General features: G+C 42.5%; 3 protein-coding genes across 5 annotated transcripts; 2 read left to right on the top strand and 1 right to left on the bottom strand.

The window, feature by feature from the left end:
• Positions 1–10917: 10917 nt before the first annotated feature.
• On the top strand, positions 10918–17452 carry FABP3 (fatty acid binding protein 3). Its single transcript, XM_004465731.5, has 4 exons — positions 10918–11083; positions 13829–14001; positions 15648–15749; positions 17164–17452. Exons 1-4 carry the CDS (start codon positions 11011–11013, stop codon positions 17215–17217), a joined length of 402 nt encoding a protein of 133 aa, XP_004465788.1. The 5' UTR covers positions 10918–11010; the 3' UTR covers positions 17218–17452.
• Positions 17281–69876, bottom strand: ZCCHC17 (zinc finger CCHC-type containing 17). Of its 3 annotated transcripts, XM_071217580.1 has the most exons (9): positions 69786–69871; positions 65206–65326; positions 50583–50640; positions 40961–41061; positions 40620–40720; positions 39325–39416; positions 35077–35177; positions 32975–33120; positions 17281–19081 (listed from the first exon to the last, which is right to left on the bottom strand). In XM_071217580.1, the coding sequence occupies exons 5-9, from the start codon at positions 40698–40700 to the stop codon at positions 18920–18922; spliced, it is 582 nt and encodes a 193-aa protein (XP_071073681.1). In that variant the 5' UTR covers positions 40701–40720; positions 40961–41061; positions 50583–50640; positions 65206–65326; positions 69786–69871; the 3' UTR covers positions 17281–18919. The 3 variants fall into 3 exon arrangements, with proteins under 3 accessions (XP_071073681.1, XP_012383455.1, XP_004465789.1); XM_012528001.4 differs by lacking the exon at positions 40961–41061 and having other exon boundaries at positions 32975–33087; positions 69786–69876; XM_004465732.5 differs by lacking the exon at positions 40961–41061 and having other exon boundaries at positions 69786–69876.
• Positions 69877–70053: 177 nt separating this feature from the next.
• Positions 70054–108192, top strand: SNRNP40 (small nuclear ribonucleoprotein U5 subunit 40). Its single transcript, XM_004465730.3, has 10 exons — positions 70054–70249; positions 73664–73793; positions 75601–75694; positions 77957–78122; positions 93470–93592; positions 97837–97957; positions 100086–100168; positions 103367–103428; positions 106921–107024; positions 107691–108192. The coding sequence occupies exons 1-10, from the start codon at positions 70106–70108 to the stop codon at positions 107738–107740; spliced, it is 1077 nt and encodes a 358-aa protein (XP_004465787.1). The 5' UTR covers positions 70054–70105; the 3' UTR covers positions 107741–108192.
• The last annotated feature ends 11519 nt before the right edge of the window (positions 108193–119711 follow it).

Here is a 119711-nt window from a genome sequence, read left to right on the forward strand (position 1 = left end):
TGCCAGAAGAGTGCCTGGCACAAGTAAGAGCTCAGCAAGCGTTAGACATTAGTATTATTATTGATTATTATTATTACTAGCTTCTCACTCCCAGTTTGGTCCCCATAGGCTGGCATTCAAGATGGGTGCAAGTCACCCAATCCAGAGGCAGCCTGGGGGTGGGAGAGAACAGGAGGGTGGAAAAGTGTGACAGCCCAGGTGGGAGCCGTGGAAGGTACCGAGCCGCTCTGGTGGGACGCCTGGGCCGGCCCAGCTGGGAGGGGCTCTGGTTCTGCACGAGGCTGCAGCGGCACAGGGGGCTGGTGTGGTTGTGTGTCTGGAGGAAACGGGAGTGTCCTCAGTGGGGTGTGTCTAAGGGGTGAGTGTGTCTCTGGCAGGCTGCTCTTGGTTCTAAGTGAGCCCCACAAGAGTGGTCTGAGTGCCCTGGGGTGGGGCCGGCCTCCTGGCGTGCAGCCTGCGCAGTGACACAGCGCCCCAGGCTTAGAGGACCTTGCGCTGGGCTTAATGCTCTGCTGGCCCCGTCCTGAAGTTCTTAATTTTTGACCAAGGGGCCACAGTCTCCCTTCACCCTGCCGCTTCTGCCCCTGCCCTGGCTAAGGGCTTGCGTGGCTGACTGGGGGGCTGAGTTCACGTTGACCGAGTGTGTCTGTGTCTGGGCTGTCTCTTCCTCAGGACTTGGGGTCCCAAACCAGCTGGATCCAGAAACTACCAAGCAAACCTACCCCCCCCCACCCCCAGCTCCTCCCTGCACCTCCCAGCCCAACCTCACACCCCACACCAGGACCCCTGTGCTGCCCCAGCCCCCCACCTGCTGCCTCTGCCCTTTTGCACCCCTCCCTGCCCCTGGGGGGAGATGGGAAGGACAACTGGGGCCCTCTGAGGTCCCCGCCCCGGGGAGAGCATGGCACCCCCCGGGGGCCGAGCTGCGCTGGGCACCGCCATCTCCACGCGTGTTAGCCCGTCCTCCCTGCGAGGGACTGGGGACGGATCACTCTCCCCACTTCCTGGATGAGGCGACTCCCTGCTCCTCCCACAGGGGTTTCCTGTGAGGGGCAGCTGAAGCAGGTGGTCAGGAGCCCTGGCCCCCAACCTATTCTGGGACCTTGGACAATTGGTTTCCCTTCTCTGGACCTCAGTTTCTCTATCTGTAAAAAAAAGAGGTTGCATGTTATGCCCTAAGGTGCCTTGAGCACTTGCTTCCTACCTGACTCAGTCTCCCACCCTGCCCGTGACACTCGGTCCTGGTCTGGGAGAAGAGGCCCTTACATCTGCTCTGCACAAAGGGAGCCCCCATACCCTGGGCTAGCTGCAGGCCTCTGTGACCTGGGAGCATATGGTCCCATTTGGCAGATGGGAAAAGTGCAGCCCTGAGAGGGACAGCACACACCAACTTCGTGGCCGAGCTCAGACCCCACCTCTGACTTCCTGCCACCCCTCTCCCCCCACACTTGTGCCTCTGCTGCAGCACCCACCGTCACTGCCCACTGAGCCGTAAGAGAAATGGGAAACTTGGCACCAACAGCACTGTCTCCATCCCCCTCTCCCTGCCAGTCACAAACCAGAAAAGGTTTGAGGATATTGTCGCATTCACACCTTCCTTGTACAGATGGGGAAACTGAGACCCAGGGAGACACCTTAGCCAGGTGACATCGGGACCTTCCCGTCTCCAAATCTGGTAGTTTTCCCATTTTCCCCTCCCCATACCCTACTAGAACTCCAAACCCTAAGCCCGGGGGTCCCTGCAATCCCAGTGACTTCTCTGTATCTCTGCTGGGTGGGGCCAGCTTCCGGGAGGGAAGGGCAAACCCAGCAGCCGCTCTGCCTGCCCTTTGTCCAAGCGCAGAGGAACTGGGTGGCGCTGGGTGGAGCAGTGGCACAGGTGGGGCAGCCCGGCCTCTCTGGGACCTTTGGAGGAGAGGCTCAGAGAGCATCCATTTGGCACCCTTTAAACTGACCTCTCCAGACCCCCTAGGACCCTCCAGTGGGCTCCAGGCCCTCTTACCTGCTTCACTGGGTGCAGCTCCTTTTTACCCATTTTACCTTCTGGACTTCCGCCTAAGAATTTGTTTGAAGACAGGATTCTATGGCATAATAAAAACTCAAACCACAGTACTGGGTAGGGCTGGGCAAAGGGAATGGGAAGTTAATGCTTAAGGGGTGATGGAAAAGTTTTGATAATGGATGGTGGTGACGGTAGCACAACCTTGTGAATGTAATTAATACCACTAAATTGTAAGCTTGAAAGTGATTAAACCGGGAAATGTTATGTTGTTACCAATAAACACACACACAGAAAACTACTGGCTCAGCCCCTCGTTATTCAGCTGGGGAGACTGAGCTCCCAAGGGCAAATGATTTGTTCAAGGTCACCCAGCAAGGTGAAGAAGAACCTTGCCCTGTCTCGGTGTTCCTTCCTCCCTGGCTAGGGCTTTCACATATTCCCCTAGGCAGGGGCTGGGTGGGGAAGTCTCAGGATGGCCCAGTGGGGGGCCAAGTCTGGGATTCAATCAACAAACTCTATCAGCAGATCTCCTTCTTGTGGAGACTTATCCTGGGCCTGGGAAGGGAACAGCGAGATGAATAAGGCATAGCTCCTGCCCTCAGCAAGCTGCGCACCTGAGAGAAGCAAGATTCCTACCAGCTGACTGCCTCCCGCTGAGAGCTCCAAGGAGGGACACTGTCCAGGGCCTGGTGGGCAGGGGCAGAGAATTCACGTTTATCCAGTGTTTTTGTGCATGGCATCACTTTAAGTTTCTCAACGACCTCACAATATTTCAGGTGTTTTGCAGATGTTACCTTAAATCTTCATGAAAATCCTGAGAGGTGAGTATTGATAGCTCCACTTTGCTGATTGTGAAATAAGGGACAGAGGGCAAACCATTTGGTAAGTAGGATTTGAACCCAGGTCCATCTGAAAATACACATAATTTCCTGCTACATGATGGTCCCAGACCTAAGCAGGGTCTGAAGACGAGGGTCCCTCCGAGGCTGATTCCAGACACCTTGGCCACAGATGCCCCCACACCTTCAGCTTCTCATTTTCTCTGCTCCTGGGCCTTGGATCTTGGCACTTTCCCCTGAAATTGCTCTAATCTCGCCTTCCTCAAGGCTCTTCCCCTTTCCCTCCACTTTAGCTCTCTAATCTCATCTTGTTTTGCCGCCAGCAACCTGGGAACCCGAGCACAGGTCAAATTAGGCACAGCAGGCTGGAGCTGCAATGCTGCCTCTTCCCAGGAGGGGGCGCAATGTCGCCTGCAGACCACCCATCCAGATGGGACCACCACGATCCACAAAGGGGCCCTGACGGCTGGAGACTTGAGCTCACCCAGTACTGATGGGGCCTGACCCTGCTTTAAGTCACCTTGAGTCAAAACTCTTCCCTTCCCCTGAGGCCTGGGAGCACTCTGCTATTCTAGGAGGGGCGGGGCCTCCGGGGTGGGCTGCCTCTGAAGTTCCTGGGTCCAGGGGCTTTTTTGGGGCCACCCATTCTTGCCCTCCCTCCAGATTTGACCCTCCTTGCTTTCCCCAGAACTCCCATACCCTGCTTCTGGCATCCTCTGCACCAGTGAAACCATGGGTTTGAGGGAAGAGGGCTGAAGGCCACAGCTGGCAGTCCTGGCAGCCCTCCTCAGACGTTAGCCCCCATACGGGTGCTTCAGAACACACCCTTCTTTCTGAAACTAAAATCAGCGCTGAGCTGAACCAGGAGGGGGTGTCCCTCCCCCTCCCCCCTTCTCCTGGTCACCCCACGGACCTGGGCAAAGTGTCCTGGACCACGCAGACCAGAACAGTTACCACAGACTCCCATCTGGTCTCCAGTTGAGCCTCCACACAACAGGGAGATCCAACAGGGAGATCTCTCCCCAAAATATGAATCTCACCATGGTGTTCCCCTGCTCTTAACCCTCCATGGCTCCCCGGTGCCTTCAGAAGAAAGGTCAGCCTCCCTGATGATGTGCAAGGTCTTTCCCTGTCAGGCCCCAGAGGATCTTTCCATTCTTGTCACTTGCCACTTTTATCCTCTACCTCCATACCAGGCCAACCACCAGAAATATCTTATCTTTCCTCAACTATTCCCTCTTCCTCTGCCTTCCCAATTCTTCTCTCCATACCTGGAAAACTCCTATGTATCCTTCAAGACCCAGCCCAAAAGGTACCTCTTGTGTGAAGCCTTTCCTGACCCCCCTGACAGAATGAGTGGCTCCCTCCTCTGGTTTTCCAAGGCATGGGAACAGCCCTCTGGTAGTGCTGGCCTATTTGCATTGTCATCATCTGTGGATGCATCTACCTCTCCCACCTCTTGAAGAGGGAAGGGACCAAGTCTAAGTCATCCATTGGTTACCAGTATCCAGCCCAGGACCAGGCTCCAAGCCAGTGGCAGTCAAGTTAAATGGGTATGTGTGTATGTGTGTGAATGACTTGACTTGGCTGGAAGCCCAGGCCAAGGAGACAGAGGGGACATCTAGAAATAGCTCTATCCCAGGGCCCCAGAACAACTGACATTGGGGGTGGGGTGAGGCCCAGGAAGACTAGGAGTGCGGCAGGCTGTGGCCCTGCTGCCTGTGTCGCCAGCCTTTTGGGGTCTGCTAGCCAAGGCAGGATGGGCCCTGCCTAAATGTCGGCTGGGAAGTCCTGGCACTCAGACTTCAGTGACCCTAGTGACCAGGGAGTATTTCAGGCTGGGGCTGAGCATCAGCTGCTCTGTTGGCCCCACAGCTTGTAGGGCAAAGGGTAGTCTGCCAGCTGACCCACTGATGATGGGGCAGGGTTGGGGCAGAGACACTGGAAAAGTTTGTCCTCTACTCAGTCTGGTTCCAACTTGCATACACAGTCCCTGACCTGCCCTCTTCTCCACTTGGAAGGCCCCTCCCTGAATTGTCAACTGCCAGAGCTTGAATGATTGAAGAGATCATCTGGCCCAAACAACCACCATGGAGTTAGGCACAGTGATGGGAAGAGACTGGCTCAAGGTCACAGAATGAGGCAGAGCTGTCCCAAGGAGAGGCAGTGTAGAATAGTGGTTAAGCCATCTGCCTGGGTTCAAATACTGGCTCTTATCTACAAACTGGGAATGGGAAGAATAGTACCTGTCGTTGGGTGGCCATGAGGATTACACAAGTTAAAAGACAAAGAGCTAAATCCTGTGCCTGGTACCTGGTAAGTGCTGCATCAATGCTAGTGGTCATTCCTTGCACCACATTTCACTGTATACAAAGCTTCTCCACATTTACAGCCTCATTTGTTAGATTAGATTGGCTTGCCCAAGGTCACAGAGCTGGTATGGCATGTAGACAAGGTCATGGCTCCCAAGTGCCCTGACAATGGTCTTTCCACCCACCTGCAGGTCATACAAGCGTTTATCAAATGGGGAGGAGGAGTATGGGGTGATCGGGCACAAGCCAGCCCTCAGCTCCTGATGCTGCCCTGGCTCTTCTTACCCCTACACTGGAGGACCCCAGTCCAGGGATGACAGCCTCACCCATCTGATCTCATCTCCCTCCTGACCCTGATGCCATCCTTTCAACTTGTTGGTCCTCCCACCTCCCACCTCTAGAAAGGGAAATCGCTTGCCATGGGCTCCAGTCCTTCCTGCAAATGGGGCTCCTTCCTTTCCCTATCCACTGCCTTTGTTTACTAGAGCCCTTTTCAGCCCCAAAACTAGCCTAGGGATGCTGACCCTCAGGATGCATCTGAGTCCCCAGTCATACCCCAAGATCCCAAGCACCTAAAAAACCCAAGCCAGGCTGAAAGCCTTGACTCTTTACCTGTTTTCTGGAACACACTTGCCCCCAGATTCCTGAGGTTACCCTCTACCAGTTCTCCTGCCATGACTTGCCATCTCTCCTCATCCAGGTCACCTGACCACACCAGGCAGGCTCATGGGGCTCCAGGATCTTGGGTTGGCTGCTCCTGGGATGGAGTGGCCAGGTAGGAAGAAGGCACCCTGGGAGTGAGCACTGAACCATCTGTCTGGTGCCAGGAAAGGGGATAAAGTTCCTGCCACATGGCACATGGGCACATCTGAGAGCTCAGATGTGTGAGGTGCTGGTTTTAATCGTTGGGTTTATCTTTGTAGTTATATTTTTACCTATTCCATATTAGAGGTTATTTGTGTTTTTGCAGGACCAAGTTTTTTTATTTGACAGAGGAGGAAACTGTACTTTGGGGAGGGGGACTGGGGCAGCCCCAAGTCTGGGACCTGGTTTACTTCCTGGTAAGGGCTCTGTCTCTGAAGAGCTGCCACTGTGATCCAGGCTGCACCCATGTGCCCAGAAGGGCAATTCTCAACCAGGAGAACTTGGGGCCCCACTGCACACCCAGAAATGGCCCAGTTGCCTGGCCCTTGGAGTTGGAGTGAGAAAGAGGACACAAACAGGATACTTTGGCAGGAGGAAAGTTGAGAGCAACAGAGAATGGGTGGTGGCAGGATTAGAATTTTTAAGCAGAGAGAAGAGTGAAGAGGACAAGTGGCTTTTTTTTTTTCCTCTGGAGAGGTCACTGGTCCACCCCACAAATGCATGCTAGGCTCTGCGGACATGGAAGTGAGCACCCCTGGCTGGGTGCCTGCCCTTGCAGGGCTTCCAGTGTAACAGGAAATGAATGGATAGGGAGGCTGGGGCTTTGGGAGGTGGGGCCATAAAGTTGAAAGCCGAGAAACAAGGAGTTAATTAAGAGAGTGGGGACTAGGGCCGAAGAGTGTTGGAGCTAGGCAAACAGTACCAGGCTAGAGAGAGGCCCTGTCAAGGTACAAAGAGGAAAGGGTAGCTGCAGCTTGGATAGGCAGGTGGGGCGAGAGCCCAGGGGGAGGGCCAGGGCAAAAGAACTGGGTCTGGAAGAGGCTTTCACAGACTGGTAGGTGCTGGTTAGAGAAACAACTGATCTGATATTTTGGCGGTACTCTCCAAGGTATCCTACCTTATCTTCTCAGGGTCCTTGGGAGGCAGGCTAGCTGGGGACTGTGCTGTGCTTTCTGCTTAGGGAAGAAACTGAGACCCAGTGAGATCATGACTTGCCCAAGGTCAAGTAGCAGAGGCAGGATTGGACTCCAACTGTGACTGACTCCAGGGAACTAGGCTGGAGGGGTAGATTCACTCACTAACACATTCTTTCTTTCATTCATTCACTCATTCAATATACTGAGCCCTACTATATTTGCCAGGCACCGTTCTTGGAACAGGAATTCAGAAATAAACTAAACCAACAAAACAGATGAGACCAGGCTTAAGAGTTGGGGCTTTATTCTGTCAGCAACAGGGAAGAGAGCTGTTTTCTGGGAAGGTCAACACGACTGCCCCTCCATCTCTGAGCCCTTTGTCTTCCTTCCAGGGAGCACTCACCACAGGCAACAGGTTCTCAGAAGGAAATGTGTTGCATAAGCCTCCACCTTCCGCCATCATCTGTTCTCTCAGACCCACAGTATCTAGAACTCTCAGGGAACAGGGAAGCAGGTTTCCTAGTGACAGGAAGAACACTTTACTCTACCCCCATGGCTGAAATCCCCCTACTTTGATCAGCAGGGGCCGTAGCTCTCTTGTTTACCCTATCCCCTTGGGCCCAGCACATTGCCTGGCCATAGGGGTGCTCCACCAAGACTGGCAGAATGGATGGACTCTTTAAAGAGGGAAAGGGAGAGATGAGGAAACTTATCTGCAGTCTGTGAAGGATGCTTCATTGCCTCAGTGAGGAGGAGCTGGTGATATAATCGAATCCTTTTCACTTCAGGGTCTCAGAAGGCTTTGGCTCATTCTTCACTTCTAGGACAACCGCCCTGGGGAGAAGAATGGGAAGAGGGAAGGGAGCTACGATCCACTGAGTACTCTGTGCTAGATTTTCCATATCTTATCTCCAGTAATCCACACAACAACTCTGAGGAGTAGCTGGCCTTCCTCCATTTGGGAAAGAAATGAGACTTCCACAAGGAAGGGACTTACTCTGGCTCTTCAGTTAATGAGTGGCAGGCCTGGGGCTGAGATGTACCAGGCACCAGTGTATGGAGGGTGTGGAGAGAAGGGCTGTCTAAGACTTGACGATTATTTGGCAGGCAGAGCCAGAGGGAGCCCCACCACCACCACTAGCAAAAGAGAACAACTCCCATTTGCAGGTACTGGAGGCAGTGGTGGAAGGAGTTCCTGAGGGGAGGGGTCAGCATTCACTTAGGCCTGAAAGGCAGAAGGAGGGCCTCTCTGTCTCTGGGTCAGTAGCACCTCCTGCCCTGCTTCTTTGACATCTACCTCTTGTATCTTTCCAAGCTTATTTCCAGGAGGCTTCCAGATGGCAGGGAGGAGCTAAAGATACTGAGCAGGCCTTCCTCTTTCCCCTCCCCATGGCCCCATGGATCACCCGGTGCTGCCAGCCCATCTCATTGGCTCTCTCCTGGTTACTCATCTCTCCTCTTCTCCATCTTCCCAGACTGCAGTTACCATGGAAACACAGAGCAGTGACATCACCACGGGTGAGGGCTGAGGAGATGCTGCTCTTGGCAGGGACTGGTCCTGCTGCCTGCTAGATGTTATAGCTACATCTGGATCTGACAAGGGTAATAAAGGGGAACAGTTATAGGGACAGGGCTCACATTTCCCCCACTTTTCTCCCAAATGTAGGGACCATAACTGGGAAAGGAGGATACAGGTACTCCAAAGAATGAAAAGAAAATTGTACATACTTAGAATGAAGGATGAAAATCAGGAAGAAAGGAGATGGGGTGCAGCTTAGGAGTCAAACTTGGTGACCGAGGCCTGAGCACAGTGGGGAAATAGGGTAAAGAATGAGGATAGTGGGCCTGGGGTTTGTCTGGAGTTCTTCAAAGCATCATGCTGCTCAGTGGAGGTGGGGTGGAGGGGAAAGCAGAAGAGCAAAAGGACTTCATGACAGTTCCACTCCCACCTCTCCTGAAGCCCTGCTCCTCACAGCTGCAGCAATTTCTAGTCATGTCTCTGAAATAAGAAAATTGAGCATTAGAGTAGCAAAACACTGTCCTGGGGTGGAGTTGAGAGGTCTCAGTGTTCTGCACTAGCCATGGAAAGGACAACAGCTGTAGCAGCTCCCATTTATTCAGTCTAACACACACTCAGCATTTTAAATGCATTGTCACACTTGATCCTGAATACCTCTGTGAGGCAAATCCTATCACTGTCTCAATTTTAAAGATGGGGAAACTGCATCTCAGAGTGGCATAAGTGACTTGCCCAAGGCCACAGGGCCACACAGCTAGTATACAATGGCTGGGTGTCTAAAAGTTATGACCTTGAGTCAGAAACCGCCCACCCCACTTCCCTCTCCTGCACCTGCTCCGGCAGTGAGGTCATCAGGGCTCCATGCCCAGCCCCGAGGCCTGTCCCTGTAGCTTGGGCAGAAAGGGGTTTCTCAGCCTTCTGGTAACTGGACTTGTCCAAAGGAAGCAGGACCCTTGGGGAGAAGGGGCTCTTCCTCCCTGGCCTCCTCCCAGAAAACTGCAGAAAGGGCGGGAGGGGCTGATGCTCTTTCCTTCCATATGAAGAACAAAGGCCCAGGAAGGAATGGCCACCGCACAGTGCAGGGCCCCAGGGTTCCTGTGCCAGCTCCCACATGTCCTCTCTGGATGGATCTCTGCGGGGCTTAAGGTCAGCTCGGCACCACTCCCTTCTGTGCAGGGCCTCCTTCTACTCGTCAGGAATGCTCTTACACCTCACCTCCTCTGAAACCCCAGGTCAGGACAGGTCTCCCACTACAGTCACCATCTTAGTTTTGTGTCTGCCTCCTCCTGAGTCTGGGAGCTACTCTCCCATGCATGCGTGTCTTGCTCACTGTTGTCTCTTGTGCCAAGTCGGTGCTTACTAACTTGAATAAACAAATGAACAGGCTCCCCTAAACTTCAGTTTCTTCTTGTGTGAAACAGGAATATTTCATGGATTTTGTTTTAAAAGGCAATATACTTAAAGCCCTCAGCATGCAATAAACAATTAACAAAAGGTGGGTCTTACTATTATCAAAAGAGTTTTATAAACGGTAAAGTGCGAAACAACCACACACTTTAAAGAAGGTGACTAGTTCTAAGTGCACTGAAGTGCAGAGGTCAGGGAAAGGGTCATGGGTAGACCATGGCTGCAGCAGTCAGGGAGATGGGGGAGTGGAGCTGGCCAAGGGGATAGAACTTCTGAAGGAGGCCAGGGGTAACAACCTGACCAAAAATCTCGGCGCTAGGTGTAGAGGCCAGGAAAGCCTGAAGAACCTGCTGGGGCTGTGGAGAGCTGGACTGCAGAGACGTTCCACAGGGAAAAGTGGCACGCGTGGGGCAGTTGTAGGGGAAGGGTATTGCTTTGGCCCAGAGGCAGGGCCCGGGTCGTGGACAGTGCCTCTGGTGAACCTCTGCCACTGGGCGGATGGGAACGGCAGGAGAGCACAGGCTTTGGAGCCAGTTAGACCAAGCTTCCACTCACCCGCTCTTCCTTTCTCCTTGTGACTTTGTCAGTTCCCCTCTGAGCTGCTGCACTTACCTGTATTAAATTAGGGTGATGCCTGTGCCCCAAGAAGTCAGCAAGGGCCTTCCCCAGCCTGGGCGTCAATCAGCTCAGGGGCGTGGTTCCTTTCTCCTCCGGTCTCTCTCCTCTGATCCCAAGCTCAGGGAGGGACTGGGGATTTGAGGATGTCGGTGGCGTGCGCCCTAGCTCTCGGGCACCGTGCCCTCAGCCGCTTCCTTCTGATTCCGACCAGCGCCTGGAGGCTGGAGGAGGGTGCCAGTCCGGCCAGCCAGGGGCAGGGACTCGGAGGCCAGGCAGCGGCGCCGACGCGGGCCAGCGCAGCGCCACTGCCCGTCCCCCGCCCCCTTGGAGGCTGGGGGCTGGGCGGCCAGCCCCTCGCCGTTGCCGCCAGCCTAGGGTTTCCTATTTCGGGAGTCGGGGGCGTGGGCCACGATTCATCAGGTGACGCAAAGGCTATTTAAAGCGGCAGCGCGGGCAGGGAGCCGCAGGTCCGGGAGTCCTCGTACGCGTGTTCTCTGCTGCCGTTTCTCTGCCCTCCTAACCCAGCCTCACCATGGTGGACGCCTTCCTGGGCACCTGGAAGCTAGTGGAGAGCAAAAACTTTGACGACTACCTGAAGGGTCTCGGTAAGCGAGCCTCGGGTGCTGCTTTACTGTGCCCAGTGCTCAAGGTTGCATCCCTTCCGGTCAAGGGTGGGGGTGGAGAAGGCGGCAGCAGGACTGTAACATACCTTGGCCTGCTAGGAGGGGACTTTCATGGTCTGAGCTTGTTGAGAGGCTGAGGAAGGAGGCTAATGTGGCAGGGAGCTGCTTTCTAGGAAGAGTTAATGTTCTGAAGGTAGAAGGTGGATTTGGACAAAAGGAGAGCATTAAATTCAGAATGTAGAAAGCTAGCTAGTAAGGAAACAGAACAGGGAGGGAAATGGGTTGTTTAGGTTTAGAGGAGACTGGGTATGGCAAGGGGAATGGGGCAGGCAGGGAGCACGCTATAGCCTGAAGTAGGAAATGCCTAGGAGGAGGAAAATGGAGTAGGGAATGGTGAGTTGATATGGGGAGGTGACAGGGATCTGCTTAGATTAGCAAAAATCTGTCCTACTATGTTGGATTACAGATGAAAATTGTTGCTGGAGGATGCCCTCTTTCTTACCAACCAGTTCCTGACCTTGTACTGCAGTGATATCAGGTGGGCTTTAATCACTGTCAGGGAACTTAGTGGTAGGGTAGGGCAAGAGGCCCACTTACCAACTGGGCATTCCTACATCTTAAGGCTCAGCCATTCCTTGAGGAGGGGTGGAGTGGAGAAAGCTGGCAGCAGAGGGTCTGAAGCAACATTAAGACCTGTTAAAGGCCAGGAGGATCATTGTTCTGTGGGGAGATACCTGTCCAGTGTTGGGAATGGGTAGTAAAGCTTCAAAGACTCTTACAGAAGGTAAGGACCTTGTATCATTCAACTGATGGGGAAATTAAGGGTCAGAGAAAGTAGAAATGTCATAGCAATTCCTGGTAGAGTGATATGAAACTGAGGTTTCTAGAATCTAATCATCCAGAGCTCTTCCCACGTGGGAGTCACAAAATCACTTAGCTAATGATTGACTTCAGCCCTTCTGCTTCTGGCTTGGGCATAAATGTAGAGGGTCCTATAGTGCTTTCTCTAAACTCTCCAGATATGATTATCCTAGACTGCAGGCTGGGACAGGGGAAACCAGAATGGTATTCATGTTTAAGAGCCAGACTCTATGATAACTGACCATGTAGAGGGCTGGATTGTGGCAGACAACCAAAGAACTAGTGGGGGGAGGTCAAGCACCTCACCTCTGCTCCTAATCCTTTTCTGAAACAGGGCCCACAAGTGTTGACTCTTGAGGCCAAAACTCAACTGTCCCTACCCTAATTTGGGCACTATGCCCAGTGACTCCAGGAAGACAGCTGTTCTTGGAGAGGCAGGGAGCCTGGGCAGCTGTTGGGGAAGTTGGGAAGCCCAGGTTTAGTTCCTCCTCCCAAGCCTCCCCTAGTGGACATTTGGACCAAAGAGCCGAGTACCTGAACTGGACGGCAACACCCTTATCAATTTTGTTTCCTTATTCTGCCCCAATTTGGGCTAGGGAGCTTGTTTCCCTAAAAACCTACTGCCTTTGGACAACTCCTTATGTCAGGAACTTCAGTTTCATTCAGCCTGCTCTTCTCATTTTGATAGAAAGGCTGAAGCCCAATAAGGAGGACAAAGACCCTCCTAAGTTTTCCCAGTAAATAGCTTTAGCCTACTTTCTAATTAGAATGCAGCTCTTCCTCATTCTCAGTCTTCTAAAGTCTGTCGTTTTTCTGTTTTAGTTTATTTTGGTCAGTCCTTCACCCCAAAGTGGTTTCCTTCCTCAAACACTTCACATCCCTGGGTAGGTCCTAAACAGAGCGCCCAGCGTAGGACCTGCTCTAAGCTGGGGAGGGTGACTGGTCTCACAATGAGGACAGGGGATAAGGCCAAGTCTCTCACTGGCCAAGCAGGGTGGGCCAGCTTCAGCACAGCTAGAGGCAGTCTCTGCCCCCCTTACTCTAGACCATGGGTTATCAGAGGCAAAGAGGCCCAGCCTGGTACCAGTGACCAGAGGCACATCTCATGGGCTTGATGCCTAAAGTGAGCATGTGCTGGGAGGCAGAATAGCTCAGGGTGATTGGTGAACATTTTGGAGCATTAATCCCAGATAAGTCACTTACTCTTTGTTTGACTTCAGGCAAATCATTTCATTCTCTAAGCCTCATTTTTAAAATGGGGATAATAAAACTAACCTTTCAGGGCTGTTATGAACATTAAGTAGAATAACTTGTGCAAGGCAGTTTCCTTAGCACACAGCTAAGAAAGCACACAGCATACATACCAGACACATTTGAAGACTACACAGAACAGCTCACTGCTGCTCTGGAGCAGTACAGCATAGGCTGCTGGGGCAGAGGGACAGGACAGTCATGATGGGAAATTGGTGGCCAAAGAGCAGATGCCCAGGAAAGCCACAACCTGAAGAGATAAGGGCTTTGTCTAAAAGCTCTTTCTTCCTCTTTCACTGGCAGGTCTCTTAGGAATATAGGAGAGCCATGCTGTGTCAGGAAGGGAGTCCCCACAATGCATTAAACTGGAAGTCAGGAGACATGATGCACTTGCTATGGCAAGCCTGTTCCTTAATTTTCTCAGACACTTAATGGGATCAATAGTATCTGTTCACTGCAGAGTAGCTAAGGGGAAGACTGAATTTTAAAATGGTCATGCAAAGACTTTGAAAGCTAAGCCCCCTTTCCTCTTCACCACACCAGGTCTCAGGGTTGCTCACTGTACCCACCTAACCACTCCAGCTCATATACTTGTAACCTTCCTCCTTCCCTCAGGTGTGGGTTTTGCTACCAGGCAGGTGGGCGCCATGACCAAGCCCACCACAATCATCGAACAGAATGGGGACACAATCACCATAAAGACACAGAGCACTTTCAAGAGCACGGAGATCAGCTTCCAGCTAGGGGTAGAATTTGATGAGACAACAGCAGATGACAGGAAAGTCAAGGTGAGTGAAGAAAGTAGGTATGGGGGATGGAGGGCACTAAGACACTGAAGGATAATGGGCTGGTAGTCTTGGTTCTCTGTCATGGCACCCAAAGGGCAGGCTATTATGAGGGATTTAAATGGCACAAGGTTCATAAAACCTGGCTTTATGGAATGTCCATGTCCCAGTTCCTAAATACATATTACTTCAGTCCTCCTGTTTTCCTACCTTCCTTTTTGCGGAAGTGTCTACTAGCTGCCTCTAGGAGCACTACGGTGAAAATCTTAACCTTGAGGGCAGCACAGAGCTAGAATGTTCTTCTGACCTCAGTATCTACCTCAGCTCCAACAGAATGACCTCTGGAAGGTTTTCAACAGTTCTGAATTTCTTTCCCCTTCCATAGATGGGGGAGTTATGTGGCCATGGCTGGGACCTGAAGTGCTCTGGGAATGATGCCCAGAAGTACAGGCCCTTCACTGAGTGAACAGGTCAGTCCTGGCCTCCATTAACAAATGAGGCAGCCAGGGACAAGAGACTGAGACCTACTCCAATGCTTCCTCTTCATCAACCCCCAACTCCTGGGTTTGGCCAGTTACCCTAAGGAACTATTTCTAACGCTGCCAACTAACAGGCGGAAAGAGCTAAAGGTTCCAGGACAGAGCATTCACATTGTCTTGGGTGTATTTGCAGTGTCTTCCCACTAAGCCTTAGTCCCCTTCCTCCTACCAGAGGGAGGGAACACCTACACCCAGTCTCAAGGCTGTCTTTGGCACTAAAGGTGGCCCCTACCTCCTTGAACCTGCCATCTGCTCAAGGGGCTGGAGCATCATTTACACACAGTGGTCCCTTGGGGCCTCAGGCCAAAAATAATCTGTTCTAAATGGGCGGAAAGCTGGAGGAATGAGGAGGAAAGTGGTAGTGAGGACCCCAAATACAGTCTTCTCAAATTCTTCCACTGAACCCTGTTCAGCCATGGTCCCATAGCCTGGCTCAGGTCCCCAAATCCCTTGAGAAGAAAGGACTGGGAGAGCTGCCAAATAAGAACCAGTTAATGCTGGCTGGCAGAGTCCAGAGGACTAAAGTAGGCATTTGACCAAAGGGTACAGAAAACTCTAAGGGCACTCAGTCCCAGGACCCTGTAATTTCTGCCCACTGGGCAGCTGAAAGAGTCATATGGTATAGACCAAAAAGAGGGATAGGCATAAAAGGGAAATCAGATTTTCTAATACTTCCCTCACCAAGGAGAATGTTAGACAGTATGTGTGATAACCACCATACCAGAGATTCTCAGGACTCTTCAGCCAGGTTTCCCAGGGATGTATAGACTAGTATGTGCCACTTTTATATATCTTAGGGGAAATGATGCTATGGGGCACCCCCTGGGTATAGGATAAGTGCCCTCTCAAAGGCTGGTGGTGCTTTTCGGCAGACTTTCTAGCTCTACCACACTGCCTGCCCCTTGCTTACTCTGTCCAATACCTGGCAGTAGTGGAGCAGAAGTTGGAGATGAATTGGACATCCTGCAGGGCTAAGTTGGAGGTGGACTGCCTAAACTCTAGTCCCAGCACCATCACTAGTTTGGGCCAGAGGCTGGGTATTCTGTGGTCCCTGGAGACCAGATACCATCCTGGCTCAGATCACAGCTTAGGCCCCTACTCTTTCCACAGTCCATTGTGACACTTGATGGAGGCAAACTCGTCCATGTGCAGAAGTGGAATGGGCAAGAGACAACACTTGTGCGGGAGCTAAAAGACGGGAAACTCATCCTGGTAAGATTGACAACTTTGGAGCCTCGCCTAATTAGTTACTATTGTTCTTGAGCCAGGCTTGTTTTTAAAAGCAAAAATTCTAACCAGAGCAGTGGAAAATGGGACATGGCGGGCAGAGGCAGGGTGTAGGCAGTATTAAGCAGGAATTTTCTCTGTAGTAGCTCTGGAATGACACAGGCCTAGATTAAAATCTCAGCCTAAAGGCCGCATGACTTTGGACAAGTCACTTTTCTTGAGCCCAGCTATAAAATGGGTAAGCCTGCTGTGGTGTCTAAAGGAGAAAGCATGTGCATAGCACAAGCATGGTATGAGGCAAACAGTAGATTTCTCCTTCTATGTTGCTGCCTTGTCTTAGCCCCCGAGAGGGGTAAAAAACAGGGCTAAATCTGACTCCAGGCCCTCTAAAAGAGACTCCTGCCTCCTATCAAAGCAGTCCCTTCCTCTCTCCCAAAGCTGCACTGTCACATGTAAAGCCTTCGGACAGGGATGAGGGAAGGCTGGTGGCTGATCCTCCAGGTCCTTTCTCCCCCATTACAGCCTGACCTCCTCAATGCTTTCCATGTGCTGACTTATGACAAGTACCTGATGTTAGCCTAGGTAGAAAGTGACACACCTAGGCCAGCAGGTCTGTCATTTTAGGGACAAGCTTGATGACTTCACCCAGAGAATGTAGCCTTGACTGAAAACCCCTGGACCCTAGGGCAGAGCTAGACTGCCTCCTAAGTCTGTAGGACCTGAGGTTTTCACCTCAGCATCTTAACTGTAGACTTCCTCAGGTAAGATGTAGACTGCATCCTTATACTCCCATGGAGCAGGGGACCTTGCAGAGTTAGGAACACTTTGGTGGGGATGTGATATGCAGGTCCAAATACTCACCAGGTAACTGGACTATATTTTGATAGGAGGTGGTAAGGCTATGGGCTTGGCTTTAAGATGCCAGACTAGATGGTGGGAGCTTAGGGCTCTAGCCCAGACAATACCCTAAGTTAGCGGAAAAAGGAATGGAGAATTGTGGCTTAATAGTCCTTTCCCAAGAGTCTTCAGAACATTTTCATTTACCTATTTGTTTACTATGTGCCAGGCATTATCTTAGGTACCAGGATGAAGAAAGTGGAATGGTACAAGGGAAAGAGAAACACTCTGGGATCTAGACAAAGTTACTTCTTCCTTAAGACTCACTTTTCCTCATCTCCAAAATGGGAATCATAATGCTATCTTTTTTTTTTTTTTCCATAATGCTATCTTAAGGCTTAGTGTAAGGAAAGAAAAAAATACAAGTAAAGTACCTGTCACATAATAGGTACTCAATAAAGGAAAATTATTATAAAGGTAGGGCTTTCCCCATCAGAATGGAGAGTTCTCCCAATACTTTCTATGCCCCCACACCTGCCTTAACCTCTTTCTTTCCTTCCAGACACTCACTCTTGGCAATGTGGTTAGCACTCGCATTTATGAGAAGGAGGCATGAGCATGCCTGCTCCATCACTGACCGCTCCTCTGCCAATCAGCCACCACTGGACTCAACACCAGATTGCCTCATCTTTTCCTCTTTATTTTGTATAAATTCATTTTTGTTGGTGAATTCTCTTGGGTCAGGTGGCACCAGCCTAGATCCAGTTCCAGTTCCCATTGTGTGTGTATGTTTGTTTTTTTAACTGCATCTATAGGGTGCTCTGAGGTCAATAAAGTAAAGCCCAAGGCCAGCCATTTGTCTTTTTGCCTTTGGTGTCATGACTCTGGGACTCATTTTTTCCTGTATGCATTATACCATGGGCAGAGAAATGACAGCCTCGAGGTCAATCAAAGCAAGAAGCACTGGTCAGGAGACTGGAATGGACAGTCTCAGAGTTAGTGGTAATCAGCCTCATACATTCAATAAAAAAACATTTGTACATGTACTTTGCCTTTACACTGTCCCCTCTGAGCTGGCCCAACTTGAAAAATCAGTGGTGGCAATTCCCCAGGTTTGGTGATTGAACTGTCCCCTCAGGCCTATCCCACACGGAATGCCTGTGGGGTCTGTACAGTTGCTCTTCTCTTGGGATGCTATGGTTGCTCCTTTTCTAGGGCACAGGTTCCAGGCTTGCGTCATGATGGTGGAAGAAGGGATCACTGGCCAAGATGACTGCTGAGCTCTCACCTATGCCCCAAGGCCACAGCTCATGGTTACAAATTCTCTAATCAGCTCTGGGGGAAGAGGTCATCTGATCATTGCAGAAGGGAGGGCTTATAAGTGATCCCCCAAGAAGGCTGTGACCTGTTAGTGCCCCTGGCTCTGTACTACAGCTGAGCTTCTATACAAGGTCTAAGGTAACATATTAAATGGTTTTTTCTTTTTGTTTTGTTTGTTAACTAATGCAGGCTCACTGACTTTCAGTCTGTAAGTTACCCAGGAAAAGTGAATAAATGCAAACTTTCAGTAAGTTTAAAACCAAATACACTGCCATCAAGTGCCAGGAATTTAAGCAGAGACCTGAAGTGGAACCGACTGACTCACACAATAGTAAATACAAGGTACAGCAATGATTTTAGCTTGGGCTGTCTGGTTCAGTGGTCTGAAGGAATGTCACATACAAGCTCAGTCACGTAGATGATCATTTTCTGTTACTGCCACTGGCTTTTGTTTTTAGCATAGAACCATGTTGGGGAACTGCAAAAAGTGAGTACCACTTCTTGCTACGCTCTCCCTCATGTTGCCACTGAAGAGTTCCTCTGTCCCTATAGTGGGTATAGCAGGGATCACCTGCCAATCAGACAAGGACGGACCAGCACAGAGGGACCAACTGCTCTGTTCTGCAACTACAGCCAGACTCACTGCCATAGCAGTACCTGTGGCTCTAGACCAGGCTCCTGTACAGGAATCCAGCTCTGGCAGTGGCAGCGGGAGAGGGCAATAGGACCCCCTGCTGAATAAAGTTGAATGAATAAATGAGTGAGCTGCAGAGGTCACTTGTGAAGGGACCAGGAGTGATAAACAACAATTCATTCAAGCAGCTGCTCTTAACATCTTACTCTCAAACCTGCCTGCTGCATAAGGGGGAGCCGTCTCCCATGGGAGAGAAGTCAATGGGGTGGGAGGCCATATTCTTGCTACTGAGCCTTTTCAGGAGTCAGGGTTTCAAGGGACAAGGCTCCTAGCACCTTCTCAACCACCCCTCCACTCTCCACTCTCACTCCTTATGTTTCTTCTTGTGCTTCTTCTTCTTTTTCTTCTTCTTCACTGCTTTGCTGTCTTTTGATGCATGCCTTGCCCTCTTGCCTGTATCACTCTCAGAGTCTGAGCTATCAGAGTCAGATGACTTCCTTTCTCTATGTTTCTTTTTCTTCTTTTCCTAAAAAGAAAATTTAAAGACAACATTGAACATGTATATTTATTTTAAAGAATCATGGCATGTAATCAACAGAATACCACTTTAATGATGACTTTTTTTATAATGTAATAAGTAGTTATTAAAAATAATAAAATAAATCATTAAGTATTGATCCCTGCTGGAGTCTAGATGAGATGCCCAACTACTAGGTTGATGTAGTCTTGGAAAATTTTCTCTGAGCTTTGTTCTTCATATGTATAACCTCATGAGGTTGTTGTGAAAGTTAGAGATGATAAATATTCAAAGGTAGCACTTAGAGGCTCATTAATTAATAAAAATTGGCTAAAACAAGTTAAATATAGTATGTATTATAGATTCCGGTATATTTAACATTTACGTATCTATTTGTACACAAACACACATACACACAACGTATGCATATACATGTTTGTTTATGCATATGTATTAAATATATGTATATATGTATAAATATAGTTACATACCTGTATATACTCAACATACAGAAAACTCTATAAACACATTAAACTGGTAACAACAAGTGTTAAAACTTGGGAGTGAACTGAATAGGGAGGGGAGAGATCTTTCACTTTTTATTTCATGTAATTATGTCCAATTTAATTTTAACATTTATTACTTTCATTTTTAAAAAGCCCAGGATAGGATCCCTCAGAGATCACACAAGTCTATCTAGAGACAGTGATCACTTGCCCAAGGTCACAGAATAAAAGAATTATAAATTTAGGACTCTTAACTCCCCATCTTTCAATTAGACCCTGCTTCCAGCGAAAATAATTGTCACTAATTAATGAGCCTCTAAGCGCTACCCTTGAATATTTATCATCTCTAACTTTTACAACAACCTCATGAGGTTATACATATGAAGAACAAAGCTCAGAGGAACTTTTCCAAAACTACATCCACCTAGTAGTTGGGCAACTTGAGTTTGAATGCAGACATCTCATCTAGACTCCAAGCAGTGACTTTCCATCAAACCATGTTGCCAACCCCATACAAAGGATGGGAGGCAGATGCTGAGGCTTCTACAGGGTACTCACGGCAGTCTTTAAGCATTCCTCAAGCCTATTCCTTGGATTCCAATGATCTATATAGGGTTTCTAGGAAGGAGAGACCAGAAAAAACCAGAGAGAGAAGAGGATGAGGCTCCTGCTCCTCCTATGGGGTATCAACCAGCGTCCCGAGAGCTCTAAGTTTGCCTGAGTAATACACCAAGGTCTTAGTAGCTGGCTCTGAGAAATTACGGAAACACTGAATCTAGGTAGACCTAGATTTGAGTTCTGGCTCTGTCACTTACTATTCTGTAACTGTCACTTACTATTCTATAACCTCTGGCAAGTCATTTTAGCTCACTGAGATGTGGTCTCCTCAAATCAAAAATGGAGATAAGAAAAGTACCATATGTCATATGGCTGTGGTGAAGATTTAATGAGATAGTATAATTTATATCCAGTGAAGTTCACATATCCTGGTAGCTATTATTAATTATTCTAAATCACTGATCTGCCTCCAGGGCCACAGAAAAGGATTCAGACATGAAAAGTCCTTTACCACCCCCCAGAATGTGCTCTCTGAACATTCTGTGCTAAACTGGAGGTCCTACCTAATTTTGAGAATTCACATGCTTTTGGTGTTGTGCCACTGAAATGCTATTACCACTGTGAAGTAGAAAATACCATTCCCATCTTACAGATTAACAAACTGTGTGCTAGAGAAGTTGAGAGTCACTTGTTCCAGGCAGGTTTGGGATTTGAATATATAACATGTAACTAGAAATCTCCTGAATTGTCCTCTGTAGCACTTGTCCCTCCTCCTTTATAGCACAGGAGGCCTCATGGTATAGTAGACAGAACAACTTTGGAATAAGAATAATTCCAACACTGCCACTTAACTAGTTCTATGATTTAGAATAGCGGCAACTTTTTTGAACCTGTTTTCTTTTCATTAAATTGGGAATAATAAATACCTACTTCAAAGGACACTATGAGAATTAAATAAGAAAAAACACTAATTATAGCACCAGATACACAGTGGGTCCTCAGGGGAAGCTAGAAACATTATTCTTTTATTTTAGGAGAATCCCAGGATGTTTTGATAGACCAGGCAAGTATCTACAAGCAAGTTTTGAGAGGAGATTAAACCAAAATTATTTCCTGGAGTTTCCAAGGACTTCCCAGGCCTATATCATCAAACTGTAGGAAACTTGACTGGGAAGAGCTAGCTGAGAGTTGGCAAATCAATGGTTTGGCTTATGGTGTTGTATCTTCCTGGATGGCAAGACCATGAAAGCCCACCACAGGAAATATGGGCTCTGGGAGCTTCATCAGAAACCCTTAGGAAGGGCAGGGTCCTGGGAAAGTAAATCAGCAAGTATAGAATCTGGCACCAATTCTCTCTGAGCCTGACCCACCCTGGATAAATAAATGAGGAAAGTAATACTGCCTTACCTCCAAACAGTGCTTTAAATTTTATAAGGCCTTTTATATTCCTTATCTAATAATAACTACAATCACTAGGAACTAGTAAGGAACTCTGTTCCTTAGTGGAACATGGCCTCTAGCTATCAAGGAAGACTTGGGAGATAGCCTTCTCTTAGACCTTAGAACTTCTGCAGCATGAAAAAGAAAATCCAATTTCCAGCAGATGGCATAACTTTCAGTTTGTATCTAGCCTTGAGCTAAAGAACAAAGAACAATAGTTGGGAGTTGGGGCTGGGGGAAGAAGAGGAACAGAAGATAAAGGGTAAAAAAAAAAAAAAAAAATGAAGGAAGCGGCTGTGGCTCAATCAGTTGGGCTCCCATCTACCATATGGGAGGCCCTGGGTTTGTGTCCCAGGACCTCCTCGTGAAGGCAGACTCACCTGCAAGCACCGCGGAGTGCCACCCGGCCCGCAAAAGCACCGCGGAGGGCCAACTCAGCAAGGTGATGGAACAGAAAGGGAGACAAGCAAAAACAACAACAACAACAACAAAACACAGAAGAGCACACAGTGAATGGACACAGAGAGCACACAACAAGCAAGCCACAAGGAGGGGAGGGATAAATAAATAAATACAGACACAGTAGAACGCACAGCAAATGGACAGAGAGAGCAGACAGCAAGCAAAAAGCTGCAAGAAGGGCTGGACACAGAAAGCAGACAGCAAGCAAAAAGCTGCAAGAGAGGCTGGACACAGAGCAGACAGCAAGCAAAAAGCTGCAAGAGAGGCTGGACACAGAGAGCAGACAGCAAGCAAAAAGCTGCAAGAGGGATGGGGGGGGTGGGGAGGGGGATGACTCAGGGGTTGTGAACCATTGAAAAAGTGCAGGGCCAGCTTGGGAGAAATAGTAGGAAAGCACATAACTCAAAGATATTGCTTTAGCAACCACCAAGCCCATTTCTCTGTGGTCCTGAAACAGGAGAAAACAAAAATGAAAACAAAACAAAAGCCTAGAGAGGGGAATAATAGCAGCTAACACCGAGTACTTAATTTGCTAGATCCTGGGCTGGGCACTTTGCATACTTATCTAACCTTCACAATAAATCTATAAAGTAGACATAATGATCCCTACATTTTCATGGAAGAAAATTGTAATGACCTCAAAGAGATGAAACACCTTAATGAATATCACAAAGTAAGTAGTACAACCTGGATTTGACTCAGATTGGGTCCCAAAATTTTCTTTCTAGCCCTGTCTTCTATATCAAAGGCAGCACCTAACTTAGCACCTCCCAACCACAAGGCAATGATTTAGCCAGAAATCAAGCAAGCAAGCAAGCATTTTTCCCTTCATCCTTGAGCCATTCTTGATACTCTAGGGAAACCTTTAAAAAGTGAGATAAAGGGTGATTACAGGCTAGAACTTTCCTGAAGGTACCAGCTTTCCATAGTTTGAAAAGGCAAGGGTAACTCCAAAAGAAAAAGGTTTATCAATCAACTTACAAATATTTACTGAACTTTACTACCTACAAAGCACTTTGGAGAGCCATTAATTATAGTGCTTAGTTGGTAAGACACAGATTCTTAATATAGTCCAGACAAATAGAGAGCACCGACTAGTGGAAAGCACTGCACAGGTGCTAGGGGAATGCAAAGTAAATATGCTCAATGGAGGAGCCTGGCACCATCCCCTCCAAACATGAGCCAACTTAATCAAACAAGGGAAAGCACAACTCCTTATAACAGCAGGGTACATTATTCAACAAATCTCTATTGAGCCAGGAATATCCATAAATTAGTCTCTTATAATAGTTGAGTTAGGTCAGAAATCAGGGATCATGAACCTTCAAGGAACAAATTATCTACTTAAGGAAAAAGACTAAGCTACTAGACAGTCCATGGTAAATGGTATAAGAAAAGTATATAAAAGGGTACACAAGGGAAGAAATCAATTTTGTTCAAGGCATTTAAGGCTGGCTTCAGGAAAGATATGAAATGCATTGTGCTTGTGAAGTGTGAATATGGTTTTGGCAGGTGGAGTGGTGATGGTGGTGATAGAAGGAAAGTGAGAACGTTCAAGTCAGATAAGGCAAAGGCTTGAAAGATCTTTCAGGAGTGATAAATTTTATCCTATGTGGCTTATTTACTATGCATTGAATCCCATCCTTTCTATTTTACTCAACAGTATCAATACAGGACTTGTCCCTCTCCTGTATCAATTTCTCCCTCTCTACTAGTTCATTACTATCAATAATAAAATATACTTAATAGTTCCTATTTTAAAAACACCAAATCTTCCTAAACAATTGTAATCAGATTGTCAGAACTCTAGTGACAGAGCTCTTGTTAATGCTACCAATGACTTCCACATGAACAAATCCACTGCAATTCCTGGGCCCCTTAAAATACATTCCACACTTAATTTCTACCACATTCTTTTACTTTTCCATCTACCTCCCTGGTTGTTCCTTTTCAGTTTCCTTGCTGGTTTATCCTCTCTCCATAACCTCCAACTACTGGAACATACCAGGGCTCAGTCCTCAAATCCCTTCTCTTCTCTATGTTCACTCTCCAGGTGATCTCATATAATCTCATGAACTTAAATACCATCTGTATGTCATACGTAGATGACTTCCAAATTTAATCTAGCCTGGACTGCTCCCTTGAATTCCAAACTATACCTCCAACTAACTGCTTGGGTATCTGATAGCTCGACTCCTATGTCTCCCACTCCCAAGATTTCTTTCCCATCTTCAGAGACAACAACCCAAACTAAACTCTTGCTTACCATTCTCACATTTACCTTCTTTCCCATCTTAACTCAATTCTTCCAGTTGCTGAGTCCAAACACCATGGAGTCATCTTCAATTCCTGTCTTTCCTACCTCACATCCAGTTCCTCAACAAATTCTGTCAGTTCTACCTTCAAGGAGAGCAGATATGGCTCAAGCGGTTGAGCTCCCACCTCCCTTATGGGAGGTCTCAGGTTTGTTCCTGGTGACTCATGGAAAACAAACAAACAAACAAGCAGCACAAAGGAAAAAAACAAATTAAGGAAGCCAATGTGGCTCGGTGGTTGAGCACCAGCTTCCCACATACATTCCCTGGCCCCGGCTGGGTACCTAGAAATAAATATGCCAATAAATAAACAAAAAATAAATAAATCTACATTCCAAATCCCTTTGTACCACTTCAGCTACTGTCATTTGAAAACCATCATTTCTCACTTGCATTATTGAAACTGTCTCTTAATTATCTTGCTACTTCCTACCCTTGCTCTCTGACAGTCTGGTTTTCATAGCAGCCAAAACAATTCTCTTAGAAGGTAAGTCAGAATCTCTTCTCAAAACCTCCAGTGACATTCATCTCACTTTAAGTAAAAACATGGCACATGATAAGTGAAAAAAGCCATCAAAGTACAGACTGCAGGCTTACGGAAAGATTACGCAGGCCTTCACTACAAAAACTTCTACTCTTATTTTATAAACCAATTCATATTCCATTTCCAGTCACAATAGCTGCTTCTTACAATTGTGCCTAAGAAAAATGACTTGCAATTTTCAGATATTGGGATAAAAACAGTCTTAGTTACTGAATAGGTATATAGAACTAAACCAACACATACCAGATTTTTGGAAAAGGGCATGCGTTCAACATGTATGAAAAAAAGAGGTGGGGAGGTTCAGGATTAGGAAGATCTCTTACTCCTGGTCCCTACTTCCTTAATGATTATTCACCACCATCAGCAAGAATCAGTCCCTGTTACTTTCCAAAACAAGAGCAGGTCTCACTGAGTGAAAGAGCCCGAGAAGCTAAAGACAGAAGAGATGACAAGGTCTATCTATTCACAGGCAGTTAAGTACATGCCTATCATGTGTAGGTATAAGTTGGAACAGGTGACATCCTTTCTTTTCCTGGTTCCCCAATATGCTCAGCATCCCATCTTAGAGACTCTGCATTAGGCATTCTCTTCCACCATACCATAGAAAGAAGCAGAAAAATCAAGCAGACGTGAAAAAAAAAATAGATGAGAACCCAAGAGTCTCAGTTTCTGATTTTCTGATTTTAATTCTGGGTGACTCAACTATACTTCCTTTCCTACTCTTGGATGTTTAAGAGTTACAATAAGGCCCCTTTTTATCTGGACTAGTCTGAGTGCTTCTGTTCTTTGCTACCAGGTATATCTTGGCTACTTATTCTTCTCCATAAACTATTAGCTGCTTGAATGTAGGTGCTATAACCTTTATTTCATGTGAGTTGTCTATCATGCAGCCCTTCCACATACCAGGTATTTCTGTTACCCACTGAACAACCCAGCAATGTGCTTATGTGGACAATGTGGATTTCCCTTCAGGTGAATATATTCAGTTCCACATTTGGCCCCAAGAGGTGACTAATGTTGGATTAAGTGTCTAAATCTGCTGTTTTTACAATACTCCAAAATAAGTCAATCTCAGCTAAAATGTCTACTGGTAAGGAAAGCCAACCTCCTACTGGACTCAAAAGATTTAGAGGATATGGGAAACGGACTTTGGCCCAGTGGTTAGGGCGTCCATCTACCATATGGGAGGTCCGCGGTTCAAACCCCGGGCCTCCTTGACCCGTGTGGAGCTGGCCATGCGCAGAGCTGATGCGCGCAAGGAGTGCCTTGCCACGCAAGGGTGTCCCCTGCGTGGGGGAGCCCCACGCGCAAGGACTGCGCCCGTGAGGAAAGCCGCCCAGCATGAAAAGAAAGAGCAGCCTGCCCAGGAATGGCGCCGCCCACACTTCCCGTGCCGCTGACGACAACAGAAGCGGACAAAGAAACAAGACGCAGCAAATAGACACCAAGAACAGACAACCAGGGGAGGGGGGAAAATTAAATAAATAAACAAATCTTTAAAAAAAAAAAAAAAGATTTAGAGGATAAAAGGAAACAAGACCCTGGAAACCGGGAGACTTGGTTTATGGTTGTGAAGAGAAACAGTTTAAGAGATAATGTCAGATGGACGGGACAAAGTAAAATAGCAAAGAAGTGAACTTCTAAGTCCTGATAAGTCTAGCACATAATCTAACACAATACTAGATACATAAAAGGTACTCAGTAGGTATTTGTTGGTTATATGAATACCGAAGAACTGAATGAATGGTTGAAGTACAGCGAACTTTTGGCAAAGAATACTGGATTTGGATTCTGAAGACATTATATCTTATTTAAGCACTATCTCTTATGGCTATGTGACTTCAGCTGAATCGATCAATTTCTCTGAATCTTCACTTTCCTCATCTGTAAATGATGAGACAATAATACCTGCTCTGGCTACCTCATAGGATTGCGTAAAGATAAAACAAAATAAAAAATATGAAGGCATTTTATAAACTATAAATACTAAACAAATAAAAGGCATAAAAGATAATGAAATGACTAGCAATGAGGTAAAAGGGCAATGATGCTAGTTATATCTTGGTAGAAACAGTGGGCATTGAGGAGGAAATTTTAACCTTTACAACTCCCTAGAGAACTTTTTAATCAAAGAGAGTTCGTAAGTTAGAAGTTCATATACACAAAGGTACTTAAAAAGTAATAAGGGGGAAGCGGACTTGGCCCAGTGGTTAGGACACCTGTCTACCACATGGGAGGTCCGCGGTTCAAACCCCGGGCCTCCTAGACCCATGTAGAGTTGGCCCATGCACAGTGCTGATATGGGCAAGGAGTGCCGTGCCAGACAGGGGTGTCCCCCGTGTAGGGGAGCCCCACGCACAAGAAGTATGCCCCATAAGGAGAGCCGCCCAGCGCAAAACAAAGTTCAGCCTGCCCAGGAATGGCACTGCACACACGGAGAGCTGACACAACAAGATGATGTGACAAAAAGAAACACAGATTCCCGTGCTGCTGATAACAACAGAAGAGGACAAAGAAGAACACGCAGGAAATAGACAGAGAACAGACACTGGGGCTGGGTGGGGGAAGGGGAGAGAAATAAATAAATCTTTTTTTTTTTTTTTTTAAGTAATAAGGTAGGAAATGGCTGTGGCTCAATTGATTGAGCTCCCATCTACCACGTGGGAGGCCCTGGGTTCGCAATCCAGGGCCTCCTTGTGAAGACAAGCTGGCCCGTGCCTGCTGAGAGCTGACAGCCCACGCCCGTGGAGAACTGATGGCCGGTGCCCACAAAGAGCTGGCACAGCAAGATGATGCAACAAAGGGAGATAAGCAGACACAGAAGAATGTACAGCGAATGGACACAGAGAGCAGACCGCAAAACAAGCCGGGGGGGGTGTAAATAAAAAATTTTTAAAAATAAAAAAATTTTAAAAGTAATAAGGTATGATGATAATTACTGCTACTGTTCATCATACAATCCCCCTACTAAGTGAAGGGCGATGGGGAGGAGGATAATAGGTTGACTAATCAGGTCATAAAGAGCCTCCAACCTAGCAGATCCTCAACTGTTCTGTTGAACTAAAATACATATCTCAAAGCAGCTTTAGAAATAAAGCAATAATAACTACATGTACCAGGAGTACTAAGCAATGTGAAAAGAGCTCAACCAAAGACCCACAGGAGAGAGATATCCATAGGACTGTTTTAGGGATCTGACAAATAACATTTACCCCTAAAAGGTTGGAAGAGAAAGAGTTCATTTTGGAACACATAAACAAAATCAAACTTAAAATCTAGCTCTACCACTATAAGAAATATAAATTAAAACATTATGTATTGCTCTTAAATTTATAGAAAAAAGTGATAGAATAACTTTATACATTGCTGAAATAACTTTATATATTGCTGGGAGTATAAATAGGAGCAACTCTTTTGGTCAGTAATTGGCAGTATTTACCAAGAGTAATATGTACCTACTAACTGTCGATAGAAAGGAATCTATTCCAAATATTTAATTTCAATAACTTCAAATATGGAAAAATCTATAAAGACAATCACTTAATTATCATATATAATACTAAGAGGATTAATAAAAGGAATAAGAGGAATTGTTAGCTAATAATAACAGTAATAGCTACCATTTTTTGAGTACTATGTGTCAAATCCTGAACTTTGTGCTCCCTCTGACTACAAAGCCTCTGCTTTTTTTTTTTTTTAAGATTATTTATTTCTCTCCCCTCCCTACCCCTCGCCCCAGTTTCTGTTCTCTGTGTCTATTTGCTGTGTATTCTTCTTTGTCTGCTTCCGTTGTTGTCAGCAGCACAGGAATCTGTGTTTCTTTTTGTTGCGTCATCTTGTGTCAGCTCTCCGTGTGTGCAGTGCCATTCCTGGGCAGGCTGAACTTTCTTTCGCGCTGAGTGGCTCTCCTTAAGGGGCACACTCCTTGTGCGTGGGGCTCCCCTACACAGGGGACACCCCTGCATTGTACAGCACTCCTTGCACGCATCAGCACTGCACATGGGCCAGCTCCACACAGGTCAAGGAGGCCTGGGGTTTGAACCACGGACCTCCCATGTGGTAGACGGATGCCCTAACCACTGGGCCAAGTCCACTTCCCTGCCTTTTTAAAAAAAGATTATTTATTTATTTCTTCCCCCCTCCCAGGTATCTGCTGTGTCCATTCGCTTTATGTTCTTCTGTGTCTGCTTGTATTCTTGTCAGTGGCACCAGGAATCTGTGTCTCTTTTTGTTGCGTCATCTTGCTGCATCAGCTCTCCGTGTGTGTGGCGCCACCCTGGGCAGGCCGCACTTTTTTGGCACTGGGTGGCTCTCCTTATGGGGTGCACTCCTTATGCAGGGGACACTCCTGCATGGCACAGCACTCCTTGTGTGCATCAACACTACTCATGGGCCAGTTCATCACACAGGTCAGGAGGCCCTGGGTTTGAACCCTGGACCTCCCATGTGGTAGGCGGATGCTTTATCCATTGAGCCAAATCTGCTTCCCAAGCTTCTGCGTTTAATCAACAGCTACTAGGAGCTCACATTTACTTGGCTTTTGCTGTATGCCAGGCACTATGCTCAGAGTTTTACATGCATCACTTTATCATAACAACTTTATGAAACAGATGATTATTCCCATTTTACAAATAGAGAACTAGAAAATGGTTAGTAACTAGCCTAAGTTCCACAGCAAAGAGGTGGCAGAGCTGAGACTAGAATCCAGGCTGTCTGTCTTAACAGACCAGGATCTTAGGCACCAAAAACCTAATTCCTGGAAGTCAATCTGGCTCAGTGGTTGAGTGCCAGCCTCCCTCATACGAGGTCCCAGGTTGGATCCCTCGCCTTGGTACTTCAAAAAAAAAAAAAAAATTCCTTAGTATCCACCTGATGGAATACCATGTAGTCATTATGCAAACAAACACTACACGATTATGTGGCAAAGTGTAAAGATTTATGACAAAATTAAAAAAAAAAAGAAAATTGTCTACATTTTGATTACATGTATGTAAAATAAGCATTTGAAAAAACCTGGTAGAAAATATGTGCCACAATGATAATGGTGATTCTTGGTAAAGTAATAGGATTATGGGTTGCTTTTCTTTTGTTTTGATTTTCTCAACTTTTAATAATGAAGTTGTATAGTGAAAACTTCCCTTTTCCCTATTTAAAGCAGGTCCTCAGACCTCTAGGAAGAAGGTCCTAGAAACATCAAGGATAAAGGTATGTTAGGCTAAACCTCATTTTCAGAAATGAACAATAATACAGAAAGAGTGGATCTGGGATTGCCTCTATGAGGGAGTCGAGTCTAAATCTGGCAATGAGGCTGTTTGCAGAAGGTGTTTGCTGGACAGGGCTTGAAGTAGGGGCTTTTGTTAATTTGTACTTCTTGGTTTCACAAGAGAAGAGCAACAAATAAAATAATATCCCTTCCACTCTAAATCAGTGTTTTCCAATTGCCAGTCATTTCTATAATAGTTCTATGATTTTTCATTCCTTGTGTTTACAGCCTTTTTATTTTTTTTAAAACATTGATTACTTTATACTTTAAAAATTTTTACTTAAAAGGGAAACATACAACTGTAAGTGGGAAATCTGTATCCCTTCTCATAAGTGTAACTATAAAAATAAATACAGTAAAAAAATATTTTAGCTACATAAAACTTAGTGCCTGTTAGTAGCAGAAAAGGAACAGGGTTACACAGTTTGTTATAACAGGAAGTAGTTTGGATTTTATTTTATGTGCAATGGGGAGTCACGGGAAGATTTTAAATAGGGAGAGACAAAGTCTGATTGATATTTTTAAAAGTTCATTTAGGTGGGTATGGAAACAGATTCTAGGGGAGAGGTAAATACAGGGAGATGGATGCTAAATGCAGTAATCCAGGAGAGATGGTAGTGGTTTAGACCAGGGAGGTGATGGAGAGAAGAGGGTTGGTAAGAACCATTCAATGATTCACTATTTCTAGAGCACCCACCATGCATTAAGCACTGTTATAGGTGTTGGGAAAATACAATAAACGAAAAAATATATTGCCCTCCTGGAGCTTATATTGTAGCAAAGGAAGAAGTCAATAAACAAATTCAAAAGTAAAAAAAATGTGGGAAGCAGATTTGGCTCAACTGAGAGAGCATCTGCCTACCATATAGGAGGTCCAGGTTTCAAACCCAGGGCCTTCTGACCTGCGGGCTGAGCTGGCCCATGCACAGTGCTGATGTGCACAAGGAGTGTTGTGCAACACAGGGGTGTCCCCCGAGTATGGGAGCCCCACGTGCAAGGAGTGCGCTGCGCACACCCCACACAAAAAAAGCACAGCCTGCCCAGGAGTGGCACCGCACACATGGATGCAAGATGATGCAGCAAAGAGACACAGATTCCCAGTGACGCAGCAAGATGATGCAACAAAAAGAGACACAGATTCCCAGTGCCGCTGAGAAGAATGCAAGTGGACACAGAATACATAGCTAATGGACACAGAGAGTAGACAACAGGGGGGTGTAAATAAAATAAATAAATAAAAAGTAAAAAAAGGTTAAGCAGCAATTTCTACAAGGGGCTAGAGCACCCTGGGAAAGGAACTGATATTAGGGTAATCTGGAAAAATGTCTGAACACATGACTTTTCAACAAATAACTGGAATACGGTAATAAATTCGGATGTGGTGGATAAAGGAAAGAAAGGAGTTAAGGACAAATTCACAAGCATAGTTGGATATTTTACCAACCCTCTTTCAGGAATTAAAGAAGAAAGAAAAAATGAGAAAAGACATAAAAGACTCGCACAACACTATTATTCACTTTAGCCTAATTGGTAATTATAAAATACTCCATCCAAAGGATTCAGACTTGTACTTGACCAACTGGGTAAATGGTGATCCATTCAGTGAGATAGGGCAGACTGTGGAAGAAACAGCTCTGGGTAGGAAAATCAAGAGTCTGGGGGTATGTTAAGCATGAGCTGTCCATTAGACAACCAGATGCAGAAATTCAAATTCAGATAAAAATAAGGCTTTGTTACCTAAGAGGTGGAGGCAATATGTATTTTTTTTAAAACTCCTTAGACTAGTTCAATAATCTTAATGTGAGGGATGTAAGAAGATAAACTGCACAGGAGCAGTGGGAGTGGAAGGAAGGAACAGAATTTTGAGGTACTTAACAGGTACTTCTAACAGGACTTGGTAATTGACTAGATATGTGACGGGAAGAAGAAAATAAATGATGTTAGTTTCTTTCTCAGTAGATGGGCAGGGTGTTGCTGCTATCTAAAAGAGGTAATACAAGATATGAGATAAAAACAGGTTTTGGTTGTTGTTTTTATGGTGTGTATGTATGTGCAGGGGGAGTACTGAAGAAGAGTGAAATAGTAGTCATGACAGCCAACATCAATTAAGTATTATTTGTCAGTGCTTTATATCTATTTTTGGGACCTGTGCATCTCTCTGCAAAGAACATCAAAGATCATAGCAACCTCACTTTAAAAATTAAGGATTCTGGAAAACAGCAATGCCTGATTTATGAATTGCCCTCCTATAAGTAGTAGATAGGAGACAGAACTCATAAGACAGGCACTCTTATATACTGCCTTGGGTGGACAGGTAAATACTTTCTGGAAAGCAATTTGATAAAATGTTTCTAGAGTGTTTAAGCCTTAACTCAGTAATCTTGTTTGGAATTTATCCAAAGGAAACAATGTACCTAACAATAGGGAAAAGATTAAATGAGTCATCTTACATCCATAGGGTAGAATACTACGTAGCTCTTAAATCAAGTTTTTGAGGAATACTTAAGGATACCAGAAAATGTTTTTCTGATAAGTAAAATGAAAAAAAAAAAAAAAAAAAGATATAAACTATACTTAATATAACCATAATTTTGTGTTTATATGTATGTATGGCTACTTATATGTCAATATTTATTGATACCTAGAAAAAAGGTTGGAGCATAACAAAAATACTAATAGTTGTTTCTGTGGGTAGAAAAAGTACAGGTTTTAATTTTCTTCTTTATATTTTCCAGTATTTCTAAGACACTGAAAGCACATTTTCATTTTAAAACTTGGAAAAATATGATACATGAAATAAAAGAAAGTACTCACCTTCTTTCTTTTTCTAGAAGAATTCTTCGTGGGGTCAGGCTTCTCAAACTCTGCTGACTTTGCCTCTTGCTTCTCCTCCTCTTCATCAGGTATCAGAGAATATTTAGTTCCACCTGGTTGCATAAAACAATCCTTTGCAAAGTGGCCTGCAGCAGAGAAGTAGAAAAGGTAGAAAGGAAGGAAGCAAACAGTCTCTCCTACCAGCAGGTGGATCTTTCCCAAAGGCTCCTGAAAGAAGCTAGCTGGTTCAGGAGGAATTACTGGATTCATTCAGAACAGCTGTTTGATTCTGAGCAGATTTTCTGTCACTTCACAATGGCTCTGCTCACTCAAACAGAGCCAGAATAGCAGCTGGTCCTAGAACTGTGGGGAACACTGATACTGCTTGGGAAATGGCAGAGGATATAAGGATGCAGACTTGGGCTGCCCTACATTAGTAATGGAGCTTATTAATTTTACAGATCTATTTTGGAACTTATTCCTGATAATGAACAAGGCCACTCCACAGAGCAGAGGGAGCCAAGTAGCAGTGTAGGAAACTAGCTCTTAGGCAGCTGGCAGGAAAAAGGCACTCAAATGCAGATTAACACAAGAGAGACAGGCATAGTCACCTAGGGGCAGTGAACATTCACAGATTGTTGATCTGGCAAGCGCCTTAGAGATGATCAAATCCAACAACCACCATTTACAGAGGATACGAAGACCCAGGGTGGAGAAATAGCTCAAGGTTGCACAGAGAGTGACAGAGCTAAAACTTATCCCAGATCTCATGCCTCCCTGCCCTGTGCTCTTTCCACTACACCAAAACCACCTTAGGGCATTACCTTTGCTGAGTGGGCCGAATTTCATTTCATTATTTTCCTATGTCTCACATAACACGAGGTGGACACAAGCTAGAGGTAAGAGGACCCTGCCCTCTCTAAGCCTATAATGCTATCAAGGGGGCCCTTTGACAGATGCTATGCTCTAAGCGTGTGGTAGATTCTGCCTCAGGGGCACAGAGTAATTGTATTACATAATAAAAAAGTTGTATGTAAACTCCTTTGTACTTCTGGGTCCAGAAGCTGGATGGTGCCTTGAAGGAGAACATAACAGAGTTATCCAAGTACCTGGAATACTCCCACAATTCTCCTGAAGAGGTGTTTTCTCTCAACTTTATTTTTCCTTTCTCCCTCTACATTAATGATAAACAGGTACTTAAAACTTCCCAAATTCAACCAGAGTATAAATTTGCTAACAGTCATTGCAGAAAAAGCAGCAGAGCAAGATGAGCAGAAGGCTAGGGAGAAGGAGTGACAAACTGAGGTCACTCTGTAAATAAGAAGCTGGCAATCCTTCTCATTATAGTTTCAACAAGGCAATCAAGCTAAAAAAGCTTTCTAATATTTGAGGAAGACTAGAGGAAACCCGAGGAAATGAAGCTAAAAGGAAGTGATTATCCTGTGTTCTCACTGCTATCAGGATTTTGTATTAAAAACTCTGAAGTTAAAGAGATGAAGATAAGGAAGAAAGGGTTTAACTTGAATCCTTGAGGAATGTACTTCCAAGTCTCTTAATTTTTGCAGTAGAACAGTAATGATCCCTGAAGATACAATTCAGAGTGTAAATCATAATCCAACACTCTTACTCCTCCTGGAATAGTAAATGGAGACCTTGCTCAAGGCAGGGCATCAACAGCTGTGGAGAAGAGGCTGTGGTGGTGACAGTAGTGTAGCATCTGTCAGAAATGAGAAAGCCATGAACTCTGATGTGAGTCTGGTAGGAATAAGGAGGTGAAGCCAACACCTGGCTGAAAAGCAGTGAACTAGTCATACTAGGCTGCCTCCTTCATCCTGTAAAGCAGGGGTTCTTAACCAGGGATCCACAGACCCTGCTGTGAGCATGAAATGAAAAAAAAAAATCAACTTATCTTTATTTCTCTGACTCTAAATGAAATCTAGCATTTCCTTCAACCATGAATGAATGCAATAAATAAATTACAGTAGTATTCATTTCACCTGACTGAAAAAGAGGTTGGTGGAACAAAAAAGATTAAGAACCCCTGCTGTAAAGGATCTAGCAACAAGGGGAGAAAGACTGGGATGGAAGAGGGTTCAGCTTACCTTTACAGCCACACTTCTTGCAGGTAGTGTTCAGGACAGCCTCAAGGGTGATCTTCTGCCCAGTATAATCCTGGAAGGACCGCCTCCGCCTCTCTTCTTGCCTGTAATGAAAAGGATACTGACTGTTGACCATATTAAGAGATATGGCAAGAGATAAGGTAACACTGTATTTTGTTTTTATGGGTTTTTTTTTAGGAGGTACCAGGGATTAAATCCAAGACCTCCTACATGGGAAGCAGGCATTCAACCACTGAGCTATATCAGCTCCCCAAAGAAAGTTGGTTTTTTATTTGTTGGTTTGTTTTTAGGAGTTACTGGGGATTGAACCCGAGACTTCATACATGGGAAGCAGGTGCTCAACTACATTTGCTTCAACTACATTTGTTGGTTTTTCATTTTGTTTTTGTCAGGGAAAAGGAAGAAAGAAGGAAAACAATTGGACAGGAGACAATGAAAGCAATAACATGAAATAATCCAATTTTTTCATTCAGGTCAAGGTTCTGAATTAACAATTATGAACAAAAATATACTTTACCTCACCAATGCACAGAGGATAAAAATATAATTACTTACCTTGCTAAATCCCCTACAACCCTCACCAGGTCATTCCTGGGTATAAAAGACCTTCAAAGACTTCCTAAAAGATCAAACCTGAATCCTCATCTTGGCATTTAAGGCTTTCCCAGTCTTTCTTTAAGCTCTTTTTCCAGCTTCATCTTTAGTTGCACAACATGCTCTGGCCAAATCAGACTATTTTACCTGTCCAATGGTTTAGCACTTTTGCTCAGGCTGTTCCTGCTCTCTGAAATGCTGTTTGCCCTCTTGATTCCTACCTTATGGCTTCAACTACATCCAAACATTTCAAGGTTCAGCTCAGGCACCACCTCTCTTTCTATCAGTGTTCTCTCCTGAGTCCCTCAGCCAGATTCCAACAGCAGTTTTCTAAAATTCTAAACTTTTTACCCAACTAACTATATACCAGAAGTATACAACTTGATTTTCATACTTTGAACCTACCCATTTAAGCGGTACTCAGATCGAGAAACAGAACATTACCAGCACCTCAGAAGCCCCTCTCATGCTCCCTTCTACTTTGCTGCCTGACAAAATTTTACCCATTTTTCAGCACCTAGCTCAAATGCATCTCCTCTCTGTTCATCATGCCCCAAAATGAACTCTGCCTCTTCAGACTCTTAGAACCCTTTCTTTCATTCGCTTTTTTAGCATTTATTATATGTTGCCTTGTATTAAAGGTATTTGTATAGTGTTATTGTACCTGATATAGACTATGAACTCCATACTTATTTGTTGAACAAATGAGTAAATGCACTAACTAAATGGTGCTAAGGGAGATAAAAATAAGACGTGGTCCCTGTTCTCATGGGGTCTCATACTTTTACAAAAGATGTACTAGTAGCTAATATTTTAGGAGAGACAAAGACGCATTTTAAAACAATAGCTGTAAGTAGCTACTACGTATATATTAAGCATCAACTAGACATTGAGCAAGGCTCTTTATAAACAAGATTTTAATTAAATCATTCCATTGTTTCTGAGTCAAGATGTTATAATCTAGGAAGCTGATCGGACTCAGTGGTTGAGTGCTGGCTTCTCACATATGAGGTCTCAGGTTCAATCTCCGGCCCTGGTACCTCAGGAAAAAAAAAAAAGATTTTCTCCATTTTGTAGTGAGGAAGCTGAGGTTAACAGAAGTTAAATGATCTGCTCAAGGTCATACATTAGTTTGGGGGTAGAACTAGGACTCCTTCTTACTCAAATCTAAGTCTAAAGCCTATAAATCATTCCCCAATGCCATGCTTCTTTCCTGGATGCAGCTATACAAATAGTTTACAACAAAAGTTATTGTTTTAGCCACTTGGCTATTACTAAAAGTATACACAGGGACATGTATAAAGCAATACGAGGGAGCACTTTCCCTAAGATATAGAGGTAGCTCTTTTATCTCACCAGTTTTATGTTTTACCCTTATAAGGTGGTTTTGGGAAATTACAATACTTTTATTTTATTTTACACTTTTTTTAATTAAAGTTAATAGATCATAAAGAACGTTACATTAAAAAACATAAAAAAACATAAGAGGTTTCCACATACCCCACTCCCCACCCCATCATTTTTGTAAATTGTATTTTTTTGAAGATATATACATCACAAGAAAAATATTACATTAAAAAATATAAGAGGGAAACGGACTTTGGCCCAGTGGTTAGGGCGTCCGTCTACCACATGGGAGGTCCGCGGTTCAAGCCCCGGACCTCCTTGACCCGTGTGGAGCTGGCCCATGCGCAGTGCTGATGCGCGCAAGGAGTGCCACGCCCCGCAGGGGTGTCCCCCGCGTAGGGGAGCCCCACGCGCAAGGAGTGCACCCATAAGGAGAGCCGCCCAGCGCGAAGGAGGGAGCAGCCTGCCGAGGAATGGCGCCGCCCACACTTCCCATGCCGCTGACTACAACAGAACCCGACAAAGAAACAAGACGCAGCAAAAAGACACAGAAAACAGACAACCAGGGGAGGGGAGGGGAATTAAATAAATAAATAAATAAATCTTTAAAAAAAATATATATATATATATAAGAGGTTCCCGTATGTCCCCCACCCCCTACAATACTTTTAATGAGTCTGTATAGCATAGGATTCTTGGAGCAGAAGCACTTTATTATAATGCAATCAGTAAATGCCAGAAAAAAAATAAAACTTCTGAGCTGAGTTATAAAAGGCTTTTACCGTAACTGGAAATAATCAGCCCTACAAACATTTCAGTATTTAGAGATGAACATCAGAGAGACCTAGATTTAAGTATCTGCCTCCCCATAACTTACTATATTACCACAAGCAAGTAACTTATCACTAAACACCAAGCTAGAAGCTAGGAATATAAAGTAAAATGGAGATAACACCCACTTCACAGGTTATTTTGAAAATTAGATGCACATAGTATATATTTGATAAATACCGCTTCTCTTTCTTAGGTAAAACTCCCTCACATACAAAGGAGGGTAGGGTTGCCAAACTTTTTACCACCAAGATCCCACTCAAAATTTGTTATTTTTTGCTTCTCTCATTTTTTTAAATAATCAATGACATAACTATTCCTGGGAGGACCTGAATAGCATGAGCTAAACAATGTGATATATTATGGTCAAAAGTAACAAAAGAGGGAAGTGGACATGGTTTATCTGATAGAGCATCAGTCTACCATATGGAGGGTCCAGGGTTTGACCCCCAGAGCCTCCTGACCCATGTGGTAAGCTGGCCCACATGCAGTGCTGCCGTGCCACGCAGGGGAGCCCCCATGTAGTGGTGCCCCGCGCGCAAGGAGTGCGCCCCATATAAAAAAGCACAGCCCGCCCAGTAGTGGCACTGCACACATGGAGAGCTGATGCAGCAAGATACAACGAAAAAGAAACGCAGTTTTCCAGTGCCACTGGATAATGCAAGTGGACACAAAAGAACACAGAACGAACGGACACAAAAATCAGACAATGGGGGGGGGAATTAATTAATCTTAAAAAAAAAAAAGTAACAAAAGAAGCTCATGACTAACCTGAGGATAAATGTATGATTTTGATGGGCTTTCTAACATATTGAAAACAGTTCATAAACCACTAAAGACCCTCTCTAGGCCTCTTAGGGGATTACGAGCCCCTGTTCAGAAATCACTGGCATATATTCAGACTTTAAGACAACAAATTTCCTGTATTATCAATTATATCCTTCTTATACAGAAAATCTTCTGTTCATAAAAAGAGCCAAGAAAAGTAAGGTTTTGTGTACAGAGCACAGTATCTCCCAAGATAATGGGAATCTAAAACCCAGTGGAGTTGCTCCTAGTTATTCTACTCTTCTGCATGGTTTCTACCTTTTTTTTAAGCCTCAGTCCAAAAATCACTAGGAGAGAGGCAAACAGATATCTCAGGAATGCTTGTTGGCTGGCAGCTTGCTGGCAGAAGCAGAAAGAGACCAGGAAAAGGAAAAACCATGATGAGCTCAAACACATCTATGCTAGGAGTTGGGCATGTTAATTAATTTTTTCTTAGAACTTTATGTGGTCAAGTATCATTATTATCTAAACTTTAGAGCCCTAAAAACTAAAGATCACAAAGGTTACATAACTCATCAATAACACAAACACTATAAATGATAATAGAGTTCCCAGTTTAGTCTGACTCACTAGAGCATTTTACAGTTTGGAAGGTAGAAAGATTTTAGCCTTTGCAAACTTTTGACCTACTCAATGATAACGTTGTTGGGATCGAGGTCTTTCCCCGTGCCTTGGTTGACAACTTTCATGGAGAGGGATACTTTTATCCTATCATTTTTCATCTGAAAAAGACAAAAGCAAAGTTACCAAAAGCTCTAAGAGACCACTGTCTAAAGTTATCTAAGAATCAAAACCTTTCATCATCCTAACAAAATTTACTGAGCTCCTCTAATGAACAGGCACTGTGCTAGGAACCTTAGGGTTACAAAAGAGCATAACAGACAGACCCTGCAGCAGATTTTTAGGAAAAGGTCCTTCATGTCATTCCTGTATCTCTGATAGAAACACAGAAATGTTATTCAGAATTCAAGGCCTGCAGAGGTAAGTAAATTCATCACAGTGATCAGTTCAGAGTTCTGTTAAGGCCAGAATAGGTTTCAGAACACTCTAGCAGACTAGATCTCTCCTTTTAGACTTGGTCTAGAGCTTCTCTAAGCATGAAGACACTTGTTAACCACACTGGCACACTGGTTTTCATGTGCTTCCCTAGCAAATGAAGCCCTTCTTCACCTCAGAGTCCTTGCATCAACTATTCTCTTTGCCTGGAATATTCTTATCCCAACCCTTTACATGACTAATTCCTTTTCCTTTCAGTTTCAGCTCATACGCCATCTCAGAGAGGCCTTTCTTGACCACTTTATCTAAATCTATCTCGACAGCACTTGTTGACCCTAGAATATAGTAAGCACTCAAATAAGCTCTTTTGGGCTTATCTTCCCTGCCTCTGCCTTCATCTGGTAGAAAAGCAAGGCTCAGTGTACGTTCATATTTTTCCTGTGCTCTGTGTACATCCAAAGCTGCATTAGATTTTGTTAGTACACTCCTTCAGGTCTTTCTTACCCTCCTTACACTGCATGGTACTAGAGATCTTTTCCATTTTGGCCCGAATTGTACAGTATCTAGCAATATCATATATTCTTTGAAGTTGGTGATAACTTGTCCCATAGATTAAATTTCCATCTTGCTTTCTGGTTCTTCTCTTTCATTTTTTCCTCTCACCCAACATTTGGGTGAGCTTTAGGGAAGCAAGTTTTACAAAGATGTACTTATTTCACTACTTACTATAGTCCATACCCTTCCTTCTGAATTTGCAAGACAGCCAGCCAAAAGGCTTAAAATCAGGACAGATTACAAATGGCAGGATTCAAAAACAAGATTATCTGCTATAGTTAACCACATATACACACTTACCATCATAAAGTACCATGAAAATCCCAGCTTTTCCTAATCCTTTCTAATCACATGAAAGTTGCATAAAACTTTACCTCTCGGCCAATAAGCTTCACCCACACTTTGTCTCCAACATCTACTATCTCTGAGGGCTTATCTACCCGACAGGATGACATGTGAGTTCGGTGGACCAGACCTGGATACAAGAAAGAGGAATAAATAAAGCACAGAGTATATCTGGAATTTATACACTAAATGAAGGATAAATGAGAGTTGGAAATGCAATAAAAAAATGAATGTTTCATTGAAAATTATTCATTAATTTAAAACTGCAAATTAAAACCATTTGAAACAGCTTTTTACATCTAGCCAAGTAGCAAACATTCTTTAAAATAATGCTCAATGTTAATAAAGAGATGATACAAACTATACTCACCTAATACTGGCAGAATTACAAGTTGCTAAAATTCTTTAAAAACAAAGGGCATAAGGATGTTTACATCGTTGATGCAAGAATATCACTTACTGGAATTTTTTCTAAAGAAAAAAATAAAGGCAAAAACCTATGGACATAAAATACTCAAAAAGTACCTACAAAAGTTTTAAAAAAAAGTTTAAGACCTATATAACAACCTAAAAGTACCATTAACTGGAAAAAAGCTTGGCAAACTATAGTAAATCTATCAAATGGAAGAGAAAGCAACCATTTAAATTATTTACAAAAAAATTATGGTAAACGTTAAACGAAAAAGGAAATACAAACAAGTTACCATGTTTCATCTATTAAAATTAGTAAGATATTTAGAAAATAATACTCAATATTGATTAGACCACAATAAAATAATAACTACTGTTAGGGCTAGTACAAACTTTGGAAATTATTTGGCAATGCATATCAAGAATGATGAAAATATGCAAACCCTTTATAGTAGACATACTTTTCCTGTTTGCACAAGGCCCTTTCCCTTGGAGAGCCACCTCTATTACATTCTCTGAAAATTTGATCAGTCTATGTGATTTCATCAGAGCTGACCCAAACCACAAATGTAGGCACCTGACACAGGCTTGGTCAATCAAATTGACTTTATCCCCTTGGTCTCAGTAATTGATTGACTTAGAGATAGACACAAGACACTAGCTAAGTCAAATCTTCTTCCTCAAGACTTTTGTCAGGATTATAAATTACAAACTTACTAATGTCCATCTTTACCAGGTGGCAAGAACCGAACAGAGGGAAGTAAAGAAGAGTACTGGTAAACCAAAGACAAAGCCCTAACTGTGGAATATAAGCACCTGATACAGCCATGGTTGAAGGTAGGACTTCCCAGTGAGATTAGCTAAAACACTTTTCATCTGTGTTTCTGTCCCCTGCAACCAATAGTTCTGACTAAAAATTAATTTGACCCATAATCACTTCTGGGAACCTGCCCTAAGGAAATAATCTTCTACAAAGGAAAAGTTGCACATAAAAGGAAAAGTTATCTATATCAAAATATTTTATGTATTTTTAAGACAGATTTCAAACAACCAGCAAAAACAGTAACAGTTAACTATGGCATAGTCACTTGATGGCACACTAAAAATCACATTTAAAAGATTATATAAAAATATGTAAAAATCATTAATGTTTCTATACACTAGAAATGAGCAATCTGGGGAAGAATTCAGGAAAAAAAATGCCGTTTACAATAGTGACTAAAAGAATCAAATATTTAGGAATAAACTTAACCAAGGATGTATAGCACTTGTATTCTGAAAACTACAATGCATTGTTAAAAGAAATCAAAGAAGACCTAAATAAATAAAGGAACATTCTATGTTCATGGACTGGAAGACTGAATATCATTAAGATGTCAATTCTACCCAAATTGATATACAGATTCAATGAAAGCTTGATAAAAATTCCAACAGCCTTTATTAAAGAAATGGAAAACCCAATTATCAAATTTATTTGTAAGGGTAAGGGGACCTGAAAAGCCAGAAACATCTTAAAAAGGAAAAATGTAATTGGAGGACTCTCACTTCTGGACTTGAAATCATATTACCTTGCCCCAGTGGTAAAAACAGCATGGTGGGAAGCGGACTTGGCCCAATGGATAGGGCGTCTGCCTACCACATGGGAGGTCCACGGTTCAAACCCTGGGCCTCCTTGACCCGTGTGGAGCTGGCCCATGCACAGTGCTGATGTGCGCAAGGAGTGCCCTCCCACGCAGGGGTGTCCCCTGCGTAGGGGAGCCCCATGCACAAGGAGTGAGCCCCATGAGGAGAGCCTCCCAGCATGAAAGAAAGTGCAGCCTGCCCAAGAATGGCACCGCACACATGGAGAGCTGACATAACAAGATGACACAACAAAAAGAAACACAGATTCCCATGCCACTTATAAGGATAGAAGTGGTCACAGAAGAACACACAGTGAATGGACAGAGAGAGCAGACAATGGGGGGGCGGGGCAGGAAGGTGAGAGAAATAAATCTTTAAAAAACAAACAAACCAACCCAGCATTGTACTGGCATAAAGATAGACATATACGCCAATGGAACCAAACTGATGATTCAGAAACAGACCCTCACATCTATGATCAAGTGATTTTTGACAAGACTGTCAAGCCCACCCAGCGAAGGCAGAACAGTCTATTGAACAAATGGTGCTGGGAGAACTGGATATCCACATTCAAAAGAAAGAAAGAGGACCCCTATTTCTTACCTTATACAAAATTAACTCAAAATGGATCAAAAACATAAATATAAAAGATAGAACCTAAAACTCCTAAAAGAAAATGTAGGAAACCTCTTCAAGACCTGGTGGTAGGTGGTATATTCTTTTGGACCTTGTACATGCAAAGCAGGTGCTCAACTACTAAACTACTCCCATTCCGCGTGGTAGATTCTTAAACCTTACACTGCAAGCACAAGCAGTAAAAAAAAAAAAAAAAGGATAAATGGGAACTTCTCAAACCTAAACACTCTTGTGATTCAAAGGACTTTGTCAAGAAAGTGAAAAGGCAGTCCACTCTATGGGAGAAAATATTTGGAAACCACATATCCAACAAAAGTTTGATTTCTGTGCTGTGTAGAGAGAAAATGCAGCTCAATGGAAGAGCAGGCAATCCGACTGAAGGGTAGGCAGAAGACCTGGATAGATAATTCTCCAGGTGTGTTTGTGTATGTGTGTGCGTGCATGCGTGCAGGTGGCAAGGAAGCACATGGGGAAATGTTCAGTAGAGCTGGCCATTGGGAAGTGCAAATCAGGACTGCAGTGGGCTGTCATCTCACACCTTACAGAATGATCACTATTAAAAAGGCAGAGGACTTAGAACGGAGAAGACAGCGGGTGTTGGGGAGGGATGTGGAGAGGTGGGGGCGCTCCTTCACAGTTGGTCAGGGTATGTAGTGGTGCGGCAGCTTCTGTTGAGGGTGGTTTGGCAGTTCCTCAGGAAGCTAGATAAGGAGCTGCCATGTGGTCTGGCGGTCCCTCTACTACTATGGGTGTGTTCAGGGAAGCAGGACCCGGTGACACAGGCAGACGTTTGCAAGCCAATATTCATGGCTGCATTATTCACAGTTGCTGGGGGATGAGGGCAGCCCAGGTGTCCATGAACATGAATGGACACCACAAAGTGTGGTGTGTGCATGCAATGGCATACTATGCTGCTGTAAGAAGAAATTAAACTGGGATACATATATAACATGGATGAACCTTGAGGATATTATGCTGAATCAAAGAAGCCAGACACAAAAGGAAAATATTATATGGTCTCACTAATCTGAACTAAATATTAAAAACAAACACATGGAGTTAAAACCTAGAGTACAAGATTCTAGGAGACAGGATGAGGGCTGAGAAGACATACTAATGCTTAATGTATGTAGAATTTTTAATTAGCTTGACTACAGAAGTGTGGAAATGGATAGAGTTGATAGTAACACATTATGTGAATATAAATAACAGCTGATTTATAAATGGGATTGTGGCTGAAAGGGGTAGTCTAGGGATGCAAATGTCAACAGAAGAAAGCTAGAGAATAATCTAGGGACTGAATAACATAATGAACCCAGAGGTGGATGAGGATTGTGGTTAATAGTACAAATACAAGAAAGCTCTTCTATGAACTACAACAAATGTATATTGCTATTACAACATGGTAAGAATATGTTGATGCATGGGGAAAATACAGTTAATGTAATTTATGGACTATACCAATATTATAATATTCCTGCATTAGTGTCAAAGAAGGTACTATATTAATGGAGGGGTATGGGACTTTTTCTTTTGGACTAAAGAAAATGTTCAAAGGTTTAATGGGATGATGACTGCCCAACTCTCTGATGAAAGTGAGAGCCACTGAATGTACACTATGGATAGACTATACAAGGCATGGGACTGAATAACACAGTAAAACATGTGGTGGAAGATAGACTATGATTAACAGTACAAACATGAGTGTCTCTCATGAAGATTAATACACTGGTTACTAATATATGGTGCTAATACTAGGGGGTATATAAAAAAAATACCAAATGTACGCTATAGACCATGTATGATACACTGTCATGATTGTAACAAATGTTCCACAATAATGCAAAGTGTTGATGGAGGAGTGATTTTGGGAATTCTGCACATTACGCATGATTGTTTTGTAAGTACACAACTTCTTTAATAAAAGATATACATTAAAAAAATATTATATATCAGTAAGCAGTTGTGGCTCAAATGACAGAGTGCCTGCCTACCATATGGAGGGTCCAGGGTTCGATACCCAGGGCCTCCTGACCCATGTGGTAAGCTGGCCCACGCATAGTGCTGCCACGTGAAAGGAGTGCCATGCCACACAGGGGTGTCCCCCACAAACGGGTACCCCATGCGCAAGAAGTGCGCCCCACAAGAAGAGCTGCTCTGCACAAAAAAAACAAAGACCACCAGGAGTGGCGCTGCACACACGGAGAGCTGAAGCAGCAAGATGATGTAACAAAAAAAGTGACAGTTTCCCAGTGCTGCATGACAAGAATGCAAGTAGGGAAGCAGATGTGGCTCAACTGATAGAGCATTCGCCTACCATATGGAGGGTCCAGGGTTCAATCCCTAGGGCCTCCTGACACATGTGGTAAGCTGGACAATGCACAGTGCTGCTGCACGCAAGGAGTGCCATGCCACACAGAGATGCCCCTGTATATGGGTACCCCAAGAGCAAGGTATGTGCCCCACAAGGAGAGCCACCCCACGTGAAAAAAGTGCAGCCCATCCAGCAGTGGTGCCACATATACGGAGAGCCGACACAGCAAGAAGGCACAACAAAAAAGAGACGCAGTTTCCCAGTGCCACCTGATAATGCAAGCGGATGCAGAACGCACAGCGAATGGACACAGAGAGCAGACATTGGGGGGGAAGGGGAGAGAAATAAATAAACTAAATCTTTTAAAAAAACAAAAAAAAAGATTATATAGAAACATGTTATTCATTTCAATGAATATAGTCTTCCATAGAATACTAATGTATACTACAGAATGGTATAGTATTACCCTTTTATTTCCAAATATTTTTTTCTTGATTTATGATTTATCTTTTTAATCTTTTATTATCTTTTTTTTTACAGATACACAGATCACACAAAATGTTACATTAAAAAATAAGGTTCAGGAAGCGGACTTGGCCCAGTGGATAGGGTGTCCGTCTACCACATGAGAGGTCCACGGTTCAAACCCCGGGCCTCCTTGACCCGTGTGCAGCTGGCCCATGCGCGGTGCTGATGCACGCAAGGAGCGTGCCACACAGGGGGTGTCCCGACGTAGGGGAGCCCCACGCGCAAGGAATGCGCCCCGTAAGGAGAGCCGCCCAGCGCGAAAGAAAGTTCAGCCTGCCCAGTTATGGTGCCGCACACACAGAGAACTGACATACAAGATGACGCAACAAAAAGAAATATAGATTCCCATGTCGCTGACAACAACAAAAGCGGACAAAAAAAAAAAAGAACACACAGCAAATGGATACAGAGAGCAGACAATGGGGGGGGGGCAGGTTGTGGGAGGAAGGGGAGAGAAATAAATAAGAAATAAATCTTTAAAAAAAAAATGAGGTTCCCATATACCCCATCCCACCCCCCAACTCCTCCCATATCAACAACCTCTTTCATCAGTGTCGTACATTCACTGCATTTGATGAATACGTTTTGGAGCACTGCTACACAGCATGGGTTGTAGTTTACACTCTCTCCCAATCCATTCAGTGGGTTATGGCAGGTCCAAATATTTTAATAATAGAGAAAATTATTTCTTTTTTGGAGAAAATGAAAATAATTATTTGAATGAACATAATCAGGAATCTAACCTAAAGAAAAAAATCAATAAGACAAAGATTTGTCTAAAATAACTGCTTTCCCTGAAGGTGCCTGGGAGGATTACTAACCTTTACTCTCTCTCTGTTTCCTACACACGTGCATGCACACAGGTATCTATACATGTCAGCAACTCAAAGTATCTGCCCCTTCTGTTGAGGCTCCTATTGGAAGCCACTGCTTTCTCTCTCCTTGGTTATTGGAGATCAGCAGATAGCCCATCTCTCTGAATAGCTCCAGGGCCCCCAAAGTGTTTTACATACATCATAAAACCTATGTTTTATATTAAACCATCACATAATCTCCAAACTGGGTAAAATTCATATGACTTTTTTCCCCCATGATGGTGTAACGAACAGATTAGCCTAACTGGAAAGTCCAGAGAGGAAATTCAGGTCCCCTGAAGGAAAGGAAAATCTTTCGCTTTGAAGGTACAGTCATCTCTCTTTGGATAAATATAGCATTTCTCAAAGTATTATAGTGAAAAACTAGAAACAACTTAAAATGATTATGTGGCATATATAAATAATAGAAATAAGCCATTTAAGTGTTTGCAAGAAGTATTCTAAAAGATGGGGACTTGTTTAAGATTAAGTATATAAAAAGCTCCACAATTTATATAAAAGGTATAATCTTAATCTCAACATGTTAAACTCTATACAAATACAGGACTATAAAGAAATATATGAAAATATTAACAGTGCTATCTCTATGTGGTAGTAATATCATAATGATAATTTGCCTTATTTGTCTACAATAAGCATATATTTTAATCAAAAAAATTTAATGAGAAATATGTATACAATGATTGCAATTAAGTAAAACTATGCATCATATGGACCCAGACCAATAGGGGAATCTACAAATAGTTACACTAGGTTATAGCATCTACCTTCCTGAATCAATGCCTTTACAGGCAGAAAAGGTAAAATATACTGTAGGTAAGTCAATTGGCCAAGTTATCCAATAAACCTATACACGACCCCAGAATCACAATACACAGAGTTTCCTCCTAATTGCTTAGCTCCTTGAGTCCTCCCTCCAAGGTTTCTCTCAGTACAACTGTCAGACTGACAGATTCACTTCTAAGCTGTAAGCCACCATCAGGAGCATCACTTGACAAGGTATAGCCTGAGTGCTGGAAAGTGGCAGGCCTTTAATCTCCACATGGTCCCCAAATGCCCAATAAAGATGGGACTTTCAGACACTACAAGCCATGACGAACATGCTAACAAGAAAACAGGTTTTCATTCAGAAAGAGGTGCAAGCCCTATATAAGTGGGGATGAGTTCCAACTCATTAAATCCCAGCCAACAAAAAAGAAGCTTTATTACAGACTACTGTCTGCCTGCTAGGAAATTACTGGTAAGCCACTTCTAATGCAAAGATACAACTTGCAGCAAAGTAGTCTCCAAGACCAGAGGTATGGCTTTATTATACAAAGATCAGCTGTTGGATTTTTTTTTTTAAGAAGCATTTTATTTTTAAAATTGCAAAATGTCAAAATACCTCTTTATGTACATCCCTCCCTTGGAAAAATGAACTCCCAGAGATAACCACTATTAACAATTTGATGAAGATTCATTCCTTCTTATTGCCAAATATTAGTCTACTATATAAACATTTGCTTATCCATCCATCACTAGATGAACATATGAGTTGCTTCTACTTTTTTGCTATTATGAGTAATTTTGCAATAACATTGGTGTACAAATTTTGTGTACTCATTTTCATTTCTCTTCGTCATATACCTAGGAGTGGACCTGCTGGGTCATAGGGTAATTCTATGTTTAACATTTTGAGAAACTACCAAACTTTTTCAACTGTTTGTACCATTTTAATTCCCACAAGCAATGGACAAGGGTTCCAATTTCTCTACATTCTTACCAATACTTGTTAGTATCTATCTTCTTGAATATAGCCTCCTAGAAGGTGGAAAGTAGCTGTGAATAGTTTTAACTTATATTTCCCTATGGCTAATGATGCTAAACATCTTTTCATGTGCTTAATGACAAATTGTATATTTTCTTTGGAGAAATGTCTACTTAAATCCTTTGCCCATGTTTAAATTGGGTTATTTGTCTTATTGCTGAGTTTTAAGAGTTTTTTGGTATATTCTGGATAATATGGTTTGTAATATATTTTTATGATTTTTAAATATTTTTATATAGCATTCTTTTTTGGGGGGAGGTACTGGGGATTTAACCCAGGACCTCGTACACAGGAAGTATGCACTCAAACACTGAGTTACACTGGCTCCCCATATAGAATTTTTTTTTTTAAAGATTTATTTTTTATTTATTTCTCTCCCCTTCCCCCCCAACCCCCTATTGTCTGCTCTCTGTGTCTATTTGCTGCATGTTCTTCTTTGTCCACTTCTGTTGTTGTCAGAGGCACGGGAATCTGTGTTTCTTTTTGTTGTGTCATCTTGTTGTGTCAGCACTCCGTGTGTGTGGCGCCATTCCTGAGCAGGCTGCACTTTCTTTCATGCTGGGCGGCTCTCCTTACGGGGCGCACTCCTTGCGTGTGGGGCTCCCCTACACGGGGGACACCCCTGTGTGACACGGCACTCCTTGCATGCATCAGCACTGAGCATGGGCCAGCTGCACACAGGTCAAGGAGGCCTGGGGTTTGAACCGCGGACCTCCCATGTGGTAGACGGACACCCTAACCACTAGGTCAAGTCCGCTTCCCCTATATAGCATTCTTGAGCTCACAAAATTCTAAATGAAGAATAGATCAGTGGTTGATAGGGATTAAGGATGGGATAGGAGTGTGGAAGGGAAATAGGAACATGAAGCATCCTGGTGATAACAGAACTGTTCTATATCTTGACTGTGGTGGTGGACACATGAACCTACAATAAAACTGCAGTAAAACTGCAGAGAATTAATACACACATATGCAAACAAAAAGGAGTATAAGTAAAACTAGAGAAATCTGAACAAGAATGGTAAATTGCCTCAATACCAATATCATGGTCATAAAAGTATACTACAATTTTGCAAAAACTAGCATTGCTACCATTATAGTAATTAGGATAAAGGTACATAGGTTCTCAGTATTATTTCTTATAATTGCATGTGAAATCAACAATTATCTCAAAATTTAAAAAAAAATTAAGGTAATTTTCATTCTAGAGATCCATCCAGGTCATTCTCATTCCTTTTTATTCTGAGTAGTATTCCATGATATGGATGTACCAGTTTAAGTTACATTACAGAAGGAAGCAGACTTAGCCCAATGGATAGGGCGTCCACCTATCACATGGGAGGTCCGTGGTTCAAACCCCGGGCCTCCTTGACCCGTGTGTGGCTGGCCCATGAGCAGTGCTGATATGCACAAGGAGTGCCCTGCCACGCAGGGGTGTCCCCTGCGTAGGGGAGCCCCACACGCAAGGAATGTGCCCCGTAAGGAGAGCCGTCCAGCGTGAAAGAAAGTGCAGCCTGCTCAGGAGTGGTGCCGCACACACAGAGAGCTGACACAACAAAATGATGCAACAAAAGGAAACACAGATTCCCAGTGCCGCTGATAAGAATAGAAGTGGTCACAGAAGAACACACAGCGAATGGACACAGAGAGCAGACAACTGGTGGGGGGGTGGGGAGGGGAGAGAAATAAATAAAAAATAAATCTTTAAAAAAAAAGTTACATTAAAGAGTGTTTAAGTGACAGCAAAGAAGGTAGACAAAGAATAAAATGAGGGCTGAATTTTAAGGTATAGGCTCACCTTGCTTCCGACAGCCTGGGATTTTGATAAAGGCTCCATAGTCTGTGACCATAGCAACCTATAAAGGAAAAAAATCAATGTCACATGAAGGAGAATCTTCTGGCATTTAACTTAGTCTCTCCAAATTTCTACTTGGTACTGACAGCCTGTGGCTGCTGCAAAATGGCCTAAAAGTTATATTCCATCAAACACTCTACGTTCTTTTTGAAATTTAGACTAGGGAAGCAGACTTGGCCCAGCAGTTAGGGCGTCCGTTGACCACATGGGAGGTCCGCAGTTCAAACCCTGGGCCTCCTTGACCCCTGTGGAGCTGGCCCATGCTCAGTGCTGACTCACGCAAGGAGTGCCGTTCCATGCAGGGGTGTCCCCCGCGTAGGGGAGCCCCACATGCAAGGAGTGCACCCAGTAAGGAGAGGCGCCCAGTGCTAAAGAAAGTGCAGTCTGCCTAAGAATGGCTGCCCACATGGAGAGCTGACACAACAAGATGACGCAGCAAAAAGAAAACACAGATTCCCGTGCTGCTGACAACAGAAGCGGACAGAGACGTAGCAAACAGACACAGAGAACAGACAACCGGGGTTTGGGGGAAGGGGAGAGAAATAAATAAGTAAATAAATCTTTAAAAAAAAAAAAAGGAAATTTAGACTGACAGCTATATGTGTACAAATTTAAACACTGGTGAGACTGGTCAGTTGTCAGATGATATGATGATACCTAGGAATACCCTAATTCCATACTTAGAAAAATCCTCAAAGGAGGTATATAACAAAGGAAGCAAACAGCAGAAAATCAGGTGATAAAGTTACACTTTACATTAGCTGGGGCTGGGTCCTCACATTCCAATAAAGAGAGTAACAATAATGCTCATTAGTTGTTCTCTTTATTGGGATGGATCACATAGGACATCCTTCGTGCTAAACTTAAATCAAACCAAACCATACAGACTGTTCTATGTCATTTAAAACTAAGTCTTGGGTTTTATCAACCAAAAGCCAATATATAGATATTTCTTCAGAATCTGAAAGATGTAATGACAGCGAAAAAGATTTATCCTCAAGTCTTTTGCAGAGTTAAACCAAGATGGAGAATTAAGAGGCTTAATGGGTCTATCTAACAACCAATAAGTGTTAGTGATGAAAGACCCAGAACCCCTTCCAGATGAATCATTATCCCAGGCTCTACCTCTCTCCTTCCCTACTCTATTCTTTAGCCCATCCTCACATCTGTGGAATAGGATTAAAGTTACCACTACATACTACATTTATTGCTAAATTAACTAAAAACATTCAATACAGTCTTGCACATACAAATGTTATTCTTTTCAGTGTCTTTAGTTGTTTTATGTTGGGCAATCACATCTTCTCTCTAGGTTTTAGCTCCACCATATCTAAAACAATCTCTGCTGCAATGCTATTCACTAATATATACTGAATATTCACTATGTGCAAAACACTATTGAGAGTGCTTTACAGAATCTTCATAACACCATATGAAGTTGGTACTGTTATTATCACCATTCTAACAGACAACAAAACTGATGCATTAAGAGATGAAGTGGGAAACGGACTTTGGCCCAGTGGTTAGGGCGTCCGTCTACCATATGGGAGGTCCGCGGTTCAAACCCCGGGCCTCCTTGACCCATGTGGAGCTGGCCATGCGCAGCGCTGATGCGCGCAAGGAGTGCCGTGCCACGCAAGGGTGTCCCCGCGTGGGGGAGCCCCACGTGCAAGGAGTGCGCCTGTGAGGAAAGCCGCCCAGCGTGGAAAAAAAAAAAGAGCAGCCTGCCCAGGAATGGCGCCGCCCACACTTCCCATGCCGCTGACGACAACAGAAGCGGACAAAGAAACAAGAAGCAGCAAATAGACACCAAGAACAGACAACCAGGGGAGGGGGGGAAATTAAATAAATAAATAAATCTTAAAAAAAAAAAAAAAAAAAAAAAGAGATGAAGTAACTGACCAAGGTCGAAAGCCAGCAAATATCAAAGCTGAGATTTGAACCAAGAGAGTCTTAACTACAGTAGAGCTGCTCATGGGTTCCCTTTAACTATAAAATTCTAAGGCAAAAATCAATGTGACATCTGATATTGATATATTCTCTGCTCCTGGCTACAATCTTAGAAAGTGTATATGGTAAATCCTTATGTTGCAGATGAGGCTGAAGAGTGTAGTTATAAAAAAAGCCAAGGCTTGCAGTGAAAGAGATACAGCTTCTACTCTCAACTCTGCCACTTCCTACATTATTTTTATGTTTTTGAAAAAAATTTTGTTATGGTAACATACATACAGAACTTAAACCATTTTTAAGTTTACAATTCAGTGGTGTTAAATTACATTAACAATGCTGTGCGACCATCACCACCATCCATTACCAAAACTTTTCCACCACTCCAAGGAGAAATCCTGCACCCATTATGTATTAATTTCCCAAACCCTGCCCCTGGTAAGCTGTACTCCTTTTGTCTCTAAAAACTTTTATATCCCAGTTATTTCAACAATACCTGTCCTTTTGTATCTCATTTATTTCATTCAACATGATGTGCAGCATCGAAGGAAGAGCTGGAGGAAGAGGTTGGTAAACTGCAGCAAGTATCAGTGAATTTCACCCCGTGAGCAGCAGCTACCATCCAAACATGTGGGGCCTGCAAACTGGGCTGGTATAGACTCTGGTGTCATAGTGGGCTATAGGACTTAGGCCTCCAAAATCTGAGTGTATGTGACCTGATTGCTGATCACAGTTTTTTGTTTTTATTTTTTTTTCTCTTTTTTTATGTGTGTATCTTGATCACAGTTATTTGATCAGTTACTTCAGCTCACTGGGGGGCTGGGTCTGAGGGTAAACATTTTTCTAACCTCCCTCAGGCAAAACTAGGAGAGGAGCTATAGCAGTTTGATATGGTTATGAATTCCAAAAAATTACTAGATTATGTTTGAAATCTGGTCTGTACCTGGGCATGACTGAGTTATGGTTAGGGCTTTGATTGGGCCACGTCATTAGGGCATTGGTGGGTGGGGACTCACAGATAAAAGGCATGGCAAAGGACAGAGTGGAGGGCTCTTAACAGTAATGTTTTTTTAATTTTTAAAAAAGATTTATTTATCTCTCTCCCCTCCCCCCTCCAACCCCGGTTGTCTGTTCTCTGTGTCCATTTGCTGTGTCTTGTTTCTTTGTACGCTTCTGTTGTTGTCAGCGGCATGGGAATCTGTGTCTCTTTTTGTTGCGTCATCTTGTGTCAGCTCTCCGTGTGGGTGGCGCCATTCTTAGGCAGGCTGCACTTTCTTTCACGCTGGACGGCTCTCCTTATGGGGCGCACTCCTTGCGTGTGGGGCTCCCCTATGTGGGGGACACCCCTGCGTGTCACAGGCACTCCTTGTGCACATCAGCACTGCGCATGGGCCAGCTCCACAGGGGTCAAGGAGGCCTGGGGTTTGAACCGCGGACCTCCCATGTGGTAGACAGACGCCCTAACCACTGGGCCAAGTCCATTTCCCTGAGGGCTCTTAATGTTGGGAGTTTTGATGTTGGGAGTTTGATGCTGGAGTCTTAAGCTGGAGCCCCAGGGAAAGAGACAGTCATTCACCTGATAAGTCTGTACCTGACCTTGTGGAGAGAGGCAAAGCCTAGAGAGCCTCAAAGTCTACAGCTGACCTTGTAGGGAAAACAGGAGCTGAGCCCAGAGGAACCCAGGAAGCCTGAACCCTCGCAAATGTCAGCAGCCATCTTGATCCAACACACGAAAAGAGACTTTGGTGAGGGAAGTAATTTATGCTATACAGCCTGGTATCTGTAAGCTCCTATACCAAATAAATACCCTTTACAAAAAACAACTGATTTCTGGTATTTTCTATCAGCACCCCTTTGGCTGACTAATACTGGACCCTTAAAGAGGAAGTATCTGTTTTTATTTTTGTTGTTTTTTTCCCCTTTTTTCTCTTTCTATTCCTCATTTGGGAGTAAGAATAGTTTAGAAAAGTTACACATTGACAGCTCCAGCTCTCAACAACAGAGGAGAGGGACAACTAGATTCCCATAGTTACAACAATATAATACTCAACATGTCCAGTTCTCAAAACCAAAATTTTCAAAACATTTAAAGAAACGGGAGAGTATGACCCATTCATAAGAAAAAAAGAATTCACAAGAAACTATCCCTGAGGAAGTTCATACACTGGAACTACTAGTAAATACTTTGAACAAAATAAAGAGATGAAAATTATAAAAAGTAATCAAATAGAAATGTTGCAGCTGCAAAGTATAGTATTTGAAATGAAAAAACTCACTAGACAGATCCAACAGCAAAAATGAACAGGTAGAAAAAGGATCAGGGAACTTGAAGATTATACAATAGAAATTATGCAGTGTGAGGAGCAGAAAAAAAAACTACTGGAAGAAAAATGAACAGAACCTGAGGAACCTGTGGGACACCATCAAGCGTACCAATATATATATCAGTGGAGCCCCCGAAGGACAAGAGAAAGAAAAGGGCAAAAAAAGTTTTTGAAGAAATGATGGCCAAAAACTTCCCAAGTCTGATGAAAGACATGAGCATACCTATCTAGGAAGCACAATAAACTCCAAGTGGATAGATTCTAAGAGATCTAACTAAATATGCCTTAGTTAAAATCCAAAGACAAATAGAAGATTTTGAAAGTAATAAGAGAGAAGCACCTTGTCACAACAAGGGATCCTTTGTAAGATTAAAAGAATTTCTCATCAAAAACCATACAATCAGAAAACAGTGGGATGACATAATTTAAAGTGCTTAAAAAAAACAACTATCAAACAAGAATTCTGTATCTGGCAAAATCACCTTCAAAAAATGGAGAAATTTACAGATAAAAGCTGAAAGTGTTCAGTATCAGAAGATCTGCCCTATGAGAAATGCTAAAGGGAGTCTTTCAGGTGGAAATAAAAGGAGAGTAGACAGTAAGCAACTCCAATGTACATATAATAGAGTAAAATTTTTTAAAAAATAAGACAGCACCGTACAACACAATGAACCCTAATGTAAACTATGGACTACAGTTAATAGTGAAATTATAATATTCTTTCATCAATTTTAACAAGGGTACCACACTAATGCAAGGTGTTCATAATAGGAGAAGTATATGGAAACTTGTATTTTCTGCATGATTTTTCTGTAAACCTATTTCCTTAATTTAAAAAAATGTTAAGATAAAGAACATTGATAAAGATAACCACATAGGTAAATATAAAACCCTGTCTTATTGTACATTTCGTTTGTAACTGCCCCCCTTTCCCCCATGACCTAACAGGCAAATGTGTAAAGTAACATTTTAAATCTATGTTAATAAGCATAATACTTTATAACAGATATAACCTGAGACAGTAACAATATAAAAAGTGAAGGACATTCGCAGGAGGACAGAATTTGTATACTATTGAAACCAGATTAGTACTAGCTGAGTTAGTTTGTTATTAGTTTAAGATGTTAAATGTAATTACAAAGTTAGCCACTAAGAAAACAACTAAAAAATATAGAAAAGGGGAACAGATGTGACTCAAGCAGTTGAGCATCAACCTCCCACATGGGAGGTCCTGGGTTTGGTTCCTGGTGCCTCCTAAATAAGACAGAACAGACATCAAGCAAAAACAACAAGCAAACAACCAGCAAAAACAAACAAGCATGGAGTGGATGTGGGCCAAGCAGTTGAGTCCCCGCCTCCCACATGGGAGGTCCTGGGTTTGGTTCTTTGGCTCTTTCTCCTAAAGAAAAAACAAAACAATGAGCAGCCATCAAGCCAAAAAACCAACCAACCAACCAAAGAACAGCAACAAAAACAATGAGCAGACAACAAGCACAAACAATGAGCAAGTAGACATGGGAGCCATCTTGGGGCGGGGGAAATACAGAGAAAAGGAAAGTAGGAAGGACTCAAAATGATATACTACAAAAATAGCAGCTAAGTACAAAAAAATGTAGTAACAGACCAGTTGGAATGGATTTTTAGATTTCACACCAAAAACACAAGAAAAGGAAAAAAATTAAAATGGACTTCATCAAAATTTAAAACTTGTGAAAAATAAAAAAAATTTTTAAAATTGAATTTTGTGAGTCGAAGGACATTATCAAGATAAAAGACAACCTATAGAATGGGAGAAAATATTTGGAAACCATGTATCAGGTGTTTGTTTGTTTTAAGGATTTATTTTATTTATTTCTCCCTCCATTCCACCCATTGTCTGCTCTATGTGTCCATTCACTGTGTGTTCTTCTGTGTCTGCTTATATTCTCATTAGGCAGCTCCGGGAACCGATCCTGGGCTCTTCCAGAGCGGGAGAGAGGCGATTATTCTCTTGCACCACCTCAGGTCCCAGTTCTGCTATGTCTTCTTATTTTCTCTCCTCTGTGTCTCTTGTTGCATCACCTTGCTGCATCATCTTGCTGCACCAGCTCTCCACGTCTGCCAGCACTCCTGCCCCAGACAGCTTTTGCCTGCCTGGCATTCCCATGCAAGGCAGCACTCCTGTGCGGAGCCGCATTTGCACATGGGCTGGCATTCTGCGTGGGCCAGCTCGCCACATGGGCCAGCTTGCCCTCACCAGGAGGTCATGGGCATCAAACCCTGAACCTCCTATATGGTAGACGGGAGCCCAGTTGGTCAACCCACAACCATTTCCCCAGCTAGGTGTTTAATAACCAAAATATACAAAGAACTACAACTCAACAACAAAAAGACAAACAATCCAGTTAAAAATGAACTAAGCGGGGGAAGCAGCTGTGGCTCAATCAGCTGGCCTCCCATCTACCATATGGGAGGCCCTGGGACAGGAAGCCCTGGGTTCATGTCCCAGGGCCTCCTTGTGAAGGTAAACTGGCCCACACACCACGGAGAGCTGACGGCCCGCACGCCATGGAGAGCTGAAGCAGCAAGATAATGCAACAAAGGGAGACAAACAGACACAGAAAAACACGCAGCAAATGGACACAGAGGACAGACAGCAAAAACAAGCTGTAAGGGGGGGGAGATTAAGTAATAAATAAATTAAAAAAAAAAAAAAGAAACAAGGGTTTGAAGAACCTTTTCTCCAAAGATATTCAAATGGCCAATAAGAATATGAAATGATGCTTGAAATTATCAGCCATTAAAGAAATGCAAATTAAAACTATGAGATATTGTTTTGCATCCACTAGGAAGGTTATTAATATTTAAAAAAGCAAAAATAACAGGATGCAGAAAAATAGGAACACTTGTACATTGTTGGGGGCAATGTAAAATGGTACAACCACTGTGTGAAAACAGTCTGGTAATTCCTCAGAAAGTTAAACTGAGAATTACCTGTTCTTTGTTGACCTGGCAATTCTGCTCCAAGGTATATATACTCAAAAGAATTGAAAGCAGGGATTTGGACAGGTATGTAAAACAGTACTCATTGTAGCATTATTCACAATAGTCAAAAGGTGGAAGCAACTCAAGTGTTCAGGAACAGATGTATGGAAAAACAAAGGGTGGCTTATCTACATAAAAGAATATTATTCAACCAAAAAAGAAGTGTTGTTTACATGCTACAATAGGGATAAACCTTGCAGACATGAGACTGAATGAAATAAGCCAAACATAAAGGGAAAATCTGATTTCTCTTACATGAAATACTTAGAATAAACAAATTCACACAGACAGAGGGGTGGACGGAAGGGAGGAATGGAGAATTACTGTCAAATGAATAAGAGTTGGTTTGGGATAATGAAAACAGCCTGGAAATAGTGGTAAAAATTACACAATATTGTCAATGTACTTAATGCCAAAGAATTGTCCACTTAAAATGGTTAAGATGATTTTTATGTTATGTATTATTTTATCACAATTTGAAATAAATTATTTAATAAAGTAAAATAAATTTTAAAGGGAAAAAACATGGGATAGAGCTACAAGTTATGAACTCGTTTTATACTGAGCAACATCTCTGTGTTGGGGTAGGCATAAGACAGACCCAAATATTAATACAATCAGTCAGCCATTGATATTTAAAATCAAGGCAGGGTGGCTCGAGGAAGGACTTAGAGATTAACAGGTCCAAGCCTGTTATTTTTCATATGAGGATACTGTAGAAAAGAGACACAAAGTGCTTACCCAAGTTCACAAAGCAATTTGTTCTCTATAAAATAGGGCCACACGGATAGAAAAGACTCAATTTTTAATTACAACAGAATCAAATCACTTCTTTCTGGGCCAACTGAAGGCACTTAACTGGCTTTTGCTCCAGGGTTCTAGAAAGAAGACTAAAAGTCTCATTTTGTGTTAATAGCATTTTTGAAAGGTGTAATTATTTAACAAACTTAAAAGTAGCATCTGTACATTGGAGCCCAAATCACTTTGCTGCCATAAATTAAGACAATCTCACTTTTCAATCCTTAAGCTCCAGTGTCACATTATGGTCTTTAGAGGAAATATCATAACGGATCTTAATTTGGTCTCTCCCAAAAGGAAAAGCTAATGGATATACAGTAACAGTTTAGTTAGGAAAAGGCATTCTTGTCTATTTCTAGCACCAGGTGTTTCCATCACTGTGTCTCCAAGGGTGCAGTCAGAGGTGAAATTAACAGGGTGGCAACTCATGGATGATCATGGATGATCACACAGTTTATCTGGTGTCCCAGGAATAATTAGTAAAATGGCTCAGGGAAAAATATTCGATAATTATCTCATCTGTTCTCAGGACTTGGGTAAAATGAATTTACCATCTTCAGATTAGAGGTTGCATTGGCTTTGAAACTAGTTATCCCCACAATGAAAATGAGGAATTTGAGGAGCAGAGATAATAAGTTACTTGCCAAAGTCATAATGCTAGTAAGTAGCAAGGACAGGTATAGAACAAAAGTTTTCTGATTTCCAGTCCAGTGCTATTTCCACCTTACCAACACCAATTTTCCTATAGCACTTCTTTGAATACAGCAAGAGTGGGCCAAATCCTAACTCTCACTGCTTTGCTCATATTCCCTGCCATGCTTAATGGACTCTAGCACAATGAGGCTTAAAAAATTAAAACAACAACAAAAAACAATGTGAACCAGTCTTCTTTGCAAATCAGATACTCATTAAATGTTTGCTGAATGACTATTCTAAAAATAGTTTCTTCTTTCCAATTTCTAATGAAATTTCTTTCCCTAATTTCAGTCACTTTTAAACTATAATTTTTCAAAAAATGCTCCTGAAATTCTAAGCTAGAACTATAAAGTTCCCTCTGGCAACATTCTCCCAGTCCACCCCTATTCGATAGTAAAATGAAATGTAAAACCTACACTAATCCAAGTCCCATCTCATAAAGGGAAAATCTGTAGGTCAGAAGTTACTTTACAATAAACTTGAGTCAAGTGTGTATATGGCAGAATACTCTTTTTTCCCTTTTATGCAGCACCTACAAGTGAGGGCTTCATGATCAGAGGAATTAATTTCACCTCCAGTGCTACCACTTCCTTTTTCTGAGCCTATTTCAGTACCTTTGAGGATACTCTGGGCCTTCAGGAAAGAGGATCGAGACCCTAAATAGTAGGGCCTATTTTTTAGTGTTGTTATCCTTTTTCTCTTGGCTGTTATATTACAAATCGGGACCAACTTAGAAGGCAGAGCCACAATTACCTATAATCATCAGACAATAACAGTGTCTGTCTCAGAGATCTCATCCTATTTGATGAAACTTTTGTCAACCATAAAGTAAGTATGAATTCCATAAGAATGACAGAATTAAAATACTGCAGGCACTAATAAGACAGTGAAAACAATTTTTTGCTTCACTCTTTATTTAAGAAGAGGGAGATTACAAATAAGAAAACTGAGGCTCAAAGAGATTAAGTGATGGTCCCAAGAACTACACAGTTATTAGTAAGTAAAAGAGCTGAGACCAGAATCCAGGTTCTGTCTAAACAAAAAGTCTCTGCTCCCTAAACAAATAGTGTCTTCTCCCTCAAAGACTGATCATTCATCAAAAATGTATTGAGATAATACTAACCTATAGTGGTAAAAAAACCAACATGGTAGTGGCCTAAAGACAGACACAATAGACCAATGGAACCAAATTTATGGTTCAGAAACAGACCCTATTAGGTATGGTCAAGTGATTTTTTGACTAGCCTGCCAAACTCACACAGCTCGGGCAGAACAATCCATTCAACAAATGGTGCTGAAAGAATTTGACATCCATAGCTGAAAGAAGGAAAGAGGACCCCTATCTCACACCTTATCCACAAACTAACTCAAAATAGATTAAAAAACTAAAAATAAAAGCAAGAACCATAAAACTTCTAGAAGAAATTATTAGAAAATATCTTCAAGACCTGGCGGTAGGTGATGGATTCTTAAAGGAGATAAGAGAAGGACTGAGTGGACTACGATATTTAATGTATATAGAAGTTTTAATTAGCTTTATTGTAAAATTGTAGAAATGTATAGAGTGGATGGTAACACACAGTGAGTAACAGCTAGTTTATAAATGGGGATATGACTGAAAATGGTAGTCTAGTTATATAAATGCCAACTGACAGAATGCTTGAGAATAATCTAGGAACTGGATAGCACAGGAAACCAAGAGGTGGGTGAGAATCGTGGTTGATGGTACGATTGCAAGAGTGTCCTTTGTTAGCTAGAATAAATGTAAACCACTACTTCAGGGTTTTGGGAATGTGGAGAAGCATGGGAAAAATACAGCTGGAGTGACCTATCAACTGTGGTTAGTAGTAATAATATAATACTCTTGCATCAATGCAAAAGATGTACTGTGTTGATACTGAAGCAGTATGTAAAATGTGAGCCAAATGTATACCATGGACATGGCAATAATCAGATATTATTCTATCTGTAGCAAATGACATGCCACACTGTGGTGTGTTGATGGAGGTGTGTTGTTTGGGAATTCTGCACATGTGCATGATTGTTGTATAAGTTTACAACTTCTGTCATAAAAAAATATATTTAAAAAAAAAAAGGGTGGGTTGGGTGAAAAACACACCAAATGCAAGAAAAGAACTATGCTTAGTAGTAAGATTCTGACAGTGTTCTTTCATAGTTTGTAACAAACGTCTCATGACAATGCAAGGTGTTGGTGGATGGTTGATGTATGGGACCCCTGTATGATGTTATGCATGTTTGCTTTGTAAGGTCACAACTTTTACTATACACTTGTTTATGTATGTTCATATACAAATGATACAAAGATAATAACCAATTGATTAGGGGAAAAATACTTTGTTTAGTAGTAATATTTTGACAATGCTCTTTAATCATTAGTTAAAAAGGTTTAAAAACAATGCAAGTTATTGGTGGTAGGGTGAGATGTTATACATGTTTGTTTGATGTTATATATGTTTGTTTTGTGTTGCCGCCTTTCTCCGCCCCTCCTCCCCTTCCAGCCCCTGCCACCCTTCCCACCAGTCCCGCCCATATTACCAACCTACAGTCTGCCCTCTTCCCCAGTAACTGCTTACCTCAGGTCTATCCATCAGCTTCAGCCTGTCCACAGCCGCCCCTTAGCCAACCCTCCCTTCATCACGCCCCTCCCTCTACCCACCCCTATATAACCAAGTGTACTTCCGCAATAAAGCAGACCTGTTCTTGCGCTCAAGCGGTCTCCGTGGTTTTTCCCCAACCGCGCGTCCCCCACGCCTGGAGAACCGGTGCTCCCTCTCGGGGCACCCCCCGCCGGCGGTTCGACTGGAGCAGCCCCCCGACTCCTGGGCCTGAGCGAAGTTGGAAACCCCCGCTCTGCCACAGTTTTGTAAATTCACAACTATTATACATTTATTGTTTATGTACGTTTATGTATGAGTGATATATTTCAATAAATTTTTTAGAAAATGTATTGAAAAAAAAAAATTAAATTAAAAAAAAAATGTGTAGGGAAGGGGACTTGGCCCAATGGATAGGGCGTCCGCCTACCACATGGGAGGTCCGTGGTTCAAACCCCGGGTCTCCTTGACCCGTGTGCAGCTGGCCCATGCACAGTGCTGATGTGCGCAAGGACTGCCGTGCCATGCAGGGGTGTCCCCCGCGTAGGGGAGCCCCATGCGCAAGGAGTGCGCCCCGCAAGAAGAGTCGCCCAGCATGAAAGAAAGTGCAGCCTGCCCAGGAATGGTACCGCACACACGGAGAGCTGATGCAACATGATGACACAACAAAAAGAAACACAGATTCCTGGTGCCACTGATAAGGATAGAAGCGGTCACAGAAGAACACACAGGGAATGGACAAAGAGAGCAGACAACTGGGGGAGCGGGGAAGGGGAGAGAAACAAATAAAAAATGAAAAAAAAAATAAAATGTATATTGAGTAGCTACTATTTTCTACCCACTATGTGGGATGAGATAAACAACAGCAAACAAAACAGACATAGCTCTGCCCTTACAGAGTGTATTGTCATGTGAGGAAGAGGAATACTAAACAAGTAAACAAATAAATATTAAGTGTACCTATTTAGGTAGGATGGAAAAGAGAGCCTCTGAGGAGATGACATTATGGCCGAGACTATAAATTGAAGAAAAGTTGGTTGGAGAGAGTGATAGAAGGAAAAGTATGTGCAAAAGTAATAAGGAGGAAGTGAGCTTAGAATGTCTAGAGCTGTAAGGAATTCAGTGTGGCTGGAGTATGGGCAGAGTAGAATAAACCATCACTGCCAGAGAAGGCAGAAGTCATGTAAGTGTCATGAAAACAAGTCTGGATATACTCAAGTATAATGAAAAACCTCTGGAGAACTGTGAGCAGAGAGCAGTATGGTGCAATCTGTATTTTTTAAAATGTTATTCTGGGTGCCTTAGCATTACCTCCCAAGAGCCTCCTTGTTGCTCAAATATGGCCTCTCTCTTAAGGCAAACTCAGCATATAAATGCACTAACTTCCCCCCAGCGCAGGACATGACTCCTGGGTATGAGCCTCCCTGGTATCAAGGGATTACTACCAAGCACTAACTAGCAATGCAACTGGAAAAAGACCTTGACCAAAACGGGGAAAAGGTAAAGACAAATGATTTTTTATGGCTAACAGACTTTAAAATAAGTCAGGAGGTCATCCCAGAGGTTATGCTTATGCACAACTCACCAGGATCTCACTGACTGCCAAATTAAGACACTACCTCAAATAGTGGGGCTCCTGAGGGTTCTGGAAACACCCTGGCACTATGGTCAGGGCAGATAGCTCAAGAGTTTGATGCCTTGCCAGTGAGCCCTATTTTGTGGTTTGTGCTCCCCAGTGTGACAGAACTGGAGTCATTTGTGATTTCCCTACATATGGTTCTTCGGTCCCTTCTATTTGAACCTATAGTTGGTGCTGGAATTGGCAAATGTATGTTCAAGAGACTTGAATCTTTGGACTGTCCATGTGCCAGCAGGGCCCTGAGCCTTAAAGGAGTTGCAATACCTTCTCTCCAGTTCATTGGACTCACCCAGGACAACTAACAAGGAGGTGATGATAGACAACCACCATACCAAGGAACTGAGAGAGCCTATAACTGCAAGCAAGAAAGTCCCATTCATTGGCTGTATTAGACTGAAGCCCCTCTCAATTAGAGGTGGAATGGGCATCACCATACCAGAATCCTCAGGATTGGGGAACGAATTATGGACTAGAGTAGACTTACTAGTATTGTACTATAGACTTATTGTGATTCTAGCAATAGAAGAAATTATATCATTGATGTGGAGGCAGGGGCCACTGGAGGTTCTGAGGTCAGGGAGAGGGAAAATGTATAATACAGGGGCATTTTCAGGATATGGGAATTGTCCTGAATGACATTATGACAACAGATACAGGCCACTATACATCTTGCAATAACCTACAGAATTGTGTGGGAGAGACTGTAAACTGCAACATAAACTATAATCCATGCTTAGTGGCAATGCTCCAAAATGTGTTCATCAATTGCAATGAATGTACCACACTAACGAAGGATGCTGTTAATGGGGGTAAATGTGGGTGGTAAGGGAAGCAGGGCATATGGCAGTCCCCTATGTTTTTTATATAACATTTATTTAATCTAAATATCTTTTTAAAAAGATTAAAAACTTTAATGATAATAAAATAAAAAATAAAAACAAAAATGTTATTCTGGCTGTCATGTGAAGAACAGATTAGAGAGAGGCTACAAAAGAAGCAGGGATCCCAGTAAGGACACCACTGTATAGGTCAGGCAAAAGATGGAGAGTTTGAACTAATGCAGTATCAAGCAGATAAAGAAATATGCAAATTGGAGATATATTTGGGAAGAAGAAATTATAGAACTTATTGATGGACTTGGGTGGGAGTCAAGGTATGAAGATCAAATCAAGAGAAATAAACACTGATGCCCAGATTTCTAGGTTGGGTTGAATGGATAGTGGTCCCCTTTGTTAAGATGGAAAAGACTAGAAGAGAAGCTAGTTTGGTGAGAAAATCATTAATTCAGTTTAAAACATAATTTTGAGATACAATGAGGGATCCACATGAAGACAGCAAGTATGCAGTTAGAAGTCTGGAGATTAAAGGAAGTACGCGTGGCAGCCACATGCTGCACTTTAGCCCTTCCCATGTAACCTGTGATACTCAAGATAGTCTCAAATGGACAGGAACTCCAAACCTTTGAAACTTAGTTGCTTTTCACCCTCAACCTATACTTAACATAATATTAGGTTTTCAAATACCTCTCCTTGGAAAATAGTATAGAGAGCAGGTAGGTTTTCCATGGTCTCGGGTCTTCCTGAATTCATCCTAAATGTTCTATGGTTCCTCCATCTTTCGTCTGCTAAAGCTAATTCAAGTGTCCTGTCACAAAGAAATAAGACAGACAATGATTAGAGAGAATTTGCATTAAAGAAGAATGAACAGACAGGTCACAGCTGCTCTCTACGGAATAATACCATTAGATATAATACCATGTACTTTTATCCAAATCATGTTCTTAAGAGTCAACTCTAATCACAGGGAGTTTGAGACCTGGATCTCATTTCTTCTCATTTTGTTATGTACAAATTGTCTACTGGGTAATTTTTGTTAGTGTTGCTATTTTTTTTTGCCAGGGAAAGGTTGTGTGTGTGTGTGTGTGTGAATGGATCTCAAAAAAAAAGGAAAAATAATAGTAATAATGACTAACATTTATCAAGCACATCCAGGCACTGTGCTAAGTGTTTGACATGCAATAATATTTTATTTAATCCTCAAAACTCTCAAGATGTAGGTTCTATTATTATTTTATATAGATGAAAAAACCAAAGCTTCCAGATATTAAATTACTAGGCCTATATAAAAAAGCCAGCAATGCATTAAATCTGAAGTGACTTCAAGAAGAAAGGGGGGTGGGGTGGGAATATAGACAGCTTGATTTTTCTGATAAAATAACACACACATGCTCATTTTCAAAGTGCAGAGAATACATTAAGGTATAATGAAAAAAATAAAATCATCCATAATTCAATTTGGTTTATATCTTACTAGACTGTATTTATAAGTAGTTTTTAATGGAATCATTAAATCATTAATTTATAGTCATCTTCTTAACATATTATAACAATTCATACACACAACCTTTTTTAAGCATACATAATAATCCACTGCACCAGCTGAAGCTTAAATAATGATTGACAATGATGAAAATGATAATGCTGACATTTACCACGCAGTTACTATAGTGCGAAGTACTGTCCTATACATGAATTATCTCATTTAAACCTTGCAACAAATCTATTCACTGTTTCACAGGTGAATACACCAAAGCACAGAAAGGTTACATAACTTGTTCAAAGTCACACAACTAATAAAAATAAATGATTGGCTCCAAACATACCATTGCTATACCACCAATACTGAAATTAGTTGTTTTTTTCCTTCTCCCTGGTAAAATCTCCTCCATTAGGACTCTTCTGCAAGTCCTAATTTTACCGAGCCAGAAATCTGCTCGATGAGCTGATAAGTTCCAAAAGTCCTTCATATTCTGTTCTCCATCCCTACCTCCACCTTTATAAATGCAATCTAGTGGCTCTTAACCATGCCCCTTTACTTGTTGCATAAATCACTGCTGGAGATAAGTCTAATGGCAATGTCCTCTAGTTCTCATTTTGATGACCTCCTAGTTACACCTGACACAAACAACGAGTTGGATTCATAACCAAATATTTTCCTATCTCTCATCTCTCAGCCTACACCCTCACTTTCAAATGATAACTTTGTATCCTACTTTTGTAATGTCTTCCCAATTTACAATATCCTTCCATTCATTAACTGGACCACCTCACTTGGAGCAGAAATGAGAGAAAATTCTGTCAGCCTTCCAAACCTTGATTTAGTATTATCCCAAGGCCCAGAAATATCTCTGTCCTTGAGTACCATAAGACAACATTGTATCCTTATCAAAAAGTTGCCCTTTTCTGGTTAAGCCAGCCAGAGTCAGTTTTTTAACTTTACTAACAATACATGGAGGGAAGCGGATGTGGCTCAGATGACTGGGCTCTTGCCTGCCACATGGGAAGTCACTGGTTTGATCCTGGTGCCTCCTAAAGAAGACAGCGAGCTGGTGCAAGAGGCAGGTATGGCAAGCTGACACAACAAGAGACACAAGAAGAAAAAACATAATGAGAGACATACAACAAAGCAGGGAGCAGAGGTTCCTGGTGCCTCCTAAAGAAGACAGTGAGCTGATGTGACGGACAGGCACAGCGAACTGATGTAACAAGAGACGTTACATAATGAGAAAAACATAATGAGACACACAAAAAAGCAGGAAGCAGAGATGGCTCAAGCAATTAGGCACCTCCCTCCCACATTAGAAGTCTGGGGTTTGGCTCCCAATGCCTCCTAAAGAAATAAGGAAGATGAGCAGACACAGCAAGTGAAAAACAACAAGGGGGTGGGGAGAAATTAATAAAATAAATCTTAGAGAGAGAAAAAAAGCACATGGATAGAAAGGAGGAAGCTTTGCCAGTTCTTTAGAAATGGATAGTAAACAGATGAAGTTCTAAGTCTGCTCCCTCCATCTATACTTTGGATACCATCCCCTCCCACCTTCTCAGAAATCTTACACTGATGACCCAATTTCTTTCTTTATATTCAACTCTGTCCTATCAGTTGGATTTTTTTTTTTAATATTTATTTATTTATTTCTCTTCCCCCCCCCCCCCCCCCGCCACCCCGGTTATCTGTTCTCTGTGTCTACTTGCTGCGTCTTCTTTGTCCACTTCTATTGTTGTCAGCGGCTCGGAAATCTGTGTTTCTTTTTGTTGTGTCAGTTCTCCGTGTGTGCGGCACCATTCCCGGGCAGGCTGCACTTTCTTTCGCGCTGGGCAACTCTCCATGCGGGGCGCACTCCCTGTGCGTCTGGCTCCCCTACGGGGGGGGGGGGGGCACCCCTGCATGGCAGTGCACTCCTTGCGTTGCATCAGCACTGCGCGTGGGCCAGCTCCACACAGGTCAAGGAGGTCCGGGGTTTGAACCGCGGACCTCCCATGTGGTAGACGGACGCCCTAACCACTGGGCCATGTCCGCCACCCCAGTTGGATTCTTAGTGACTCCTCATCACGTTTAACTACCACATCTTCTCCAAAAAAATATTGTCTAGATTTACTGCCTCCACTGCCTTGCCAGCATTCTTGTCTCCTATCTGGCTTTTGGACCCACTGCAAAACAATTCTTGATAAGGTTGCCATGAGTGCCATAATAAAGCCAACAGAAATTTTTGATCCTCATGTTATTTAAATTCCTGACACAGATCATTCCTTCACTTCTGAAAGAATGTTCCTCATGTTCTCCTTTCTAACTATTCTCATTTCTCCTGTAGGCTTATCCTTCTGTTCTTGGCCTTCAAATATTGGAACTACCAAGGTCCTGACCTTGGTGATCTTACCCACACCTATGGCATAATAATCACCTATATTATTAACAAATCTATTATTTCTTATTTCCAAAAACTCAAGTATGTCATCTGAGCTCCAAAGCTATATCCCAAACTACCTCCTGAATGTCATCAAGGACTCCCTCCACTAAAAACAAACACAAAAACGCCAGTCTCTAGTCGTTTTCTAGGGACCCTGTCTCACTAAGTGGTACTATTTCTTCACTCCCTGAATCCAACCCATTACCAGTCTTAACCATTTTACCTTCTATATATCCCTAGAATCTGTCCAATTCTCTGCAGCTCTACCAAAATATGCCAGTCCTCATTGCCTCATTTCCAACATCTCTCACCGGGACCACTGCAGATCCTAAGCTGTCTATCTGAATCCACCAGGGCTCCCTCCCAATCTGTTTACACCACTGAGACAAAGGGATCAAGACACCTCCCCATCCCCACATCCTCCCCCACCCCCGAAAACTCTCAGTGATTGCCCATCAATTTTATAGTAAAAGCTACAAAGTCCTGCAAGGTCTACCTTCTAACTGCCTCCAGCTTCATCTTGTATCACACTCCCTTCATTATCTTTGTAGCATCCGATGGCCTCTGTGCCTTTTGTCAGTCGCCTGTCCTGTAGGGAATGCTCTGCCTTCCTCTCTTCACCTAATTAATCAGAATTCGGCTCAGGCATCTTTTCCTCAGAGAAGGCTTCCTGCTTATTTCAGGCACTCAGAGCATCCTATATGTCTCCTGGGTAGCACTTATTTTACATTCATTAAAGAGATCATTGTTTAATATCTGTTTTCCCCACCAGACACAGTCTCCCTGAGGTCAGGGACCATGTCTGGCTCACACTGTATCCCTCCATGCACGATAAATATTGGTTGGATGCTTGAGAAGGCCTAGTTCACAGACAGGAGTCTCTAATTTTTCAATATGACTGCACTCTCGAGAAGCAGGAGGCGGACATTTCCTTCATCTCTGTCTTTCCTAGGGGCTTAGAGGAGATTCTAATGAAAGGCTGCACATGCAGTGGCAGAAACAAATCTCGCCTCCTCAGCAAGGGGGGCACTGGTGGAGGCTAGGAGATAGGTCTTTTCTCCCTGGGACCGCCCCGCACAGAGCCGGACACCGAGAGGTGACGTCGTGGTCGAAGTCAGTTGCCGAGATACGCCCCTCCCCAGCCGAAGGGTCTGGGTCCTGCCACCAGACAGCCCCAAGCTCTGCTCCTGCCTGGAAAGGGTCCAGGCTGCTACTTATCAGTGCTGGGAACTCGGGGCCTGTATCAAGAGCTTCAGCTGGAAGGACCACTCTCAGATCCCTCAACAGAGGCGCCGCCTCCAGATTCGGACAGCCACCACACCGCCCCCCACCCCCCTTCCCCGCTTTCCTTATACTCACTCAGTGTTTGCTCCCAGTCTGCCAGCCACCGCATCGCGCGAAACGCCAAACCCAGTCAGCGCGTTTCCACCCACAAGACACAGCGCGCCGAGGCGGGACTCCAGATTCATCCGCCAATCCTGAAGTCGGCCATTCGTGACGCCAGGAATGGCTGCCCAATAAGAAGAGACTATCTCGAGTGCGCCGCAGCAAGGGGCATTGGAAGCCGATTGGTTTCTCCAAGCCGGAAGTTTCGGGGAGGAACTAAGTCGGAGCCAATCGCGCTGTGCCTAAGGGTGTCGGCGAGGTCTGTGGCGGCGCTGAGGGGAGCATCTGCCGCCATGATAGAACAGCAGAAACGCAAGGGCCCTGAGTTGCCCCTGGTCGCAGTCAAGCGGCCCCGGCATGAGTTGCTGTTGGGAGCGGCGGGGTCCGGCCCCGGAGCGGGGCAGCAGCCGGCGACGCCGGGAGCTTTGCTGCAAGCGGTAAGCGAGGAGCAGGTGGCCTTCCGCCCTCAGCTGGTTTAGCTCTCTCCTCAGAGCCGTACACAGGATGATCCCGCACTGCGGGAGAGGAACGAGAATTTCCACTTGGAGTTAAAGCGGGTGAACTCTGTAAAAGCGCCCCGTACCCTGCAGATGCACAATATGCGTTTCCCGGTTTGATGCCGGTTTTCAGCGTGTGGACCTCTCTGTGAGGTGGCATTAGAATTGGAGCGAAACGCCTTGGGCTCGTAATTGGCCCCGGGTCCGCGGTTTACGCATCCGAAGCCTTCCAGGGGATCCGGCATAGCCTAAACATTTCAATAAAAGTTTGAGGAATGAGTGAATGAGTGAGTGAAGGGAGGATGGAACGAAATGAGCGCTTTTGACTCTCTTTGGGACTTTGGGCAAGTTGCATCTCTTCTTTCAGCGTCTCTTTGTTTCTCTGCACAAGTATTATTAACTGAGTGATAGGATTCGTGGAGCCCTTGAGCTAAGCGATTTGTGTATGTGATCTCCTATAATCTTGGTAACAGCCTGAGAGAAATTTTTATCTCATTTTGCAGATGGAACAACAAACTCTTTTCTAGTATAGTGATAGAAATAGATTTTGAAGGCAGGCAAGTCTGATTCCGGAATCCATTGCTCTTAACTGCTTTTGTAACAGAGAGGTGTGATCACACCTTTCCTACTGTGCTGCTGTTGTGAGAATCACACGATAATATATATGAGCTCCCCCCCCCCTTTTTTTTCCCTCAAATCCTCAACCAATCCAACAGCAAATCCTGGTACCACTCAAAATATATTCAGTATCGCTACAACTTCTACCATCTCTATTGCAGCCTCTTGGTCTAAGCCATTATTGTCTCATCTGGGGTTATTGCAGTATGGTCCTAACTAATCTTCCTGTTTCTGTTCCTGCTGTCTACAGTCTGTTCTCAATCCAGAGATCTACAATATTGTCTTTTGCAATCCTCAGTCTAGTCTCAATCCTGGTAAAACATGAATCAGATCATGTTGCCCTTCTGTCAAAAACTTAATGGTGGGTGGGAAGCGGATGTGGCTCAACTGATAGAACGTCCACCTACCACATGGAAGGTCCAGGGTTCAAACTCAGGGCCTCCTGGCCCACGCACAGTGCTGATGCATGCAAGGAGTGCCCTGCCATGCAGGGGTATCTCCTGTTTAGCAGAGCTCCATGCGCAAGGTGTACGCCCTGCAAGGAGAGCTGCCCAGCGCAAAAAAAATGCGACCTGCCCAGGAATGGCGCCGCACACACAGAGAGCTGATACAGCAAGATAACACAACAGAAAGACTCAGATTCCAGGTGCTGCTGATAAGAATACAAGTGGGCACAGGAGAACACACAGCGAATGGACACAGAGAGCAGACAACTGGGGGGGGGTGTGGCAGGGAAGGGGGCAGAAATAAAAACTATATCTTAACAAAAAAACTTAATGGTGGCTTTCCACTTCACTCAGAGTAAAATCCAAAACCCTTACAATCTTTTGCCCTCTTCCCCTTTACCTTTCTGATCTCCCTATCTTCATGAAGGTCACTCTGTTTTAGCCACACTAGCCTTCTTGCTCCTGCATCAAGGCCTTTGCATTTCTTGCTCCCTTTGAAGAAATGCTGTTCTTTCAAATGTTTACATGGTTTACACCCTTAGCTTCTTCAAATCTGTGTGAATGCTTTCCTGACCACCCTATTTTAAATTGCAATACCCCTACACTCTGTCCTACATTCCTGCTTTGCTTTTCCCCATTGTACATACTATCATATATATATGTTTTTTAAAAAAGGTTTATTTATTTTCCTCCCTTCTCCTGCCCTGCTGTGTTTTTTTTAAGAGTTTTTTTTTTTTTTTAAGATTTATTTATTTAATTATTTCCCACTCCTCCCCCGGTCGTCTGTTCTCTGTGTCTATTTGCTGCGTCTAGTTTCTTTGTCCCCTTCTGTTGTCGTCAGCGGCACAGGAAGTGTGGGCGGTGCCATTCCTGGGCAGGCTGCACTTTCTTTCACGCTGGGCAGCTCTCCTTATGGGGTGCACTCCTTGCGCGTGGGGCTCCCCTACACAGGGGACACCGCTGCATGGCGCGGCACTCCTTGCATGCATCAGTACTGCACGTGGGCCAGCTCCACACGGGTCAAGGAGGCCCGGAGTTTGAACCGCAGACCTCCCATGTGGTAGACGGACGCCCTAACCACTGGGCCAAGTCCGTTTTCCTGCCCTGCTGTTTTTGCTGTCTATGTTGTCTTTTCTCATTTTCTCTCCTCTAGGATTCACCAGTATTCAATCTTGGAGACCTCTCATAGGGAGAGAGGTTCCTGGTCAATTGCACCACCTCAGTTTCTGGTTTCTGCTGTGCTTCACCTTGACTCTCCCCTTGTCTCTCCTTTTTTTTTTTGTTTCAAATAATCAGCTCTTTTTAAAAAAATTTCTTTGTCTTTTTTTTTTAATGTTACATTAAAAAAATATGAGATCCCCATATACCCCCCACCCTCCTCCCCTTGTCTTTCTTTTGATGTGTCATCATCTTGCTGTGTGACTCACTTACACGGGGCACTGGCTTATCATGCCAGCACCTGCGCAGGCACACTTTAATGAATAAGCTAGAAACCACTGAAGAGATTTGGGGACTATTGATAGTGTACCTGTACTTCCTATTTGACAAATAAGAGCATCACCCCAGGTTTAGAAAGTGAATTGCAAACCCAGGCTTGGTGTCCAAGGCTATAATCAAACCTACTTTCCCTAGTAATCCCTGCCTTGCAGAGTTGTTGGGAAGCTCAATTCAGTCATTTATTTATTAAATGTGCCTGACACTGGGAAAACAGTGTTGAATGACACATGCAAGATCCCAGCACTCATGGAGCTTCTGTCCTACTATGGGAAAAGGATGAGATATGTAAACAAATACATGAACAAGGTAATATCAGATAGAGATAAGAACTGTGAAAGAATACAGTAAGGTGAGTGAAATACTAAAGGAAGAGTGGGTACTACTTGTCAAGGAAGAGTTTTCTGAGAAGGAAACATTTGAAAGGAGCCAAACTGGGAAGATCTAGGACAGGAAGATTCCAATCGGGGGAACTACAAATGCAAATATCCTGCAGCAGAAATAAGTTTAATATGTTTGAGCAATAAAATGTTGGCTGTAGGACAGGAGCAGAGTGAGGAAGAAAGAGAATTAGTATATCAGGCAGTCATTAGAATGCTTAGCAGGAGAGTATCAAATTGAGCAATGAAAAGTCTGAGCCAAGTATAAACAGCCCCCCACCCCCCAAAAAATTGAGGTATGAGTGATGTTAGAAAAGCTGAAATCTACTCCATCATTGTTTTCCTTTCCCTTCCCCATTTTTTAACCTCATTTGCCTGTATACAGTTAGTACTCTGTATTTCTCTCTTTTGTGTAGGGGCCTCCAAGGTGTTCTTCCCTTCAAGCCCCAATCATGCTGCTCTCAGGACATGAAGGGGAAGTGTATTGTTGCAAGTTTCACCCCAATGGATCCACCTTAGCGTCTGCAGGATTTGACCGACTGATATGTAAGACATAGCTTTTAAATCTGATGTAATTGCTCTCAGCCAAATAGTGATTATTTTTTAAAACCCTGAATACCACAGAAACTGTCAGTCTAAGTTGGTAATTTCTAAAGATGAGGAAATATAACAAACTACATGGCTAACATACTAAAATAGGGGCATGAAAATGATGAATGATCTTGGATGTAGAACTTAGGGTCCGTGTGGTAAATACAGAAGGGATTATATTACTAGTTAGAAATTAAGTTGTTCTAGTGTGACAATATCTTCCTTGTGAAGGCAAATCTTGAACTGGTTTAACAAAATGAGATCCCCAGCTTTTTGTAGTGAGAAGAGAGAAAACTTCTTTTCCCAAAGGTGTGAGGCCCTCCTGTGAATCCCACACAGAATTCTAGCAAATGGGAAGGAAGGAGGGGATTCTAGAGGAGCAACTACCTTAGATATTATTAGGATCTTCAGCAAGATTCTTCACTACTAGTCAGGAATGCCCTTTTTTTAAAAAAAAAAAAAATAGAAGTAAGTCACTTTGGGAAGGAGCACAAGAAAAGCAATATAGAAGATAACAGAAGCATTTATTTTTTCTGGCATCATTTGCCCCATTGTGAGATAAAATGAGTCCCTTGGGTCTTTTTAATAACTCTGTCCATTACGGTGGGTGATAGCTGGCTTCACGGCCCATTTTGATTTAGATGTTCTAGTTCTATGATCATTAAACTTTTTTGAGGCCAAGCAACTGGAAGGCATGGGGATCTATGCACAATTATTGATTTGTTTGATTTCATTGAAAAAAAAACCTATAACAGTTTTATCAGCAAAACAAATTACTATTATGTATGTGTACCTTATTATATATATGGGTACTCCTTAATGACCCTCATGGAATATCTAGGAAGCCACAACTGACTTGGTCACAGAGCAATAAATGTATACATTTACTCATCCCACATGTATTAAATACTTACGGGGAGCGGACTTGGCCCAGTGGATAGGGCGTCTGCCTACCACATGGGAGGTCCATGGTTTAAACCCCGGGCCTCCTTGACCTGTGTGGAGCCAGCCCATGTGCAGCGCTGATGTGCACAAGGTGTGCCGTGCCACACGGGTGTCCCCCGTGTAGGGGAGCCCCACGCGCAAGTGGTGTGCCCCGTAAGGAATGCTGCCCAGCGTCAAAGAAAGTGCAGCCTGCCCAGGAATGACGCCACACACACGGAGAGCTGACACAACAAGATGACACAACAAAAAGAGACACAGATTCCTCGTGCGGCTGATAAGGATAGAAGCAGTTACAGATGAACACAGAGAGCAGACAACTGGGGTGGGGGGGAAGGGGAGAGAAATTTTATTAAAAAATCTTTAAAAAAAATACTTATTATATGTCAGGCATGGTGCTGTGTAATGAGGTAGACACAGTTCCTGTTCTCAGGGAGCTTGGTCTAATGTGGATAGAAGTTTCATGAGTATCATTAAGGAGGATCCATATCCATAGTAAGTGTCATCATTTTTCAGTCTACTTTTTCTCATAGCAGTGGGTGAGAGCTTAAAAAAAAAAATTCCAGGGTAAAAAGTAAGATTTTAAAACTATATCCATTAATTAATTTTTTACCTTGTGAATTGTGAAAATATTGCCTTTATTTTTAGTTTCAGGAACATTGGTCCAATGTTCCCTGGTACATTGGTAGAACCAGTAGTGTTCCAAGGGAGTATGATTTGAGAACTTCTATTTTGGTAAATTCATTAGTAATCTTTCCATGACAGTTAGTGAGTTTTCTTTTGCCTAATAATGCTTACAAAACCCCTGTCTCCCTAACAGTGTTGTGGAATGTCTATGGTGACTGTGATAACTATGCCACACTGAAGGGACACAGTGGAGCAGTGATGGAACTTCATTATAACACAGATGGCAGGTGAGTATTTACATAATAGAATGGCAGCTGCTTCTCATACTAATACTTTGCATCCTTTTATCTTTAAGATTTTTTTTTTTATTTCATTCCCCTTCCCCACCCCACCCCCAGTTGTCTGCTCTCTGAGCCCATTTGCTGTGTGTTCTTCTGTGTCCACTTATATCCTTGTCAGAGGCACCAGGAATCTGTGTCTCTCTTTGTTGCATCCTCTTATTGTGTCAGCTCTCCTTGTGTGCAGCACCACTCCTGGGCAGACTGCACTTTTTTCACGCTGGGCGGCTCTCTTTACGAGGTACACTCCTTGCTCGTGGGACTCCCCTAGGCAGGGGACACCGCTGCATGGCATGGCACTCCTTGTACACATCAGCACTGCGCATAGGCCACCTCATCACATGGGTCAGGAGGCCCTGAGTTCGAACCCTGGACCTCCCATGTGGTAAACGGACGCTCTGTCCATTGAGCCAAATTCACTTCCCTTTTTTATCTTTTACCCTTGAGTTCTCACCTGGATTTTGGGTAATTACCTTATTATCCTGGTCACTGTCACCCCATATAAGGTGTTTATTGTTACATGTATACAATTATAACTATATTGTCTCTCATCTAATGTATCAACACCTAGACAAACCTGATTTCTTTTAAAAACATAAAGCAAAGTGTAGTTTTCATATGTAGAAATTCTTTCCAATGTAAAAATAATAAGAGTATTTTGAAAACCTCCCAAAAATCAGAAAGATTAAAAAAACCTGTATTCCTACCACTCCAAACATAGGCACTGTTATGATACATTTCTCTCAAGCCATTCTTCTACTCAAAACAGTTTGATTTTTAAATATTTGTTAGCACTACGTATACAATCTTATCTGCTGTTTTTCTCTTTAATCCTATTCACCTAACATCTCTATTTACCACAAACATTATTTTAATGACTGTGTAATTATAGAATACCTATAGATAATGTAAAAATTTATACACAGTTAATCCTATCATAAGGTATTTTGATAAATACTCAATTATTTACATCTCTGACCTCGAGAATATTAGTGTGCCCTGGATCAACTGGTATATAACTTTGCATGCATGTTTACTGTTAAAAAGAAAGCAGGGGGGAAGAGGATGTGGCGCAAGTGATAAGGCCTCCACCTATCATATGGCAGGACCCAGGTTCGATTCCTGGGACCTCCTGGTTAAAAAGAAGAGAAAGGGTGCCTGCACGGTGAGCCAAGTACCCACGTGAGTGCCCACGTGGTGAGCCAGTGCCCATGCAAGTGAGTCACGCAGCAAGATGATGACACAACAAAAGAGAGACGAAGGGGAGGATTAAGGTGAAGTGCAGCAGAAACCAGGAACTGAGGTGACACAATCGACAGGGAACCTCTCTACACATCATAGGTGCCCAGGATCAAATCCCTCAGAATCCTAGAGGAGAAAGATGAAAAGAGAAGACAAAAAAAGAGAGAGAAATAGATACAGAAGATCACACCGCAAATGGACACAGGCAGCAAAAAACAGCGTGGCAGGAGAGGGTGAGAAGTAAAAATAAATAAAATGAGTTGGGAAGTATTCCTTCCTCTAAAAAAAAGGAAGAAAGCAGGGGAGCAGATGTAGCTCAAGTGGTTGAACACCTGCTTCCTATGTACGAGGTCCCAGGTTCAATCCCCATTATCTCCTAAAAACAAACAAATGGAAAAAACAATTCTTGTGGGGAGCAGATGTAGCTCAGTGGTTGAGTGCCTGCATCCAATGTGTGAGGTCCTGGGTTCAATCCCTGGTACCTCTTAAAGAGAAAAGAAAAGGTGTTATTAGAAATAGTCTTAAGAAGTAGAATGAAAGCTTTGGATTTTAGAGAAAAGGTGGGAGTTACACAGAAATGAGGCCACAGTCTATCTTAACTTTAACATTCAGGAGTAGTTATACATTTCCAGATGGAGTGTGCCTTATTTATAAAATATTATCACAGGAAGAATAATGATTGAGAAAACTGCAAAACGAGATATATACTAAATCATAGGAACTGAGAGAAGGGAAATTTTTCAACCTTTATCGGGGGGAAGGTCTGTCCTATGAAGTAGATAACTGGGTCTAAAGCATGAGTAGGATTTTGGTAGGATTTTAGATATTCTAAGCAGAGATAGCATCATGTATGGAACTGTCAGAGCACAGTGTCAGAAAAATTGAAGAAATTTGGTACATTTTGTCCAGTTGGAAAGATAGATTACTGCTGTTTTTCTTCACTTTTTTTGTTTTTTCTTTCTCTTCTAGTATGCTGTTCTCAGCATCCACAGATAAAACTGTAGCTGTGTGGGATAGTGAAACAGGCGAGAGGGTTAAAAGACTGAAAGGACATACTTCTTTTGTGAATTCCTGTTATCCAGCCAGGAGAGGCCCCCAACTTGTCTGCACTGGCAGTGATGATGGTACTGTTAAGGTGGGTGTTGCTTTCTGTCTATGTGTTGTAGTTTCTGAGGTGACATAATGTGAGTTTTTTCTAGCCTTCCTACCTATACTATATCCTTTTCGCCACAACTTTGTCTTAGCAGTCTTTTCCCAAAAAGACACTTGAACTTTTCCCTTTTTAAAAATACATTTAAAACCATAGGCAGTTCTAAATACCCTACAGAATAATAAATGAACCACAGAATAAATTGTTATTTGGAATAAAATGGAATATCTGGATTGGATTCTTGGCTTAGTTGCTTACTTAATTGTGTGACCTTGATGGGTTCACCTTTCTGAGCCACAATTTCTTAATCTTTAAACAGTGACAGTAATATATATATCTTGTAAGGTCATCGTGAGATTATATAGAAATGTAGAAAGCTCAGTAAATGAGTTAGCACAGGATGGTAACTTAAGGGTCTTTAGTCTCCAGTGGTTTTCAACCTGTCTTTAAAGCAGAATCACCTGAAGAACCTGTTAAAAGTACCCAAAGATTCTGGTTCAGTAGGTCTAGAATAAAAATCAGAATTTTCAGTGTGTTCCTCAAGTGATTATGATGTAGCATGTCCAACATTTGAAAACCGCTAATCTCATCCAGCAAAATCATTTTACAAATGAGACCTTGAAATATTAATTTATCTCAAGGGCATACCAGGACACACTACCCCATAGTGCTAACCATTTTATTCTTTCTACAGCACTAATTTTGGACTTGGGTGGTATTTTAGTGACTGACCAGGGAGAGCAATAACCCATACTAAACTTGTGAATGTTGTTTGTTTTGTTTTGTTTTTTCAATGAATGTCCTGTTTTTCATAATTAAAGATGGTAAAACTAACATACTGCGTTGTCTCCTTTGAGAGGCTTTTCTACTAAATGGTTTTTATGCCTAAACAGTTGGGACCCTGTCATGCTTGACTGGGAAGAGAATGTGTGGCTTAGGAATGGTTCCAAAACTCTTAAACTAGGTGTACTGTAGCTGGACAGTCTTACTAATAGATTTGCTAATTGGCATTTCAATAGGCAGAGTTGAAAATTCCCTAATGAACTTTGTTTATGAAACATTTATTGAGAGCCTGCTATGTAAACATCTAAGAACTTATTCTTTTTTCTTTTTTAAGATTTATTTTATTTATTTCTCTCCCCTTCCTCCCCTCCACCCCAGTTGTCTGTTCTTTGTGTCAATTTTGCTGCATGTTCTTCTTTGCTTCTGTTGTTGTCAGTGGCATGGGAATCTGTGTTTCTTTTTGTTGCGTCATCTTGTGTCAGTTCTCCATGTGTGCAGCGCCATTCCTGGGCAGGCTACACTTTCTTTCATGCTGGGCAGCTCTCATTACAGGGTGCACTCCTTTGCGCAGGGGGCTCCCCTACGCGGGGGGCACCCCTGCATGGCATGGCACTCCTTGCGCACATCAGTACTGCACATGGGCCAGCTCCACATGGGTCAAGGAGGCCCGGGGTTTGAACCGCGGACCTCCCATGTGGTAGGTGGACGCCCTATCCATTGGGCCAAGTCCGCTTCCCGAGAATTTATTCTTTATTTTTGCCTTTACCTTCTTTACCTTTTCTCTCCCTGTATTTCATTTTCTTTTCTCTTCTTTGTCTTCATGTCTTTTTGTCTCTCCTTAGCTTTTTCTTATCCTACCACCATCCATTGTATGTATAAGTCTGTCCTTTCTATCCTTTCCTTTCAGTTTCCTGCTTCTCTCCTTCCTTAATTAAACGTGATATAAAATATTTATTTTAACTTTATTATTAAAGGTAATATTTTTTTAATGAGCAGTATGTCACATCACTTAAAAGTGACTGTTTTTAACCATTTTGAATTTTGCTATATTATTGATTAATGTTTCAATGAACAGCCTTTTTTACAAATATCTTTTAGTTACTTGTCAGGTTGAAATGCTTTGTTTTCTCTGGTTTAAGAGTACAGGAATTGAATAACTTCTCTTTATTGTGGTGGCTGGGACATGTTGCTTTTTACTTGTCAGATTTCTCAACAGAAAGCAAAGTTTTCAAATAACCCTTGTATTTTCAGCCTAGAAGTAGTGTCCTGAACATTATCCATACCAGTGGCTCTCAGACTATTACCAGTAAATTCTTTCTGGTAATAAAAAAATTAAGTGGTATGCCCTTCCTGAACAAGTCAGTTCTAAAGTTATTACAAAGGGGGAAGCAAGGTGTTCAGCTTGAGGTAGAGTTGACTGAAGTGGCCCAGAGCCCATGTGAGCTAAAGAGAGCATCCACATAGAGTGGGGCAATCCAGAAGAGAGATTCAGGGTGAGGAAGGCATCCACACATGATAGGGGTAGATAGACTGCTGTGGGGAATAGGAGGTTTAGGAGTGTGTCCACATGAGGTGAGAGAGGGGGTCTACCCTGTAGTGCTGAGCATGCTTACTGCATAAGACTTGGCCTTTAAATACCATTTTCCACTAAAAGGAACCAGGGCTTTTTATCTCAGGAATAACACGGGGAAAGTACTAGTCTAGCCTGCAACATCCTAAGCAAGAACACAAGGATAGAGAAGTGGATGAGGCTCAAGCAGTTGGAATCCTGCCTACCACAAGGGAGCTCCCAGGTTCTGTTCCCAGTACCACCTAAAAGAGAAAAGCAAGATGGCAAGCTGACGCAATGAGATGATGCAATGAAGAGACACAATGAGAGATGCAACAAGCATGCTGGGAGTAGAGGTGGCTCAAGCAATTGGGTACCTCCCTCCTACATGGGAGGTCCCGGGTTGGTTCCTGGTGCCTCCAAAAAAAAAAAAAAAAAGACAAGGAGCACACAACAAAGACAAAGACCAGAGAGTAAGCATAAAACAACACGGGGCAGGGGTGGAGAAATAAATAAATAGATAGACAGACCAACCGACCGCAAGGATTGCTTGCAAAGTGATGGGACATGTCAGAAAGATACCTTAATCAAATGATCAAATTGAACATTATTATTGACAGCATAGAACAAAATACTGAGCCACTTGATGAGCTACAATGACAGTGCAGAATCACATACATAATAAATTTAACCAAGAAGTCTTACAAACTAAAAACTATAAAGCATTTTTGAAAGGAATTAATCAATAAAATGATATCCCTTGGGGATGTATGTAGCTCAGGTGATTGGATGCCTGCTTCCTATGTACAAGGTCCTGAGTTCAATCCCTGCTACCTCCTGAAAACAGAAACAAATGAATGAAAAAGTCCAACTTGAACTGGGAAGCAATGTAGCTCAGTAGTTGAGCATCTGCTTTCCATGTATGAGGTCCTGAGTTCAATCCCCAGTGTTGCCTTTTAAAAAAAAAAAAAAAGATATCCCTTTTTCTTGATTTAGAAGAGTTAATATTATTAATATATCAGTACTATACAATGTGATACACAGATTTGATCAGTGCAATCTCTTCCAAAATCTCAACAGCATTTTTTACAGATGCCTGTCCTAAAATTCATACGAAATTTCAAGGGACCCAGAATAGGCAAACGATATTGAAAAAACAAGAACAAAGTTAGAAGACTTCACACTCCCCTGTTTCAAAACCTACTACAAAGCTATAGTAATCAAAACAGTGTGGTACTGACATAGGAGTAGACGTAGACTAATAGCATAAAATTGAGAGCCCAAAATTAAACCCTCACATCTTTGGTCACTTGGTTTTCAGCAAGAGTGTGGATACCATTCTGAAAGAATAGTCTCTTCAACAAATGGTGCTGTGAAACTGCATCTTGACATGCAAAAGAATGGAATGGTGAGGGAGAAATAAGTTATTGATTAATGAATATCGTGCTTCCGTTTGGGTGATGAAAAATATTTTGGAAATAAATAGAGGTGATGGTTGCGTAATATTGTGAATGTAATTGGTGCCACTGAATTATACACTTAAAAATAACTTAGTTTTCCGTGCTATCCAGAAAGCAGTCCATACAGTATTGATCTAGGTTCCTGTTGTAACTTAAAGAGAAACTTGCCTAATGTTTGGAGCCCTTAATGTTCTGCAGATGAAAGAGGAGGGTGTCCTTAAATTCCTTGCAGCAGGAACTCACTTAGGGGGTACCAATTTTGACTTCCAAATGGGACAATATGTCTATAAAAGGAAAGGTGATGGTATCCACATCATAAATTTAAAGAGGACCAGGAAGAAGCTTGTGCAGTTTTTGCTATCAAAAACCCAGCTGATGTCAGTGTCATAATTTCCAGAGATATCGGTCTGCTGGGTACTACACACCTCGAACCATTACTAACCAGGTTCAGGAAGCCTGGAAGCTGCATCATCTTGTGGTTGCTGATCCCAGGGCCAGGGCTGACCACCATCCTCTCTCAGAGGTGTCTTGTGTTAACTTGCTGACCACTGCTCTATGTAACACAGATTTTTTTTTGCACTGTGTGGACATTGCTGTGCCATGCAGCAAGGGAGCACTTTCAGTGAATCTGATGTAGTAGATGCTGGTCTGGGAAGTTGTACACATGTGTGGCACCACCTCCCATTAGCACCCACCCACAGAAGGTCATACCTGAACTCTACTTATTCAGAGACCCTGAAGAGATTGAAAAAGGAAGAGCAAACCACTGCTTAAAAGACTGGCCAGGGAAGAGTTTCAGGGTGAAATTATTGCTACTCAACCTGAGGTTGCAGATTGGCCTGAAGGCGTGCAGGTACCCTCTGTGCCTAATCAGCAATTCCCTACTGAAAACTGGAGTGTTCAGCCTGAAGCTGAAGATTTGTCTACAGCTCCCACTACTCAGGTCACTGAGTGGATGGGAACCATAACTGAATGGTTCTGGACTGTTCTTCCACAGGTTCTTAGACAGAAAATTGAAATAAGATTGATGGAAAATAAACATCAGTTTCTATTTTTTTAAATGCTTAAAATGGTAAAGTTTCTATGTAACCATAAATTTCAAAATGCATTATCACACAGTAATATTTGTGTCAAACGTGCATAACTTGAATCTAGTCAGACAAATGCAAGTCAAGGGATATTCTACAAAATAATTGTCCTGTAATCATCAGGTGTCAAGGCCGTGAAATTCAGGAAAAGTCTGGGAAACTATTTCTGGCTTAAAGACACTAAAGAGACATGGCAGTTAAATTCAACACATAATTCTGAACTATATTCTTTTGTTCTAAGATAATACTGGGACAAGTGGTAAAACTTGAATGGAATCAGTGTTAATTCTTGATTCTGATTATATTGAAATAATGTAGAACATTCTTGTTTTAGGAGAAACACTAAACTATTCAGGAGTTATGAAGCATTAGGTCAGCAACTTTTTCTAAAATGATTTAGGCAAAAAAAAGGGAATTCTTTATGTTTCCAACTTTTCTGTAAATTTGTGATTATTTCAAAATAAAGTCATTTACCCACCCATCAGTGGCCAATTCATTTTCAACATGGTGCCAGATCCATTCACTGGGGAAATGGTGCTTAAAAAACTGGACAGCCACATGCAAAAGAATAAAGTTGTACCCCTACCTCACACCACACACAAAAATTCAAAATAGATAAATGATATTAAATTAAGCATTGAAACCATAAAGCTCTAAAGAAATCGTAGTGGAAAATCTTCATGATCTTGAATTTGGCAATGGATTTTTAGATATACTAAAAGCACAAGCAGCAAAAGAAAGAGATAAATTGGACTTAATCAAAATTAAAAACTTTTGTACATCAGAGGACAGAATCAAGAACGTGAAAAGGTATTTTAAATGAAATAAGCCAGACACAAAAGGACATATGTATGGTCTCACTGATATGAACTAAATACAATGAGTAGACTTACAGAGTTGGACTATGAAGTGTAGGTTGTTGGCAGATGGAACGTGGGATAAGACAATGCTAGACATATGTAGACTGTTGTAAGGTCAAATGTAAATATGTGGTAATGTTTGGACTTTATGGTAACACATTAAAACAAATGTAACAAGCACTTTTGATTTATGAAACAAATAGGAAGTTAATGTTCGTTGAAGGACAGCTGGAGGATAATATTGGGAATGTATAACCGATTTTGGCTGTAGATGAGGATTGTGGTTAATATAAATAAAGGAATGTTCTACAGGATGTTAATGTGGTGATACATGAAAAAATATAATTTATGGATTATAACATTGTAATGTTTTTATAGCAAAAGCAAAATTTGTACTGTATTAATGGTAAAGATTAAAAAAAAGAATATGGGGTTTAATTTGTGAAGTATAAATATGATTTTTTTTTTGCCCTTCATTTTCTTCATTAATAAGAAGACTTTGACTATGTGATTTAACTAATCTGTGTTCATTTGTGTGTCTTTCTGAACACAAAAGGAACAACTGAGTTAATAATTTGGATTAGATGAGATAAAAGTGTCTGAAAAGAACTTTTTAGGAGCAATGTTTCCAAACTTGTTGAGCTGCCTTTTTCTGTTATTTTATTTTTTTGAATTTGAAATAGTTGCTAAAATTTTTTTTAAAAATGAATGTGAAGGCAAGCAGCTGTGGCTCAGTCAGTTGGGTTCCCGTCCACCATATGGGAGGCCCTGGGTTTGCATCCCAGGGCCTCCTTATGAAGGCAGGATTGCCCGCACGCTGTGGAGAGTCACTGGCCCAGGCACTGTGGGGTGCCGCCTGGCGCACAAGCACCACGGAGAGCCAACTCAGCAAGGTGACAAACAAGAGAAAAGGAAGACAAGGAAAAAATACACACAGAGGAGCCCACAGCAAATGAACAGAGACCACACAACAAGCAAGCTGCAAGGGGGGGGTGATAAAGAAAAAATAAATACAGACCCAGAAGAACGCACAGCAAATGGACACAGAGAGCAGACAGCAAGCAAAAAAAAGCCACAAAGGTGGAGGGGGATTGAAAAAAAAAAAACGTGAAAATATGACTCACAGAATAGGATAAAAAATAGTTGCAAAACATTTATCTGGTAATACTTAATATCCAGAATATATAAGGAACTCTTACAAGTCAAAAAAAAAAGATAATACATCTCAACTGAAAAATGGCAAAGGACTTAGGCATACATTTCTCCAAAGAAAATATACAAATGCCAATAAGAACATGAAAAGGTGCTCAAAATGATTAGTCATTAGGAAAATGCAAATCAAAACCACAATGAGGAAAGCAGATGTGGCCCAAGTGATAAGGCATCTGCCTACCATATGGGAGGACCCAGGTTCGATCCCTGGGGTCTCCTGGTGAGAAGGAGGAGAAAACATGCCTGAGTGGCAAGCCGAGTGCCCATGTGAGTGGCCACATGGTGAGCCAGTGCCTGTGCAGCGAGCCAAGTGCATGCGCAGTAAGCCAGTGCCCGCACAAGTGAGTCATACAGCAAGAGGATGGTGCAACAAAAGCAAAATGAAGGGAAAGCACAGCAGAGACCGGGAACTGAGGTGGCACAATTAACAGGGAACCTCTCCACATCAGAGGTCCCCAGGATTGAAACCGGGTGAATCCTGGAGGAGAAAGACAAGAATAGAAGACAAAAAGAAATAGATACAGAAGATCATGCAGTGAGTGGACACAGATAGCAAAAACAGCAGGGAGGGAGAGGGGGAGGGAAAAAATAAATAAAAAGAAAACAGTGATATCCCCCTTCACACCCACTAGCATGGTTATTAGAAAAAGATGGGACATAACAAGTGTTGTGAGAATGAGGAGAAAAAACAAGAATGCTTGTATCTTGTTATGGGAAGATAAAATGGTACAGTGAAAAACAGTTTACTAGCCTCTCAAAATGTTTAAACATAGATTTACCATATGACTTTCCAGGGTGTTTTGTTTTGTTTTGTTTTGTTTTTGTAAGATTTATTTTTTATTTATTTCTCTCCCTCCCCACCCCTGTGTGTCCATTTGCTGTGTGCTCTTCAGTGACCCCTTCCGTCCTTATCAGTGGCACCGGGAATCTGTGTTTTGTTTTGTTTTTTTTAAGATTTATTTATTTATTTCTCTCCCCTCCCCCCCCCACCCCAGTTATCTCTTCTCTGTGTCTATTTGCTGTGTCTTATCCGCTTCTGTTGTTTTCAGTGGCATGGGAATCTGTTTCTTTTTGTTGCATCATCTTATGTGAGTTCTCCATGTGTGCAGCACCATTCCTGGGCAGACTGCACTTTCTTTCACACTGGGCGACTCTCCTTATGGGGCGCACTCCTTGCACGTGGGGCTCCCCTACACGGAGTACACCCCTGCATGGCAGGGCACTCCTTGCATGCATCAGCACTGTGCATGGGCCAGCTGCACATGGGTCAAGGAGACCCGGGGTTTGAACCACGGACCTCCTATGTGGTAGACGGACGCCCTAACCACTGGGCCAAGTCCACCACCTGTGTTTCTTTTTGTTGTGTCGTCTTGTTGTGTCAGCTCTCCGTGTGTGTGGCATCATTCCTGGGCGGGCTGCACTTACTTTCGCGCTGGGCGGCTCCTCACGGGGCTTGCTCCTTGCTTGTGGGGCTCCCCTACGTGGGGGACACCCCTGCGTGGCACGGCACTCCTTGCGCATATCAGCACTGCACATGGGCCAGCTCCACACGGGTCATGGAGACCCGGGGTTTGAACCGCAGACCTCCCATGTGGTAGACGGACGCCCTATCCATTGGGCCAAGTCCACTTCCCTGACCTTCCAATTGTGATCCTAGGTCTCTAACCCAAGACATCCCTGTTATGAAAACTTTATATCAGTGTTCCTATGACATGTCCAGAGTAGGCAGATCCATAGACAGCAGATTAGTGTTGCCAGGGACTGGTGGGAAAGTGGGGGAGATAGAGAGTGACAGCTTAATGTTTCAATTTTTAATGTTTCTAGAATTTGAAAATATTGTAGAATTATAGTGGTGGTAGATGTACTAAAAGTCACTGAAATGTAAAATTGAAAATGGTTAAATTGGTGAGGTTTACCTCAATTTTAAAAATTATGTAAAAGAAGATAAAGAATATCACAGATAGAAAAGGTTGTTTTATAAGTAGACATGTATGTGGGAGAGTATATACTAGGTCAGAGTATAAAATGTATTCCTAATGTAGATTGTGGTCAAAAGTATAGTTTCTGTCTAGTTTAACCCCATCTTTTATAGATAAAGAAACTGTAGCTCAAAGAGGGAAGTGATTTGATAAAGAACACCCAAGAAAATCAGCAAAGACTAGACTTTAGGGTTGTCTGATTCTATTACGTCAATACTGTAGTAAAATGTGTGGTAATTTTTTATAATTACTTAAGTATAATAAGCTTTTTAAAATTGTAAAACATAACAAAATTTACCATTTAAAAAAATTTTAATTGTACAGTCCGTTGGCATTAAGTACATTCCCAAGTTGTGTGTAATGAATACCACTATCTCCAGAACATTTTAATTATCCCAAACACTGAACCCATTAATCAGTAATTTCTCATTTTCCCTCTCCCTAGCCCCTTGGTATCTACTATTCTACTTTTTGTCTCTATGAATTTTCCTATTATAGATACCTTATCTAAGTGGAACCATGCAATATTTATCCTTTTCTGTCTGGCTTATTTCATTTAGCATATTTTTTAAAGGTTCATCCACATTGTAGCATATGGTGGATTAATCCCATTCCTGTGGGTGTCAACCCATTGTAAATGGGATATTTGGAAGGTGTTATTTTTAGTTAAAGTGTGCCTAACTGGGCCAGAATGCGTCTTAATGCTATTACTGAAGGCCTTATAAGGAGAAAATCACAGGGAGGAGCCAGAAGCAAGAATTGCTATTCAGGTTTCCTTGTAATTGCATATGAATTTTAGGATCTACTTGTCCTTTTTTTTTTTTTTTTTTTTTTTCAAAAAAAGGCTGTTGGAATTTTGATAGAGAATTCATAGAACCTTTGTATTACATTGTGTACTGTTGTCATCTTAACAATAGTAAGTCTTCCAATCTAATAATACTGCACGCCTTTCTATTTGTTTAGAGCTTTGATTTCTTTCAACAGTATTTTATAGTTTTCATTGTACCTATCTTGTACCTCCTTTGTTAAAGTTATTCCTAAGTATTTTATTCTTTTCGATGCTATTGTAGTGGAATTGCTTTCTTAACTTTGTTTTTTTTTTTTAATTTCTTTGTCTTTATTTATTTTTTAATGTTACATTAAAAAAAATGGAGTCCCCATATCCCCCCGCACCCCCTCACCCCACTCCACCCATAACAGCAACTTCCTCCAACATCATGGGACATTAATTGCACTTGGTGAATACCTCTCTGAGCCCTGCTGCACCACATGATCAATGGTCCACATTATAGTTTACACTCTCCTCCAGTCCACCCAGTGGGCCATGGGAGGACATACAATGTCCAGTAACTGTCCCTGCAGTACCACCCAGGACAACTCCAAGTCCTGAAAATGCCCCTACATCATATCTCTTCTTCCCACTCCCCATCCTCAGCAGCTACCATGGCCACTTTCTTCATCTCAGTGCTACATTTACTTCCATTATTAATCACAATAGTTCCGGAATAGAATATCAGTAAGTCCACTCTAATCCATACTCTATTCCTCCATCCTGTGGACCCTGGGATGGTTATGTCCACTCCACCTCTGTATTGAGAGGGGGCTTGGATTCCACTTGGATGCCCGATGCAATTCTCCTGTTTGCAGTTGTAGGCACTCTTGGCTCCCTGGTATGGTGGTTGACCTTCTTTACCTCCCTGTTATTAACTTTGTTTCTTTATTGTTCTTTGCTAATATATAGAAATACCACTGGTTTTTGTGTGCTAATCTTGTACCTTGCCACTTCGGTGAATTCGCTTACTAGCTCGAGCAACTTTGTTGTGAATTTTTCAGGATTATCTGTATATAAAATCATCTCATCTGCAAATAAAAATGAATTTTGTTCTTTCTTTCCAATTTGGATGCCTTTTATTTTCTTTTTCTTGCCTGTTACCCTGACTAGAACTTCCAGTATGGTGTTGAATAGAATTGGCCAGACAGGACATCCTTGTCTTGTTTCTGATCTTAGCAGGGAAGCTTTCAGTCTTTTACCATTAAGTATGATGTTAGCTGTTGGTTTTTATAAGATATCCTTTATTAAATTGAGGAGGTTCCCCTCTTCCTAGTTTGTTGTTTTTATCATGAAAGGGTGTTAGATTTTGTCAAATACTTTCTCTGCAACAATTGAGATGATCACTTAGGTTTTTTCCTTCATTCTATTAATGTATTGTATTATATTGGTTGATTTTCATATGGTCGCCTACCCTTGCATTCCTGGAATAAATACTGTTTGGTCGTGATGTGAAATCCCTTTCATGTATGCTGGATTCAGTTTGCTAGTTTTTGTTGAGGAGCTTTTCGTTTATACTCATAGGGGATATTGTCTGTAGTTTTCCTTTTTTGTGATGCCTTTGTCTAACTTTAGTATTAGGGTAATACTGGCCTCAGAAAATTAGTTCTTTCTTCTATTCTTTGGAAGAGTTTGAAAAGGTTTGGTGTTAATTCTTTAATGTTTTGGTATTATAGAATTCAGTAATGAAGCCATCTGGTAGTCCTGGGCTTTTCTTTGTTGAAAGTTTTGGGGTTTTTTTTAAGATTTTATAATTTTCCCCCTTCCCCTCCTTCCGCCCTGCTTCTCTTGCTGTCTTTCTCCATTTGCTGTGTGATCTTCTGTATCTGTTTCTGTCTTCTCTCATTTTTTTCTGCTCTAGGATTCACTGGTATTCGATCATGGGGACCTCTGATGTAAAGACCTCAGTTCCTGGTCTCTGCTGCATTTCACCTTGACTCTCCCTTCCATCCCTCTTTTGTTGTGTCATCATCTTGCTGCGGGCACTGGCTTGCCACACAGGTGCACTTTGTCTTCTTTTTATTTCTCTTCCCTTCCCTTCTCCCGCTACCTCCCCCCCCCCCCCAGTTGTCTGCTTTCTGTGTCCATTCGCTGTGTGATCTTCTGTGTCTGCTTATATTCTTGTCAGCGGCACCCAGAATCTATGTCTCATTTTGTTGTGTCATTTTGCTGTGTCAGCTCTCCGTGTGTGCGGCGCTACGCTGGGCAGACTGTACTTTTTTCACACTGGGTGGCTCTCCTTACGGGGCACACTCCTTGCGCGTGGGGCTCCCCTACACAGGGAACACCCCTGTGTGGCACAACACTCCTTGTGTGTGGGCCAGCTCATCACACGGGTCAGGAGGCCCTGGGTTTGAACCTTGGGCCTCCCATGTGATAGGCAGACGCCCTTCCTGTTGGGCCAGATCTGCTTCCCTCTCTTCTTTTTTTCTCAGGAGGCCCCAGGTTGCAAACCTGGATCCTCCCATATGGTAGGCAGAAGCCCTATCACTTGAGCTACATCCACTTCCCTGGAACTTTTTTAATGGCCGGTTTAATTCATTTGTTAAATGAATTAACATTGGTCTATTAAGATTTTCTCTTTCCTCTTGGGCCAGTTTAGTATTTTGTGTGTGTTTCTAGAAATGTGTGTATTTCATCTACCTTATCTAATTTGTTGGCATATGGTTATTCATAGTTTTGGGGTTTTTTTTTTTATAAGATTTATTTTATTTATCCCCCCCTTCCCCTTGTTGTTTACAGTTGCTGTCTGCTCTCTGTCTGTTTGCTATGTGCTTTTCTGTGTCTGCTTGTCTTCTCTTTAAGAGATAGCAGGAACTGAACCCAGGACCTCCCATGTGTTAGGCAGAAGCCCAATTGCTTGAGCCATATCCGCTTCCCCATAGTATTCTTTTATTATCCTCTTTATTTCTATAGAGCCTGTTGTAATGCCCCTACTTTTATTCTTGTCTTTAGTCATTTGATTCTTTTTTTTTTTCTTGGCTAGTCTAACTAAAGATTTGTCAGTTTTGTTGATCTTTTCAAGGAACCAATTCTTTGCTTTACTATTCTCTATTTCATTTATCTCCACTCTAATCTTTATTTCCTTCTCTTTAGTACTTTTGAGATTAGTTCTTTTCTTTCTAGTTCCTAGGCAAATGGCTAATTATTTGAAATCTTTCTTTTTCAATGTAGATTTCCATTTCCCTATGGGTTTCTCTGCGTCCCATAAATTTTGGTATGCTATGTTTTCTTTTTCATTCATCTCAAAAGCATTTTCTAGGGAAGCAGACTTGGCCCAGTGGATAGGGCATCCATCTACCACATGGGAGGTCCACCGTTCAAACCCAGGACCTCCTTGACCTGTGTGGAGCTGTCCCACGCGCAGTGCTGATGCGTGCAGTGAGTGCCGTGCCACTCGGGTGACCCTGCGTGGGGGAGTCCCACGTGCAGGGAGTGTACCCCATAGGGAGAGCTGCCCAGGAGTGGCCCCACATGCATGGAGAGCTGATGCAGCAAGATGCCCATGCCGCTGACAACAACAGAAGCAGACAAAAAGAGCATGCAGCAAATGGACACAGAGAACAGGCAACTGGGGTGGGGGAGAAGGGGAGAGAAATAAATGAAATAAATCTTAAAAAAAAAAAAGCGTTTTCTAATTTCCCTTGTGATTTCTTTGAACCATTGGTTATTCAAGGGTATGTTTAATCTCCACATTTTTGTGAATTTTCCAGAGTTCTTTTGGTACAGGTTTCAAGTTTCGTTCCATTGTAGTCAAAGAAGATACTTTGTATTACTTCAGTCTTTTAAAAATTTACTGAGATTTATTTGTTTGTGGCCTAACATTAGTCCCTCCCAGAGAATGTTCTGTTTACATTTGAGAAGTATGTGTATTCTCTTGTTGGATGGAGTGTTCTATAAAATATGTTAGGTCAAGTTGGTTTATAGTGTTCAAGTCTTATCTTTTCCTTGTTCATTTTTGTCTAGTTGTTCTTTCCAATCTATTTTTTTAAAGATTTATTTATTTTTTATATTTATTTCTCCCCTCCCCCCCTCGTTGTCTGCTGTCTGTGTCCATTTGCTGTGTGTTCTTATGTGTCCACTTGCATTCTTGTCAGCAGCACCAGGAATCAGTGTGTCTTTGTTGCGACAGCTCTCCGTGTGTGGGGCACCACTCCTGGGCAGGCTGCACTTTTTTCATGCAGGGCAGCTTTCCTTGCAGAGCACACTGCTTGCATGTTGGGATCCCCTACATGGGAGACACCTCTGTGTGGCAGTGCACTCCTTGCGCACATCAGCACTGCGCATGGGCCAGCTCACCACATGGGTCAGGAGGCCCTGAGTTTGAACCCTGGACCTCCTATATGGTAGGCAGATGCTCTATCAATTGAGCTACATCTGCTTCCCTCTTTCCATTATTGGAAGCGAAGTATCCAGTTACTATTTTTTGAGTTGTCTATGTCTCTCTTAAATTCTGTCAGTTTTCACTTCACGTCTGATCCTGTAGATCAGCCAGAGGTTGAGAGGTTAGATCCTTTTCACGTGAGTTTTAGGGCTACTAGCGTACTTTCTGAGCTAGGGCCCAGCCCTGGATATGCATGGCCTTCTAGATTCTAGGGAATGTGTGTGATCTTTTCAAAGGCCTTATTATCCCAAATGGTCTCATTCCCCACGCTTTTTTGTTTGCCTATTGTTACCCCAACTTTTATCTCCTGCTCCAGGTTGCAGAGGCTAATTTGTTTACCTTCAAAGGTTTTGACAATCTCTGCCCCACCCCTCATACCTGGGCAGTTCACTTCCTCTGCTCTGGAAGAGTTCCATGTTAATATAAAATAAAGGCAAGCCTTTTGAGCTGTTGGATGCTTCAGGGAGCCACCAGACGGATCCAAACCACAATTCTGAGACTATGGTGTCCATTCTGCTCTCTCTGGTGGTAGGAACCTATATCAGGGATGTGGGCTGCTGTCTTCAAAGCCACACCCCACCCCACCCTCACCCTGAGCTAGGGAGCAGGGATGGAGGCAGGGAAAGTCAGAAGGCCCCAAGTTACCAAGATGTAGGTGTTTTTTCCTTGGCCAAGCACTTGCCTAGTCACTCTAAGCTTTTTATTAGGTTCCAGAGTTCCAGTAAAGTTGATTGTTTTTGCTAGTCACTTCTTTTTTGTTGGGGTGGACTTGAGGATTCCCTACTCTGCCATTTTTGCTTGCATTCTCTATAATTTTTTTTTTTAATGTGGGTTGTAGTCCATTAATCAGTTAGAATCTATAGTTCAGGGAACACTGGTTTAGTTTCCTTGCTGTCTTGAGAATATACAAATTAAGCAGATAGAGGGATTGCCACTGTATAGGCAGGTTGACTATTTAATCAAACTTTAACAAAGGAAATAAAACCAAAGTGATTAGTCCCACCAGTCTCCAAATATGTTGACAAAAATGGGCACTTCTTAACGTGTATGTTACCAGGGTATCCATAAAATTTTCTGGACCCTATTTAAGAGGTGCTCATCTCCACAAAGCCTTTGGACTTAGGGGTATGCTGTACAGTATTTCTCAGAGTGATGTTACTAAAACACTCTCTTGTTCCTTTGCTTCAGCTTTGGGACATCCGGAAGAAAGCAGCCATCCAGACATTTCAGAATACCTACCAGGTGTTAGCTGTAACCTTCAATGATACAAGTGATCAGATTATTTCTGGTGGCATAGACAACGATATCAAGGTATGTTTGATGTTAAATCATTCCCTCTCACTTTTGTCAACTCAGAGGATGCCTGAACTCTTGCAGACGTCGGCAGCCATCTTGCTCCAAATAGACTTTGGTGAGGGAAGTAACTTATGCTTTATGGCCTGGTATCTGCAAGCTCCTACCCCAAATAAATACCCTTTATGAAAACCAACCAGTTTCTGGTATTTTGCATAGCACCTCTTTGGCTGACTAATATACCTTCTCAGAAACCTCATGCCATCAATTTTCCCAGCTCCTATGTTTTCAACATCTTCCTCTCTTCTGGTTTCATCCCCTCAGTATTTAATCATGGTCATATCTCTTCTCTGGGAGAGAACATTTTCCTTCAACCCTGCATCCTCTCTTGTTATTGTCCTTCAGTCTTCCCCTTCACAACGAAACTTCTTAAAAGATGATGATGATGATAACAATTCTTTTAGCAGCAGGAACAGCATCCACCTAACACTTAACATGGTCTGTATTATGTGTTGGGCATTGTTCTCAGAGTTTTACTTTATTAATTTAATCTCAGAATAACCCCTTGAAATAAGAACTATGAATGCCATTTTATAGATGAAGAAACTGAGCTACAAAATGGCACAACAATTCACCCAAGATAATACACTTGATAAGCAGTGGTACCTCAAGTCAAAACCCTTATAGTTTGGATCCCAAGTCATGCTCTTAACCTCTACTGTAAATCCCCTGAAGATTTTCATTCATTCTTAGTTACATAGCTGAGTAAGTGGCAGAATCAGAAAAATGATCCTAAATACATGTTGGGAAAAAATTTAAAAAGAACTAAAAGAATTTACTGAATTTAGTAAGAGAACTCATTGGTGACCTTGAAGAGAACAATTTCAGTGGAACAATGGAAATACAAGCAAGAATGTTGAGGGGTGATCAGGAGGTAAGGAATCGAATGAATGGAAATCTTCAAGGGATTTCTTTAACCTCTGAGTTTCCATTTTTAATCTCTAAATGGGAATAATCACTCAACCTCATACAATTGTTATATGGATTACATGAAGTAAAGGATATAATATTCTTGGCACTATGGCAGGTACATAGTAATTGTTCAGTGTGTCAGCTGCAATTATCATTATTACTTTTTAATCAGCATATTCAGTAATTTAGTAAGCAATAAGCATGTCACCGGACATTTAGGTTGATTCATAAGTATTACCATCACAAAACATGTTGCCATGAAATTTGTGCATGAAACTTTTTCCATATTTGATTGTTTCCTTAGAATAGCATTCCAGATGAAAATGTGTTAACCAGGATAGGATAGTTCAGATTTTCGGTACAGATTACCAGATTGGTTTTTTTTTTTTGATAACATCTAATACAGTACTTGAAAGCAGCTTGTTATAGTTATTTGATTTCATTTTCCTCTTATATAACTAAGGGGTATTAGGATGGGGAGATGTAAAACCGTGTTAGAATTTCAGTCTTCTCCCTAATACCTTGTTCTTAGATACTTATGGGAGGGTATCTGCCTGTAGATCCAGAAGGACTTGTGATTGTCCTCAGGCTCTAGTAAATTTATTTTAAAATGCAAAAGAGAGACTCCTTTTCTATCAAAAATAGGTTCAGAAAATGTCAGACCTGAAAGTGACCTTAGATATATTAGTCTATCCCTCTTATTTTACTGATGACTGAAAATGAGGCCTTATGAGGTTAAGTTATTTGGTCATGGTCACAGTCAATCACTCAGTCAGTGGTAGAGTCAGGGCCAAACTTCTATTTCCAGAGGGCCAGTATTCTTTCCCATCTCTCAATTAACAAATACCTTTTAAGCACATAGGGCTTTACCGGTCTTGAGCACTTACTTGACAAATCGTTATACTACCTCACTACATACGGAGGTGCTCTGTTTTTTGTTTGCTTTCTTGGTCTATCTCAGGTAGACCTTCCTGTTCTACGAAAGGGAAACAAATAGGGAATGGGGGACCTTTTTAAAATCCAGGTGAGCACATTCTTTGTATGTTTGTGAAGCAAACATACTGTTCATGCCAACCTCTTGGGACTTTCTTCCTGGGAGCAGGATTGAGGAATCAGAGGAAAATGAAGAAAGAAGAACATATGCAGCTGCTTGATGGCTTGAAGTTTTAGCTGGCAATTCCTTGATATTTCTTGTAATCCTGGGTTCTAGTCAGCAAGAAAGTTTGGTTGGTAATTTTTTTCTTTTAAATACAGTGGGTAAGGGGATAGAATAGATTCTCCTTGATTTCCTAGTCTCTGGTTTTATCCCTTCAATTATCCAAGTCACAGGGATCTTTCTAGAATCCAAATCTAACCAACTCATTCCTCTGTTTTTGAACCCTTCTGTGGCTCCCCAGAGAAGGTAAGATAAAGTCCAGGCTTCTTAGCCAGGCTTCAAAATATTTCATGAGCTATATACCCTTCGACTTTGTCTACATAAAATCTATTTCTTCCTTGTTCCAGATCCTGTTTGGGTACTTCATTCCCTGTAAAATCTTCCCTTTCTCACTTCTATGACCATTCCACAAGAGAAATAATCCTTCTGCCTTTTTCACTACTATACTTTGTGCAGGTCTTTTATCACTTGTTTACATGTATGTATTCAGTACTAGACTGAAAGCTCCTTTAAGAGCAGGAACTTTTGACTTTTTCATCTTCAAAAGCAGCTGCCACTAATCAGATGCCCAAAATGTTCACTGAATAGCTGATTAAGCCAGTTGCATAATAGTTGGCTTAAATTAATACAATACTCATTCTGTGGCAAATCCCAGATACGTTTTGTACCTTAAATAAAGTGTGCAGGCCTTAACTTGCAAATGCTGTGGGTGATAGTGAGTTGCCTACTTTCCTAATTATTTCAAAGCTGAAGATTTCAACAATGTCTCCTACTAAGAGAAGAAACAACCAGTTTGAACAAAATGTCAGCCATTTCAAGCTTTTCTGATTACTGAGGCAGTAAACATCCTGACATAAAAATGATTGTATATAAAGTGCCTTCAGCTCCACACATGAATGAGTTATTGATGGGGAAAGTGGAGTTGTCTGCCTTATGTATTACTTTGACATACAACACCTAACTCATTTCTGGATGAGGGTAAGTGTCTTGCTTGAAGGGACAGAAAAAAAATTTTCAGTTAGAAAGACTATGTGGCCACATTAAATAACATTTTGGGGAAATTTTGTATAATAGCAATGATCTTAACAAAATTGCTGTCATTTTTCCTTATGACAGTCCAGACCATTTCTATAAGTTTTAATGTTATGTAGTTGCCATCTGTGTAAATATAAATAGAAATACTGTTTTGTATTTTCCTTTTTTGCTTTTAAACTTTTTTACATTTGGTCTTCGGTGTTATTTTTAAGAGCTGCTTCATAATAGCTACTAATTATTAAGGACCTGCTATGTGCTAGGCATATGCTGAGCATTCTCTTGTAATCCTCACAGTAGCCTGAGAAGTACTGTTATCCCCATCTTCCAGACCAGGAAATAGTCTCAGAAAGGTTTAGTGGACCAGTGACTCATGGCTGTTGGTGGCAGATTGTTTCAGTCTGATCCAGAAGCCCTACTCTTTCCACTTTGCCATGCTGTTGCTAGCCTGAGAACTCATAGTGTTGCAGTATGTTCATAAGCCCATAGCTTACTGAACCATTGATTTTACTCATTTAATTGATTTCCAGATGACCTGTTTATCTTTGCTACACAGGCAACAGTGAATCTGTAGTTTTTATTTATCTTTTAATAAATATATATATACACACATAACATTAAAAGATAATGTTTAAGCATTGATATTTTTGTATGTTGCCTTGTAATTGCCCATACATATACACATTTTACATGTAATTATAATGCCTTTTTCAGATGACATTTACTTGGTGTTGGTAGTTTTAATAATTTGTTTTTAGTGACTAGCTGTCGTAGTTTTCATAATTTAAATGCTATATTTAGTTTTCTTTTTTCTTTAATGCCTAATGTATTTTGTTAGATCTGGCTATCAGTTTTTTTGTTAAACATTTATCTTAATATTTGGTATTCATCACTTTATATCTATCTAGTCAAACATAGTAGTTTTTGACTCCCTTTATAGAAAGGCAAAAGTTTTTCCTCTTTGTATTTTTATCTTTTGTGGTAAAGTAATAATTGCCCCAGAGTCACATTAAAAAGGGGTACCATTTTTTCTAGATTGAGTAACTGTATATCTCTGCTGTTCTCAATTTGGTATCTGGGAGCACCTTTTTTGTTTTTTCAGGTCTGGGACCTGCGCCAGAACAAGTTAACCTACACCATGAGAGGACATGCAGATTCAGTGACTGGCCTGAGTTTAAGTTCTGAAGGCTCTTATCTCTTGTCCAATGCAATGGACAATACAGGTAATTTTGGAGAGAAAATCTCTCCCAGTGCCCAGTCACTGTAGACCCTAAAGAAGTGACTTTGAATGGGAGCAGTGTGTGCATAGAAAAATGAGCAGTGTGTGCACAGAAAAATGAGGGCCCAAGGAAAGAGTCAAGGAAGGCTCATAGGTTTCCATCTGGGTGATTGGGACAACACATTATGAGGGAAAAAGCTTTAGACCAGGTCAAAAGCCAGTCCACTAATTCCATATCTGTTCTCTGGTCCCTGAGCAACTTTGCACAGAGCATTTTTCCCCTCTGGACATTAGTTTCTACATTGATAAAATAGGATTATTGGGCTTTACCTTTAAGACTCTGGCATGCTATGAATAAAAGACTATGGTTCAAGCAGGATACAAAAACTCTTGTAATTTATGGAGAAAGGTGAGAGTCTAAGGATACCATTCAGGGCAGTTCTCAGGCATTTTCAAAGAGCGCCAATCTTGGGTAATTAAAAGACCTATTGAAAAAAAAGGAAAAATAGTAATAATTTTAAAAAGACCTATTGATAACTCAGTTGTGCTCATCCTATCAGTATTTCTTCCCTCCTCACTCCAAAAGAATTGGGTGTGACAAAAGATCCTTGTTAAAACATCTCAACATTATGGGTTTACACAAACATACCCACTGGCCCTTTCTTCACTGGTTTTTCAGTTGTAAGGTGGGAGGATGGGTTTAGTATAGCGAAAAAGGAACGTGGCTCCTTGGATTATATGCCTCAATTGGGGGAGTTTTAGAAATGCCTCCTGGTAGAAAAGTTCACAGGCTTGTCAGGATATAAAATGCATTCACTGGGAAGTGGACTTGGCCCAACGGATAAGACGTCGATCTATCACATGGGAGGTCCGCGGTTCAAACCCCAGGCCTCCTTGACCTGTGTGGAGCTGGCCGGCACGCAGTGCTGATGTTGCACAAGGAGTGCCGTGCCACGCAGGGGTGTCCCCCGCGTAGGGGAGCCCCACGTGCAAGGAGTATGCCCTGTAAGGAGAGCCGCCCAGCACGAAAGAAAGTTCAGCCTGTCCAGGAGTGGTGGCCACACACACAGAGAGCTGATGCAGCAAGATGACGCACCAAGAATAGACAGAGATTCCTGGTGCCACTGACAATACAACAATGGAAGCGGACATGGAAGAACATGCAGCAAATAGACAAAGAGCAGACAACTGGGGCAGGGGAATGGGAGAGAAATAAATAAATTAATTAAAAAGCACTCACATTTATTAAAATAAAAACAGTGCCTAACAGTGAGTGCTCAATAAATATTTGTTGAATGAATATCTGTACCTTCTGACTTGTATGCTTAGCTCAGTAACAAATTTTCAGGCATAACTTTGCCTTTTTATGCCTGTCTTACCTCAAGTGTTGTTACTTTATTCACCCACAAATATAAGAACACCACTTCAAATTCCATGATAGGTATAACTGCAGTTACAAAGGCTGTAGCTACTGCTTATAGAGGATTGTTGTTCTCAATTTTTAGTGTCCTTTTATATACATTATCTCATTTAATCATTTTACAGAGGAAGAAACCAAACACAAAGAACCTCACTATTTATCCAAACTCACTCATATTATATAATGCAGGGTGAGAACCAGTGCTCTTTTGCTAAATTTGACTTGGTTCAAGTTTAGACTGTCAAGTGCTCATATAAGCAAAATTAAGAAATGTCAATTTGGTTTTTATAGATTCATCAAAACAGTATACTGTCAGTGGTATTTACACTGTCATATCATGGCTCTGTGGGATGTTGACAAAAAGAGTAGACCGGAATCATTTGCGAAATGTTTTGCTGAAATTGGTGTTGAATTCAACTACATTCCGTTGCAAATCCCCAGCAATATGTTTGACACTCCCCCTTCCTACTCCCTCAGGTTTCCTCTGTGCCATTAGCCACTGTAATGGGACTTGGATACATTCCATTCCCACTAGAAAAAGAAAAGAACCTTAGCCGGTAGCAAGGTCTTGTGTGCTGTTTCAGATCTCTTCCATCCAGGAAACAGCATCTGTCATTAACATACTGTCATTAACACTGTCATTGACATACTAGTTGTGGCCAGGGGGCCTCTGGCTTATAGCAATTTTGGTTTGTTTGGATTTGTTTTGCAGTGCGGGTCTGGGATGTCCGGCCATTTGCCCCAAAGGAGAGGTGTGTGAAGATATTTCAAGGAAATGTGCACAACTTTGAAAAGGTGAGATCTTATGGGAAAGGAATTTTGCTATCCATTTCTGTTCAAAGAGACATTTAAGATGGTACTAGGGATAGAGAGCAGTAGCTTTGCTTAAGAGGGGTCTGCACTGCAGTAATACTGTTTACCAAAACTGGTCTTTTTAAAGTTATTTATTTTCTGTTTGGATCACCATTTTTTCCATCTATGCTTCTGAAAAGTGCACCAGATTGTATAGTTATCAGAGTTTGACACTGTCTAGTAATTTTTCAAAAAGTATGGTATTCAAGTATTAGAAGGAAATAGAGGTGGTTCTGTGTGTCTGGTATACAGTTGTCAATCTGGGATTTCCCTTCACCATGATCCTGGGGAATCCTTGATATAGCATCATCTTTTTTTTGTTGGTTTATTCCCTCATTTTGAGAAAGCATGAATCCTCTAATGGCTTTACCTTCTCTAGCCTTTTATTTCAAAATACTTTCAAACTTGCAAGGAAATTACAAAAATTATCCAACCCCACACAGAGAACTCCAACATACCCCCTACCCCTAACTTTTAACATTTTACCACATTTGTGGTATCATTCTATCCATCTCTCTGTCTCTCTCTCCATCCATTTTCTGAACACTTGAGTGTAGGTTGTATATAGCATGCTCCTTTAACATCAAACTGCCATGTACATTTACTAAGAACAAGGATATTCATTTATATAACCACCCTAAGAGAAACTGTCCAGTCCAAGAAATTTGACATTGATATAAAGTTTACAGTCTATATTCCAGTTTTTCCATATGTCCCAATAATGTCCTTTAGAAACTTTTCTCCTCCCTTGCTAGATCCCTTGCAGGATGATGTACTTTTTTTTTTTTTCATGAGTTACCAGGGCCGAGAATTGAACTGGGACTTTATATATGGGAAGCTGGCACTCAACTAGTGAGCCACATCGGCTCCCTTGAGTTGGTTTTTTCATTTGTTTGTTTATTACTCGTTTTTTTTTATTTTTAGGAGGCACCTGGGACCAAACCCCAGGCCTCTCGTGTGGGAAGCAGGCCAGGGTACTGCCTTTAAGTAGGCTTTTTCTTGATTCAGCACTTGCCCTGTTCTGCAGTCTTTTAACTGTTTTCTGGAACTTTGAGAAAAATGTTTCTGCCAATTCTTGCTAGTTGTTCAAAGCTTCTGGCAGTGTAAGGGGGTCACAGCAGCTTGGGCAGAGGGAGCAGCAGTTGCAGGTTGCAATACCACCAAGATGCCCAAAAGGATGGTCATCTAGGCCGAAGCAGCAGGCAAGTAGGAGCCCCAAGAGAAGGTTAGCAAGGCTGTCTGCTAAACCTGCTCCAGCAAAAAGTGGAAACAATGCCAGAAAATGCCATGGGAAACAAACTAACCAAAAGGAAAAAGGGAGGTAAAGGGACAATAAGCTGAAGTGGACTACCAAGAAACTAAAGATTTACCTGCAGAAAGTGGAGAACCTAAAAATGAAGAGAGTCTAGCCCTGATGAAGCAGGAGAAAAGGAAACCTAGTCTGACTTAATTGTATACCATGTCTTATCGGTGGTCCCTGTTTCTCCTTTTTGTACAACCCAAAGGAATATTTTAATAACTGTTTTGTAAATGCAAGTTTTTTAGTAGCTCTAAGAAGCAACGTTTTTAAAAAAGGAAACTTGAGTCCCACCTCATCCCATTTTTAAAGTGTAAATGCTTTTTTTTAAGAGGGAAAATCATTTGCTGGTTTATTTTTGGTACAACCAGAAAATAGTGAGATATTGAACTACGGAAGGCTTTGCCTGTCCTGGATATCAACTTAATATTCCATGTTGTGGGGATTGACAGTTTTTATACCCTATAGTATAACCCATACTAGATGGTGATTTGAGTCACAGTCATGCATTAACTATGTATTAAACATTTTAAATTATTTCTATTCCCATGTTTTTTAGTAGAATTGTTTTTTGTTTTTGTTTTTTTAGAATTGCTTCTTAAACCCTTCCTCATCTTGGCTCTCCCTATAAGAAATGTGTGCACTTTGTAATATCCTTGGTCACAATCGTCCAGTTTTTCTAATAACTTTATGTACTGTGAAAAATCGGAACTTTGAGTGTGTAGTATGTGTATATTAAATTGCAAATTAACGGGACTTAAAGATGTAACAGGTTATCAACATTTGAAGATACTGGTACTTGATATCCTCTTTAGGAAAACTTGCCTCCAAATTTTAAGCTGGAAAGTCACTGAAATAACTTTAGAAAAACCATTACTTAGCTTTTTAGGTTTTCGGTACCTAAAGAATTGTATCCAAACTGTTTATAATGTCTGTGTGCTAATCTTCAAAATAACCAATAAAATCTCAATTATAAAAGGAAAAAAAGTTTCTGTAGAGGGAAATCAGGCTTACCAGTTTTTAACATTTTGTCACTTTTGTTGTATCATCCTGTCTGTTATCAAAACAGTTCTAGCCAGAAATAAAACTAATAGATGCAAAGGGAAGAGGGCAATCACATAGATAACGGTGGGGCTAGGCTTCAAACTGAGGACTTCTGACTTCATTCCATCCTCAGCTGGATACTTCTGTCCTTTTAATGCCAATGAAGAGCTATTAGAGCCATCCTTATTAAACTACATCCTTCCCCTTAGTAAGTACTATGGCCCAAGTTCTGAGAGACAGAAATTTTTTCCAAACTTTCAAATTCCCAGGTCAGCTCTATTGAAAGTAGCATTGCTTATAGTTAGTTTTGTTGTTGTTTTAAGCTTTATTTCTTTATTGTTTGTGTGCACTGTCTGCTCTCTGTGTCTGTTCATTGTGTGCTCATCTTCTTTTTAGAAGGCACTGGGAACCAAACCTGGGATCTCCCATGTGGGAGGGAGGTACCCAATGGCTTGAGCCACCCCCACTCCCTGTTCGTTGTGTCTCTTGTGTTTCCTTGTGTCTCTTCGTTGTATCAGCTCACTGTCTTGTTCATCTTCTTTAGGGGTCACTGGAAACTGAACCCAGGACCTCCCACATGGTAGATGTGCCTCATCTGCTTCCCTAGTTAGTTTTTATACAGGGTGAAATAAAGTATGCTGTTTTGGGCCACAAAGATATAAGATAATTGCTGATCATCTTCATAGAGAGAATAATTAAAACTCTAAGGAATTTAAAGTCTCTTGGTGATTCTTTGCTCTGGCAAAAAGGAGTTTTGGTAATTGCTGTATTCAATGGATTCCTGCTTATTTATATTGCAGAATCTTCTGAGATGTTCTTGGTCACCTGATGGAAGCAAAATAGCGGCTGGCTCAGCAGACAGGTAAGGATTACTGGATATGAGGTAAAGAATGATGTCGCTTTGCAGGTATTTCTCATGTTTAATACATGAAGTGCAGATACAGAGCTAGCATAGACATAGACTTATAGTTATACCCAAGAGATGAGGCTATGTACAGTATGAAGGCTTTAAAGATCATGTCTGTCATTTCTTTCCTCTTGATACATTTTCTACCTGAGGGGTAAACAATTTCTTTGATTCTTCTGGATTCCCTTTAACATAAAAAATAAAATTCAGACTCATGATCTGGTTCCAGAATCTGTATCAGATTCTTCTGCTATACGTCACTTTATGTAATTGCATATTGAGTACTCAGCTCCCCCACTATTACCAGAATGCTTCACTTACGTGGAACTTTCCCTAATCCAAACTCCTGTAGCTCTCTAGTAACCACCTCAATGTTATGTTTAAAAACTTTCCCTGCTACCTCTTGGGTATAACCTAACTGCTCTTTCCTGTAATCACACTTAGTACATCTAACCTTTAATAGCATTTATTACATTTTACAGTCAGACAGCATAGTGGGACATTCACTAAATTATTTGCTCCTAGAAGTCTGAGAGACTAGGTTTTAATCATCTCTTTGAACTAAGGGCAGGGCTCGACAGTGCTTGACTTATTCTATGCACTTAGTAAATATTACGTGAATGAATTCCTACCTTAAGAACGCCAGTCAAATTTTACTTTACCTTTTGGTTCAGCTGCCTATATGGAGGATGATTCAGAGCTAGATCTGGTTTCAGTGGAATAAGTGCCATGGCAGTGTGTGGGCTACATATTTTTCAACACTGAGCTTAATTAAGAGACTGTGAGGCTTTCCTAAATGTAACTTTAAACTGGCTCGGGCATTCTGTGATGATTTATAGACAAAAGAGAGAGAATTCTTCTGTCAGATGCTGTTGTATTTGTTCTGTCTATGGTGACCTATACTTGGGCGGGAGTCAGAGGTTGAATAGGGATGTTGCATTGCCAAGACTGATGTGCTGCATATGTGGGATGGTAAAGAATGATGAGACTCTCTGATGGCAAACCCTGGGTTTAGCTCCCATTGGGAAATTCCATGCCTTTTTTAGCTTAACCCCATCCTTCTTCCCTTTAGAGATTCTCCTGCTACCCCACTAAAACAAGCACCATCTTAAAAATAGAAAACCTTTCCTGGGCTAGCCAGGGCTTTCAGCATGTTTTATGGTTTTCCTCTATTTATGAGCAAAGCTGACATACCTGAAGATTCCAAAGTGCATTTTTTTTCCCTGACATGTTTTATACCAGGAAAAATGGACAAGTACTCAGGTATTTTCTGTAAAAAAGGGTCCCAGTTAAACAGTACGACATGGATGGTTTGAGTCCTGAGGATTTAGAGAGCTGTCTTGAAAATCAAAGGAGGGAAGCGGATTTGGCTCAAATGATAGAGCGTCCGCCTATACACGGGAGGTCCAGGGTTCAAACCCAGGGCCTTCTGACCCATGTTGTGAGCTGGCCCATGCGCAGTGCTGATGCGCACAAGGAGTGCCATGCCACGCAGGGGTGTCCCCCGCGTAGGGGAGCCCCACGCGCAAGGAGTGCACCCCGTAAGGAGAGCCGCCCCACGCCAAAGAAGTGCAGCCTGCCCAGAAGTGGCAACGCACACATGGAGAGCTGACACGGCAAGATGACACAACAAAAAGAAACATAGATTCCTGGTGCCACTGACAAGAATCCAAGCGGACACAGAAGAACACACACAGCAAATGGACACAGAGAGCAGACAATGGGGCTGGGAGGAAGAAGGAGAGAAATTAATCTTTAAAAAAAAATAAAAATAAAACACACAAAAAAAGAAAAAGAAAATCAAAGGAATTTTCACTTGTCACAGTACTAAAAACACCTTAAGAAAGAGATCCATAGACTAAGATGTCTTACATTCTGATAGTGTAAGAACCATTCTAAATATTTTCACATAATTTTCAGCAGGGATATTGCATCTTTCCTATGTAATCAAGCTTTAAATTATATTTGCATAAGATTTTTTTCTGACAAGAGCAGTTGATTTCTAACATTGGCGCTTTCTGATTTGCAGTGTCCTCTTCTTCCCTCCCCATCGTTCCTTTAAGCTTGACATATGGAAGCATGGCTTTGGTCTAGGAAAAGCCTAATTTTCTCTACCTGCTGGGGTTGATCAGATTTTACAGGCCACCTCTCCAGTTAGCCCCACACCAACAAGCAGCTCTATTTCAGGGGCCTGGTTCCTGCCAAAGGTTACCATGCCAAAATAAGATGAGGACATGCAACCCCGCTAAATTTAGCATCTAAATGAGAGTAAGACCTTAAAGTAAACCTTTGGCGATCTGGGGTGCTACTGACTTTTATGTGCCTGGGAAATGTGTCCTTCTCAGAAAACTGCTTTTCAGCATGGCCTAGATTTGGCAAATTTCCCTTCTCTGCTTGCACATTACCTCCTCATGTTCAGACTTAACCCTTCATCAGTCCTACCAGTACTACAGGAATACTGTCCAGTCTCTCTGCCATGAGTGGTTTATTCATCCTTTTGATTTAATATGACTATTTTGATAACCAATCTATTCATCATAACAATTGGTACCATTAATTCCATGTGCCTGTGCCGGGCACTTTGTTTATGTTATCTTATTTATTTCTCTCAACAAAGTTGTGAGATCAATATTGTCTCCATAATTAAGAAGCTCTTGTTTGAAAGTTACCAACAATATTAAGAGTTCTAATTTGGGAAGTGGGTGTAGCTCAGTGGTTGAGCACCTGTTTCCCATGTACAAGGTCCCAGATTCAATCCCCAATACCTCCTAAAAACAAAGTTCTAATTTTAGTTCAGCCACTGCACCGATAGACTATCACTTTGGAAAAGTCACTGAACCTTAGTTTTAATTTTGTTGTCTATAAAACGAAGAGCTTAAAATAGCTGATTTCCGTTGGCCCCTTACCATTCTAGAGTTCTTTGTTCTTTCTGCCCATGAATTCACTGCAGGATTTGGCACAAGTGAATATGTGAATATTTGGGTTTATGTATCACACATCCCCTGACCCTTCTCTGAGCTCTATGGTTTTGAATAAAATACTAAGCTAATTCAACTGGACCTACCACCTAGACTTCCAAACTGTGATGAGTTGGGTTGCCTTTAAGACATTCCTGGATGAAAATGAGGTTAACTATAGCCTAATTATACAGAATGTTCTTTGAAGGAGGTTTGAGTGTGGGAACTTTAGGACAAACTGTATTTCTTCTCTCCATATTCTTTCTTAACTCAGAAGTTTGTGCTTGAAAATACCTCTGAGTTTCTCAAGGGCAGAGTCCATGTCTTACTCAAATTCTGTGTTCCTAGTTTCTAAAAGCAGAGCACAGCTCAATAAATATGAAGTCAATAAATTTTCACTTCGTTTTCTTTAAAAACCCATGCCTCTGCCCTACCCTCAGCCTTTGTTGGCCTTACTTTTGTTTTGTTTTTTTTTCATGGTACCTTGTAGGTTTGTGTATGTATGGGATACCACAAGCAGGAGGATTCTTTATAAGCTGCCTGGCCATGCTGGCTCCATCAATGAAGTGGCTTTCCACCCCGATGAACCCATCAGTAAGTCTGTCCTGACTATGGGGAGAGGGAAGCTATGGAAATCTCCCCAGAGGACCCCTGGGAGTATGGAGGCAGAGATAGACATCTTTTTTATGGAAGTTTCCACGCAGACTCAACTACAGTCTCACCATTGTTGTCCTAAATGATGAGAGTAACAACTGCATTCCATTTTTTTCTCCATCTCAAAGGGAGATTAGTTAGTTTTTCTGTTTACTTGCTTCAGATATACACTTCAGTGATCCATTTGGGTAGAAGAATGATGCTTTTTAATATTCAGGTATAAATTACAGATTAACTTAAATTTTATTGACTAGCTAAACAAAATAAGGGGCTTGAATTTAAGGAGAACATGAAACTTTAGCATATTTTGAAAATGACTCATGCAAACATCGGTTCCTCTCTTAGAATGACTTGAGGCAGTTTTTTCCTCAGGGCTGACTGATAAAGGACATTAGAAATGCCTGATGATCTGTTTCCCATAGCATAGTCATCCTCATGGCTTCAAGAGGGCTTGGATTGAAAAACCAGGCTACTGGTATTTCAGAGTAGGGGAATTCAAGCTAAACCCAATTGCTCTTCTATACCAAAATTTGTTCTTGACACAAGAACCCTTGAACACCAAGTGTCCTTGAACCTTCATTATCTTCTCTGTTCTTTTCACCTCAGTTCTCTCAGCATCAAGTGACAAGAGACTGTATATGGGGGAGATTCAGTGAAGATGTGGAAGACTCCAAGGCACCTTGACCTTGAGACCTTAGACTGCACATGTGGCATTGAATGGTGCCCAGGCCAACATCCTCATTTCAGATGAAGACCATTACTAGCAAGAAACAGAGCAGGAGATGGCCATCTTCCAACAACACACATGAATCCCATTTCACCAGGATATTAGGCAAGCTACCAGTGGCCTCAGAAAACTGCCTGCCAGATTTCAGGGACTTTATCTTTTTTTTTTTTTTTTAATAGAACTTCAAAGGGACGGACATTGGTTGGTTTTTAGTTTCCTATTTGCTAATCCAGACTGAAGACAGAATGTGACTGAAATTTATTGACTTTTTTTGGTTGGTTGGTTGGTTGGTTTTGATTCAATAACTGGCTTGTATGATACTGTCTTTTTATTTCTCTGAGTTTTTTGTATTAAAAGCCAAATAGATGCCTTTTTACAAGAGTTGTGTGGATTGGATTTATTGGTTTTTTTCTTCCATGCTTAATTACTGTAAATCAGAGCAAGGACTTGTGGCCAAGAGATACAATCCAGTTAAAATTCTGAGAATCTGTCTTCTTGGGATTTCCCTTTTCTATGTTTTTAGATTTACCCCCATGAAAATAACAAACAGAGTAACTATAGGGAAGCAGATGTGGCTTAAGCTGCTGTCTACCATATGGGAGGCCCTGGGTTTGATTTCTGGGGTGAAGGCAAGCTGGCCTGCACCACCACACAGAGCTGACAACAGACAGCACGCACAAACAACACGGGGGCGTCAGGGGAATAAATAAGTAAAACAAATCTTTAAAAATAATAATAATTATAAGTAACAAATACTTCTTGTCCTACTAGAAGAGGTGCAGCCAAGAGGTGATAAGTTCTAAAATAACCGGGGTCTTATGTTCTTGCCTATGATCTTTAATGAACAGAGTTTATGGCTACTTTGCCTCCTACCAGAAGCACTTTTCTGAGCAGCAGTTCCTACATTCAAGGTTGCTGTAGTGGGCAGATGTGGGGCAGTCTCACCTGGTAAAAATGAAATTGGCTGGAATTCTGTCAACTCAATTTCAAAAGGAGTTTGAGTATAGGTGGAGCCAGACCATGGCATTTTCTGAAACTATGATTGTTTTATTCCTCTATCTTAGCATAAACTGGCAGGAACGTTAAGAAATTCCATCAGCAGCCTTCTCTCCTCTAAGTTTACTTTCTCTCTGGATCACTGGGTAACCAACACAAAGAGGGAATCCCATCTGGCACTGGGGAGTAGAGTGTATCTTTTCTGAATCACCTCTCAGAAATAAGAGGTCTTCTCCCCTACAACCTATTCTGGACATATTTGGTTTTATGCTTTTAGTTCACAAACCTGAATCGTATTGTTGAGTTGTAAAAGACAGAATGTATTACTCTGGAATTTGGTAAATACACCAACCCTTATTATGTGGCAGGTATGATAGTGGTTGCCAGGGACAGAGATAAATAAGGTCCTGTCCTTGCCATCTCAGGAAATGCACAGACCAATAAAAAAGACCATCTCAAATCAATTACTTTTTTTTTTTAAGTGGGTGCTTGTCGAAGATTTATTTAACTCATTAATAGAGGAACCAGCAGGATGGTAAAGCTGTCAAACCAATTACTTTTAGTACAGTGAATGAAGTTTGAACAAAGTACCCTGGGAACACAGGAGGAAACAATTTATTATGCCTGTGAGAATTAAGGAAACTTCACAGATTATGTGATTATGCTTACGCTGGGACTTGAAAAATGATCAGACTTTGCCAGGTAGACAGAGAACATGTTCATTCCAAGAAACAGCGTGGTACATTTCACGAGCCCAGAGAATTTCAGCATGGTTAGAGGAGGGAAGCAACAGTAAAGTTGAATTGATTAGTGGCCAAATCCTGAAGAGCTTGTACTTCATGCACTTGATGCTATAGGTTGAGGTTTCCTAAAGTGTATCCCACATAACACTTCCAGGTATGTTATGAAATATTTGGGATAATAAAGATTCCATGCTCAAATTTGGGAAAGACTGATTTAAAGTAAAACTGGTATCATTACTGTAGGACTGCTCAGAGCTTTAATATACAGAGCAAAATGGGATCTCCAAAGGGAGAGGTGGGTCTCAGATTTCTAGCCTGAACAATTATATGTATGGCCATTCCTTTAACCAGGAGAGATTTGGCTGCAGACAGCATGCAAGCTGTGTTTCCCATTCCAACACTTTCACAAATGACTCCTCGATTTTTTTTTTAAACAAGGTGCAGGAGATTGAACCCCGGGACCTTGTAGGTGGGAAGCAGGCACTCAACCACTTGCGCTACATCCGCTCTTCCCTAATCTCTTAAACACCATGTCCACAAACCTCAAAATTAATTCTCCTCTCCAACCACCCCCATCATTCTTGACTTGATGAAACAGACAAGGCTTGAACCTTGACACTGCACTTTTAAAAGCCTGCCAAGCCCTTGAGACATTGGCAGTAACTGGGAAGAACCAAGGCCCTGGAGATTGTGAGGGCTTTCCTCTAACCTCAGCCTCTTCAGTCCTCCCAAGTGCCTTCTTCAAAAGGTTGGGTAGGAGCCATTAGCAGGAAATAGCAGCACCACTTAGAATTTAAAGGGAATAGAGGTCCTGAGCCTGGGAAATAAAAATTTGAGTATAAAACATCCCCAGAGAGTGCAAATTGTATTCTCACTTTGGGAGAGATAGATTGCTCCCGAATGAGTAATGGCATCTCTGGTTTTCAGTTAATTTCCCTTTATGACTTCCACAGCCTCTAGCACTTAATACTGTTGGCACTTAACAGAGCCAAATTTCACAGGGTAGTTGAGTTTTGTAGGCTGAATTGTTGAATAGCTGGATTTTCAGGTCATTTTTCTATGTGGGTTTTGGCCTCCCTGATATATATTTTTCCCCTAGCCTGTAACCCTGATCCCATCTAGTTCTAAACCCCTAAACAGTTTATCTACAAGCTAGCCCATCAAAACACAAATTGGTGCTGTCTTCCTTCACCTGCTCCCTCAGGTGGGAGAAGCTAATCCCTGGAGATCTCCATGGGCCTCATGGAGTTGTACAAGGACGAAACAGAGGAAGTCATCCAGTTTTCCAGACCACTGTACTGTTCCAAGGAAACCAATAATACAAAGAGTTGCTCGAGACAAGAATAGTTGTTGCCAGGATTGAAGTCTAGTTACTGGCTAGAAAAGACAGGTTAGAAGTTGGCTTTACTTCGTCACAGCAAAACTAGAGTATTGCTTCTCACTGATTGACCTAGAGTCTGCTACTTGTTAATATTAATATCTTAAGATGGGTGAATGAGAAACAAAAGAGAGAGAAAAAGATCCTTCTCTGAGAAAACACTGGGTGTTTTCTCTGCCTCAAGGCCCAGGTTACCTGAGCCTTGGTTACTGAGCTTACCTCCTTTCCAGGCTTCAACTTCTCTTCCTCACTTGCCTCTCAACCCACCTGGACTCTTGAATTATTCTTTAACTTCAGTCTTGTGGAACAGTGGTTCCCAACCTTGGGCAATTGTCCTAGCTTAGGGGGGAAGAGGGGTGCTACTGGCATCTAGTGGGTAGAAGCCTGCAATGCTCTATGAATTCGCTCCTCCAAGATGTCAATTGTGCCACTGTTGAGATGACGATTAGGCCATATTTCTGACGAGTTAAATCAGGATCTCCGGAATAAGCATCAGTATTTTTTTAAAATTATTCCTCTCCCCCCACCTTGTGACTTGCTTGCTGTCTTCTCTCTGTGTCCATTCACTGTGCGTTCTTCTGTATTTATGTATTTTTTTTAATTCATTCCTGCCCGCCCCCCCCCCCCCCACGGCTTGCTTGCTGTCTGCTCTCTGTGTCCAATCACTGTGGGCTCTCTGTGTTTTTACTTGTCTCCCTTTTTTTGTTGCGTCGCCTTGCTGAGTTGGCTCTTCACTGTGCTTGTGGGCTGGCAGCTCTCCGCAGCGCACAGGTGAGCCTGCCTTCACAAGGAGGCGAACAGGGTTCATGGGACGTGAACCCAGGGCCTCCCATATGGTAGACAGGAGCCCAACTAATTGAATCACAGCCGCTTTCCAAGCATCAGTATTTTTTAAAACTTCCGTAGGTGATTCCAATTTGTGACGCAGCTGAGGACACTGATATTGGTCATGGCTGTAACTATAGCTGCAGAAGACAACATCAAGGCAAATTGACTTCTCCTGCCATTCCTTGGCTGTCAAGAAAACTTACACATGCTCCATGTGAGCTTCAGAACACTTCTCCCAAAGTCCATGTCTGAGCTAAAGCTATTAATTGCTTAGCCAGAGAGCAGGGGTTGATCCACTGCATTCATCTCTGCCTGGTGGGACTGTGGGGCTTTGTGTAGAAAAAAGGCCTCTGACCTTCCTTCAAAGCCCCAAAAATAGCATCCAAAGGTGCTGGAGCTAAAAGGGCCCTGGTAGGTCTTTAGGTCATCTAGTCCAACCTCATTTTACAGAAAGAGAAACCTAGGCTCTGAGGGTATAGTTTTCCAAAGCTCCTATCAAGGAGCATATCAAGTTAGTGGCAGACCTAGGACTTGGTACATTGTTTTGCTTATTTGGGGAACATTTTATTAACACCCCTCTGTGGCAAGTCCTGTGCTCGGCTCTGAGAATACAGAGATGTCTGAGTCAGCTTCTTTTGGGGTTCACAGACTAGGGAGTATGGGGCAGAAGGGAGGAGAGAAAAACAAAAATCAGGGCTTCTCAAACTTTTCCCAGTAAATGTCCTTAATGGCAGAAGAGAATGAACTGGGGCAGAAGTAAGGAATCCTGAAATTAACTACCTTGATATCTTAACCTTAAATGTGTAAAAAATATGATCCTCTCCCCCCCCCCACCGAACTTTTTATTTTTAAAAATTTCAAATGTAGTGACCATCTATATACATTCCACCTAAATTTAACAATTCACTGCCATTGAAAGTAAGATTCAGACATAATTCTTTACTTCCAAGTACTATAGCCATCATCTCCTAAGAACATTTTCCTTCATAACCACAATACCATTATCACATCAAAGAAAATTCACAGTAATCCCATAATATCATCTAATAATTATTAAAATTTCCCCAGTCTCAAAAATGTCTTTCAGGAAAGCAGATGTGGCTCAAGCAGTTGGGCACCCACCTACCACATGGGAGGTCCTGGGTTTGGTTCCCAGTGCCTCCTAAAAAGAAGACGAGCACACAACAAACAGACACAGAGAGCAGACAGTGAGTGCAACACAATGGGGGTGGGGGGGTTGGAAATAAATGAATAAAATAAATATTTTTGAAAAATGCCTTCCAGTTATTTTTTCAAATTTCATCCATTTGGCTATTTCTTCTTCCTAGTCTGTTAATCTAGAACAGTCCCCCCTCCTACCTTTTGCTCAGTGAAAATGGATGTGATTTTTGCATGCTGCTATACTTGTTTAACTTTAATAATGTTTTATATGAGTGAGCACCAAGTAAAACAGACAATCCAGGAAGAGGTACCACATTTATCCTGTGCTTTGTGTCCTGTCATGTTTTTTGTTTGTTTGTTTTTTTGGGGTACCAGGGGCAAGGAATTGAACCCAGGACCTCATATGAGGGAAGCCAGTGCTCAACCACTGAGCCATATCCACTTCCCTGAATTGATTTGTTTTGCTAGTTGTTGTTGTTGGTTGTTTTTTTTTATTCAGGAGGCACCAGGAACTGAACCCGGGACCTCCCATGTGGGAGGTGGGCACTCAACTGCTTGAGCCACATCCGCTCCCTCAAGTATAATTTTTCAAACAATGTAAGTAAGCAATTCAAATACAACCTAATACATGCTGTCAGAGGCATACCTTCCAATAGGAATAATGCCTGGTGCGGGGAAGTCAGGAAAAGATTTCTGAGGAATTGACACTTACAGTGACTTTTAAAGGATGACCAGAAATTGACTGGGGAGAAGGAAGGGGGTACCCACAAGTTGAAGAAACATGGACAAAACCAAAGATCATCAAATCTGATGTGTTAAAAAATGACACTGCCCATGGTGGTAACAGCAGGTTAGAGGAGTGTCAGAGGAAATAGGAACCTTGTAAACTGTTGGAGCCTGACTGAGAAGGGCCTTGATAGCCAGATTGGCAGCTTTGGGCTTTGTCCTGTGTAAAGGGAGCTGACAGAGGCTTTTTCCTTCTCTGCACAGGAGGTTGGGCCATATTTGAGGATGGCTTTTGGGACTGGGTATCCTCTAAGGAGGTTATTTTTGTATGGATTAAGGAAGACACAAGATCACTGTCTTCAAACATTCAAAAGGCTACCTTAGAAAAGAGAGAAGGAACACTTATTTTTAAAGGCTTCAAAACGCAAAGCCAAGACAAAATGAATTATAAGAAGGCAATAAAAAAAAAAAAAGAGGAGCAACTGAATCAGAGCTGCCCATGGATAAAAGAGTCGGGAGGTTCTCATCACTGGAGGTGTTCCAGCAGAAGCTGGGTGATCACTTGACAGTAATTCCTGTGTCATATTGATTCAGAGACTCAGAGCTGCTCATCATAATCCCTGCAGAGTATATTAAAGATGCCTATAACCAGATCCCACCTTCAGAGATTTTGCTAGAGTTAGTCTGGTGTGGACCCTGGATTCAGATGCAAGTGGTCTGAACACTAGCATTGGAGAGTCACTCAGAGGACCATCAAGGTCCTTTCCAGTACTGATCTATGATTTTAAGATGTCATTTTCCTAATTTTCCAAGATGCTAATCTTAGAATTCAAGGCACTGTTGGCTGAGAAGGGACACTAGGTGAGGGCTCGGAGAGAAGGGCAAGGAGTAGGGAACCAGCAGGGGCTTGAGAAGCCTCTCAGGACATTTGGGACCTGCTGGTGGGGCCAGGTCCAAGCTCTCCCCATCTGCCTTCCTATCCCCAGCTGGCCCCCAGACAAGCCCAGAGCAGCATAAGGAAGGCCTCAGGGAAGGATGGGGCAGATTGGAAAGGGTCCCTTGCCATCTCTCACTGTCCCCAGAGAGCAGACTAAATGAAAGCCCATGTGGCCTCCAAGGATTAGTGGAAAAGAAGATCTGTCTTGGCTGTCAGCAGAGTCTATGCTTAGGGATTCTGGGCCCCACAGCCCCAGGGAAGGAGAGTAGAATTTTGTGCAAGCCGTGATGGCTCTCAGAGCTGTTTAGGGTTTCCTGACAGACTCTGCCTGCTCATATACACCTGTTCTGTTTCCTTCCTTTTTTCTTAACCTTTCAGAGATTTTATTTTTCCTTTTAAGATTTGCTCGGGACCTGAGAAGATATTTGAAGCAAGTTGCTTGGGGAGGAGTAGTGGCAATAAGGAGGCAACAAGAAGTTAAAAGTATGGGCAGGGGAGCAGATGCAGCTCAGGTAGTTGAGCGCCTGCTTCCCATGTATGAGGTCCTGGATTCAATCCCCAGTATCTCCAAAAAAAAAATGTATGGGCACAAGTTCTACAAAAGAAAAGGATCTCAATTCCTGAAATGCACCTTGCTGTTCGATACTTCTTTCTTTGCACATCCTTTTCTGTCTCGCGACCTATATTTCGGGCACCATCTTTGCTCTGGAGCTTTCTATCACTACCTAATCTCAAACAAAGTTAATCATTCTCTCCACCATTCTGTCTCTATACATCATAGATGCTATTGCTGTTCTGTATGTGACTTGTAATGACATGTTTATATGTTCTGCCTCTCCCACAGGCCCAAGAGTCACAAACTCAGGTGTCATCAGGGGCCTAGGTTTAAGAAAATAAGTGATAGACAGTGCCACAGAGTTGGCCAGTGGGCTAACTGCCAGGCTTCCTGCAGGGTACCTATCCTGCTCATCTCTGGCCCCAAAGCGCCTAGCTCAGAGCCCAGGCCAGTAATGGAACTGAACTGACGGGGAGCTCTTGAGAACCAGTTCTGCCACCAGTGTGCTTAGGGCAGTCACACAATCCCTCTGCCTTGCAGGGTTTCCCTTTCTTTATCTCTCTCCCCTCTTGAAAAAAAAAAAAAAAAAGCACCCTGAAGATCATCTAGGCCAGTAGTTTTTCTTTTCCTGTGCTCCTTGGAGACCTTGGATTGAGTTGTCCATTTGGAGGCCTCCTCCAGAGGTGAGAACAGGCTGAGAGACCATGTTAACTGTTCTCTTTTTGCATACAACTAGAATAGTTACACTTTTTCCTGGTTTAGAATGCATGTTTTTGATGTTTTGAGGTACCAGGGCCAGAGATCAAACCCAGGACCTTGTATGTGGGAAGCTGGCCCTCAACCACTGAGCCACTGAGCCATCGACTTTCCTGAGTTGGTTTTATCGTTTGTTTTGCTAGTTGTTTGTTTTTTCAGGAGGCACCAGGAACCGAACCCGGGACCTCCCATGTGGGAGGCAGGTGCTTACTGCTTGAGTCACATCAGCTCCAGCATGAGTCACCTTCCCCCTGTCTCCCCACTCAGACATTTCTCCTGGAACCCTGGAAGCACTCTGAGCCTTAGCTGTTAAAACCTTGAATGCTTCCTGCCACGAGCCCATCTTGTTTTGAGACAGAACACATAATCAGATGTTTTCCCAAAACCTGCATGCAAGCCCCTGGCAGCCACCTCTGTCCCCCAGCCCTATATCATCTAAAAAGTAGTTGCTGTTGGTGCTGACACACTCCAGTCAACTGCTTGCCTTCTCGCTCTCTGTGGTGAGGTAGCTACAGCTCTCTATAAGTTCCCCTAGTAAACACTTAAAGACTCATCACCCTGGCATTTAGTGCCTATGTCTTCAGAATCTCAGCAGGCCCCATTGTGGGGTGGTTTGGGGCAGTCCCTGCTAGCTCTCCCCCTTTTTCTTTCAGGTTGAGTCGTGCAGCTGGCCCAGTGGGAGTGACAGGTATATTTGTTGAGCGTGTTCCATCTTCTAACTTGGAAGAAGGGGAAATCATTAGGTTTAACATTCTGCTGTCTTACTGGTGAACTTTCTCAGAAGGCTCCAGTGTCTTAACCGACAGAGTGAGTAATGGAAGATTCAGACGCTGTGACTAGCCTTGGTGTAGGGTAGGGGAGAAACTTCTTAACATCCCATAAATCTCAGCTGCTCCCACCAGCCATAGCTCTCACTGGGGTTGACCGTGATTCTGCCTGCTCACTCAGGAAGCGTGAGTGTGTTCTTAATCTCCTCTGTCCTTTGGCTTCATTCTCCCTAGACCCAGGGTTAGTCATCCTTCATGTCCACCATTGCACGCACGCCCCTCCTGCTCCCCTCCCCTCTTCTAGCCCCACCACCTTCCTACCAAAGACGTTTCCATCTGTTCCTACAATTGGCCTGCCTTCCCGCTTTGCACCCTGGCCTTCCAGGTGGTGAAGAGAGCACAAAGGAGTGCAGGGGCCGGGCCGAGGCTGTGAGGAAAGGGGGTTATGTGATCATGCCTTTGGCACAGATTTACTGACTACGGCTGTGTTGTAGGCCCCGCAAGGTATAATTTATGACACAGTCTCTGGCCTCATGGAGCTCACAGTCTGTTGGGGAAAACAGAAACAAAGTCAGACAAACACAGTAAATGCCAGTAAAAGCTAGGAAGGAATGTGCCTCCGGAGAGCCAATGGCGGTTCCAGGGTCCATAGGACAGACTTCAGGGTAAGAAAGCCGGACCTTGGAAGGGTGATCCCAGTCAAGAACCTAGCAAGTGTGTATGTTAGCAGGATGAAAATTTAACAAGAAAAAAACAGAAGGCTGTTCAATACAAACTGAATCCTAGCATAAGCTATGGACTGCGGTTAACGGGAACTCTGTATTTCCTGCATGAATTTTCTATAAACCTGTAACTTCTCTAATACAAAAAAAAATTGTTTTAAAATATATGTATCAGGTTAAAATAAAATGAGAAATACATATACTATTAAAAAAACAAAGAACCTAGCAAGGGCTGGTCAGAGCCCTGGCAGAATCCACTATTATTATAAGGGTTAAATTAGAGAATGTATGTCAAGTGCCTGGCTCAGAGTAAACACTCAATAAATGGTGGCTATAGTAATAATCCATAGTAATTATATGGTTATTATTATTGTCATGTTGAATGGCATTGTTAGCATTACAGAGGCAACTGGCAGAGGCTGTGTGGAAGAGGCCCCACAGAGGCTCTGTGAGAGAACTGTTACAACTGGGCTGAGCCTTTGTGGGGGTGGCTCTTATTCTTTTGTGGGAAATGGACGCTTTGGAGAATCTGATGAAAGCTGTCTACCCTCTTCCCAGAAAAAGGCACATCTGCTCACATGAAGCTTTCCACATTATTTTAGGTACTTCACAGACTCCTGGAAGGCTGTCTAGTCGTGGAATCTGGTTGGGCACAGCTGTTACTTGCCGAGCATGGCTGAAAAAAGTTCCCGCTGTTATCCCAGGTTTATTACACCCAGTGAAAACCTCAGCACATACAGTTTCAACCCTGAGAACATCCTGGGTGCTTTATGATACAAAGTGGCAGGCTGAGGAATGGGTAGAGGAGGGAGAACAGTGAAAAGACCATTTTAACAACCCGAGGAAGGCAGGGCTGGCTTTACTGGCACCTGTGCCCTGTGCCAGACCTCTGCATGCACTTGGCTTGATGCTCTACGTGACCCCATCTTGACGTACTGGTATAACAAGGAGCCTCACATTTCCATTTTGTCCTGGATGCCACAAATTATTTAGCAAATCCTGGGAGAAGAAAATAAGCCTTGCTAGCCAGCATCTGAGTGCTTACTATGTAACCAGTAAACGGTTGGCAAGGCTGGGACTGGAACCAGGCTCTTTCCCTCTGGAACCCCGAATCTTAAACATCACACTGCCCCGCGAATCCTCAGAGGAAGGGGAAATGGGAAGTGTCCTGTTTCTTCCACCACGACACTTCCAGTCATCTGCCTCTCCTTCCCTTCTCTCATCCTCTCAGCCTCACTGTCCCGTACCCAAGGAGGGGTTTCGTGGATCTCCATCTCTAAATCATGGTTCTCTTATTCTCTCTTATACCCTTTATTTCCTTCAAGGCACTCATCAGAATTTGTGATTACGTATTTATTTGTATTTAATGACAGTCCTTCACTAGACTCTTTGCTCAGTAAGGGCAGAAACGGCCTGTTTGGTTCATCCCCTTATGCCCAGCTGAGCACTTGGCACCATAGCAGGCTTTTCATAAATATTAGTTGGAAGGTATAGTTGATAGGCCATGATACTGGATCGGAGGGGACAGAGAGGCCCTGAGAATGACCCAGAGGTGCCCTCTGGAGTGATGCTAATCGCTGAGATGAATATGGAAGTTGAGGTGGGATTTAGAGGATTTAATGGATTGAGGATGAGAGGAGTTTGAGTCCTTCAGGTAGCGGTTTGGAGAAGGCAGTCCCATGGCTGCAAGTTTTTTCTGACTCCCTCCCTACTGCAGTCTGTGTGAGGGGTTGGCCAAGCCCTCTGGGCAGACTCGGCCACCACCCGTCTCACCCAGCGCTGGCTCTTGGAAGTCTGTCCTCTGCCTGGGCTGTGAAGCTTCATGGGGCCCGGAATAGTGAGCACTGAGGCACTCACCGGTTCCCAAGGCCTGCAGGAGTTTGTATGCAGTCCACCCTCAATAAATGTCTGTAGAAAGAAAGAGGGAAGTAATTAAATGTGACCAGGCACTCAGGAGACAGGACAGAGGCTCAGATGAGAAGCAGATCTGGGAACAGGCGTGGCCAAGTTGGGAACCCCGGGGCCCTAGAGACAGGGTGAACAGAAGAATGCTCCAGCACCCTCAGCATGCCAGGCACAGGACTAAGTGCTTTATTCACATGGTTGCATTTAATTTTTGCACCAGCACTGAATAAGACTTTATTCCTACTTTGTTAATGAGAAAACCGAGGCTCAGAGAGGTGCCGTCATTTGCCCAAGGTCACACAGCAGGTGAGCAGCAAGGTCTGGGTTCCACCCTGGGCAGCCAGTCTCCCACTCCGCACTCTACCCACTTCACTCCCTGACTCTCCCCCAACTCCCCCTCCTCCCTACCCCATCTCCCCTCCCCT

The sequence above is a fragment of the Dasypus novemcinctus genome, chromosome 9 (assembly GCF_030445035.2).
Source record: "Dasypus novemcinctus isolate mDasNov1 chromosome 9, mDasNov1.1.hap2, whole genome shotgun sequence".
NCBI classification, from domain to species: Eukaryota; Metazoa; Chordata; class Mammalia; order Cingulata; family Dasypodidae; genus Dasypus; species Dasypus novemcinctus.

Coding starts and splice junctions, on each gene's coding strand:
- ZCCHC17 (XM_004465732.5), bottom strand. CDS start 65,271: ATGAATTCAGGAAGACCCGAGACCATGGAAAACCTACCTGCTCTCTAT. Junction 50,641..65,205: donor ATACTATTTTCCAAGGAGAG/GTATTTGAAAAC, acceptor TTTCCTTTATAG/GTTGCTATGGTCACAGACTA. Junction 19,082..32,974: donor CTTCTAGAAAAAGAAAGAAG/GTGAGTACTTTC, acceptor TTTTCTTTTTAG/GAAAAGAAGAAAAAGAAACA.
- SNRNP40 (XM_004465730.3), top strand. CDS start 70,106: ATGATAGAACAGCAGAAACGCAAGGGCCCTGAGTTGCCCCTGGTCGCA. Junction 78,123..93,469: donor GTGATGATGGTACTGTTAAG/GTGGGTGTTGCT, acceptor CCTTTGCTTCAG/CTTTGGGACATCCGGAAGAA. Junction 100,169..103,366: donor ATGTGCACAACTTTGAAAAG/GTGAGATCTTAT, acceptor TTTATATTGCAG/AATCTTCTGAGATGTTCTTG.
- FABP3 (XM_004465731.5), top strand. CDS start 11,011: ATGGTGGACGCCTTCCTGGGCACCTGGAAGCTAGTGGAGAGCAAAAAC. Junction 11,084..13,828: donor CGACTACCTGAAGGGTCTCG/GTAAGCGAGCCT, acceptor TCCTTCCCTCAG/GTGTGGGTTTTGCTACCAGG. Junction 15,750..17,163: donor AAGACGGGAAACTCATCCTG/GTAAGATTGACA, acceptor CTTTCCTTCCAG/ACACTCACTCTTGGCAATGT.